The following is a 144,179-nucleotide window of genomic DNA, read 5'->3' as shown; positions in this document are numbered from 1 at the left end:
TCATCTTTTACTAAGTCAATGTTTATTTCAGTTTCCCCCCTTTCAGGGAATATCCATTTTAGTGTTCGAACTACCCGAAAAAAATGTGTATTTTAAAAAATCTATTGAAAAGCTTCAGCAGACTCAATTGCTTGCATGTGGTTTGATTATTCGCAATCTATCAAATAGAGGGACTGTAGGGCTTTTTATAGAGGTCCAGCACATATGTCCTGCCAAGGACTTTCACCTAGAGATATGCAGTTCCTTTAATATAGTGCCAATGAGACCATGGTCTTAGAGAGGGAGGGGGAGGAAGGGAATCCTTCCTGTCAGAACTAGGGTCCTCACACACCCAGCCAGCTAGATGTCATGCTTCATCATATGGACCTGCTCCTCGTCGGGTCGGCGCTGCAATACCCGATGGGCACCCATAAGGGCACTTTAACGGACATCTTTTGTTCCTTGCCGTATGGTGCAGTGGGTGTGAGTGCTCTAGAGTATAGGATGTGTAGATGTACTGAAAAAGTGACTAAAAAAGGTAGGATAGTCCAAATAAGACTTTTATTTAGGCTGGCTATCCACCTCATTAAAAAGAAAAAGAGTGGCAGCTTCCTGACGTGATGGTTCAGTTAAGCTATGCCTGACTCTAACCGGTGAACATGTTTCATGCCTGCTGGTCAGTATGATCCGTGGCAATTCTTCAGGACCTAGTACGTGAATCTATCTACCCACAAGTGGTGGGTGTGGGTACTCCCTACCACGTGTTCGCACTCCGAGTATTTTTCCGCAGTGTCAAGAAGTGACCTAAGGAAAGGGGATACAGAATGGGATTTACACCTGTATCAATAGTATCACGGTGACAGTACATTCATAACTCCCTCTCCTTATCCTACCTTGCTTGTACGCATATATCAGTGGCACGTAAATTTACAGTGACTGCTAATTTTCTCACCCACCAAAGAACTAAATAGGCAAATCAGTAAAAACAGTTAGACAACAGTTTTGTGATGAACGGGTTTCATGCCAGGTATCGATGTATCACTCCCTAATGATCGTCCTAAACAGGATCATGCAAATGTATCAAGAGATCACTCATTAAAACCACCCCTCTACTGTAGGTGGAAACGACAGTCAAACCACTCACCTATCCTTGGTGAGAGTATCACTTCATTGGTGTCCGGTAGAGTATCGGGACACATTAGTCATGGTGTCCTCAAGGCGTGGAAGGCAAAACAGTGAGAAAAACAAGAGAGCAAGGGCAATGTAGTCATTGTTACCCCCACTCACATCGACTGGTTCAGTGTCGGCTGACGGTGAGCAAGCTCGTTAGTCAGAAGCCCCCATTTTCATCTCACAGTTGCACTTGGTAGGTGAAGCTCAGTGGATAATGGTACCAAAAAGAAGCAACCGAACCACGGAGGGCCTCCACTCTCAGGTGGTCCGCCTCCCCGCTGTTAACGTGTGCCTAATCAACAAAGACCTCCAAGTTCGCCTGTGCGCTCGATGTTAGGTGGAAGGGTATGGTGATTTGACATATGGTGAGTTAAACATGCCTCCACCCCACTTAGCATGGATGTGCTGTCGCAGGATTCAGACTTAGCCCACCATCTGTTTATACTCACCCATCCACTTAAGGAAGTCAGCTGGGTCACCTACCCCTCTGCCGCCAGCACTGAAAGTGTAGAAAGCTGAGTAGTACTGGCGCTAAAGTACTCTCCGGCTTCCGGTGTGGAAAAGGGGCATGTCCCAGGTCTTGTTGGGACCACGTAAATTGATCGGGGTATCATTGTTCAATAATTAGTGTTGAACACAGCGGCCATCTTATAGTGAAGTACGGGGTGTACACTAGTACCAAAAAGTTCATTCACTTCAGTTGTTCAAGTTCAAGTTCAGTTGCTTCAGGAGTACCTGATCAGGGTAGCATTTATCTGTTTGCTAGGGATGCCCAGGGTATGTCATCGTTGAAACAATGCTGAGCAGTGGACAGATGGTGCACCCAGCATTGTTCTAATCTGAATAGTGCCTGGTGTGTGATTTTAGGATGCGCTTCAAGAACCAGCCATTGCAAGGATTCTGGATTGTGCTTTAGTTCTTTATAGTAGGTGTTCATCTTTGTGGTTATTCTCTGGCATCCTATGTTATACTTATTTTCAGTAATGCGTGTTTTTACTGCTCTCATGGTCATCCCTACATATTTTTTTTTTGCTGGAGCACACCACCATTTATATGCAATGGGATGTATTGCAGTTAGTATGTCGTTTCAAAATCCTTGTGAATGTATCTGAGAGCCTGATCTCTCTTGTCACTCTTGTCTGTTTACAAACCACACAGGTTCCACATGGATAGTGCCCAGTGACTGGAGGGAGTCCCCAGAGAGTTCTCTGGACCCTGTTGTTCTCAGTCGTGGGTCTTGTGTGTATTAGGATGTCTTTCAAGTTTCTAGTTGGTGTGAAGGCGTCATTGCTGTGGGTACGTCAGGTCTCCAGTATTCAAGATACCCCGTGCTTCTTGATAATACCTTTAATACGTGTGAAGTCTGGTGTGAATGATGTGACGCATGTCAAGGTGTCAGTATGTTCTTTAGGTGTTATCTGTAATAGTGACTCCCGGGGATTATTCATTGCCCTTTTGGAGGAGTTCCTGACATGACGTTCAGGGTACCCCCTATGTCTCAGATTATGTTCCAATCCTTTGGCCTCAGTTTTGTAATCTGTGAGGTTCTGCAGTTTCTCCTAATCAGGAGGAACTGCCCAAAGGGTACGTTATCTTTGAGAGCCCTGGGGTGGTGACTACTATACAGTAGCAGACAGTTCCTGTCTGTTGGTATCTTGTATAAGGTTGTAGTAAGACCTGTGTTCTCAAGTCTCACCATTAGGTCCTTGAAGGGTATGTTGGTATCTGAGATGGTATGTGTGAACTGCAGAAATTCATTTTGTGTGTTCACCCACCAGCAGAATTCCTCACAAGTGGCAGATCCTCTTTACAGAAGATTAAAATGTCATCAATAAACCTTTTCCACAAGGTTAGGTCATTGATGTAGGGGTTGCTTGGGTGCAGGATAACTTCTTCTTCTAAAGTAGCCATGTAGAGGCAGGTCACACTTGGGGCGAAGGTACTCCCCACGGAAGTATCTTGGAATTGATGGAACAGTTGTTTCGGGTATTCAATTAGGTTTTCAGTTATACCCAGTGTGACACATCCCATGATGAAAGAAACTGGATTTGTTGAGATCTAGTTTTCTTTCATGAGTGATTGCAGTTAGGGTTGCCTGTTGAGGAATGTTCGTGTATAACGCTTCTACGTCAAGCATGACCAGAAGGTTGATCTCGTCAGGGCCCTGTATTTCATCAATGATCCGTAGTATGTCGGTTGTGTCATGTACATATGATGGGATTTTTTTCACTAAAGTTTGTAAGAAGTGATCACAAAATCTAGACAGGGGTTCGAGGAGTGAGCCTATTCTCAATACAATAGGCCTCCCTGGGACAGGTGTTGTGCCCATAAGAATCTTTGGGAGTGTGTAAAAGTACAGCAGTCTTTGATCCTTCATTGTAAGGAAATCAGCCTCTTTTTTGGAAATCCAACCATTAGTTTCAGCCTCAAACACCATACAAGCAATCTCTGATGTGAGTCTGGCAGTGGGATCTTCAGAAATGGGAGTATAATATCTAGTGTTATCCAGCTGACGTTTGCACTCAAGGTCATAGTCAATGGTTGACTGAATCACTGTGGCACCTCCCTTGTCGCTTGCTTTATAGTGATGCTAGTGTCTTCGGCAAAGGTTTGTGCTGCTGTTTATTCAGTATTGGAAAGGTTATGGAAAGGGTTGCCTCTCGTGATCATAGCCAATTCCTTCAGTATTGCCTTTTCAAAAGTTAGTATCTCAGGGGGGACCATGCTGTTGTTTGGGGTGAAAGTGGAAGGGTTTCGTAGACCAAAGTCTCTTGTGTCGGTCTGGGATATATCTTGGAAGTATGCTTTCAGACGACCCTAGTACCGACAGGAAGGATTCCCTTCCTCCCCCTCCCTCTCTAAGACCTTGGTCTCATTGGCACTATAATAGAGGAACTGCATATCTCCACGAGATAGTTTGATTATTCACACCATGTTTTGTCAGAGTTCCGAATTTCACACCTTCATTATGAGTTTTGCCATTTCCCAGTTCCTTAACTTTTAAGCATGGCCCATTTTAAGTCCTTGGCTCATGCCTTGTACATTAGAGGCCAAATGTAAGAGCCGCCAATTAGCGAGTCACAAATTGCATCGCATTTGCGAATCGCAATTTGCGACTTGCTATTTGGGATGCACAGCAGTGTCTGCGACACTGTTTGCGATTCCCAATGGGTTCACAAATTGCATGCCTCATGCATATTAATGAGGCTGTCCCAATTTGCGATCCTATTGGGAATGGCTGGCACTCCCAGGGATGGTGACCTGCTGCGGTCAGCAGACCTCCATGTCTGGGACTGCTTTTCAATAAAGCAGTTTTTAGGTCGAGGACTCCGTCGCACTGCGTGAGCAGTTGGCGGAGCTTCGAGATTTTATGTTTCTTAGTGTAGGGGGCTTGAACCCGCCCCTCTTCTCCATTGGCTGGCCTCATAAATGCTGTCCAGCCATTGGAGGAGAGGGGCGTCACTCCCTTTAATCCCCGTCTTTTCCGGATTTGGGGGCGTGTTTTTGTGTTCTTTCTATCTGTGACGTCATCCGTCACTCAACAAAAAACACGCCCCCCAGTCTGAAAAGGACGGGGCTTAAATGCAAATGGAGGACGCTAGAAAGGGGCTGCGTGCATATCTGGCGTGCGGTGAGGAGCCACAACATTTCCGCCGTCTCGCCGTCATATCCCCCCCCCCCCCTCCGAGGGAAGCTGCTAAAGTGGGGCTGGTTAATTGAGTCCTCTCGGCGGCAGGGCGCTAATTATCTGCTCCTCTCACCGCCTCCTCTCCCCCCCCTCTCCTCTCCCCCTCCCAATTCGTTTGGGACGAATTTTTGCATGTAAAGTCCCATCTCGGGATCAGCTGCCAAACTTCAAATATTGAATTAAATATACCTGCCTCCGTTTCCTGTAGTCGCCTCTGCCGTGCGAAAAAAAATGCAGAGATTTATCTTCCAGCCGAGGGCCGCACTAGACCCAGTTGCCATGTGTGTGTAAACGCCGTCTCAAAACCCCCTCTGAAGAGCGCACCCCTATGTTGACTGAGTAGAGGGTGCGCCAACCATAAAGAACTGAGTGAAGGGTGTGGAGGAGATCCAGTGGCCTTCTTTGGTGATGCAGAGCTTAGATACGCTGAGAGGGGCTGGGGAGGCACTCACCATGTAAGAGCCACAGTCGCAGAGCGGGGCCACCGTCAAGGCTCAGTCGCCCGATGCTCAGCTAGCCCACAAGACACCTGCTATTATCAACCACAGTGGACCTGCAATGCATGTGGTAGCACAGCCCAGTGTAGTGCAGCTAAGAATCTCTGGGAGTGTCAATGTCCCAGCGCCAGCGCAATTAACGGGCCGCCCAGAGGGCCCAACCGCAGAACAGGAAGCGCCGCGCCGGGGGAGCTGGCTATGGCCCATGCAGCATCACTCACAATCATCGGGCTGTCTAAGGACACGCTATCCTAGGCCCAGGTGAGTCCCCTAGTCCTACCGACAGAGATGGCCCGCGCTTGCTGCTCTCAGATGCAGGCTGGCCTCAGCACACGCAGTTTCGGTCCCCTACCGCCAATCCGGTAATGGTGAAAAATGCCTATGGGCCTCCTCCCACCTCAGGCTTGCGGCCCTGCAAGCAAGCACTGGGTCATTCTTAAAAGAACCCTCACTCACCCTAGTGGTGACATGCTTCATTTTCAATTAAAAGATCACAGCTGCGCCCAAAAACCCTTTATTAGTGGGTCAGCTGTTCACATTAAAAACAAGTGAGGACCACGTAATGGTTTTTATTAAAACCACTGTGTCCTAAAAAGCAATGGTCAACATGTTTCTGCTGTTGTTATGCACTATTAGGCTCAGCTTTCATCAGGACCGTTTAAGTGAACTCCCCCGGGGGGTCCACGCTCGCTAAGGCGCGTCCACCCCGTGAGGATATGTATGTGAAAAAGATACAATTTGTTTTCCAAAAAACTCACGGTTATACCCGTTTTGAAACACTCCCAGAAGTCACCTGAGCCAACTAACACACAATATTCAGGCGTGCCACATGGGCTAACAGCGGGGCACTCTCTTCACGCTGAGTTCCGTTTCAAGCGCAACGACTCGCCGCATTAGACCTAGTCGGTTATTCACTGTCATCCGGGCGACAGTGAAGAACCGACTAGGTCTAATGCGGCGAGTTTTTTGGAAAACGAATTGTATCTTTTTCACATACATATCCTCACTGGGTGGACACGCCTTAGCGATCGTGGACCCCCCGGGGGAGTTCACTTAAACGGTCCTGATGAAAGCTGAGCCTAATAGCTCATAACAACAGCAGAAACATGTCGACCATTGCTTTTTAGGACACAGTGGTTTTAATAAAAACCATTACGTGGTCCTCACTTGTTTTTAATGTGAACAGCTGACCGACTAATAAAGGGTTTTTGGGCGCAGCTGTGATCTTTTAATTTTGCACTCACAGCCCTAGAGCGCATACACTAAGAAAAACTTTCAATAAAACCAGCTCCGCTGCAATTGCAGGCGTCGTAGCACACAGGGGGGACACTCGGTCTCCCCTGTGGGAACCCCATGATGAAGCATGTCACCACTAGGGTGAGTGAGGGTTCTTTTAAGAAATAGAGTGTTTTCTTTTTGCTTTTTCATCTCCTTGTGCCTTTGTTTTTCTCACCTTGAACACTGTGTAGCTTACTAAAAAGAGATTTTTCTTAATATTCACAGTTACAGTCACTCTTTAGTTGTTGTAGTATAATTGATAGGGGTGGAAGAGTGACTTCATAACCCTGACTCTCTTGTTGGTTAGATATATTTATTGTTTATTACATATTATTTGGGCATTTTTCACAATTTGACTTTCATGGCAGTGTTTAGATGTTTTTCCACACGGATTTGTTTTCCCTCGCTGTGCTTGCTTCCCTGCCCCCTAGCTGTGCATGCTTCCCTGCCCCCTGGCTGTGCTTGCTTCCCTGCCCCCTGGCTGTGCTTGCTTCCCTGCCCCCTTGCTGTGCTTGCTTCCCTGCCCCCTGGCTGTGCTTGCTTCCCTGCCCCCTTGCTGTGCTTGCTTCCCTGCCCCCTTGCTGTGCTTGCTTCCCTGCCCCCTCACTGTGCTTGCTTCCCTGCCCCCTCACTGTGCTTGCTCCCCTACCCCCTCGCTGTGATTGCTCCCCTGCCCCCTGGCTGTGCTTGCTCCCCTGCCCCCTGGCTGTGCTTTCTCCACTGCCCCCTGGTTCCCCTGCCCCTGGCTGTGCTTGCTTCCCTGCCCCCTGGCTGTGCTTACTTCCCTGCCCCCTGGCTGTGCTTGCTCCCCTGGCTGTGCTTGTTCCCCTGCCCCCTCGCTGTGCTTGCTTTCCTGCCCCCTGGCGGTGCTTGCTCCCCTGCCACCTGGCTGTCCTTGCTCCCCTGCCTCCTGGCTGTGCTTGCTTCCCTGCCCCCTGGTTCCCCTGCCCCCTCCCTGTGTTTGCTTCCCTTCCCCCTAGCTGTGCTTGCTTCCCTGCCCCCGGCTGTGCTTGCTTCCCTGCCCCCTGGCTGTGCTTGCTTCCCTGCCCCCTAGCTGTGCTTGCTTTTCTGCCCCCTGGCTGTGCTTGCTCCCCTGGATGTGCTTGCTCCCCTGCCCCCTTGCTGTGCTTGCTCCCCTGCCCCCTAGCTGTGCTTGCTTCCCTGCCCCCTGGCTGTGCTTGCTTCCCTGCCCCCTGGCTGTGCTTGCCCCCCTGCCCCCTGGCTGTATTTGCTTCCCTGCACCCTTGCTGTGCTTGCTTCCCTGCCCCCTCGCTGTGCTTGCTTCCCTGCCCCCTCGCTGTGCTTGCTTCACTGCCCCCTCGCTGTGCTTGCTCTCCTGTGTGTATATGTGGCTCTGGGTGTGTATGTGGCTCTGGGTGTGTATGTGGCTCTGGGTGTGTGTGTGGCTCTGGGTGTGTGTGTGGCTCTGGGTGTGTGTGTGGCTCTGGGTGTGTGTGTGGCTCTGGGTGTGTGTGTGTGGCTCTGTGTGTGTGTGGCTCTGTGTGTGTGGGGGGCTCTGTGTGTGTGTGTGGTTGTGTGTGTGTGGGGGGGTTCTGTGTGTGGGGGGGGCTCTGTGTGTGTGGGGCTCTGTGTGTGTGGCTCTGTGTGTGTGTGTGGGGCTGTGTGTGTGGGGGGGCCTCTGTGTGTTTGTGGGGGGGCTGTGTGTATTTGGGGGGGCTCTCTGTGTGGGGGGCTCTGTGTGTTTGTGTGGGGCTCTGTGTGTGTGGGGGGGCTCTGTGTGTGTGTGGGGGGGGCTGTGTGTGTGTGTGTGGGGGGGCTCTGTGTGTGTGTGTGTGGGGCTCTGTATGTGTGTTTGGGAGGCTTTGTGTGTGTGGCTCTGTGTGGGTGTAAATGCAATAGGTCATGCATTCATTTGCAAGCGATTAAGATATTGGCATTGTAAATGACAATGCCATTTATTTAACGATTAAGCTATTGGCAATGTAAATGACAATGCCATTTATTTATGATTTACAAAAAAAAAAAAAGTCATGAGCAATGCCAATAGCTCTACCTTTAATATTGCCGAGACCATTGCATTGTAAATGCTTGTTTTTAAAATATGCAGCCCGTTTTCCTTTTAGGAAAACAGGATGCATTTAAAAAATCAAAATTAAACTTTTCATTTTCACTTTTTAAGGGCAGGCCGTGGTCCCTGGGTCTAATGCCTGCCCTTAAAAATATATTTGGGCATGCATTCACAACCCCTTCCCGTATGCAAGTGTTTTACCACCCTCTCGAGAAGGGTGGTAAATTGCAAGTGTTTTGTGACTGCAATTGCCGTCGCAAAATATTCTTACATAGCTTAAGGAGTCGCTATTAGGAAGGGACGTGCTTGGAACACCCCTTCCTAATAGCGAGTCGCTAATCCTATTTTGCGAGTCGCAAATTGATTTGCGACTCGCAAAATAGGATTAGTACATGGGCCATAGGTTTTTTGCTGGCGCAAACGGGTCTAAAACCGATTGGCGCACGCAAAAAAACTTTGTACATCTGGCCCTAGATTCTTTACTTTGAGTTCTTGTTTTATTCCTTTTAACTACTTTCTCCTTTCTTCCTTGCCTACTGTCATTTGATTTGTGTGACCCCCAGCTGTATCAACAAGTCACCAACACTCATCCAGGGTCATTTAAACGCTGTTGTCTGGCAACCAGCCCGCAGTGGTAGAAAAGACCGTCACCTTCGCTTCCCTGGCTGACAAACATATGCAATATTTAGAGATCCAATTTTGGCAATCGAGGTCGATTTGAGGAAAGTGCTTCACGCTCACAGCAGAAGCACACATCAGTATTTACTGAAGGCCAGCAGCCTTGTCATTACAAGCAGTTGGTATTTTTTTTCCCAGAAACAATCATTGTGATTTTCTACAAAACAAAATGTCAGTGGGCTTTGCGTGCAGGAAGTTATCACCCTCTGTGTGGGCCATGGATTTCTTCTCAGAAATGCCCTGCGAATAAAAAAGTGCATTGAAAGGCCTGACTTAAATCGGATGGCTCGAGCCATCAGTCCTGTGGTGAATGTGCTCAAGGGTCTAACATTTCTGACTTCTGAGTCAGCTAAGGCTGCACTGTCAGAAACTTAGGGTCCAATTTAGAACCTGGCAGATGGCCTGTTTCTCCACTAGGGCGAAGGAGTAAATTACCCAGTCGCCCTGACGGAGGTACTATCCGCCAAAGTTAGAAATAGCAGCCAAGCAGGCAGCCGGACTGGCCGTAGCGGGCACCGGGCATTTCCCCGGTGGGGCAGAGGTTTGGGGGCCGGTTTTGTGACCGTGGGGCCGCTTTTCTTAATAGGGTCCGTTTTGCAGCAATGCTTCAATATCGGCCTCCTGTAAGAAAAGTGGGAGCGGGGCTTTTTGCAAGCCCCCCCCTCCCGGCTCCCAGGACTGGTTGAGCAGCAACCGGCCAAGGCTGGTTGCTGTTCCCAGTCCGGCCCTGTTAAGCATTGCTAAGAATCACCATCAATGCTTTTTACAGTTTGGTGCAGGGCTCCGTCACTATTTATTTATTTATTTTGCATTTATTTATTTATTTGCTTATATAGCGCAGGAATTCGACCCCCCGGAGGACTATCTCTGCGCTTGTGTTCTTACCAGAGAGACAGACAGAGTAATGAGAGAGATGCAAGATTTAGGCTGTCAGAAACAGGTAGGTCTTTAAGGACTTCCGAAAGGCTAAGAGATTAGTATTTTGCCTCAGAGTAGGGGTCAATGCGTTCCACATGGTAGGACCCCTGTAGGACAGTGCTCGGCCACCCTGCCTTGCCCTCTTAACACGTGGGACATGGAGCAGCAGTTGGTTACTAGAGCGCAGGGAGCGGCCTGGTGTATACATATTACATTTTTTCAGTCAAATATTTGGGACCTGAGCCAAACAGGCATTTATGGATTACACAGCATACATTAAACTTGACCCGCTGGCGAATGGGCAGCTAGTGTAGTTTATCCAGGAGAGGGCGTGAGGGGGACCTGACTGGAGCGTTAAGAACCAATCTGGCCGCCGTATTCTGGGCCACCTGTAGTCTGTTGTGTTGTGCTTCATTGGCAGGTATAAGAAGGCCATTGCAGTAATCTAGCCTTCTGACCACAAGCGTCTGGACCAGCGTTTTCCCATAGTTGTCAGCCAGGAATGGGAACACACGCCTCAGGAGTCCGATGACCCTTTAACAGGATCCAGTTACCTGATTTGTGTGTTCTTTTAGTAACAGCGACTGGTCAAGCCGTACCCCTAAATTTTTCACTACCTGCTTGGGGCATGGGGCTGGTCCAAAATCCGACGGCCACCATTCAGGAGACCACAGGAGAGGGGCATCCCCAAAAAGCATGACCTCCGTTTTGCCCACATTGCATTGTAGGCAATTGGAGGCCATCCAATCGGACACTGCTCTCATACCAGTGGCGAATGCATGTTTGATTGCCGGTGTTAAAGTCTGGAATGGAAACAGCAGCTGGGTGTCGTCAGCGTACAATATTGGAGTGAACCCATGTTCTCTCACAATGTCAGCCAAGGGGGCCACATACACATTGAAGAGTGTAGGGCTTGGGCATGAGCCTTGGGGAACCCCCTTGGTGAACTCCCTAGAGATGGAATAGTGGGAGCCCAATCGGACACTTTGTGAGCGGCCCGTGAGAAAACTCTCAAGCCAGGACAGAACAGAACCGCCAATCCCCACCCTCTGAAGATGACCGAGAAGAATATCATGTGACACTGTGTCAAAGGCAGCGGACAGATCCAACAGCACCAAATTCATAGAGCCCCCTCTATCCTGTACCATCCTGATGGTATCAGTTACGGAGAGGAGGGCTGATTCATTGCTGTGATTGGGTCGGAACCCTGATTGCGAGTGGTCCAGACCACCCGCTGCCTCGATATAGTTAGACAAATGGGTGTTCACATGCTTCTCGGTCAACTCACTTAGGTAAGGCAGAAGGGAGATAGGGCGGAGGTTGGAAAGATCTGACCATGGCAGGGCTGCGTTTTTCCGAATAGGGTTCACTATCGCTTTCTTCCATTCTTGAGGCACTTGCCCTTCCTTGAGAGAAAGGTTAATCACGGATTGAATGCCGGGTGAAAGCAAAGTACCTAAAGAGGCAACCATTTTTGCAGGCAAAGAATCCATAGGGGATCCTGTTTTAACTTGACTAAGCAGAGAGGTGACAATCAGTAGGCTGACTTCTGGGAACTTAGTGAAACAGGGAGATGTCATCACACAAAACTTGAGAGAAATCGTCAGCGCTCTCACAGGCCACAGGTTTTACAAAGGACTGTAGGATTTTATAAAGTTCTCTGGACGAATTACCACCTTCAGCCAATTGTGAGGTAAGACAGTTTCTCCTGGCCAGTTTTAGGTTTTGATGATCGGTGGACAGAGCTTCAGAGTACACTTTCTTACTATCTGCTGTGTAAGATTTCCTCCAGGTTTTTTCAAGCTTTCTGCACCTCTGCTTCTCCACTCTGAGCTCTTCAGTGTACCACATCTCTTGTTTAGAGGTGGGATACTGCTTGTGTAACTTCATGGGGGCCAGTAGATCAATCGCCTCTAAGAGGGCTTTATTAAACTTGGTAAGACCAGACTCAGCATTGTCGATTTCGAAAATGGTGGGTTCTTTCCATACCTTCTGTAGCCCATCTGGTGTCACTTTGTGCCACTGACGTCGCCAGACTGCAGGGAGAGATTTTTGAAGTGGTATATCAAGACCTAGAAATACAAATTCAACCATAAAGTGGTCCGACCAGTTTAATTTTAGAGCAGTTGGAGAAAATGAAAATGAGATCCAGGGTGTGGCCACCTATATGTGTGTATGAAAACAACAGGAGAAAACCCATAAACCACGTTGGGATGGGTGTAGTATGTGGATAAGAACAGTTCCCAACAGGTATTATGCAGAGACAGTTTTAAAGACGTATGCAATAAGCATTACAAAGAAAGGAAAAGCCAAGGAGTCAAAAAGTTTTTCCATAGAAAGTGGTATTATTTTCATAGGTAGTTGAGGGTCAATACAGTTAAAGCAGCACTGTACAGAGTGGATCGTGTGACAACCCGGTGACACTTGGTGCAGGTGCTATATACAATCAGTGACAAGTGAGTGTGCAAGTGTTTAAAAACAACAGCAGTGGCGACGCATTGAGCAGAATTCACAACATCAAATAATGGCCCCGGTAGAAACAAGTAATCATTACTCGAAACAAAATTATTATGATGGGAGCACAAGACGTGAAATGCGTCGTGAAATTCCAGCTGTCTAGTCGACGGCGTTTCGATCCCGGTTGTTTGGGATCCTCATCAGGACGGGGTTGTCGATGAGAACAGTGCTGTGGGTATAAAGGGGAGTTTGAGCGCGTGGTCAGGGGAGGGAGAACGCGCAGGGGAAGGAGTGCACAAGTGTAAAGTTCGGTCTAATTTGCGAACTAAGACGTGTTTTGAGGTGGGGGGTGAGGGGCCGGATCGGGACAGGGGTTTAGTGACTTGGGGGGTGTCTAGGGAGTGGTAAAAACGGGGTAAACTATCCGTTTAACACTGGTTAAGCCAAGGTCGCTGCAGGCGGATGGCTGAAAAACTTACATTCTAGCTTTCCTAGGATGGCATGGTCCAAATCCTGGTTAAAAACTCGATCGTTCAAGGTTACTAAGAGTTAAAATAATTAGGCAGAGTTTTAGAAAAAAGACTACCTACAATAGTAACGACCAGTGGCCCTGGTGGAAGTAATTACCTGGATGATTCTTCCGTCTGGGCAGCGAGCGGTGTTGGCGAGTACTGTATGGGCCAAGGGTGGAAAGGGAGGGAAATTAATTTAGCGTATTGCTCAAAGTGGCAACAATTTAGTCAGTTAGACTTCTGGGTTTACGAGCGTGCTCAAGGCATGCTCCAGATTGTCCATTACCTGACTGAATCCGGGAGGTTGGCCGTAACCGGGGTCTGCTGTCACAGCGGGTTGTAGGCAGTGAATGCACTAGCTATCCGCGGTTGTAATCCTGCTGAAGAAGTCAGGAAGTGAGCGGCCAATGGGGTAGAGTCACATGACTCCCAGGGGCGGGGCAGGGGAGTGTCCCGGCAGGACATTGGCTGTACCGAGGCCGGGTTCCTGGCAGGAGTGAGGGAAGACTCTGGGTAGTTTACTCGGTTACCTAGGTGATGCTCGAGCGGAATGAGTAAGCAGATTCTAGGAGCGAGCGTGCATGATGCGGTGGGCGGGCTGGAAGGGTCTAATTACGTTCAGGTATTTGACGTAGTTGGGACTGGTTCTAGCTGTGATCAATAAGGATGGTGCTTTGTGATACATTTGTGACAACATACAGTATATATATGTTTGTATTGAGCATCTAAGGATAAAGGTATCTCATCAAAACATTACAACAAGTCATTTCAGCAGCACATATGTTGACATCGTTACGGAAGTACTTCAGAAGAGAGGAACGGACATACAGTTAGAGACAGAGGTAAGAGGGATTAGATGGAGATGGTATTTGTCCATTCATCAAGGGTATTTAGCCCTCGGTTTACTGAGTCCACTTTAGCTATCCATTTGCATTCCGCTCTGTTAAGAAGGATAGCCATGTTACCGCCCCTGATAGGCAAAGTAGGTTTTTCAATGACTAACCATTTTAGGTCGGTATCTGTATGTGACTTCTCCAGGAAGTGCTGGACCAAAATAGCTGTAAGAACTTTACAGTTGATTCTACTTTTGTGTTGAATTATCCTTTGCTTGACCATTTGTGTGGTCTGGCCGATATAGATTAGTTCACATGGGCAACGGATGGCATATATGACGTTTTGAGTCTTACAGTTCGAGTGGTGAGTGAGTTGGTGGGTCTGTCCATTATATACAAATTCCTTAGTGTTATAGGTGAGTTCACAGACGCTGCATGATTGGCATTTGAAGTGTCCGATCACTGGTGGCATTCCCCAGGCTGCAGTGATGCTGTGTTTGTCCGCGGAGGTAGTGGGCCATGTAATGGCACGGACAAGGTGGTTCGCGATGTTATTCCCTCTCTGGTATGAGAATAAGGGTGGTTCATGGAATTGTTCATCAAACCTCAGTATTGTCCAATTTTTCTTGATTATCTTTGCAACTCTGTTGCTGTCCGGGCTGAAGACAGATACAAACGGGATTCTGTTCATGGGTTTGCGGTTTTGGTTTGGGACCAGTAAATTCTCGCGATGGTTGTACCATGCACGTTTTTTGGCTTGGTTAATTAGGCGACGTGGATACCCCCTGTTGATGAGTTTAGTGGCCAAGATGTCTGCTTCTCTGAAGTAATCTTTGCGCCATTTACAATTGCGCCGGATTCGGAGGAATTGGCCAAATGGGAGACCATCTCTTAGGCCTCTTGGGTGGTTGCTCGAGTAATGTAGCAGGGTATTGCGTTCTGTAGGTTTTCGGAAGAGTGAGGTTCCCAGTTTTCCTTCTTCCGCGTGTATGATCACATCAAGAAATGGAAGGTCATTTGTTTTGGTCTCACTGGTGAATTTGAGGTGTTCTTGTGATGAATTCAGCCAGGTCATGAAGGGTTGCAAAGAGTCAGCAGTTCCATTCCAAATCAATAGAATGTCGTCAATGTAATGACGCCACAAATGGATTTGAGGTTGATATGGGTTAATGGGGTTCAGAATCAATGTTTTCTCTAGGTTGTGGACATACAGAATGGCAAAGTTCAGGGCAAAGCATGCGCCCATAGATACTCCCTTGATTTGGAGGTAGTATGTGTTCTTGTATAAGAAATAGTTATTTTGTAGTGCCACTCTCAACAGGTTCATGATGAATTCCGTAGGAATTTTAGCTGGTTGGGGTCTAGAGTTTAATAGATTCTTGATTACCTCTAGACCATCCTCATGAGGAATATTCGTATAAAGGGACTCGATGTCCAGACTCGCCATGGTTTGGGCATCTAGTTCAAAGGGATTGTCCTCTATGGTATTGATGAGGTCCATTGTGTCTCGTATGTAAGTGTCCGTAATCGGTACAAATTCCTTGATCACAGCATCCAGATACTTGCCAAGGGGTTCCAAGATAGAACCACAGCCTGATACGATGGGGCGTCCAGGTGGGTTGTTGGCGTCCTTGTGGATCTTAGGGAGGACGTAAAGGACCGGTGTTCGAGGGTGGGGGTTGTTCAGGAATTCGAATTCCTTTTTGGTGATAATGTTCATATCTTTGGCTGAAGTGGTGATGTCAAGGATCTTTTGTCTGATATCTGCCAAAGGGTCTTTGGAGAGAGCCCGATAATGTTCACGGTTGGTAAGCTGTCGCTCCACTTCTTTGTCATATTGTGTGTTATTTAAGATCACGATTCCTCCGCCCTTGTCTGCAGGCTTAATGACAATTTGTGAATTGTTTTGTAAGGTCATTAGGGCTTCTTTCTCTGCCAGGGGTAGGTTGTACGGGATGAATCGTGGAGAGGTTTTTAGATCCATTACTTCTTTCAGAACGAGGCGTTCGAAAGTAAGGATTTCGGGTGTCATCTGATTGGATGGTGGGTTGAAAGTAGATGGAAGTCTGAATGGGGAGATTTGGTTCTGTTCGGTGTTAGGTTTATCAGAAAAGAAATATTTCAGTCGTATTCTTCTGAAGAATTTGAGTAGATTAGATTGCAGTTCCAGGAAATTGGTTCTGACAGTTGGCACAAATGAAAGACCACGTGAAAGGACTTCAATTTCTTTCGGGGTCAAAATGTGGTCCGATAGGTTAAAAATCGGAATGGACCTGGCAGTAGCAGTTGCTTCCTGATTGTTGATTATTGCGGTTGTCCCCATTGGTAATATCGATTGCGGGTTTGCCGAAATCCTGGAGTTGGGGGTTGGTATGGTTTGTTTTTGGTTTGACGGTTCTGTGGTGGTTGTCGGTATTGTCCGCGTCCGTGGCCTCGTCCTAAAAAACCAGGGGGTAGTAGTGGTTGTGGTCCCGAAGTGGTTGGCCCTGCTTCCTCTGCAGAGCTATTTGAGGAGACAGAAAAAGTGACTCGTTGGTTGTTCCTGTATCTTCCCCAGTTCTGTGTTCTAGGAGGGTTTTGTTGGGTGTTGTAAAACTCCTCGTTCAAATAGGGGTATGTATTTTCAACCTTGTAGTTTTTTATGTCTTTCTCCACTTTATTGGCCTTTTTGTTGATTTCGAATGTGTTGAAGGTGGCGATGGTGTTGTTGATCTTATCTAACAAGCTTTTTGCATCCGCGAGGGTTGTGTCTTCTTGAATGAGTTTTTCAAGCTCTTCGATTTCTTTGAGTTCCAGGCGACTGTGTTCAATGGCTGTGTCTATCGGACAGCAACAGAGTTGCAAAGATAATCAAGAAAAATTGGACAATACTGAGGTTTGATGAACAATTCCATGAACCACCCCTATTCTCATACCAGAGAGGGAATAACATCGCGAACCACCTTGTCCGTGCCATTACATGGCCCACTACCTCCGCGGACAAACACAGCATCACTGCAGCCTGGGGAATGTCACCAGTGATCGGACACTTCAAATGCCAATCATGCAGCGTCTGTGAACTCACCTATAACACTAAGGAATTTGTATATAATGGACAGACCCACCAACTCACTCACCACTCGAACTGTAAGACTCAAAACGTCATGTATGCCATCCGTTGCCCATGTGAACTAATCTATATCGGCCAGACCACACAAATGGTCAAGCAAAGGATAATTCAACACAAAAGTAGAATCAACTGTAAAGTTCTTACAGCTATTTTGGTCCAGCACTTCCTGGAGAAGTCACATACAGATACCGACCTAAAATGGTTAGTCATTGAAAAACCTACTTTGCCTATCAGGGGCGGTAACATGGCTATCCTTCTTAACAGAGCGGAATGCAAATGGATAGCTAAAGTGGACTCAGTAAACCGAGGGCTAAATACCCTTGATGAATGGACAAATACCATCTCCATCTAATCCCTCTTACCTCTGTCTCTAACTGTATGTCCGTTCCTCTCTTCTGAAGTACTTCCGTAACGATGTCAACATATGTGCTGCTGAAATGACTTGTTGTAATGTTTTGATGAGATACCTTTATCCTTAGATGCTCAATACAAACATATATATACTGTATGTTGTCACAAATGTATCACAAAGCACCATCCTTATTGATCACAGCTAGAACCAGTCCCAACTACGTCAAATACCTGAACGTAATTAGACCCTTCCAGCCCGCCCACCGCATCATGCACGCTCGCTCCTAGAATCTGCTTACTCATTCCGCTCGAGCATCACCTAGGTAACCGAGTAAACTACCCAGAGTCTTCCCTCACTCCTGCCAGGAACCCGGCCTCGGTACAGCCAATGTCCTGCCGGGACACTCCCCTGCCCCGCCCCTGGGAGTCATGTGACTCTACCCCATTGGCCGCTCACTTCCTGACTTCTTCAGCAGGATTACAACCGCGGATAGCTAGTGCATTCACTGCCTACAACCCGCTGTGACAGCAGACCCCGGTTACGGCCAACCTCCCGGATTCAGTCAGGTAATGGACAATCTGGAGCATGCCTTGAGCACGCTCGTAAACCCAGAAGTCTAACTGACTAAATTGTTGCCACTTTGAGCAATACGCTAAATTAATTTCCCTCCCTTTCCACCCTTGGCCCATACAGTACTCGCCAACACCGCTCGCTGCCCAGACGGAAGAATCATCCAGGTAATTACTTCCACCAGGGCCACTGGTCGTTACTATTGTAGGTAGTCTTTTTTCTAAAACTCTGCCTAATTATTTTAACTCTTAGTAACCTTGAACGATCGAGTTTTTAACCAGGATTTGGACCATGCCATCCTAGGAAAGCTAGAATGTAAGTTTTTCAGCCATCCGCCTGCAGCGACCTTGGCTTAACCAGTGTTAAACGGATAGTTTACCCCGTTTTTACCACTCCCTAGACACCCCCCAAGTCACTAAACCCCTGTCCCGATCCGGCCCCTCACCCCCCACCTCAAAACACGTCTTAGTTCGCAAATTAGACCGAACTTTACACTTGTGCACTCCTTCCCCTGCGCGTTCTCCCTCCCCTGACCACGCGCTCAAACTCCCCTTTATACCCACAGCACTGTTCTCATCGACAACCCCGTCCTGATGAGGATCCCAAACAACCGGGATCGAAACGCCGTCGACTAGACAGCTGGAATTTCACGACGCATTTCACGTCTTGTGCTCCCATCATAATAATTTTGTTTCGAGTAATGATTACTTGTTTCTACCGGGGCCATTATTTGATGTTGTGAATTCTGCTCAATGCGTCGCCACTGCTGTTGTTTTTAAACACTTGCACACTCACTTGTCACTGATTGTATATAGCACCTGCACCAAGTGTCACCGGGTTGTCACACGATCCACTCTGTACAGTGCTGCTTTAACTGTATTGACCCTCAACTACCTATGAAAATAATACCACTTTCTATGGAAAAACTTTTTGACTCCTTGGCTTTTCCTTTCTTTGTAATGCTTATTGCATACGTCTTTAAAACTGTCTCTGCATAATACCTGTTGGGAACTGTTCTTATCCACACCTATATGTGTGGGCCCGCTGTTCTGAAGTCCTAGACCTAGCGTGGATAAATCTGAAAGTAAAGATACTGTGTCTGGATGACTTGGGAGATCTACATGGATATTAAGGTCTCCAAGTAGAATAAAATCTTCCTTTGCTTTAAAATGTGGAGCTAAAATTTCCATTAAGGAGAGCGAAAAGCCCGCACTTGGCCCTGGGGGGCGGTATACAAGTGCTCCCTTCCAGTGAATTTTAGAGGTGGAGCTGATTTTAAAGATCATAGTCTCCATCAAAGAGCAACTTCTCTGGTCAAGTAAGGAGACCTTCAATCCCTCTTTATAGACCACAGCAATACCACCACCAGTTTTAACCGGGTGGTCTAATTTGAGAGCCTTATATCCCATAGGGACCCCTAACATAATGACAGGGACAGTATGGGGCTTCAGCCATGTTTCCCTGAGGAAACAAATATCTGGTTTTACTGTATTTACCAAGTCCCAGAATTCAAGTTGGTGTTTAGGTAAAGAGTGAATATTTAAGAGAAAACTTTTTAACTTGGTTGATAGTGGGGCTTCTTCACTGGAACTGCCGATAGAGGAGTTGGTAGTGAATATCTGAGAAGAAGACCCTCTGGGTGCTACGGTTTTACTACCATCGGGGGAGAAAGTAAGAGATACTTGATAGCGACAATGAATACAAGAGAAGGGGCCTTCGGGACATGGCCAAAAATCTTGGGCGCAATCTACCAGAGGAGCTGGTTGTAGGTATTTCAGTGCCTGGGCAGAGTAACAAATAACGTGCTTCCCAGTGTGGTCCAGGTTCCCAGGAGTAGAGCCCATAGCCCCTAGTCCCGTCTTGTCGCGGACGGGCGCAGATGGGCTTCTCTTGGGCTTGTCTTAGGCGCGTCCTTAGGCGCACCCCAGCGCGCGACCGCTTTGCGCTCACAACAAGGGCAGGTCTAAATAGCCCTTTCTGAGGGAAGACTAGAGCGCTAACCGCTAATGCAAGCGGAAGTGTCCTTTGGAAGTGTCTGGCTCTTACCTGTCCGCCCTCCGCTCAACGGCTCTAATTGCCGAGTTGGACCGGGGCGGGCAGGCTGTAGTATCAAGCATAGACTTCACTGTACCTAGATGGGCCCCTGTGATCCCTTATAGCACCAGAAGTGCAACGTGACAGGCAGAAGAGTTGGGAAAACTGTGAGTGACTAATGGAATTAAAAAATTTATATTGCGGCGATATTTTTAAAATATACGTTTTCCTGTCTTCAGGCAACCAAAACGCATCAGTGCAGAATATCTGGCACTCAGGAATAGCTTTCTGGCTTCAAGCGGGTCGGGGAGACTCTGCCACCGTATTCCCTACGGTGGCCAGCCGGCAGCTCCTTGCTGTCTAAATAGCCCTTTCTGAGGGAAGACTAGAGCGCTAACCGTTAATGCAAGCTGAAGTGTCTTTGGAAGTGTCTGGCTCTTACCTGTCCGCCCTCCGCTCAACGGCTCTAATTGCCGAGTCAGACCGGGGCGGGCAGGCTGTAGTATCAAGCACAGACTTCCCTGTACCTAGATGGGCCCCTGTGATCCCTTATAGCACCAGAAGTGCAACATGAAAGGCAGAAGAGTTGGCAAAACTGTGAGTGACAAATGAAATTTAAAAATTGCTATTGCGGCAATATTTTTAAAATATACGTTTTCCTGACTTCAGGCAACCAAATCGTATCAGTGCAGAATATCTGGCACTCGGGAACAGCTTGCTGGCCTCAAGCGGGTCGGGGAGACTCTGCCACCGTCCTCCCTACCACGGTCAGCCGGCAGCTCCTTGCTGTCTAAATAGCCCTTCCTGAGGGAAGACTAGAGCGCTAACCGCTAATGCAAGCGGAAGTGTCCTTTGGAAGTGTCTGGCTCTTACCTGTCCGCCCTCCGCTCAACGGCTCTAATTGCCGAGTCGGACCGAGGCGGGCAGGCTGCAATATCAAGCACAGGCTTCCCTGTACCTAGATGGGCCCCTGTGATCCCTTATATTACCAGAAGTGCAACGTGAAAGGCAGAAGAGTTGGGAAAACTGTGTGTGACTAATGGAATTTAAAAATTGCTATTGCGGCGATATTTTTAAAATATACGTTTTCCTGACTTCAGGCAACCAATACGCATCAGTGCAGAATATCTGGCACTCGGGAACAGCTTTCTGGCTTCAAGCGGGTCGGGGAGACTCTGCCACCGTCCTCCCTACCGCGGCCAGCTGGCAGCTCCTTGCTGTCTAAATAGCCCTTTCTGAGGGAAGACTAGAGCGCTAACCGCTAATGCCAGCGGAAGTGTCTTTGGAAGTGTCTGGCTCTTACCTGTCCGCCCTCCGCTCAACGGCTCTAATTGCCAAGTCGGACCGGGGCGGGCAGGCTGCAGTATCAAGCACAGACTTCCCTGTACCTAGATGGGCCCCTGTGATCCCTTATAGCACCAGAAGTGCAACGTGAAAGGCGGAAGAGTTGGGAAAACTGTGAGTGACAAATGGAATTTAAAAATTGCTATTGCAGCGATATTTTTAAAATATACATTTTCCTGACTTCAGGCAACCAAAACGCATCAGTGCAGAATATCTGGCACTCGGGAATAGCTTGCTGGCATCAAGCGGGTCGGGGAGACTCTGCCACCGTCCTCCCTACCGCGGTCAGCCGGCAGCTCCTTGCTGTCTAAATAGCCCTTTCTGAGGGAAGACTAGAGCGCTAACCGCTAATGCAAGCGGAAGTGTCCTTTGGAAGTGTCTGGCTCTTACCTGTCCGCCCTCCGCTCAACGGCTCTAATTGCCGAGTCGGACCGGGGCGGGCAGGCTGTAGTATCAAGCACAGACTTCCCTGTTCCTAGATGGGCCCCTGTGATCCCTTATGGCACCAGAAGTGCAACGTGAAATGCGGAAGAGTTGGCAAAACTGTGAGTGACAAATGGAATTTAAAAATTGATATTGCGGCGATATTTTTAAAATATACGTTTTCCTGACTTTAGGCAACCAAAACGCATCAGTGCAGAATATCTGGCACTCTGGAACAGCTTGCTGGCTTCAACCGGGTCGGGGAGACTCTGCCACTGTCCTCCCTACCGCCTCCCTTCTATGATGCAGCTTTGCACCAAACTTGTTTTCTTTTTTTCTAAAGAAGAAAATCCCGAACCAGGATATTTATTTTGAAAACAAAAAAGATAATTCTCCCTCGCCCTGAGAGTCATCTCCCATAGCAAGGGGTGCATTTTGTGTTCTTTACTGTCCCTTAGCGCAAGGGTTTGCCTGGTGGCAGCGAAAGTAACAAAAATGGCTATATGTCTGCCTGAGTAGTCACCTTCATGGCCAAACTATGGTTTGCCTGTATTGGAATCGGGTGGGCAGACCACTATGTTGGCGGGGAGGCAACACCATCACAATTGAAACAGAGTTCCCTCTCTGCCAACAATTAAATCACCCTTTAGTGTTTTCCACACATCTAAATAAGGTGGCGGAGCCAAGGGTTTATGCAGGCTGTGAACCTTGCTAATTTACAGTGAAGCGCCCAATCCACCAAAAAAATAACAAATCTCCTTAGTCTTCAGAACTTCCTAGTGTCCTTGAGTGATTTAAAAAAAAAAAAAATCTCCTAATTTTTCAATATTTTGGGCCAGCAAGAAAAGCAATGTCAATTGTTACAATATTGCTGAAAAGATAAAACGTCACCTTCTCTTTATTTTCTGCCTTTCCACAGTGTTTAATTTGAGTCTGTGGTTTCCGGTGCTGGGCACCTGCACTTAATTGTCTACACCTGCGCTTGTGAATGTCTGCCACATGGTGACACTGTTTGTCTAATTTAGACATGAGCACAACAGCTGTTGTTTATGAATTCTATTTATATTTAAAATGACTTACCTGACACCCACATCATTCTTATAGCTTTGGGGGTCTGAAATAGTTTGGAATAGTCTGAATCGTCATACCAATTGGAGGGCGATGGTTAGTAGGTGTGCTGGTCGTATCATTGGTAGTGCTGGCAGGGGCAATGTTTTGTGCAAGCATCATTGGCCTCCTGATGTGGCCCCTGGCACTTATTTGTTTACAAATTAAGCAGGGGTGGGGGGTCATAAATATCCTTTTTTTAATAGATGGTATGTTTGCTCTGGGTACCATGCCACAGCTCATTTTCCTGAATAATTGTGTGTGAATTTTTCAATGTGTTCTCACTTAAATTTTTTGATAAAGCAGAAAGGAACTCCTCCTTTACTACTGATATAGATTGGAAGTTACATTTTTAAAGTGCACATTCGAAACACATATCTCGCTAAAAAATAGTGCAAAAAACGAATGCTCCATAACAGAAGCTCAAGTTCTGGTAGTCCTTGTTCCTCTTCTCCAGTGCTAAAATTGCGCTGTGAAAGTTTAATGGAATAATTTTGGGAATTTCATGTAGCAAGTGTAACATAAAATTTTCAAAAGGTCACGAGATTTCACCGGCATTACAGAAATTTCACCTGGACTTAGTACCGAGATGCATCAACGGCTGTGTGCACCAGTTTTTCACCATGCCACTGAAAGAAAGGCAAAGAGTGTCAAAGAAGTCTACGCTTTTGCTATCTTTCCTTGCGTATTAGGTTATATAGATTGCAGCCACATTCACCTGAGCCAACTCACCACAGGGAACACCTTTTACACAACCACTACATCAATGTGCAAACTGTGATGCCAGGGGCTGATTCACTAATGCGAACGTTGCCTTTCCTGGAGGGCCACAAAACAGCTATAATGTCCATCAATCAGCTCTGCCTTGTCGGTTGTCTGGGTGGGATTTGGTAACATGTAGCTCACAGATACGTTATGACATCTCACACTGGGGTTACCTGTGCTTATAGGGGAGTGCATCTCAAACGTAATGATTACTCATTACAACACAATATACACACATTACTGTAGTAGTCACTGCATGCCTCATTTACCAAAACATTATGCAGCGCAGCGCTGAAAGCCATTTTTGTGGACCATTTTAAAACGACAGGGATGCGCAGTATTCAATACAATACAATGCATCTGTGTGCTTTCCCCTGTGCTGGTGCACAATTGGCTGTCATGCGCCAGTGGCGGCACCCTTGCGTCATGCTGCAAGGGTGCTTGTGTTGCGGGATGATTGTTTTTGTGCAGGAAGGGACACCTTCTGAGGAACCAGAATCTTATTTAGGCCCATTAGAACATAAAGCCCCTATTAATAATTAGCGTGATGCACCTATTAGACACATGTAGGTACTCGAACGTTACTCAGCTCACACGTGTAAAAGTTCAGGGATTAATATATGCCTTATTTTTCGTTTTCCTCTTTTGTTAGGCAATATAGCTTGACTCGACCAGCGCCATTTTGTGGCCTATTCAGCTTGCAGCATTAGTGGAAAACTACCGTTACACTTAGCCAGAGCCGTTCTCCTGAGAAAAAGTCAGACAAATGTAAAAAGCTGCTGCTTCTGCACGTTGGGCCTGTCAAGGTTACAGGTGGGGGTAGGCTGGATAAGCACATTCCAGGAGGCGCTGTGCGGACTCTCCTAGAGCTAGCAGAAGGGAGTCACCCTCCTGACCTTGCTATAACGAGCTGGGCTAAACTGAGGAAGCTTTGTGTCCCAGATATGGTCTTTCCTTTGCACAAACCTGTACCAACTTGAATTTTTCCGTCTTAGGTATCGGTTTCGAAATGTAACAGTATATATGTGATCTGTTGATAATGTGCCAGCAGTCTTCTCGGCGGACTTCGATCGTTGAGTCGCAAGAAGCTCCTCTGGCAGAGATTGTTTGTTATAATAAACGATTGGATCTTCTACACTGCCAACTGACTGATTATTGGTAATTGGTATCAGGGCTATTTGTAAGTATAGCTCTATTGGGTTGTAATTTATTTTTCGGTACTTCAGTTGGCGTCTCCGCCGGGACTCCGCGTTGGGGTCGTCCCTCTGTAATCAGAAAAAAACGGGACATTGGGAGGGGTGATCTTGATCGGGCGGAAGGATCGACCGAAGAGTTTGGGGGTTGCTCCACTCTCCCGATCGAGAGAGCCCCAGCTGCTAGTGACCCCACGCCAGAGTGTGACCCGAGAACGGACCACGTTGGTCTACAGGAGTTGGCAGTGGAGAAACTCGCAATCGAACCTGAGTGCACCAGGTGAGTGATTTGTCTTGTTTTGTGTTGGATATCCTTTGGATTTGAATTTGGAATTTGGTGGCTTCAGGCCACGGAGAACTCGAAAGGGGGTCTGATGGGGCAGTATTGTGACTGCATGGGCAGACGCTCCTGTCTTGGACATATTTTGGTGAATAATAGAGATTAAGACCAGACGCCTTGGTGTAACTTGTGGAAAAAGTTCACACCCCGCCGGACTGTTCTCGGAAACGCCGGCAGCTGGGTAGCACTCGGACAGATCTGGGACGGCGCTTGAAAAAGCGGGCTCAGCCACAATAGTCCGGGAGGTGAACCATGAAGGTTGCTGGATGGTCCGTAGGTCCGTCTGTGGTTTGAAGACACCTGTGTGGCTATCTCTAGGCAGTCTAAGGACAAGACTGTTTGATTTTGTTTTTGTGTCCTTCTATTTTGGAGGTTTGGAAAAGAGTTCTCCATAGGTGGGAGTCGACGGGCTCCACCTTTTGCTTGAAATAAGTTTGTTTGTCTTTTTATGTCAATGTTAAACTGTAGTCAATTTATTTGTGTGAAATTGGTTCTGAGTGTAAACATGGCTATGTGTATGAAAGTGTTGTAAATAACCCTTTTCCTTTTCAGCTAGAAGTAGTTAAATTCTAGAGAAGGGGCAATGCCGTGTCTTAGTAAGTTATGCCTCGGCTGTATTGGCCAGGGAGGTACAAGACTGGACGAAAGTCAGCCAGCCCCTCCGGAGGGAACCGCCATGCCATGATATTTATTGTAAAAATGGTATTGGCCCACTCCTATGTAATACCTTATGGAAGATGTACACCAAAGATAATGTAGAACTACAGTGGCCGACGACAGGATCTTTTGATTTGAAAAAGATCCAGTATCTGCAAGATCGTCTGTTCTCTAAATGCAGCAGACAAGCTATGTTTGATTCTCTTAATGAGTGGCAGAAAGAAGCAAAGCAGAGATGTATACGGGCCGAGAAATTAATAAAGATACAGCAGGGACAGACCGTAATTCAGAAAGCCATGGCTCATGATAAAAATCAGACCGAGCAAAACATCGAGTGTTTAGATAGGCAGTTTAGGTTACAGGTAGACAAAAGTTATGTGACTCGAAATGAAGCGGAAGATGAGATAGAGGATTTATTGAATGTGCGACCTCCCCCACCGTATGCACCTCAACGCATATACCCTGCTGTGCCTCTTCAGCCGGACACTGCCCCTTTATCCTCCGCCCCGGAGTCAGACGTGTCTCTCATCCCCCTAGGTACTACTCGTGCCACCCCAACCTCATTGAGAGACATGGCTACTCATTAATTTCATGACATGGCTACTCTTATTCTCGACACACGGCAACCCCCAGGAACTTCCCGTATAGTTTTGGCAGCCCCGAGTCCCATATGGACCTCTCAATCAGCTAGTATGACCCCCGAAGATAGGGAGCGTACCCCATTGGGGGACCCCGGTGGTATGAATGCTAGACGATTATTTACGAGATCCTCTTTGGGCTATAGTGAGAGAGAGGCTATAACAGAACAGGCAGTTAAACGGATGCGGAAGGATGTATATACAGTAGCTGACTTGTGGAGTACCATAAAGGATCTCGAACCGGTTATGCAGCAACATGCTTTGCATCAAATGTCCCGCTATCTTATTGATGCCTGGGAACAATTCTTCGAGGACGGATCAGCACCTCAAATATTGTATGACATCTTGGACCGAGCTCATAAGTTCGATCTAAGTCTGGTGGAAGTGTACAAAAACGTAGAAACTTTGGTGAAATACCGAGGCAGAATGTTTGTAAAATGTCCCAACTGGGATTTTCAGCATCTCATGAGGGAAGTACATCCTTTTTTTCATCCTGAAGTGCCTGAAGCACGCGATGCTGCTAATCAAGTTATGAGGGCCTGAGTGGATGCCCTGTTTCAGGAACAATGGGTATATACACCACGGAAACGAAGCAAAGTCCTGGCTTTGAAATCGCAGCTGCCGACCCTCGTAAAAACCCAACCGCTTACTATAAATAACTAACTGAAGCCGCAGCATCGGCGGTAATGACTTTAGCGGATGTCGAACTGTTCTTCGGGTTATTGGTCCCAGTAGATATATGGAGACAGGTTCATGACACTGATCACGCAGTGGAACTGGGGGGAACGTGGAACCAGTTGAAAGACTGGGACCGCGATCGGAAACCCGGGGACAAGCCCAGAAATGAAATCACTACTCTCCCAGCGAAGATAATTGCATACATGCACACACTGATTCCCCCCGTAAAGTCGACTGGGATAAATTGACAGCTTGTAAACAAAAGAAAGACGAAAGTATTTCTGATTTTTTCACTCGGTTTGAAGAAACCTTCATTGACTTCAGCGGGCAGGACCTAGCAACGGAAGGCAGGGTCCAGTTGTTTGTAAATCGGTTTGTGACCAACTTGATATCCGAAATTTCTGTTCGGTTGCAAGCCGCTGAGAGTACCTGGACTACCTCTAACCCCTCCGTGATATTAAGCATGGCCCAATATTATGAGCACAGGGAAAATGAGAGCAAGGATAAAGTGGAGAAAAAAGCCAAGGATCTTAAGACCCGATTATTGCTACAGCAAGTCGTTCGAGGACTAGGAGGAGGGAGAGGAGTCCGAGGGCCAGTATCTAGAGGGGTGGGAACAGGCAGAGGTGCAGGTGCGGCCCCGCCGTTAGGGATAAATCAGTGTGCTTATTGTAAACAGGAAGGACATTGGAAAGCTCAGTGTCCATTACTGCTTGCCCAGAGTGGAGCGGTTCGTGGACGTGGGCGAGGTGGCCCAGACCGGAGTGATATGCACAGGGAAGAAGCGGCTCAAGGCAAGTCTGAACTGAACCATTTTGATAACCCTCAAGGTAGACAATACTATAATGAGGATTACGCATTTGGAGATCAGGATGGATATGTTCATCCATAGGACAGCCAGGGACAGAGTAGGGGCCAAGTGTCGATCCTAGTCAAACAACAAGAACCCTATGTGAGAGGGGAATTGATGGGGACTTCTGAGAATTTTCTAATTGACACAGGAGCAATAAATAGTTCTGTTGCTCGATCATTGGTTCCAGGGGCGGCTCTGTCCGGGCAAAATAATGTATCTGTGGGATTTTCAGGAGTTCCGGTGGTAAGCCCCATCTCTAAACCCCTCCCCATCACTATTTGTCCTGCTACTATTGATTCGCCTTTTTTGTTGACTTCATATTGTGGTGAGAATTTATTGGGTTTGGATATGTTGAAAAAGTTGAACGCGAAAATATATTGTTCCCCAGACGGTGTTTATTTAACGATACAACCCCACCCCGACAATAGGAAACAATGTTTTGCTAACAATGAACCCATTCCACCTGAGTTTGATACCATCCCTACTGCGCTATGGGCAACAGGGGATGCGGATGTTGGTAAATTAGACATCCCGCCCGTCCATATCACGCTGAAACCTGCTGGGAAATTACCACGTATACCTCAGTACAAAATTTCGCCGGCTGGCGAGCGAGCCTTGCTCTCAATTATTCAGGACTTAATAGACAAAGGGGTGGTTGAGGAAACAGTTGCCAATATTTGTAACAGTCCTATTCTCCCGATTTTAAAGAAATCCCCTGATTCTGGATCCCCGGGGAATATTGATGCATATCGTTTTGTGATAGACCTGCGGGAGGTTAATAAGATTGTAGTACCACAGTACCCTGTAGTGACTGATATCACCACTATACTTACGATGATCCCACCAAATGCCCAATATTTTTCGGTCATTGATCTGAAGAATGCCTTCTTCAGCATCCCGATTCATCCACATAGACGGCAGATCTTCGGCTTCTCGTTATCTGGGCAGAGCTTTAGATTCTGTTGTGCACCTCAAGGCTATACTGAAAGTCCGAGCATCTATGGTCAGGCCCTTAAGGCCCTGTTGGACGATTTAGTTTTGCCCACAGGCAGCGTGCTCTTGCAATATGTGGACGACTTGTTGATAGCGTCCGACACTGAGGAGGGTTGTAAGGATGCCACTGTTAAATTACTGCACCGCCTGGCGGCGAAGGGTAATAAGGTGTCCCTGTCCAAGTTTCAATATTGTCGACAGGAGGTGACCTACCTCGGTCATCTACTGTCGAAGGAGGGTAGGCGTTTGACTCCTGAACGTATTACTACTATCTCTAGCATGTCTGTTCCTTGCACCCAACGTGAAGTTCGTGCTTTTCTTGGCATCACTTCTCACTGTCGCCAATGGATACTTAATTTTTCTCTTCTTGCTAAACCTTTGTTGTATTTAACCACTGAAGATGTGCATGAACCCCTCCCTTGGACGGACGAATGTCAGCATTCTTTTGACTCTTTGAAATCTGCTCTTTGTTCTGCACCCGTCTTGGGTACTCCTGATTACCGTAAACCCTTTGTACTATACGTGCATGAGGTCGACGGTTGCTCGCTCTCAGTGTTACCGCAAGGATTTGGTGGTAAGCAAAGACCTTGCGCTTATTTTTTGGCCACATTGGATAATGTTGCCAGAGCACTTCCTAGCTGTCTGAGGGCCACTGCAGCTGTTGCGGTGGCCATCCGGCAGTCGGAGGGGCTCGTTCTAAATTCCAGCCTAACAGTCATGGTGCCACATGCTGTGGATGCATTGTTAAATAAAACTAAGACACAGCATCTTACGAGTGCACGCCTCACCGGTTATGAATTGACACTATTTGCTCCACATATTACGATTATGTGATGTGCCACGTTAAACCCTGCCACATTGCTGCCACTCCCTTCGAGTGAAACTGCAAATGATGTACATGATTGCATATTCCGAACAGAAGAAGAAACGAAGGGTAGGATCAACCTCACTGACATTCCTCTATCTGACCCTCAAGGGGAATTATATGTGGATGGGTCTTGTTTCAAGTTAGCAGATGGTACAACAACAGCTGCATATGCAATCACCACGCTAAAAACGTTAGTCGAAACATCTGGAGTTCCCCATCGATCAGCCCAGCCTGCTGAATTGGTGGCATTATTACGAGCCTGTGAACTAAGTGAAGGACTCGAGGTTAACATCTATACAGACAGCCAATACGCCTTCGGTGTAGCCCATATCTTTGGGTGGCTGTGGAGGGAGCGGGGTTTCCTCACCTCTCATGGTCAGAAAATACAGAATGGTCCTTTGGTGTTATGATTACTTGCTGCCCTAACCTTGCCCATGAAGCTAGCCATAATAAAATGCAGTGCCCATAAGGCAGTAGTGGACGAAGTGGGCGAGGGGAATGCTTTTGCTGATCAGGTTGCTAAGCAGACGGCCCAATCCACACTATCGACTACTCCAGTTGAATTGGTGAAATGGGAACAGGAAGAGGGAAGATTGAATGAAAATAACTGTTGGGTTGATTTGACGGAAAAGCAAAGATGGCTGTTACCCAATGCTTTAGTATAAGCCGTCGTAACTATGGCCCACCGTCCAACCCATATTGGAGCTAAAGGAATTTGTGCTTTGCTAGACCCCGTATGGAATAACCCCAACATTTAAAGGATGGCTGTCCACTTGGTCCAATATTGTATGGTCTGTTTGCAACACAATCCGGGAAAGGGAGAGAGTGTTTTGAGTCGAAATTTTGCACCCCCAACGTTACCGTTTGAAGTACTCCAGATGGATTATATCCACATGGAGCGCGTATACAACTTAAAATATGTTTTGGTAGTGGTTTGTGCCTTTAGTAAATGGGTTGAGGCTTACCCAACTAAGGAGAACACTGCCTTGGCTACAGCAAAGGCTCTTATCAAGGAGTTTATCCCTAGAAATGGATTTCCCCGTTTGATTTGGTCGGACAATGGGGGACATTTTCATGGGGCCCTTGTTAGACACATCTGTGATGGGCTCCAAATACAACAGAAATTCCATGCAGCTCGGCACCCCCAGTCAGCAGGATTAGTGGAAAAGTATAACGGTATATTAAAGCTTAAAATGGCAAAAATTCAAGAGAGTACTGGCTTAAAGTGGCCTGACACACTACCCTTGGCCCTCATGTCAGTACGAGTTACCCCTCATTCACGTTCTGGTCTCTCCCCCTATGATGTCATCTTTGGGCGGCCAGCTAATATATGGGGGTACCCAGACCACGGTCATTTACCGGTGTTGAAAATCCTATGTTGATTGATTACTTGTATACCCTGACTAAAGACCTCCGTTCTATTCATCAGCAGGTAGCATCTGTACTGCAGCCCATGCCAGAGGGCCCCGGACATCGATTGGAGCCTGGCCAGTGGGTACTGGTCAAGAAGTACGAACGAGACACCAGCCTGGCCCGAGGTGGTCCAAGCCCCACCAAATCCTCCTTGCCACGCGGACGGCTGTAAAAGTGGATGGGAAGAAACACTGGATCCATGTTTCCCACCTGAAACGGTTACCACTCCCGCTTCCTCATGATCAGCAGCACTCTGGTGGAATTTTGACCCAGGAAAGTGAGAGAGCCACTGCATTTGTTCCTTTTTCCGACGCTTGTGAAATAGAGCAAAGGCAAGAAGAAGGAGTGACGGGATCGGGCGAAATGGCCCCAGTTGAATCCGTAATTGTCCTTAATCCTGTCACCAATATCCCAGTAAGCAGAGACTCCGATGAAGGAAAAGAACCTTCTTTGCTATTTTCTGATCAGGAAGTTACGGGTCATGTACGATACAACCTACGGCCAAGAAAACATCATGGTGCCTCAGACACCAGGGCTAGGAGATAAGGAAAGACTTGCATAGAAAGGGTTTGCTAGATTTTGGGTCTGAGGTACAGAGCGAGACACTGGACTGAACTCGTTGAGAGCTGGAACTTTGTTGTTGTGCTCTGTTCAGAAAGAAAGACTGACACATGTAAACGGCCAGGTTGTACATTGGATTTCTTTGATGACGACTTTTTGTTTTCTTGAGATGAATTATAGGAGTCTGCCTGTGAACTCTAGACGGACACAGGGAGAAGAATCCTCTGGCAGGACGGACTGCTGTGCCCGAGTTTAGTTTTGGACTTTTAGTTAGGAATGTACCCTTTTGGTTGTATTGCACCTAAAGAAGAACGTCCTTTTACACCACGATATTTGCCATTTTATGAGCCAATGTTTTCTGCTTGGACCATGCGTGTGAAATTAGCCTTTGTATTAATAATAGCAGTTATATTAGCCATTTTGATGAGTATATTCATATATTTAGAGTATAAGTATCCCATGCAAGCAATGATGCCCTCTACCATTGCCCCGCCTGAGCACTTGATGTTCAACTTAGCACCACAGAAGGAAAGACACCGACAGACCTATGCTAAGAATGTATTTGTGGAAATGCTCCACCAAACCCATAGTACCATTAACATGACCGATTGTTGGGTTTGTGGACTCTTGCCATCAGTTATGCATAAACACGACTTATTTCTCTCTCTGCCCTTATCATATTTAGGTAGCTGTGAAGCGTGGTTTCAAATGTTCTCTGCTAAGTACAACCATTATGTGGAAAACCCCAAACAGTATTCAGAAAAAGATTATAATATGATTCTAGCATACATTGAAACACACCAGTGATTCGATCCAGCAGGAAATGACGGGGAGGGATCATTGGATCCAGATGCTTGTATGAATTTGTATACTACTAATGAAAACAGTACTTGGTTGAAGGACGAACTTTATGATTTCGCTAATTTTAATCATTCCCAGTATTTTCAGCAGTTTGTCACCAGGAATGTCACTAGTGAGCGTATTCTGCCTATCCCTATCTTGAATACCTCCTCTGCCTTCTGTGTACAGGGAATTGGAAAAGTGCAAGTTGGAAATAGCATTTGTAATTATACATATAGAACTGCATTTTTAGCAGTCCCTCCACTGTTGACACCACCGAATGTGTATTTTGTTTGCGGGGAAAATGCTTACACCTGGTTGCCACGGGGATGGGCAGGGCAGTGTTACCTATCTTTCCGCTTGTATACATAGCACCCTCGGATTATCATAAAACTCATCAACTTCATAACACAAAAATGGTTAACCAACAGACAGCGAAGGCAGCTTGGTATGACTGAGGTTGACCAAACCGATACTTCCTTGCAACAATTTACATATTTCACTAAAGGATTGTTAAAATCTAGTTTGCAGCGTAAACATTATCGGCGCCATCTTGTCCCTTTCCCAGGCCCATACGTGTACGTAAGCAGCAGCCATTTTGAATACCCTGGCCTCTCTGCCGATTGCCAGCGCATTTCTCTGACCTCGCAAGCATCCCCCGCGCACTGACAGCCCCCGCACTCACATGCTCGGGCCATAAACCACCCCTTCAGCGCGGCCCTGCCTGGTGACCACATCTTGTACCAGGCCAACACCTCCCTCCATCCCTTTCATGACCACGGATTCTTTGATAACCCCCCTCCTCCGTGCCCGATTGTCCGAACTGATCCCAGGCCATCACCTAGCCCTGCGGATGTAGTTTATTGCTCCTACTGTAAAACTCACCCCTCTTCAAAGGAGCTAAGATTAATCAATGCTTCCACCCCATGAGATCCAATCAATAGCACACATTCCGGGAACCGGCGGAATGTCCAGCTGCGCGATAGTCATCACCTACTGAGATTGGGGTGGGGACTTCTACTGTAGATATGTGTGGGAGCGGGCCTGAAGCGGGGATTCCGAGGATGTCTTTCCTTACATCAAAGCATTTGCAAGAATGTGCCATATGTAATAAACTGCAATAAAAGCCATAAACCTGTGTATAGGACTGTGTATAAGAGGCCAGGCCTCGGAGATGCAGTTAGAGCACCTCGAGACGATACCCTGTTTGTCTGATCTGACGTGTTCTGTTCCGACGGAATTAAACTTTGTTTCCCGCTTCTCCAGTTTCCAGCGCCTGCCTCTTTATTTGTTAAATCATCGAATTGTATGAGAGGCGACTAATGCCAAGCAGCGTCTAAAGGTTATCTATTGAAACTGCTTTTTCAACAATTGGCGTCCCAAGCGTGGGGTCCATCAGCGACACGTGGATCCAGTGGGAGAGGTCCTGACGACAGAGTGAACGACTGCAACGATCGGGAAGAGCTGCTGCCCGATAGACCCTCGTCTGGCAGCCGATCATCCGAACTTCACCGGTTCCGAGCAGACCTCTCTCTCGAGTGATCTACGGTCCTGACTGGGAACCCTCAGGAGTGCCGCAGCAACAACGGAGAATAGAGGATGATCGGGCGCTGGAAGTGGAAGACGGGAAACTGTCCATACGGTCCGGGTAAGGTCGTGTAACACGACGAATTGAGAAATAATTGTTTGAAAATACTAGTATTACTCATTGATTGCATCGCTTAAACTCGGTTAACAATATTGATTGTTTTTTGAGACATTCTCTGCCTGCAAACGGTGAAGAATAGAAATATTCTCTCTCCCTTTGAAGGTAGTGAAGGATAGGTAGCGCGGACTTTTTGTCCATATCGGCGAGGGCTGATAATACGCCGCGCCTATCTTCTCCCCACTGATTGATTGTTTGGATTTTGGTTCTCTTGCGATATTCCATATTTGCAAATAACGTAGAATAGAAATATTCTATCTAGTCTTTGCAAGTAGCGAAGGATAGGTAGTGCGGAACTTTGTCCACTATTGTTTGAAATCTTTTTGACCGCTATACGTCATGCCTATCTTCTCCCCACTGATTGGTAGTTGGTTTAGCTCAGACCGGTTATTAGAGGTGGATCATCCAGCTCCACTGAAAGGCACCCCTAATAAGGACATGTTCACAAAATATGGACTAGTCGCCATAGCCTATAGTAAACTATGCCATAAAAATACCAAGAAAGATCGAGAAAGTCAGTGGCCACTGATAGGATCTATTGATATAAATAAAATAGAAGCTCTAGAAATAGCCCTTCCTAAACATAAAACCACGCCAACCATGCTTGATAGTCTCGGCATGTGGCGCAAAGAAGCAACGCAACGTAAAAAGAGAGACAAAGCGAAAACAGACAAAGAGCTACGGAAGGCAGCTCACCTAGCTGGTAGAAAACTAGAAGAAGAGATCAAAGAAAGAGAGAGAGTCAAGAAAGAACGAGAGTCCGAAACATCGGGCCAATGCCCTGTTAGAACACCCTCCAAGCTCTACCCCGAGCTACCCTCAAAGCAAAAAGCAAACAATGGTTTATTATTAGGTCCCCCAATCATCTATATGCCCCCTCCATATGCTCCCTCACATCCTTTAGTACTGCATCAACAACCCCCAAACCCAAATGAAGGTAGTGCCAGGGCCTCGGTCTCTGCGGCCTCCGCGCCGGCCGAGCTTCTCGTACTAAGCATAGCATCAGCAGAAACGCTAGACGAATCCGAAGCTAAAAGAAAAGATTCCACGAGAATGAGCTGTTTAAGCAAAAGTGAACGAGCGGGGATCGATAAAGTAGTGAAAACACTGGTTGAACGGAAAGAAAGCGAAGAGTATATATCGGATATGTATAATTCATATGCCGATAGCCATAGACGACACTTTGTCGTGCGATTTTGCTATCACACCCTCACTGATTATGAGGAGAGATACCAGAATAAAAGCCCTGAACGCCTCGCGGCCTTGTATAGGAAAGTTGATATTGGAGATGAAAGTGAGTGTGATGTGACGGACCTCTTCTCACATACGCTTGAAGTTTTCCGCCACCTCACCGAACAAAGGCACTGCACTCCAAGTGGAAGGGAAACGAAATTGGCTACATGCACATCACTGCAAGAAGATATCATCGACCCTGACAACAAAAGAAGATGTGGACACCCAAGAAGAGCTCCTGAACAAAGACAGACCAGCCCTGAGTTTCTACCCTGACACAGAGACACTTGAGTTGACAGAATTTCCAGATCCCACTATGCCATCCAGAGAAGGGTACAACTTACATCGAAAGGAGAGCGCTTCGGACAAGCAGACCACTGACTAAGTCAGAAATCTCAGAGCGGTAGCCTAACACTACTAAGGTTATCAGGAGAGAAGCTAGACGAAGTTTGTGGTCCTGCCCGTCACCGAGCCTCTTGAAGATGATGGAAGCTCCCAACAAGAAGATGATGGAAGCGCCCGACATGAAGGTGATGGAAGCAACCGGATGTCCAAAGACCCATTACAAAGACCCAAAGACTGACAAACTGCATAGCTCAAAGACAATTGCCCTTTTCATCGCTCTTCGCTTTTGCCTCCTCCTCATGGCCACCTTCTGGATCGTAGAAGAAAGCGCACCCGCCCATGAGACTTTGATACCCACTGTGCAACCCACCACCAAGAGAGAATACTATCTCATTTCATTTTTACCCCAGCTCCGAGAAAGACGCAAGGAATTCTGGAACAATTCATTTGTGCAGTTGCTGCACCAACATAACCTTGCTACCAATGCCACGAACTGCTGGTTCTGTGGGCTGCTACCACATGCCACTGAACATTCTATCCCTTTCATTCCCTCGCCTTTTTCCGTTCATGGGTCCTGCTTGCCTGGCTGATACTCTTGCAAGAGAGTTACAAGGACAATGCAACGTCTGGCGAAACCATTTTGCACTTCTACAATCAGTTCTGGCTGAACAAGACTGGAAAAACATCTGCTCCCTTTTGCCCTTTGACATCCAACACCACCTTTCAAATGAACATCCCTGCAAAGGAACGAATTGAAATGCAGGTGTTCAACAATCCAGCCAGACCCACCTTCTCTTATCTTCGGAAGCGAACTGCCGCCACATTGACTGTGGCCCTATCCGTGGTGAACATTTCAGGCCTTGTCTGCATTGAAGGTCATGGAACAAAATCAGTGGGGCACAGCTCCAGCCACATCACAAAGATCTTGCACACGACTGATCCACCCTCTTTTGTTGCCTCCCGAATATGTACTTCGTCTGTGGAACCAAAGCTTACACCTGGCTCCAAAAAGGGCTGGGAAGGCACCTGCTACATCGCTTTTGTCCTTCCTCTGACATATGTGGCACCAGCAAATCATCACCGACAAAAGCGAGCAAAGGACATTGAACAAGCAGACTCCACTGGAGCGCAGTTCCTAGACGCAGTAAAGGGACTCGTTCCATTTTGGGGCCCGATGGCAAACAGCCGTGCCATCCGACATTTGACCCAGGCAGTTGAAACGACTATGAACATCACAGCTGGCATCCTCACAAACAACACAGCCGAGCTTCAGGCGGTCCGCCTGGTGGCTCTTCAGAACCGCCTTGTCCTAGATGTGGTTCTAGCCGATCGTGGAGGAGCATGCCGCATCATCAGATCTAGCTGCTGCACCTACGTGCCGGACAATTCGCCCCCAGTCTACAAGGCCATTGAACATCTCCACAGACTCTCCTCAGAGGTTCACCAAGAACAAGAAGGATGATAGTTTGGGAGCTGGTTTTGGAGTACTGTAAAAGACTGGGGGTGGAGGTTGTTTATGATCATATTGATACCAATTGTAATAATATGTGGATTCTGCCTGGGTGTTCAATGCTTGCCGCCTCTGTGCTCACTTTTTGCGAATTGTATCTGCCCTAAGACTCTGGACTTTGACGCTGAACGAATGAAAGCTTTATACGAAGTGGAAATCTGTAACATAATGGGGATACATGCAGACTGACAAGCTGGCTAGATATGTTGAAAAGGGAGGACTGTTAAAATCTAGTTTGCAGCGTAAACATTATCGCCGCCATCTTGTCCCTTTCCCAGGCCCATACGTGTACGTAAGCAGCATCCATTTTGAATACCATGGCCTCTCTGTCCATTGCCAATTGGCAGCCCGTCTCTCTGACCTCGCAAGCATCCCCCGCGCACTGACAGCCCCCGCACTCACATGCTTGGGCCATAAACCACCCCTTCAGCGCGGCCCTGCCTCGGAACCACATCCCGTACCAGGCCAACACCTCCCTCCATCCCTTTCATGACCACGGATCCTATGATAACCCCCTTCCTCCGTGCCCGATTGTCCGAACTGATCCCAGGCCATCACCTAGCCCTGTTGATGTAGTTTATTGCTCCTACTGTAAAACTCACCCCTCTTCAAAGGAGCTAAGATTAATCAATGCTTTCACCCCATGAGATCCGATCAATCGCACACATTCCGGGAACCGGCGGAATGTCTAGCTGCGCGATAGTCATCCCCTATTGAGATTGGGGTGGGGACTTCTACTGTAGATATGTGTGGGAGCGGGCCTGAAGCGGGGATTCCAAGGATGTCTTTCCTTACATCAAAGCATTTGCAAGAATGTGCCATATGTAATAAACTGCAATAAAAGCCATAAACCTGTGTATAAGAGGCCGGGCCTCGGAGATGCAGTTAGAGCACCTCGAGACGATACCCTGTTTGTCTGATCTGACGTGTTCTGTTCCGACGGAATTAAACTTTGTTTCCCGCTTCTCCAGTTTCCAGCGCCTGCCTCTTTATTTGTTAAATCATCGAATGGTATGAGAGACGACTTAACGCCAAGCAGCGTCTAAAGGTTATCTATTGAAACTGCTTTTTCAACAGGATTGGTCCCTTTCTGGGGGCCAATATTCAATAGTAGAGAAATAAAATGATTGTCCAGAATAGTAGAGAATGTCATTAATATAACTACTGAGATTATGACAAATATTACTGTAGAGCTTCAGGCTACGAGGCTCGTTTCGCTCTAGAACCGGATGGTTATTGACGTTATCTTGGCTGATCGGGGAGGAGCATGCCGGGTGATCGGCAGCTCTTGCTGTGTGTACATTCCAGACTCCGCCCCCACGGCCCATTTAGTTATTCAGAAATTGCATCGCATTGCGGCAGAAATGCACACTGTTATGGTATGTTATGTTAAGTGTTGCTTATAAAGCGCACTGACACCGAAGCTTCCTGGCGCTGGTAGACAAAACAGAGTGAGGGGTAGGCATAGGTAACAGAGTCTACGTGGGGGTGGGGAAGAGATAGGTTTTTAGCATTTTTCTAAAGTTGAGAAAGGAGGAGCAGGATTTGATCGGGGAAGGGAGGAGGTTCCAGAGCCCAGGGGCTAGATGAGAGAACCGGCGTCCGCCGAATCTCTTAGTTTTGCTCCTGGGAGTGATCAGCAAGTCGCGGTGGGCGGATCGAAGATTACGTGTAGGACAGTAAGGGCGGATGGTAGATTTTAGGAAAGCGGGGGAAGGGCAATGAAATGCCTTAAAGGTGAGGCAAGCTACCTTAAAGGCCGCCCTTCGATCAACCGGGAGCCAGTGCAGGTTTGTGAGCAGAGGTTTAGCTGATTGCCATCTAGGTGTTCCATGGATCAGGCGGGCAGCCTGGTTCTGGACAATTTGAAGGCGTTGAATCAGGTATTGTGGCAGGCCGTGGTAAATGGCGTTGGAGAAATCCAGACGGGAATGTACCAGCAAAATGACAGTTTGGGTGAGTGCCGCCGGGGGAAGAAAGTGGCAGATTTTGCAGATCCTTCGAAGTTGGTACATATAGGAGGAAACCACTGCTCCAACCTGAGCCCTGAGAGAAAGCTCGGTGTCAATAATGACACCCAGACTTTTTACTGTTTTTGCTGGGACGGGGGGGGAGCCAAACTCTGGAGGCCAGAACTGTGGACCCCAGTAGGTAGAACTGAGTCCAGGAAGTAGGAGCTCGGTTTTACCGGGGTTCAACTTCAATTGGTTCTGGTTCATCCAGAGTTGGATATGAGTCATGGCTCCATGAAAGGTTTTGATGGCAAGTGGTGAGTTGAGGGGAAAGATGATTTGGAGATCGTCAGCATAGTTGTAAGTGACGATGTCCCAATTCAGAAGCGATTGAATGAGTGGCCGGAGGTAAAGATTGAAGAGGAGCGGGGAGAGGGAAGAGCCTTGAGGGACACCACAGGATGTGAGAGTTTTTTTGGCAGTGTAGGGACCAAGGCGGACCTCCTGTGTTCTCCCCGTGAGGAAGGACCTGACCCACTCAAGAGCAACGCCCTGGATGCCCGCCTGCCCGACACGGTGGGGAAGGATGTTATGATCCACTGTGTCGAACGCGGCCGACAGATCCAGTAAGACGAGGGCTTGGGGGTTTCCCGCGTCCGCGTTGCCTCTGAGTGTGTCAAGGACCGCCAGGATAACGGCTTCTGTGGAATGGGCGGGTCTGAAGCCGGCCTGGGTTGGTACGAGATAGCCGGAAGATTCTATAAACCTGGACAAGCATCGAGTGACGTGAGCCTCCATAAGTTTAGAAAAATAAGGGAGGAGGGAGATGGGGCGGTAGTTTGATGGCTCCGTCATGTCGGCGCCAGTTTTTTTTAGTAGGGGTACCAGGATGGCTTCCTTAAAGGAAGTGGGGCAGATGCCGCTGCTGAGGGAGCTATTAAGTAGATGTAAGATACTGTCAGGTAAATTGAGACATATGCTCCGCAAAGCGGACGGTGGACAGCAGTCATTCGGGGAGCCAGATTTCACACGAGTGGCTAGTTCCGCCAGAGAAGAGGAGTCTAGAATCGGAAAAGAAGTGAAAGACAGAGGGTTGTTGAGGGATTTATCCGGTAGTGACAGTTGGGGGAGTGGAGGAATGGATTTTTTGATAATGGAAATTTTTTCTAGAAGAACGAGTTCAAGGTGTCGCAGGCCTCCTGAGTAGGGGTCTGGGCTAGAAGGGTCCTGTCATCTGTGGTTAACTCGTTCAGGACTCTGAACACCTCCTTAGATTTGTTAGCTGCCAGAGAGATCCTACTGGCAGGTGTTCGATTTTAGCTGAACGGATAGCTGTTTTAAATTCTTTGCGAGCGATCAGATAAGATTGTTTGGCTAGGTCAGAGTAATCGTGTCTCCAGATGCGTTCCAACTGGCGTGTTTTCAGTTTCCGGGCTTTGAGGTCGTCGGAAAACCACCTGTGAGAGTTCCTGTGTCTGGTACAGGGGAATTTGACCAAGGGGGCAAACAGATCACTGGCCGACTCAAGCCAGGAGGCCACATTTTGTTCTAGCCCGTCCATGTCGATGGGGTCAGAGATCACTGGGCAGGAGTCAGCCAGGGCGGTAAGAAATCCCTGGGAGTCATATGAGCTCCATTTGCGGGCGAGGCCGCCAGCCATCAAGGGAACAGGGGTTTGGGCTGCAACCGTGACGGTGGTGTCCACCAAATGGTGGTCAGACCAGGCACACGGACGTATGTCTGGTGGGGACAGTTCCAGGTTGCAGGTCCAGATCTGATCCAAAAACATGTCCCTTGATGTGAGTGGGTTGGGAGACATGTTGGACAAGGTTCAGACTTTTAAGCGTCTCAAAGAGCTCAATAGCATGGGGGCCGGGGTGGCTGTCGCCAAACCAGTAATTTAGGTCGCCAAAAATGGCAAGGTGGGAATGCGATGTGAGAAGGGAGGACAATTGTTCACTCAGAATGGTGGAAAAGGATGGCATGGAATGTGGGGGCCGATATAGTAGAAGGAGAGTGAGGGGGCCAGTGACAGTGTCCGTTTGCACATTAATGAGTAGGTTCTCCACCTCAGGTAAAGAGAGGGAGTAAGAAGATAAGGATTTCAGGCGTTTGGAAATGATGGCCGCTACACCACCCCCAGGCCGGTCGCCGGGGCGGTCGGCACGAAGGATGTAATAATCGGGGGGGAGGGCTGCCAGGATATCCGGCATGGACTCTGAAGTGAGCCATGTTTCTGTAAGTAGAAGCATGTCGGGGTTCGAACTAGTTAGCAGGATAAAGATATCCTCAGAATGCTTCACCAGTGAACGGGTGTTAAGATAAGATACCTTAAGGGACGTGGTGTTCACTGGTGGCAAAGCTAGGGGTATGCGACCTCTGAAGAGGGGTTGATTGGGGCGCATGAGGCCCGCCGACGTACTACGATGCAGAGCCGTAGGAGATGGTAAAATGGCAGTATACTGGAAGTCCCTGAGTGCTTGGGAAGAATATCTAATAGGATGAGCGGTGTGGCATGCCCTCAGGCCCGTCCTGGCGCGGACGGGCGCAGACGGGCTTGCCTTTGGCACGCGGCCGTGGGAGGTACATGATTTATGTAGGTGAAAAACAGAAAGGGGCGTGGCCCGTGGTGAAGGGGGCGTGGCCTGACCAGGCTTCCCCGGAATGAGGTGGCAAGGTATGGCGGCCCGCGACAGCGTTCAGATCGGCTGTGCGGGGGGGGTTGTAGCGAGAGTATTGCCAGAAGGTAGGTTTTAAAATACACAAGAAATACACAAGAGAATGGGTCCTGGTCACTTTCTGACTGGTTTTGGGGGCTTCTATCCACTTGGGGTTGGAAATTTTTGATGATAGTAGCTGGAGCTGCTGGTATCCTCTTTACTTGCTGCCTTTGTATGCAATGTGGTCCAGCTTGTTGCTCCTATTGTGCTACCAAATTGACTGCCATGATCGTCCCTTCTCCGAGCCCTTCTAAGTCTCAGATGCTCCAACAGGTGATTTGTGAGCTAATGGCCATTGACGAGGAAGTCTTCCAGGATTAGTACTTCCTTTAGTTAGCTACATCGCGCTAAAAGGAGGGTTTGAGGAACCAGAATCTGATTTAGGCCCAGTAGAACATATAGCCACTATTAATAATTAGCGTGATGCACCTATTAGACACATGTAGGTACTCAAACGTTACTCAGCTCACACGTGTAAAAGTTCAGGGATTAATTTATTCCTTATTTTTCGTTTTCATCTTTTGTTAGACAATATAGCTTGACTCGACCAGTGCCATTTTGTGGACTATTCAGCTTGCAGCATTAGTGGAAAACTACCATTACACTTAGCCAGAGCCGTTCTCCTGAGAAATAGTCTGACAAATGTAAAAAGCTGCTGCTTCTGCACGTTGGGCCTGTCAAGGTTACAGGTGGGGGTAGGCTGGATAAGCACATTCCAGGAGGCGCTGTGCGGACTCTCCTAGGGCTAGCAGAAGGGAGTCACCCTCTCGACCTTGCTATAACGAGCTGGGCTAAACTGAGGAAGCTTTGTGTCCCATATATGGTCTTTCCTTTGCACCAACCTGTACCAACTTGTATTTTTCCTTCTTAGGTAACGGTTTCGAAATGTAACAGTATATATGTGATCTGTTGATAATGTGCCAGCAGTCTTCTCAGCGGACCTCGAGGGGTGAGGTCGCGAGAAGCTCCTCTGGCAGAGTTTGTTTGCTATAATTATTATTATATTATTATTATAATTACATTTATTAAGCGCGCAGCTACCCGGAGGTTTCCCGGCGCTAAGGCAAACAGAGCGAAATACAGGAAGAGAGGAGCGTCAGGCCAGCAGTTTAGGTATTAAAGAGCCAGGTCTTGATTCCTTTACGGAAAGTCAAGAAGCACATTTCAGAACGCAGAGGTGGGGGTAAGGAGTTCCAAAGAGAAGGTGCCAATAGGGAGAACGAACGGCCTCCCAATTTGGCTTTCTTGACACGAGGTATCCTAAACTTATTCTGGGTGGATGACCTAAGTGTGCGGGGGGGAATATACTGCTGCACTAGAACCGATAGGTAGTGTGGAGATCTTCCAGTCATGATCTTGTGCATGAGACATAGTGCCTTGAATTTGACTCTATTCTCAATTCGCAGCCAATGCAGTTTCCGCAAATGAGACGTGACTGGGGTTCTGGCGGGTAGGTTGCAAATAAGGCGAACAGCCATATTCTGTACCACCTGGTACTTCCTAGTAACCTCCTTGCAGGCACCCAGGAGTAAGATATTCCCATAGTCCAGGCGTGAGGTGACAAGAGCCTGGACTACAGTCCTCAGGGTGTCAACAGGCAGCATCCACGTGATTTTCCTCAGCCACCTGATGATGGTGGTACAGGTGGCGGAGACTTTCACGACGTGTTGCCTGAAGGACAATTGGTTATCAAGATGGACCCCAAGATTGCGAGCAGTCGTAGTTGGGGTAGGTAGAGGACCCATCTCCGGTGGCCAATGTTGTGGGCCCCAGAGCGAGGTGTCAGAACCAAACAGAATCAGTTCTGTTTTGTCCCCATTCAGTTTTAATTTGTGCTCAAGCATCCATGCAGATATTTGTTGTAGTCCAACTTGAAGGGAGGAAGAGGGGAGATTTTTATTAGTGGAGAGTGAGTAGATGACTTGAGTGTCATCGGCATAGGAATAAATTGTAAGACCTGCCTGTTCCGCCAAAAAAGCAAGAGGTCTCACATACAAATTAAAAAAAAGAGGGCTGAGGATAGACCCTTGTGGAACACCGTGATTAGAGGGGAATATTGATGACACAGATGTAGAAGAAAAAACTTGAAACGTGCGGTCAGAAAGAAAATTAGCAATCCAGGCCAGGGCGGAACCATCGACACCCACAGATTTCAAGGTGGACAACAAGATGGAGTGGGAGACGGTGTCAAATGCGGCACTCAAATCAAGCAATATGAGTGCCACTGTCTCCCCATTGTCCACCTTTTGTCTGATGGATTCCGACACACCAAGGAGAGTGGTTTCAGTAGAGAAACCAGCCCTGAACCCGGATTGAGAGCCATGAAGAAAATTAAAGGTTTCAACGTGGGAATTGAGCAAAGAATTGACGTGTTTCTATAGAATTTTAGAGAAACATGAAAGCAAAGAAATGGGGCGGAAGTTAGATGGGTTGTTGGGGTCTGCGTTGGCCTTTTTTAATAATGGGACCACCATAGCATGCTTCCATTCATTAGGAACGATAGCTTCAGTTAGTGATGATAAACGATTGGATCTTCTACACTGCCAACTAACTGATTATTGGTAATTGGTATCAGGGCTATTTGTAAGTATAGCTCTATTGGGTTGTAATTTATTTTTCGGTACTTCATTTCCTGCACAAAAATAATCATTGATGGCACTTTCCTCTTTCGATGCTTGTTGCAGAATGCAGCACATATAGAAAGAGGAAAAAACAAGGAGAAATAAAAGTATTTCTCGTTGCACCATTCCTACGATCCTTCTTGGGAGGTGTAGGATTCTGACGCATTCCCAGCTTTGCAAAATTTTGTAAATGTGGGAATGTGTCAGGTTCTATGGATGTTGCATGGGAACACCCACAGCAACACCCATGGTTCGAACCTTTTATGTGCAGTAATGCATGAAAGGGGCCCATATTTACAAGGCCATGAAAAGTCTTGCAGGGTGACTTTACGTGGCCTTGTAAAAATGGGCAGTCACACTGTACCTCTGGTGCGGCAAAAAATGGGATGCAACGTAGTGGCCTCACAAATGGTGCCCTGCTTGTATTTATACACTCTAATTATACATTTAGACTAGAATCACTTCTTAAGCAATAGCACATGTATTTGTTGCAGGTGATGCAGGGTATGCTTTCTCTCCCCATCTCCTCTCATCCTTCCAGCGTTCAACCACATAGTCTCCACAGAGGAGCAACAGGCACCACAAACGTACATGAGCCATCATTGAAGACACTTCGGGTATCCCTAAGTAGCTCCTCGGATGTCTTGACCATATGGGTGGGTGGTGCAGGTGCTGCTGTACTCCCCAGTAATTGAGTGAAAGAAAGAAGTATCCTGTTGAGAGTTGCACAACATCACCTTGTGTCAAGTCTTACAAATAGATATAACCCCTGATCAACAGCCACTTCCGGGTTCCCGGTGTGATGCACTTTACAGAGGTCAGGGTATGCAGGTGCATAATTGACTAGTTGCCTCATTTTTAACTTGAGCTGCTCATTTGGTTGCTGAATTATTGTAGTTTGACGGGGTCTTGTCAATGATGAATGAGGACAAATACATCCTCCGCATATACTGCCCTGAGACAGTACTGTTGTACGACCATAATGTCACAATCAGCCTTGCTAGGCTCTATTTAATAATACACTTACGCTTCAATTTTACATTCATTCTATCATGTTTACACCTTTATGCTGAAATGAAATCATTCACATAGTTTACACAAAATGTATACACACTTGTTTAAACCTCAAAATGTGGTTTCTCAATTTATAAATCAACTCCCTTTGACATTTATCGTCCTCCCCAGTGCATTGACAGAGTATGACACTTCCTGCCACAGGACAGCCTTCTGTGCTCCACTGAGGCTGTAGGGATGCAGGCCATATAGTTGTTTGCAGTGTTTGATTGTGTGGAGTGGTCTGCATCCTAGAGACTAGATGGAGTCCTTGCTGGCTGCATGTTCACTTAGGGCCATATGTATCATAGTTCCGTTTTGCGATTCCTAGATAGCGATTTTTAAGGAATCGCTATTTAGGAATTGCAAAATGGTATGTATGAAGAAAATAGCTTTTTATTAGCGATTCCCTAAGCTTCCTTCATTTTGCGAATTCGCAATTAAGGAATAATTTCCAATGCATTCCTATGGGCCAGGAGGCCCATAGGAATGATTTCCAAATAATTCTCAAATTGCGAATTCGCAATTTGCTAATCGCTATTTGAGACTTATTGCAAGGGTGCAGGGGTGTCTCAAGGACACCCTGCTGCACCCCTGTAAATTACATGTGTGTGCATATGGCGCACATGCATGCCCAATGGGCATGTATGTGCGTCATATGCCACCCTCACAAATGCACAATTGTGCATATTTACAAGAAATCGCAAATTACCACCAACTACAAGTTGGTGGTAATTTGCGATTTCTTAACCAAAATTCGCTAGCCAAAAATGCTACATACATAGCATTTAAGGAATCGCAAAATAGTGATTCCCTAAATGCTATGGCAAAATAAGGACTCGCACAAGTTTGCAATTCCTTATTTTGGGAATGTTTCTTACATCCCAAAACATGCAAAAAGGCCGTTTGCGATTCGCAACGGCCGAAATTCTGCGAATTTCGGCCTTTGCGAATCACAAAAGGCTTGATACATATGGCCCTTAGTCCAAGGGAAAGCGGACAAAGCACCATGTGAGGGCTTTACTTACGCCCTTTTAAGCGAGTGGGTGTTAGTTATGTGTGATTTGACTCATGGGGATCATTTTCGCCTATTCTCTTTCATTCAGAGGCTTCATGTTCATAGAGAGCCATCTCCGCCAACCCGGCATAATGTAAAATATGTTAATAAAGTTATTAGTCATAATTTTGTAGTTGTAAATTCAGTCAGAGGAGGTTTCTCCACTCGTTGTAGCTGTGGAGACATATAAGTCTACACTTGGGTGTAAATCTTGGAAATCGTGGATAGCAAAAAAGTGGCGCGTCACAGCTAAGTGTAGAGTTCATCTGCATGTGAATTGATCTACACATGTTTTTTTTCTTTGAGAATCCAACCCACTGTCTCCTAGGTCACTTGGACTTGGCTTTTCAGACTTTAAGGCTTTTTCTGCAGTCAGGCCTTTCTTTCAATCAGAATCTTCTGACTTTTTAGACTTTGTGGCAGTCAGGCCTTTGGTACTTTCTGGAAGGAGGATAAATACTAAGCTGAACTGGGGCCTGTCTGATTTTCATGCAGGAGAATTATCAGTTATGTCAGATATGGAGGGGATGGGATATCGAATTCGAAGCCTCATATACTAACAATGACACATAATAAAAAATAGAGACTTCCTCCCAAAGAATGCAACGTAGCACTGTTCTTGATATTCTTGATAAATGCCTTTAAAACTTGAAAATGCTTTTAGGGTTGGGAATAGTTTCTAAGACAGTCATTGATCATTGCATTAGAGCTCAATTATGTGCTCTCCTACCGAAGACTTGAATGTTAGGCTCCAAAGATTCGTGCTGTGCACAGTTTTCTTCTTTGTATATGTTAAAACAAACATCTGGGCCGCATTACCGATGGTGTTGCAGGGCACAAATGGACAGTGCACCCGTTATCTGTGCCCCAAGGGCACTGTAGTGTTACAGAAGTAGGTGCTTTTGTGACCCCTTTTTGATTACTGATAGCGTTGGTGCACTTGTAGTACCAATGTGTCCTAAGATGGAGTCCCTTCATTTGCATATCCCCCTGGACACAGGTGCAATCACTGACTTTACCCATCTGCAGGGGTAATCTATTTGCCCTTTTCAATCAATCCATCAAACAGGGTTTATATAGTGCTGTTATTCACCCGGTAGGGTATCCAGGCGCTGGGAGCCAAGCTGCTAGGGTGGATCAGCTGAATAGCCAGGTCTTGAGTTTTCCGCTGAATTCTTGAAGAGAAGGTGAGGTGTGGAGGTGGAGGCCGTTCCAGGCCTTCACATTGAGGTAGGAGAAGCATCCTCTACTGTTGCTTTGGCGGATATGGGGGAGTGAGTGAGGGTTGATTTGCAGGTGGGTGCCATCTGCACAGTGAACGACAGAGCACTTGCTCCAGGCAGCCACTCCATACTTCACTAATTGCTCTAAGCACAATGCGTGTATGTGAATGCCTAGGAGGCAGCGCATTGACTATAATAGAGCACACTGTTCATGGTTATGCCCTGGGCACCTGTTTAAATGCTCGCTGTGGCTCAAACACGGACAATGACCTGTTACATGATGATAAATGAATGACATCTAATGTGGTCACTTTGTCATGGGCCATAAGTTTGACCACTTCTCCCTTTCATGCTTTCTGTGAGGCAACAGGGTGTTGTTTGTCTCACCTGTACCTAATGCATTTGTAAAATCACACGAGAAGGGACGTTTTTCTATATATCCCGCTTGAAATTATCCCATGTAGTTTTTTACACATTTTCAAACTTCTCCTCGCCACCCTTCAGAGTTGATATCTTCCTTGAGATAATCTTCCATTTTGCTTCCTTAGCATCTTTTGGCGATTTCCAGGCACCTCTCATGGTCATGGGTTGCTTTTCTCACTGCCTTTAAATTCTTCTGCGTAGCAAAATATGTCTCCTTTCCTGTCCTGCCTATTTTGTGCTTTTACTCTGTTCCCTTGCTCAGTGTCATCCTAGGGATTTTGAGTGTCCCGGGCAAGAAACATTTTTGGGACCTGTGTTTGGAATGAAATTTGAATTTTATTATCCATTTTTTGCTAATTCAAGCCCAATGTTGGCTAACGAGATTGAATTATACTTTAAAGGTTAAGGGGCAGATTTATGTTAACTGGCGCATCCCCAGGGATGCGCCAGTTAACATGCGCCACAGTGCGCCACAGCTCCGCCTGCCATGGTGCGCCGCATTTATAATGCGGCGCACCATGGTGCATAAACGGCACAGATGCGTGACGCATCTGTGCCGGAAATGTGTCGCATTGCTGGAGTTGCGTCACAAGCGCGACGCAGCTCCAGCAAGGCTCGGGGATGCCCCATTTGAACAATGCTGCGTCAAGACCTACGCCTGCTTCAAGCAGGCGCAGGCTTTTGCTGCAGCATTGGCTTAAAAGTGACTGAGTGAAATCTCATAGATTTCACTCAGCCACTTTTGCGAGGCGCACCTGCCCCGGAACGCCCACCCTGCGCCGGAACGCCCACAAGCGGCGCAGGGCTTTACAACGTGACGCATCTGCCTAGATGCGTCACGTTGTAAATCGTTCGTAGGGATGCGCCACGTTTACGCCGCCTTGCGTGACGCAACAGCGGCGTAAACGTGGCGCAAGGGCCTCATAAATCTGCCCCTAAGACACTAAAATACACCTAAGTGAGCTAGAGAGAAACTTCACTTTCCGTGGGAGGCTCTTGAACGGTGGAGGAACAGGGCAATTGTCCACCTTGTTTGTGGCTTAAAATGTCTCTGCCCTGGCTACAAGCTGCCACAGCTGTAAGGACACCCTTTAGTGCTTCATGCCTATCTGTGACCCTTTGCACACGCTTTAAGGCAGTTTTACTCATGCAAACACTTGCATATGGTCCATTGCTGAGGAGAGAGTAATCAATTTGTTTCAAATGCGGAGATGTGCAAATTGATTTTTAGATCACTGTGTATTTGAAGAATTATCTGTTTTGTTAGTAATTTGGCTCCAATAATTATTAAGAAACCTTTTCAATTGTAAAAATAGAGATAAAGGGCCTGATTAAGATACCGGTCGGACGAGCCTCCGAGGTCCTGTTGGAGGCAGTCGGACCGTCGAAGGTCTCTTCAGAAGTGATCGGTCCGACCGCCGGATTACGATGCATGCATTGTGTACTCTGACCGACCTCTTAAAGACTGCTGACTCTGACAGCTTTTCTGCAACCACAAATATGGTGGTCGGAGACAAACTTCATCCATAGAGCTCTCCAAGGATCTCCCGACTGCTGTCCGGATTCAATGTGGATTTCCGATGACCCGACCATGACGTTCCGACCGGCTCATCTAGTCATTGGAAAGAAAGGATTTGGGGTGCATACTCACCCCAACCCGCTTCTCTCAAGCACTCTCTGCCGTGGATCCTTTCCTCCGGGTCCCCCCTACACCTAGGAAGTTGAACCTCAATGACAACGATCCTGTGGGTGCCGGAATCCAGGTAAGTCCTTCTGCAGTATGTATCCCCATTGACTGAACTGTGCACATTCTGCCACACTCCAGCAATATGTTACGGGGTGCACAAGGCACATCCCCAAATATGTTATGCATGTGTGTACATATCACATGCTTTCTGTGAGTTTTGTACACATTTGCAGCAACATATTCAGAGATATGTGCTCTGCCGTAGCTGCGACCGCCGCAGTAGAAGTGGTTCCATTGTAATACAGTGGGGAAAGCTTCCAGGCCTCGCCAATCAGAAAGGGTTTGCGAAGATGGCAGCCAGATGATCTGACTCGCATCGTAATCAGGCCCAAAGGATACAAGCAACTCAGACAAAAGCACTCATGCACAAAGCCTAGAATTGTTTGTTCATAGCGCAGTTAGCTTCAGAGCAGAACATAGCAAAGCTTGGCGTAGCATAACTTAATACAGCATAGATCTCATCACCGTGACGTGCCCTAACCAAACATAAAGTATTGAAAGGAGTCATAACTTAAGTTCTCAACAAAAAAATTGTGTTCAATTTTTAAAGCATTATTCACACAACTAATTGTTTTAATTTTTTATTCAAGTTTCGTCCATCCATAAAAGAGGACACATATTTTTCATGCATTCATGGCAGGCTGAGTTAACTCTTAAGGAAAAAAGAGGAATTATTATATTTAAGAATGGTGTCTGAAGAAGCCACCCTCCATGGCGAGTCTGTACCTGCATCACCTTAAGCCAAGTAACAATCCGATCATAAACTCAGAACTCCACTGACCGTCACCTGCTCCACCTGGTATGATAAACTGTATGTATTCCACATCCAGGAGCCTCTTGAAAACCGCAGCACCATTTAAATTATTTGGGCACCAAAGGTCATTATTTTTCTGAATCAGTCTTCATTATCTGCTATGGATATGGATAGAATAACTTCATAAACAAATAAAAATACTTAAGCAAGCAACCACCATCCTGCAGTCAAGCCTTGGTGGCTGTACACTTTTAGAAATGCAGCCAGTATTACAAAGGGTCCTATCTACAAAGGTAAATTCAGTTGTGCACCTTTGTTTATGATCAAATTGTCTTTCTTATGCCTTGCAGGAATTCACAAAGCGATACCTAACAGACATAAACCCACTTACATGTTCGGAAATGTTTGCCATGAGTGTGGAGTCCCTGTACCACAAATTCCTACTTAAATGCTGACAAATTGGGTGTGCCAGGTGTGATTAACATTGGATGTTTGTGAACACCAACAAACATGGATGCTTGTCGGCATTCACAACCCCCCACCCCACACTTTCCGCCCTGAAAAGAGTCAAATGTCTGTACTATAGATAAATGATGGTCTAACTCCCCTTCTAGGGTGGTAAAAAGAATAGATCAACCCAGATTAGGGGTTTTACAGGGGAAGGGTTTTCTCCACATAGAAAATGAACTTTCATATGCTTAAAAAAAATCTGTGTTTGCACAGGGGAGCCTTTTCCCCCAGAAGCTATGAAGAACCCCGCACAGGGAAGATATGATCACACTGGGAATGCCATATGGTCTTCCCGGAAATACTTCTGGATACCCATTCGAAGTGCTGTTTTCTAGGCAAAGCCATGGGAACATTAGTGAATTCCAGAAAGGGACGTGCAGGTGGAGGTGGAGTTCTATGCCTGTACTTTTCCTTCTTTGTTTTTGAATCAGGCCCATGGTGAATTGTCCTCGTGGCACATCTCACTTGGTCAAACAAAACTTAGCCTAAAAGATTCTCGGCCCAGGGTTTATACCACATCTAGTGTATCCCCAACATTTTAGACCAGCACTAAATCTCAGCAAAGTCCTCTCTGCCCCTCCATGTGTGAGGAGTTTTGCAGGTTGTCTGTAGTTGTAATTGCTTGGAATCGACTCAAAGAACTATCTTAGCTCAAGGTACCCTCAATTGACTGAGAAAAAGAAACTGTTGCTTATTTGTGACCAAGTAGAAAGAAATTGCGCTGGAGTCATTCGTCAAAAGTCCTCTGGAACAATAGAGTAATGCAGCAATTATTGAACACTCCTGCAAAAAATGGTGAAAGATCCCTAAAACGTCACTGTGGCTGGACGTCTCACAGGTACACAAAGGTCCTGTGCTGAGCAGCGGACTTGAGATGGCATTTTGTATAGTAAAAATGAAACAGCAACGCTCTGAACTGGGCAATTTGTTACACCACTACAGCAGACCATTGGAAACGATGCCATATATACACCAACAGGAACATTGACATAGTTTGTTCGTACACACGCAATGTGTTTTTGTTGTCCACGGCATGCAATGGAGGCATCATCACTGTTGAACATTGATCAGAATCTTTGAATTAGCCTACATATCACTTACAAAGCAATATCATCATAAATCACCACACTCCAGTCAAACTATTAGGTATTGTGTCATGCAGTTTGTAGATGTTTTCGATCAATGATCCGACCAATGTTGGCGTAATGAGCTTCTTCAGGATCTATAACAATGAAACTTGTAAATTAGTGTTTAGGAAAAGCTCCCATTTCCAGGGTAAATGATTGTGTGAGGTTTTAGCTAAAGTATTCAAATGATGGATTCTATGTTGTAGCTGCTGCTACCAAACTGAAGAAGCTTGGGCTGGCTTGCAAGGTGCACACAGTCAATTAAAGTGAACATTAGCTGTTTAGTGCTTCATCTTCCCCTGATCTCACATCTCACTTTGGTTTCACAGACTTGTTTCATCCTACCGCCTTCTTCAAAGTCTTCTTTATTCCCTGTTTACACTTGTGTACACTGAAACCGATAGTGCCAGCCTCTAATCTTCAAACCGATTAACACCATAGTGCCAAAAGAAGACACAGAAGAGTAGTCTTTACTTAGTTAGTAGCCTCTACATTCCTTTTTAATTCTCCTTCCTGGCACGGAGAACCTGCCCTCTTGTTAACTTGTGAATATCAACCCATATTCTAACCACCAATGTAGTTTGTGAGATTTATATATTCTTACCTATGCCTGAAAGAAAATGATCTGTCACAAGGTATATCGCAAACCTGGTTTCCAAGAGACCCTCAGGAATTGGAAATAAGGAAGAATTTCTGAAAGTGGTGTAACTTATTAACTGATTCCAATCTTCCTTTTTTACCTGGCTCTTTAGACCACAACCTCATCATCTTCCTTCAAACTTGCTTCACTTTCTCCCCACCTCTTCCAATGTCTGTAACTCTCTTGTGTGAATCCCAGTGCTGTCCACACTTTAAGACTGAACACCAAGCCCGTGCTACCATCCCCTGTGCCTTACACTCCAAGATTGAGAGCCCAGGTTCTGTCCTGCAATAAAGAGACTGCAGACAACCGAAGAGGTGTCTGGCGCTTTTTGAGGAAGACAGAAAGGAGAGTAGTGACAGCGTGGGGCCCTCCTGCAGACCCCGGTAGCTCGTTATGCAGTAGTTTACTTCCAACAAGCCTCAAAGACACACCTGAGTGTGCCTTGCGCTTGTTTCGGGGCTTACAGTTAATGTTTGTAGATAGGGTATGCTATTTGGGGCTTCCTTAAGTTGTGGTACAGTCTTGAGCACTTCACTTATTCAATCTCATAGCGTTACACTCCTGCCTCATCCCTCTCCTGACAAATGCACTTTTTTTACGTGTCCGTTCTCATTATGCCTATTTATTCTATAGACTGATGACATTTAGCAGCTCGGGGAGTGGATTCTGAGGCGGTGTGGAAATGTAATATCTTGCTCCCCAACTGTGATAACACGCCCAGCTAAACAGGAGCTTGCTTGCTCACAGCATGGTTTCTCAGGGGAGTGCTGTCTGTGTGCACAGGATGCAACACGCCGTCCACTCTTTGCACCCTGAGGTCTGCTTTCACTGGTGTGGAGTAAGTCGGGCTCCTGGCCTCCATGAGAGTGATGTGCCTCATCGACAGGAGTTGGGGGTCGCTGGCCCGAGCCTGCCCTATAGAATCCCTTTGTTCCCCTTCGTTGGAATTTAAGGTCCACGTTGAACGATTGCTCGGCGCCGACACCAGGGACGAGCCCCCGGACCTGCCACAGGAAACCTGGAAATTGTTTCGAGCTCCTTTGAGAGACTTGTTCATCCAGGGGAGCAGCGGGGTCAAGCTTTCCCAGCATGCACTTCTGAAAGAAGTAGAAGAGATGCAGAAGAGGATTGGGTCCAGGGCACTGTTGAGGTACCAGAGGGGCAAGGACAGGTACGTCTTCAGCCAGGTGTACACCTTGTAGACGTAGGCGTTCCAGTTGTCGATATAAATTTGCATGAGGGATGAGGCTGTGTCAGGAAAATTGCAAAGAAAGAAGGCAACCACAACAGCACCTGCAGGAAAAAAAAAAGAATGTTAGTCATGCAAATGATGAAAAATAATCTGAAGGGAGAATTACATCCTGAGCTTTTAGATGTTACTTCAATCAACTTGTAAGCGTTAGTGCCACTTCAATAAACTAATTAAATACAAACATACATATTTACAGCTGTGAGCATTGTCTACTTTTGTACTCTTCACGGCGCTGTAGACACCGCAATTCACTCGACACAGATATGCCAAACACTCGTTTATCTTGATTCCATTTATTTCATGAATGTACTGCAAATTAAAACAAAATGTGCTTTTTATAGAACAGAATTTAAGCAGTAGTTGTCAGAAATAAATGGCACTTTAGAGAATATGATTAAATATAATCTGATCTGGAAGCTGATTTTTTTTGCTATTGTTAAGCGTGCAGTGGGGCAGCTGAGCATCAGAGGCCTATTATTTACTGCGTCTTCTGTACCTACTCATGTCTCACACAAGTCGTAACGTTATTAATCAAGCCGAATCTTCGATCACAAACACAGGCTATTGAGATTTTTGAAGAATTCAAGGCTGTAGGGGGCTACTGAATTAATAAAAAAAGACAGAAATGTTGGTCTGTGGGGGTGCAGACCCTGTTCTCCATCCGGATTTGTATGGTTGCATCAACTCAAAACCTAAAAGATATTTGGGAATTTTTTTTCCCCTACAATCCAGGTTTTATATATACTCAATTTTGTCCCGTTGATTCAAAAGGTTCGCCTAATGTTTGCACGGTGGGATCCATTACTGTTATCTCTTCTTGGTAGAATAACATTGATTAAAATGTCAATACTTCCCCTTTTTAATGTTTTATTTTCCACTACTCCAATTTTTCTGCCTGGTTCTTTTTTCTCTAGAGTCGAATCTATGTTTTCTTCATTTGTTTTGAAAAAAAAAACCCTTGTATCAATATACGCACTCTATATGAAAGAACTGAATATGGCTGCCTCTCGCTACCCAATGTAAGAGAATACTACCATGCATATTTTGTATATTATTTAGACAGATTCAAGAATTTATCTTCAGGAATGAATGCCTTTGAAAAATTTTTTCCGGGTTAATATGTTCTGAAATTCAGATCCCATCTCCCCTTCTCGTACCTAAATCACCAAAATGTGTTCGATATAAGACCCTGAACTGGTTTTTTAAACGTCGCAATGCCATGCTTAAAAGATATTCCCTCCCTTTTGTTAATTATCAACTCCCTTATTTGGCGGTTTTTCTTTTCTAAAAATCAAAATCGAACCTACTATCATCGTGAACTGAGAGCGTGCCGGGTTTCGAACGTTAGCTGATTTTGTGGACAATGGGTTCTGTTTAACTGTCGACGCCATGCAACGTTTGATTCCCAGTAACTTTTTGCTAATTAGGTCCTGTATGGAGATCTTCAAAACTCTGACTTTATTAGACCTAAGTCATATTAGTATTTCGTCACCATTGTTTGAAGACCTTTTTATAAACGTTTTAACAAAAAAGCCAGGGGAATGGAAAGATTACTTGGCACAGAGTTGGGAGAAGGAGTACTGCTCCAAAGCAATACGCAAATGGCATATTCAGGAAAACTTAGTGCTTTCTATCGATACAAGAAAAACTATTAATAAGTTTAATTTTGGTTCATTACGCGGCGCCAACTGGTCGTAGAATGTTATTTTTTAGCAAATGGCTTTTGTATCGTACTCCTGCTATTATTGCCAAAATGTATGATAATACGTCTGCAAATTGTTTTAGATGTTTTCAATGTGATCCAGCTAACTGGTCTCATATTATGGCATACTGTCATAAAATTAAACCTTTCTGGGATGTAATTGTTGATTTTCTTCAAATGTATTACGCAATTCTAATTGCTTGTAACGTTAAATTATTATTGTTTGGTTTTGATTCTGATTGCCAACTCTCAGAATATTTGGCAAAATTTGTTTATATTGCAATGGCCGTTGCTAGATCACTTTTATTGCAGAACTGGCGGTCATCACAAGTTCCGGCGGTGCAGGAATGGTTTGATAAAATAAAAAGGGTCAGGAAATGCGAACAATTGTATGCAAAACGAGTTGGGGGGGATAAAAAAGTTTGAAAAGATTTGGGGACAGTTTTTTGAGTAATTCTATACATATTTATGTTACCCTATTAAGAATGCGAATGTATAGTTGTGACAAATTATATCTTTCTTTTTGTATTTGATTTCAAAGACTGCAAATAACTTTAATAAAAATCTTTAAAAAAAAAAAGTAGTAACACAGAGAAGAGCGTGCACTGTTGTGCCGAAAATACAAAATCATTTACCATCAGTAAGTCGCATCCGAAATGGGTTCTAAAGACAGAATTGGGAATAAGTAAGTTTGATATATGCGCATTCAAAATTACCAGTGGGGCTCTGAGGACGTGTCTGTAAAGAGAGTATGTAAGTACATACCACAGTTCGACTTGCAGCTTTTTAATAAGCAAACACAAATAAGGTCTGTGTAACACAGTCAGAGATCCGGTTGACACCACTTTCACTCCATTAGACTGAGAAATGGTACCATGTTTTGCTGCCTGTATCTGAAAATATTCATTAGATGGAAAGCGTCTGCATTGATTAAAATGTACCCTCAGCCTAATTCCCTGAACTGTATCGAACTCAGTAGCCAGGTAACAGATATTACAATGTAATATTCTCAGAATAAATGCTAAACGCCTGCGGAGGTGCTGACAGAGCAAAAGCAAGCCAATGAATGCTCACTAAAGTGCTACATTTTAGTCAGTGATTGCAGGTGGAAGGTGGGTGGGGTTGGGGGGGGGGTGCGGGCGATGGACATCGGCCACTTATTTTTGGAGAACAGCAATTTACTATGTGCAAGAGAGGGGAAAACACACAATCCAGAAAATCGAAGGAAGAGAAAGACGGCACAACTGTTACAAAGAGAGAAAGCAAGAACCAGCAGGAGTGAGAACAAGGGACAGAGAGTGTCTGTTTGTGGATTAACGACTACCAGACTTGTTGTGTGACTCATCGACGTGTAATTGCACTGACCACCAGGTTCTGAACATTGCTTCGGCACCGGCACTCTTTCTTCCACAAACTAAACACTACTGAAATGTACCATATGGCCACACATTACAATACTCAGCATCTATTTTTTCAATTTTAAAAAGCTGCCCTTCCTGGTGGCAGCTCTAAATGTGATTTTTCTTTTTTTTAACTGATGTCCCCGAACAGGAAGACAAGGAGACATTTTGGGTAAGGTGGTCAATAATAAATACACGTTTAACCACTTAACTGCTATGCCTCTCACACCCCTTCCCCCTGTGCTGAGCATTTTTTTGCTGTTTGGTGCACTTCGTGCTTAAACCATCATAAAAAATATTCCCACTTAAGGTATCTAGTCCTGTTTTAATTACATGGTTGAAGTTCTAAAGGCACCCAGGATTTGGCATTTACCTGAGAGAGAGCAGAGGAATTAACCAAAATGGCAATATTTTGGGGTTTTATTGGAAACATGTGTAAAAGTGCTGTGCAAGAAAATGTATTTGTTTTCCAAAAATGGCAACAATAAAAAAAAGCGTTTGCTGTGCTCAAGGCACACTCTTCAGAGTTATCAGGGATAAAGTTTTGAAGAGATAGTATCTTTTTCCTATTTCATTGAGGTGTTTACCTGCTTGCTTTTTGTGGTAGACACAGGTGTGAAACCCAGCAGTGTACCTAGAACACTATATATTTCTGAAAAGTAGACAACATTCAGAATTCAGCAATGGGCCATTTGTGCAGCGCGCTCATGGTTTTCTCAAATAACTTTATCTTTGAAATAAAAAAAACAATGAAAATAAGTAGGAAAAAATAGAAATAGGTGACAAAACGTTCCTATTCATTTTTTGCCCCAATCACCAATTTGCAAAAGTAATATACCATTACGTCCCACAGACCTTTCTAATCGCAGGGATATATAGTGCTTGTTGGGTGTCCAAAAACATACAATACCATGAGCCAACAATTAGGCTGCAGATTTAAATAATTTTCTATTGTGTAATACCCATGCATCAATTTATGTGGTAAAATATAATGAATTAAAAATGGATATGGAGGAAACTAATGCATTTTTAAAATGTACACAATATACTGAGCTTAGGAATAGTGGTTATTTATACAACTTTGAATCTAGGGTAACCCACGTGGTCATGAGATTCAGAGATCACTTCTTTCTTGCTGACTTCACTACATTTAGAAGCCACAAATTGAGATAAATTCAATTAATAATAACAAATGTTCTAATCTTTTGGGTTTACACATTTTTGCTGATAAAAATAGTATCCCACTTTCGTGGCTTGACTTATAGTATGTGACAGGAAATGTCCAAAAATGTAATCTGGAGCACCAACATTTCACCTTCAAAACCGACATATTTAGGTGAAGTGAGTTGGTGGGGTATGCTGAAGACATTTCTAACAAGCAATTGCAATGCAATAGGGCTAGCATTTGCACGAGTTAAAGCTATTAGCATTGTAAATGACAATGCCTTTTATTTATCTGTTTTGCTAATTACCCATTAAATAAAAGGCATTGTCATTTACAATGCCAATACCTCAAAGTCTTGTAAACCAGAGGCCTATTCAAAGAAGCAGCCTCCATTGTCCCGGCTGCTCAGAAAGTGAAAGCGAGCATTGCATGCTAAATGTTGCAGGAAAGCCTGTAGTGCCTCCAGTAGGAGAAACTCATTAACGAACTAAGTGGTTAAAGACTAAATAAGACATACTGTGTAACAACAGAAGTAAAAGGGCCAGTCCTCATGGGTCACAATGCTGAAAACAAGCATTGGCGAAGCAAGGCATTCGGGGATTACCATCCCAAATAAACAAGACCAGAGTGTACTTTTGGTTTGCATATTTTTAAGAATGCTGACCACTGCTGTGTGACAACAAGTGGGCCACCATCACTGGGCCCAAACCTTGGTAAGACCCCTGAAATGCTCCAGTTATGCAATGCCTTACATGACTTCGGAAGTGTGTGTTGGACGGTGTCTGCCTCTTCGATGTCACATTTAAGAAAACTCGTCGCTAGTGTGCAAACAGTACGACAGGCACAATGTAATTTATAGTTTAAAACAAAAGACTTAAGGACCTGGGCTCCAGAGCGGGGACTTTCGGCAAGGCTTAAGGGGGAAACACATTGTAAATATAAAATCACTTGGAATAAATAAATTAATAAATTATACTGTGAAAAAACTGTGTTTTCTATTCAAGAGCAGGGTCGTGTTAGCAACACAGTAAAAAATGATGCATGCTCGAGTTCTCAGCAGTCCTGATTCGAGTCCTCAGACTTTTTCGACTGTGGACTCAATTCTCTAAACCATTCGAGTTAAAGGACTCAGTCCACCACCCAGCGAGCACCCTCGCCCTGTCCCACTGACACTTACTGCGATATTTGGGTGCAAGGAGGATGAGAGTCAAAAACACCCAGAGGCAATTTTCCAATTGTGGGTTATGCCATGCAGCTAAAACTGATGCTGTGCGGTCTTTATTAAAATGCAATGTATTACAGGTTATATAGTGCTTTCTGCCCCCTGACGAGACATTGAACCACTTGTTCTAAAAAGTGCATCTTCTACCAGTTTTTTTTGTGTTGCTTAAGTCATGTTGGCACAAATAAATTGTCTACCCGACTCCCCTATCCCTCAGAAGCGACTGCAAATGTCCTGCCAGACTAGTGCAACCTCCTGGCCTGGCAGAGGTGACATCCCGCCCTAAGTTGACCCACGCTGGCGTAAACTCTGGTAAACATGAATGGATACCTACTCCTACCCGATCCAAGGATCAGTACCTTCCCTGGACTCCTCCCTCGGCTCTCAGGCGGTTCAGCTCCAAGCTGTCCTCCTGCAGAGGGGCCTGGCACAGCGGGCTCTGTGCGGGGCTGCCTCCCACACTCTCCCCTCTTCTGCACTCCCCAGGTGCCCTCTCCCTGCAGCAGAACATGGCCTTCGGCCTTCTTGCCCTCTCAGCAGTAATATCTTCTGGCACCACCCCACTACTTCATTCAGAACAGATGTCCTGGCCCGCTCTCCCCTCCTCCATCCCACTGCGTCCAGACGGGTGCACTACCCAGGCACACAAACCTGTGGCTGTAGGATGCTGGGTGCCAGGCTGGCAGTGAGAGAGTTGAGGTAGACTTCTGCTTGTGAGGCATGTCCCATTAAAATAGAAGCACATGCTCACACTTGTGAGCCCGCCGCCGGCGCCCTGGGGTTTTTTCACACGAGTAATGGCCACAGACTGCAGAGTGGTATCCCGCTCTACAGGGGTCTCCAGCCACCTTTCGAGCCACCCTATGGCATCGGTGAAGCGGACACATATTGGCACTGTGCTTGACGACCAAGACCAGCCAGATGCTGCTGCCCCTGCTCCTTTCACGTGTGAACACGAAACCTGTGCCCCCCACCGTGCAGCTTCGGCTTAAGCCCTGCACATCCTCCAGTCATCAGCAGAACAGACCTTACCTGCTACCAACCCCCAGAGACTGGGCACAGGCCCAGGGATGGAAGTCCATGCCTGTGAGGCCAACCCAGCCTTCCAATCTACCGAGTTCTGCAAATTCCACCAAGTACAGCAATGACAGTGCCTGGAGTTAAAGCACTGTAAAACTGCAGAAGTGCAGCAGGAAGCGATGTTTCAGACTGCTTCTTCTACCCCAGGGGGCACCTGCTGCCCTCCACTTCACCTCACCTCACCTCACCTCATGCAAGCCCGTGACATCCCTGTAGAGTCCCCACAGTGCTGTCAGTCGAACACCGTCTGCTATCATGCACCGCATAGAGAGTGTGGTCCAGCGCCCCGGACTGGGCTGCAAATAAAATAAAAATGTATGCTTACCAATTTCTGAAGGAGACCATGTAACGCCACAAGTAAAAGATTGAGTCCTCTGGGAGGTAACAAATGGCGACAGGGCGGTAACAAGGAAGGACTATCAAGCCTCATTATCAATGGGAAGTCAGCATTTACCAAGGACAATGACACCAGCCAATGAAAAGTATGGGCAGGGCTTTCACTCCACTTCTAAAACATAACCTACTACAGCATGTCTCGCAGAGCGAGCAGCGCATGCGCTGCAACGCTAGGCTTGGCCTAAAAACTAGACACACAGGAGTGTCCATGGTGGTGTTACTTGTGTGCATCCCATTACCGTTTCTTACTCAGAATGTCCTGCAAACTTCAGACTTTGGCTAAAATAACAAATTTTCAACTTTGATTTCTGTGAAGGAATGTTCCAGAATCTGCCAAGAACAACATATTTCCTACAGCCCAGCATTTGCACACTTCTCCAAATAAAAATGGTAGCCATGCAAGCCACACCACCGTGGATTCACCTGTATCTCTAGGCTTTAAAAATGCCAAGGGTTAATATGGTTCCCTGGTTTCCGACTGACTGGAGCCCAAATAGTCCAACCATTCACAATGGGAAGAGAGAGAAAATTGGGATTTCTTTGGTGCGGTTTAGATATACGGGCTGACAGAGAGTGGGTAAACCTGCATTCTGCATCCCCCTGGAGGCAAAATGCTGTCTGCTGCTGGTGGGTGGAGACCAAAGCCAAAATAATTCTGCACCCCACCCTACCCCAACTTCTTTTCTCAGTTTTTTCTGTAGTATTCTAGAGGCTTTTATCCCACCTGAGTGGGTAGCTTGAGATGTGAACCATTTACCTGCAAGTCCAAGGAGGATCAGAAATTCAACCAAACCAACAGGGAAAAAACTGAGAACCAGAAGAGGGTGTGCTTTTGCACATCCTGGCACTGCAATTCATCTCCCACGCACCCAAACCCAATCCCTCGTGTCGAGTGGACTTTCAGCCTTGGGAAAGGTAGACTAGAACAAAACCCATGCTGTGCTCCACAGGGAACAAAACGACTGTTGGGGAAGTTATGGGGTGCAGAAAGCCTGCTGTTAGGGCAGGTCTCTTCCGCTATATTCTGTTTTAATTCAACCTCATCCCGGATGTCTAGTGTGCTTTCTGTTCCAAGGGAAGGGCAGATTGGGGTAAACCCCCTAATCTGCCCCTTAAGTAAACAGAAAGAGTATTGTAGCAGTTAGGGAGTGGGTGTATGACCCGATGCCAAGGCAGGCTGCCCCCACCCCATTCCTTTTTGCTCTAATCCCTGGTGTCAAGTGGGCTTACTGCCCCAAGGGAGCAGACATACTGTTAGAGCAGTAAGGGAGTTCGGCGACATCCTGATGCCAGAGCATGCAACCCACACAATTATTGTTTTACCCTACTTAATACCTGGTGTTTAGAGGGCCCTTTGTCCACCAGGTGGGCCAGAACTGGAGTAACCCCCAATCTCTCCCGGGGAGGAGGGGGGGGGGCAGAAAGACTTATGGGCCAATTAAGGGGTGGGGACACAGCCCAATGCAAGGATGGACCATGCTACCACATTCTTCTTTTTTAAATACTATGCCTGCTTCTAGAAGGTTTTCTGCCCCCTGAGGAGGAAGATTGAAGGCAAGCCCTCAATAGCGTTCCCATGGAGGTGGGGTGGCAGTAAGGGCCTGGTGGTCTTTGGTGGGCAGAGGAAGCAATTGCTGGTGCCTGAGAGCCTCTTCCCCGCCTTCTACTGTCCCTCGTATCTAGAGACTGAATCACTGCTCGGGTATTGACATCATGCGGAAATCTCAGAACTGGGATCCATTTGGAGGAATGTAAGTAGAAACGTCAGAAACTAAATTTTCCAATTATATCTTTACTGTAGTCCTCAGTGGGGTGGGGGGTAGATATGCCTCTTGATCACTGAATACAGTGAAAGTGAAAGGAGGCAGTCAAAGGTCTTTTTTATTTTAACCTTGGGAGTGATGACATGAGCTCGCCATGTGTGCTGATCATCACTTAGGACAAAATAAATTGGGCTTGGGCTACTGCATAACGAACTGAAATAGTAGAAAGGGAATTCCTCTGGTGCAAACTATAGAATTATTTCTTCCCTGCAGAGGGAGGATGAGACATTCATGCACTCGCACTGCATGGGTAGAATGGAGGATGTGAAAATCTCATCCTCTGCACAGTAGGGTTTAAACTCCTTAACAAATCTTCATCAAACATTGTGAGTGTTTCCTACCAGAGTTGGACTAGATTGAATGTTTTTTGTCAAAAATATCAATACCATGACCAAACATCAGAAACTACACAGATTTAAATATTTTAGGCTCTCACTGTGAGTCAGCCAGAGTGGCACCACAAGGGGAGATAGGACTGTGGCCGATTGTGAATAGGCTGGTGTTCCGGCACCTGAAATTACAAGTGTGGGCATATTTGCCACATTTTACTGGGTACATTTCCCCACTTGGTACAACCCACCACAGGCCTGCTGACATCTGCAGTAAAGTTTATGGAATTGGGAAATGTGTAGGAAAGGACCCAGTAATTCTAAGTCCTGCCAATGATTCCAGTTTCCAAGCACTGTATCTCTTAATGGCCCCATTCAGAGCTGGAGATAATGATGGAAATGATTGAGATTGATTCTGACCCTGACATCTTCACCTCTGAATTTGGTCCACTTCATAAGGAGGGCTAGAAATGATATGAATTTCCTAACTGATCAAAATGTGTCTAATCTAGTTGTGCAAAGTTCATAATGTGCCTGTGATCCCTGTCATATAGTTTGACTAGTTCGAACATTGAAACAGCATTGCTTATTGAAACATAAAGGCTACAGTGACTAGTTCCCACTTTAAACTTTACTATTCAATCAGTGATGGCTTTAGGAAAGGGGTGACACTGCTGATAGCAGGGATGCCCATAAAGAGCAGACATAGGTACAAAGGGCCTGATTGCGAGTTCGGTGATCCTGTGGTGGAGGTGTGGTGGTGATTGGGGAGGTCCACTCCAGTGGTGCGACCACTGTATTATGAGTATGGTGGTCAGACCGTTTAGGAAGTGCCGCAACTGCCAGGGATCTGCAATCCCTGGCCAGGCAGTGTGAGGCCGCAATATGCTCGGTAGGGCCGCTGCAGCCCTGCCAAGCATATTACTAGTTTCCTCACTGCCAGCCGTCTCATGGCAGTGTTCACGAAATGAAACTGCTGATGATGCCTCAGGCTATGGATATGCATACAGGTGGGTACATGATGTGCACCCCTGTCTGCCTGGAAAAACAGTTCCTGCATGCATGGACTCAACAGTCCATGTTGTGCAGGAACTTGCTTTGGCATTGCCATTGCAGTGCCTTTTTTAAGGGCACCACTGTGGGAACGCCAAAGGACTGCCCTTCAGATAATGAGAAAACTCATAATCTGGTGGGTGGCCGGTGGTCAAGTGGACCACCGCTGGTGAAGGGGAGGGGCGGTAGCGTGACCCGCTCCTGCACCTCCAAACTCATAATCAGGCCCAAAGTTATTAGAGAGACTACAGAACTATAGAAATGTACTAGTTCAAACCAGTACTCAAGCAAATAAAAATCAAACATGAAGAGCATGAGCTTTCTTTGATTATCATCTTCAACCATAACTACGTAGTCATTAGCAACTCACTACTTAATGTATACCATATTTGTGGAATTGTAATTTATCATTAGATAATGAATTGATATATGGCCCATAAAGTAATTGAAGATGCTTCATTACATCAAATATTTGGCAGGGTTTCATTTAGACCAGTCAAAAAATCTTTAATAAGCAAAGTTGCCGTAAAAGATACACAAAAATAAGTGACAAACCATTCATTAAAATAATTGTATCTCTATGAGCAACCCAATCGAAAAACCAGTGCATTAAAACAAGGCATGCAAAGGCCATTCATCAGGACAGGCAACCTTAAAGCTTTTAAAATGAATAATCGTACATGCATAACAATGTGTTTCTTATTGCAATTGAGTGTTCAATAAATCTGGCCACAGAAATGCATATACATTTTATAGAATGGGCTATTGAACTTCAATCACATACATACTTTCAACCAGCCAAAGGTCCACTGAGGATAAAACAGAAAAAAAGGGAGTTACCTTTAAGCGTTTATTACCTATTCCAAGATCCCCTTCAAGTAAAATCAAAGTGCTCCCTTCAAGAGGGGGGTGGAGCCCTCCCACACCTATTTGCCACTTTGTTGAAGATGGTGGAAAATGGGCATGGCACCTATTTACAGGGCTGTAGAGTGGGTGGTCAGAGTGGGTGAGGAGAGTGCCAAAGGAGTGTTTGCTGCTCCTCCATTGTGCAGCAGTAAATTAGGCAGCAGCCGATGATGCAGCTGCCCACAGAACCTGTACCACCACACAATGGTTTGGGTGCAATATCTCAGGTCCCGGATTGCCAGCTCAGAAATATTCAGACCAATTAATTCCAGTTCCACAAACACCAGGCTTCGCCAATCATAATGAAGACCTAAGTGCATTTGTGCTGAGGTATGTGGGTTAGAAAGCCATGTTTTCAATTTAGTGTTGCAGAGTACATTTAAAGAGTAAGTAAGGCATACAGCTGAGTTGGGGACTGCTCTAAAGAAGTAATGAATCGATTTTATTTGTGGTTAAGTGTTAACAGATTGAAAAAAGCCTGCACAGATATGGCCTGTGATGCTGAAACAGGGTGAGGATTCTTGTAGAGCAAGTGTACTCAAAGTGTGTCCCGCCTGGGTTTGGACAACATTTTGAGTTGTAAATATCAGGAGACACAAATATCAGGAAAAAAATATTGTGATACAAAAATATTGTGGTGCAGAAATATTGTTGTCAAGAACATCATTTTTCTCGGGTAGGTAATATAATTGTAAAGAATATCATTGTTGTTAATATTGTTTTACATAATATAGTTGTAAAAATAACATGTTTTAAAATTATTTTAATGTGTTTTAGTTCATATATTAATTCCATTTGTTATTTATGAATGTATAATTGTAAATAATATATTTAAATATAGTTTTTAACTTTAAGTGATGTATAATTTGTAAATTATCTGCAAGGAACAGTTCATAGTATTGCTAGGTTTGTTGGGGTGTTGGATGGGAAGTTAATTAAGTATTAATTAACTATTATCTAAAAATTTAGTATTACGAATTTAAATGATTTTTAATTATGTAATTGTGTAATAATTATATTTTTGTTATATTTGAGGTGTGAACTGTTGGGTTTGTAAGAGTATAGGGTGAGAAGCTAATTCAAGTAATATTTAATAAACAATTAATTATTAATGCATTATGAATTATGTAATTGATTATTCATTATTTAAGTTGTGTTCTAATTATATTTTCTGTTATAATTGCTGATGTGTTTGTTGTAATATAGGGTGGGAAGTTGATAAAGTAATAATTAATGAACAATTATTTATTAATTTATGAATAGTTATTTACTTGATTATGAATTATGTAAATTGTGTATGAGCTTTATATTCTAGTTATATTTTCGATATGGGTTGTTGGGTTTGTAGTGATATAGTGTGGAAAGTAAATCAAGTAATAAGTGACAATGAATTATTAATTTATTAATAATTATGTAATTGACAATAATGTACATTACATGATACTGATTTAGTTACTTACATTTTAGTTAAGGGTTGCTGGAGACGTTAACTAATAATTAACAAATAATTATTTATTGTTAGTAAAATTGTTATTTGATTATCAATTATGTAAACTGTGTAATTGTAATTTATTTTAGTAATATTTTATGTCTGGCCTACTACGTTTGTAGGGGTATAGTGTGGAAAGTTAATTGCGTAATAAATAAATAACATTTTCTTTATTTATTATTGATTATGTAAATTGTTTATTGTTTTTTATTTTTATATGTCTAAAATTACATTGGTTAATTAATAATGTTCATATTAAGAGTTTTATATTTGTTGAAAATCAATACTGTTATTCAAATATGTAATGTTTTTGAATTGAACTACTATGTCAAATGTTTCCCTACTGTTGCACAGACTGGAGTGGGAATAGTGTATCTTACCCCTCCGAAGTCCCGCAATTTCACTACTGTTGCACAGACTGGAGAATGAATAGTAAATCTTACCCCTCTGAAATCCAACACTTTCCCTACTGTTGCACTGACTGGAGTGGGAACAGTAAATTTAACCCCTTCAAAGTCCAACAATTTTACTAGGGTTCCCCAGACCTGAGAGGGAACAGTAAATTTAACCCCTTCAAAGTCCAACAATTTTACTAGGGTTGCCCAGACCTGAGAGGGAACAGTAAATTTAACTCCTCAAAAAATCAATGTTTTCCCTACTATTGCACAGCCTGGAACAGTAATAGTAAATCTTAGCCCTCCGAAGTCCACCTCTTTACCTACTGTTGCAGAGACTGCCGTGGGCTTGTTAAAGCTTACCCCTCCGATGTCCAGTGCTTTCACTACTGTTTAACAGACTGGGGTGGGAGTAGTAAATCGAATCCCTCCAAAGTCTAACACTTTCTCTACTGTTGCACAGACTGGAGTGGGAACAGTAAATCTTACTCATCTGAAGTTCAATACTTTTCCTACTGTTGCACAGACTGGAGTGGGAATAGTACATTTATCCTCTCCAAAGTCCAATGCTTTCAGTACTGTTGCACAGACTGGAGTGGGGATAGTATATTTAACCTTTCTGAAGTCCAACGCTTTCAGTACTCTTGCACAGATTAGAGTGGGAAAAGTGAATTTAGTCCCTCAGAAGTCTAATGCTTTTCTACTGTTGCATAGATTGGAGTGAGAACATTAAATCTTACCCATCCGAAGTTCAGCTCTTTCCCTACTGTTGCATAGACTAGAGTGGGAATAGTAAATCTTACCACTCCGAAGTCCAAAACTTTCTCTACTATTACATAGATTGGAGTGGGAATAGTAAATCTTACCACTCAAAATTCCAACTCTTTACCTACTGTTGCAAATACTGGAGTGAGAATAGTAAATGTAGCCCCTCCAATGTCCAATACTTTCCCTGCTGTTGCACAGACTGGGGTGGGAATAGTAAATGTTATCCCTCCAAGTCCAACACTTTCCTTACTGTTGCAAAGAGTGGAGTGGCGTGGGAATAGTAAATCTTACCTTTCTAAACTCCATATTTACCCCTACTGTTGCACAGACTGGACTGGGAATACTAAATCCTACCCCTCCAAAGTTCAACACTTTCCCTACCGTGACGCAGACTTGAGTGGAAATAGTAACATTTAACTCCTCTGATGTCAAATTCTTTCACTACTGTTGCACAGACTGGAGTGAGAATAGTAAATTGAAACCCTCCAAAGTCCAACGCTTTTCCTACTGTCGCACATACTGGAGTGGGAAAAGTAAATCTTATACCTCTGAAGGTCAACATTTTTCCTACTGCTGCACAGAGTGTGGGAAGAGTAAATGTATTCTCTCCGTAGTCCAAATTTTTCCCTACTGTTACATAGACTGGAGTGGGTATAGTAAATGTAACTCCTCCGATGTCCAACGCTATCACTAATGTTGCACAAGCTGGAGTGGAAAAAGTAAATTTAATCCCACCAAATGTCAGACTTGACATTGGTTCTCTTCGGGGCTGTGCTGAATATCCTATAACCACCCCCACATGACTCTCCTAGAGTCTGAAGTATGTAACACAGACTACCAAGATAGTCCCGTGAGCGCGGGAAAGGAAGGGGACAGCAGGGAGGGAGATCTGAAACAACAATAACAATGATTTAGAAAACACCCCTCCAAAACCCCACAAAGGAATAATACAACAATCCTTTCTACTATGCACAACACTGTTCTATGCCCCTACCTGAAAAGGAAAATATAATAGTCTTTGTATTTAGGGAGGAATGATGAGGGCCGAGATCTGGGATGGAAGCCAACTGCAACAACAAGCATATAAGAACACAATAAGCGTATTATTCCATGTGAGACTATGTTAATCCCTCATATTAAACTACCTACCACTCGAATATAGTGTTCTTCTTTAGGCTAGAACAATCCCCTTGATCACGTACCCACGTTTCGTCTCCCCTGTGTATTCAAATACAAAGTATAGTATAATGTTGTAACGAAAAGGAATCACAAAGGAAAATACGGCAGGCAAGATTGAATCACCCTTTTATCACAGTTTCCTGCCAGAGGATTTAGTTCATCCAATTAGGGAAGGCATCGGATTCCTGACACCCACGTATTATGAAAACACAATATCTCTCTCCACAAACAAAGGACAGGTTACACTGTTCCGAATTCCGTAATTAGATCAATATCGTATTTTATGTCTGTGGAAATGAAAGGACTGTTCCGATCTGATTTGACCGTAAACAAACCTCTCCCCGCAATGAGAACGCAAACCGGCGTCTCGTCCAACAGGGAGAGAGGTAAAAACCCTTGTTAAATCACAGAGTCGTACCAAAGTTCTTTGTTTATGCACACAGCCGCATGCATTAAACACACAAATCCACCTTCTTTCACCTGACCCAGCACGGGGTGAAATGGAACAAAGCCTGTTAACGTTTCTCCAGCCAGGAGCTTACCGCTACCTCTTCTTACCATCCAGTCCGACGTCTTGGCAAGAATTATCGGCACCGCAATTGAGTAAAGGCTGTGTCTTATTTCCGGGATTGTGCGTGACTGACGTTTGGAACGTGACGTCGTCTCCCGGCCTTCTGGGATCTGTAGTTTGTTCCATGCAGTCACCCATTTGTCCCGCAAAAGGCGGACAGCGACCATACACGGCGGAAACCTGACACCAAAGTCCAATAATTTCCTTACTGTCAGACTGGAATGGAAATAGTAAACCGTAAGTTTCCGAGCTCCAATATTTTCCGTTCTGTTGCACAAGCTGGAGTGGGAATACTAAATCCTACTCCTCCTAAGTCCAACACCTTCCCTATTTTTGCACAGACTGGAGTCTTATCCCTCCTCAGTCCAATACTTTCCGTACTGGTGACCTGTTGAGTCTCCTTAAGAAGATCCCAATCAGGAGGAAGAAAAGCACAAAGGGTAGAAAATGCCTCCTTGGCAATATGGATAGTTATTGCTTGAAGATGTAGTTACTAGTGGTGGAAGCAAGACATCAAGTCTATTATGACAGTGAAGGAGTCTAGACTGAAGATTTCAAAAAGGAAAAACAGAGGCTTAAAATAGGAGCAAATAAAACCTAAGTTGGCTCATGAATGCAAACAAAAATAGAAGAATTGTAAGTGTTGCAATTCATCGTTCTCAGATCCTAGCTCCTTTATAATTATAAACGAGTAGACCAAGAAATGGTCCACTCATTCAAATGGTCTTCACAGTGAAATGGTCAAAAGCCATCTTGGACAGGGCCGCTTTAGTAGCTGAAACAGCGAAGATAACCACCTTGGCTAGGAATGAATAGAAACCTCTATATAACCAATGAGATTCTACCTATTTTTTCAGGATTTTTTTATAATATATAGTGATATACAATTACGGTGAGTGTTGCTGATCCTGGAATTGACATGGAAAAGCAAAAAGTGTTTTTAAAATACCCCACACACACTAAGATTCCCATAGTATCATGCTTCATCATGGGGGTTCCCGTCCCTCTATGGGGCGAGGCGGGCTTTGACCTACGAAATAAGTGGGAGCAATTGTTTTTGTGAACATAGGCTATGTGTGGTGTAAGAGATGTGAGTGGTAGGGAGTGTGAAGATATGTGAAAGTTAAGGTACTTAAAAATTCCCTGGCTAGTAGAAAAATCAACTTATTCACTTCTCTAACTGAGAATAATAAAATGGGGGTTCATGTAGGGGTATATACTATGCCCTACTTGGTCAACATGTTTCGTAAGCAGTCCCCACTGCTTGACTCATCAGGACCTATTCTGATCCCTCCTACACTCGAAAAATGCATACATTTATATATCATATGCCTATTTTCCTAAAACAAACTGCAAAAATAGGCTAGGTTATTAGGGGCTAAATTGGGTCCCCCCAAAAATAACCAAATTGGTCTCTGAGAAAAAGAGAGAGAAATGAAAAAGACAAAGAGTAAACAACCATTGTAGTTTACTTTGCAACACATCACCATCACGTGGAATCACGTTAAGCTTTAAAAATGTGATATATTTTTATTTTTCTTGACGGCAAACGCTACATTGCCTTGTGTTAACTTGCGAATTTCCTCTTAATTTGAGGTCAATTTGACGTTATCCCTTGGAATGTCACACATCACTCATAGACACAACATTCATACAACATACCTTTGAGGGTTATGTATACATACACATGAATTACCACACTGAGTTGTATAGTAGGGTGACTTTTTACACAACCACAAGTGCAGGTTTTTTTGGCACAATGTGGTCAAGTGGTATAGTGGATTATAAGAATAAACCTGCTTAAAATATATAGGCGATTGAAAGTGCGATTGAAAGTGAGGTTGTTGGAGTGTTTTTTGTGTCTCTTAGTATATCAAAACATACCTTAACAGAATGAGTCTGTACACACTGGAATTGTCGCAATTTGTGTGGTGTCAAATCGCACATTCCCAAACGTTAATTGTAGCGCAAAACGGTGTAGTAGTATTGTAAATAACTCGCGCATCCTAATACAAAAACGGGGCGTAGGAAGTGCTATTTTTAGAACACATTGTTATTTGACTGTGAAAACGGTTGCCGTATAAATAATCATGATCACATAAATGAATACGTACATATTTTCATGCGTAATGCAGCCCCATGAGCTTGCATCAGAGGGAAGGTTTTCCTTATTGATGGTCACTTTGGGAAGTAAGGGGTAAGGTGGATAATCTTATCGGTCTCGCATGGTGCTTGTGAGCGAGAGTTTTGCTGTGGAGAGAAAGTCAGGATTTAAAGACTTGTGGCGAAGTCTTACTTACATGACCAAGGATACGACCTCGCCCATAATATACCTCAGTGCAGCTCCGTCGGGTTGCCGTGGTACAATGAGCCTGAGGTATTTAACCTGTGCTTAGTTGGTCAAAAAGCCGCAAAAAGCTTCTTTCGAAAGCAGTAGAGTGTTGCTTTCGCTTCCGTTATACAGAATGCAGAAGTGGTAAGCTTCTTCATCGTGGTAGTTGGGTGGAAAAAAGAGGAACTACAGAGATTGATAGTTCGGAATGAACCATATATCTTCCAACACGACAAGAGTTTAAAAAAAGATTGGTCACAGATATCATGGCACTGCACGAGAGACTGGATTGCGCTATAAAAACAGCAAGTAGATTAGCCGAGGAATTGAAAATTTAAATCCAGGCAATTGAGGTACGACTTCGAAGCTACGAATCACCCAGCAACATGAAAAAGCATCTAGAAGAATTGAATAAGACATTGAATGACTTTGAGTCGACTCTAAAACAAAGTAAATATAACAATTTAAAAAAAGACACCAGCCGCTTCAGTCATGAGAAAGTATACCCATACATCAAAGAGGACTGCAGACCAAACTGGAAAGAAATAACTGATGATGACTCCTCGGATACAGGATCTAACAGTTCGAGCTCTAGCAGTGGCAGAAGCCCAAGATATCAAGAAACACGTAACAACTACAGACGTCCATACCAACAAGGACCCAGAGGATGGAGCAACTTCCAAGGACCATCAATGTATCCACCACAATCCCTGCCTTAATCCACCCCTGGCCGTGGCTCCGTCGACATCCGGTCCTGGAGGCTCATGGTGCTAACAATTTGTTCTACAGCTAATGTTCATTGCTGATGTCTACGAAATATAAATAAAATTAGGTATACATTAGTTTAAACCAATTGATGTCTATTACAACTTATTTTTGATGTGAGTAAGGTGGGGATTGTGCAACCCCGTCCTGAAGAAGATGCTCTGCATCGAAACATGTTGACGCACTCATGAGGTGTTGTAAATTATCATACATATACACCTCGACACACCCCTTTTAATAGAGTCAGCACGGAGGCCAATTAAAATTTACTAGACTTCACGTGCCAGGCCCCTTTTTAATTTTCCTTCACCATTTATCACTTTAAACCCACCACTCATTTAACTAACATACCATACCTCTCCACACACCACACATAGTCATCAACTTAAGTGCTCCCACGTAGTCCATTGGTTAGTAGCACGCCGCATCCCGTAGAGGGGTGGGAAGACCCCAATGATGAAGAATGACACCAAGGGTCCTTTTGGTGTGTGAGGGGTATTAAAAGAACACTGAGTGCTCCCCACCACTGGGGTGACTACTCTAGTAAAAACATTCTCTTAGTAGATTCTTTCTCTTTATGTAAATTGTATTTGGGGAGACCGAATCCACTCTGTTTTCTCTCCTCTCCCTTTTTGTTGTAATTAATGTAGCATTTACCGTCAAGAAAAAAATATCACATTTTTAAAGCTTAACATGATTCCCCGTGATGGTGATGTGTTGCAAAGTAAACTACAATGGTTGTTTACTCTTTGTCTTTTTCATTTCTCTCTCTTTTTTTCAGAGACCAATTTGGTTATTTTTTTGGAGGTGCCCAATTTATCCCCTAATAAACAGATGAGCCTATTTTTGCAGTTTGTTTTAGGAAAATAGGCATATGACATATACATTTATGCATTTTTCGAGTGTAGTAGGATCAGAATAGGTCCTGATGAGAAAAGCAGTGTAGACTGCTTACGAAGCATGTTGACCAAGTAGGGCATAGTATATTCCCCTACATGAACCCCCATTTTAATATTCTCAGCTAGAGAAGTGAATACATTGATTTTTTCTACTAGCCAGTGAATTTTTAAGTACCTTAACTTTCACATATCTTCACACTCCCTAACACTCACATCTCTTACACCACACATAGCCTATGTTAACAAAAACAAGTGCTCCCATGTATTTCGTAGGTCAAAGCACGCCTCGCCCCGTAGAGGGACGGGAAGACCCCCACGATGAAGCATGACACTATGGGATTCTTAGTGTGTGTGGGGTATTTTAAAAACATTTAGCGCTTTTCCTTGTCAATTCCAGGATCAGCAACACTCACCATAATTGTATATCACTATATATTATTAAAAAAACTGGAAAAAAAGGTAGAATCTCATTGGTTATAAAGACTTGTACTGGAGGTAGATTCTATCTGATAACCTCTAAACTCCCTCCTTTTGTTATTTTTTTATATGAATAGAAATCTCACCACAGCTACAGGTGTAAGAAGCGAGGTCAAATATCTGACATCGTGCTCTTGATCCAGCAGGCGTCTCTGATCCTCCATATCATCAAACTCCTTCCTTCAAACTCTCAGCCTAAAATCCTTGATTGCAGCAAAGCAGTCAACCAACAGCTGAAAACATTCAAGTCTACAGCAGCTGTAAGCACACCCACAGTTCTGGACAAAGCTTAAGGGAGATTATTTTTTAACGCCAAGCATGCCGACTTCACGTCTGCTGAAGGCCTTTAGGTAGCGATACCATGCACTTTACAAAAGTCTCAGTATAGAATAGAATAGAGTGAAAAAGGAACGTAATAAGGAACAAAGGCTTACATGTTCAAAAATTAAGAACATCCTTAAATTAAATTCTTTTGTACCATGAGGTCTGAATAAAGATGAAGAGTTGTATGTTTTCCTGGGACTACAGAACCCAAGATAGGACATAGTAACATTTTTCTTCTACCTTTTATGATGCCACCAAAAGATATGAGGAATGATGTCTGTTTTTTTAAAACGAATACATTGTTTTTCTTTGTTCTTCTTTCCTTAAGTCATATCTCATACACACATTGACAACATATCGTCTGTTCTCTTACGGGGTTTAGTTGCTTTGAAAATAGAAGAACAAATCAGATGATGTTATTTTATTGCAGGACTTTAGAATAGAGAGCAGTCTTTAAATTGATACGTTCATTATATGAATTGATCATTGCTTATTATATTTCACTGTATGGTCAATATTGCAATGCCCATTGGGCCTTTATTATATTGAAAATAAAATGAAATATTTTTTACTATAATATGGATAATTGGTTGGGAGAGCTTTGCATCTTGCGTATGATATGGATTTGTGCATCTAATTTTTAGCAGCGTGATTATGAGGATTAGGAGACTTGATTTCTATGTGATTCACAAATGTTGTACAAATATATTGATAGGAGAGGGTGTGGCGTAATGGCCAGAGCTGCTGACTTTGGAGCTGGGGATCCAGTTTCAAGTCCGGAAATCAACTTATCTCCCGTGCCTATGAACAGAGTCTACAGACCGTCACGGTTGATTGGCTGCGCTCTACAAATCTGAGTTTTATTAGTATTATAACATATATTACTGTACTTTGTTAGACAATTTGGAATTAATTTGACCAATGGATACTTTTTACTCACTACCTTGTAGTTTTATAAGGAAATGAATTCATTGACGACTTCTGGAAAATATTAATACTGGTAAGTATTGAGCTCAATTAATTGAGTATGTAGATATGTCTGATATATATCTGTGAGTTCTAAATCACCAGTTTGAGATGGCCATGAAATTATCCATAAATGTGCAATGATTTGTAGATAGGTAGAATTTTGCCCTGTTTGACATCAAGGAAAGATGTTCTGGTAAATAGAGTTCAGAGAAATATGTCGACTATCACAACAAAGGCTCAAATTTCAGCCAAAACGCTTTGTCTTCCAGGGCCATATGTGATTTATATTAACTAAAATTGCGTTGCATCAACTCCTGTTGTGCCAGTTTTCTTGCTGAGGATTAGGTGGGATCAGCTTTTGTGTACATGAGCATGGGCGAGGCAGGCCCGAAATTCGGAGCAATCACAGTGTTTTGGTTGCCCAACTTATTTGGAATCTCTTTCTCATTAAATATAAATATATATATTCACTGAAAAAACACAGGTTTCAGGGACGTTATAGTTAGGAATTTGCATGACATAACACATCACTCATGACCATGTCATGAGTGATGAAATATGTGACGTCATCAGTAGTGCATTTCTCTGGTTTTGTACAAATGAAATGTCAGCCTAACTATAACGTCCCTGAAACCTGTGATTTTTCAATGAATATCTAGGGTTTTTTAAATGCTAATTCCTTACTATAGCATCCCTGAAACCTGTGTTTTTTCAGTGAATTTCTAAGGTTTTTAAAAAGCTAATACTAACTATACTGTCCCTGAAACTTTGTTTTTTTCAGTAAATTTCTAAGGTTTTTTTAAATGCTAATTTCTAATTATGCCTACATAGGCAGGGCATGCACAGAAAGAGGAAGAAAAGTGCTGAAAGAGGCAAGAGAAGTGCGGAAAGAGGCAAGAGCAGCGGAGAAAGATGCAAAAGGGGTGCAGACGAAGTAAGAGAGGTGCATAAAGAAGCAAGGGAAGTGCAGACAGAAGCAAGCAAGGTACAGTAATAGGCAAGAGAAGTTCAAAAAGAGACCAGAGAGGTGCAGGAAGAGGCAAGAGAGGTGCAGAAAGAGGGGAGAGGGTACAGAAAGAGGCAAGAGAAGAGAAGTACAGAAAAAAGCAACAGAGGTACAGGAAGAGGCAAGAAAGGAGCAGAAGAAAGAAGCAAGAGAGGTGTAGAAAGAAGTAAGAGAGGTGCAGAAAGAAGGGAGGTACAGAAAGCAGAAGAAATGTGCAGAAAGAGGCAAGAGAAGTGCAGAAAAAGTAAGAAAGGTGCAGAAGGAAGCAAGAGAAATGCAGAAAGAGGAGGCAAGAAAGGCGCAGAAAGAAGCAAGAGAGGTTTGCGCACCATGAGTACCAATTTAACACCCACATTTAGCAATAAGTAACAGGCAGTGCTTAATTTGTGCCGGTGCTTTCAGGTGCTTAGCACCGGCACTTATTTCTTAGGGCCGGGTCTATTAAGTTTTCTCAAGGACACTGGTTGGGCTTGCCAATGCTTGATGGCAGCTAGTTACACAGTTTTTATTGTGGTCTGTTTTCTATTTCTAACATCCCACTTAATTATCTCTGCCTCGGAGGGAAAGCGGAAGTTGATTTAACTTCCAGTCGAACCGAGGGGTGCAGAGGAGTTCTGCTGCTCAGTGACAGGGTACGCTTACTAGAAAGGGAGAGAAAAAACTATTGTACAGTTTTATTGGTATGTTTTGGAAGGTAGGAGAGGGGGTCGGAAGAGGCACACCGTGATTGAGGTGGGTGTGATTTTCTATGCCTCCTTGCGCTGTAAATTCTTTTTTCAAAAGTGACCGCCACTTTTATTATGTGACGCAGTGCAATATACTACAGATCTTGTGTACACAATAGTACAGAGTGTATCGCACATTATTCCACTTGTGTATTGAATATTGCAGAGCAGTTTGCTTGCAGAGGCTAAAGATCACGGGAAATCAGTTCGCTTCATTTTTCGGCTTTCCTAATCAAGATCCAGTAATTGTACCAGGACAACTATGGCCACGTGTTTATTTGCTATGCTTGCGTCGTTTTTTTAAACTTTTAAATGTGAACGATTGACTGTGTTCGAAGGAAACTCGGGTTGATTTTGTTAATTACAAAAGTAGAAAATACACTGCAATATCACTTTAATCCTGGTTTTAGGAAAGGGTTCTTCATTGGCTTTGGTTATCTTGATAAAATCTTTCCAACCTGGAATACATGTAAAGCAGATTAATTTTTGCATTGCCGCCAGAAAATGTCTTTGATGTAGACAGGAGCAAATTTTTTCACAATTCCTTATGAAGCAGTACCATTATTTGCACTGACATTTTCACAGGAGTACTGTTTATCCAATATGACCCAATGTGCAAAATGTTTGAGTTTTAATTTGGTTTGTCATATTTGTAAAAAAAAGGAAACTAGTATTTAGATGTGGAAATGAATGGCATTCTTAAATGCGCGGGTAGTACTGTGGTTCGAACCCCATCGGCCTGCAGGAAAAACTCGTATCATCCGGATAGGCCTCTTGCAGAGAACATAGAAAAGGGACTTTCTTCGTCACACGAACCCAGGTGACTGCTGAAGAATGCGATGGGATGGGCTATGGCAGCGGCAGGGCTCCCAAGCTACTGAGGTCCATCATGCAGGGCCGGCCTTTAGCATGGGAAACCGAGCCCAGGCCCAGGGCGCCGACATGTAGAGGGATACATGGAGCGACCTGTGTACAGGTCATTCAACAGCCTTTCTTTAAACAGTTTAGCTGCAGCCTGCCAGTGCTTGTTTATCCTGCAGCTCTGCACTAAAGTCTCTATAAGTGAGGGAGTTTATGACAGTTTCACATGCAAAAGAAGTAGAGGGTACGAGCAAAATTTTCAGCAAAAGTTGTGTGGGGGCATCTAAGTGGGTTGTGTTCGGGGTGCTAGTGGAGCAAAGGCCTGCCCTGGGCCCATGTGTGAATAGCTCAGTAAGTCCAGGTATTTTTTGGTTTGCATTGTGGCACTGGAGGTCCTGATTTTTCAAAGGGAAAAAAGTGACTACAAATTTCACAATGGAAGGAAAAAACTTGCTCTGTACACCCATGGACTCACTGAGGAGGTATGCAGTTTTATTTTTCATTAGGGCCCACGGCAACCTTACTATGTCTTTTCCAGGCTTTTCTATTTCCATCTGTGATGCTAACTACGCACTTTTCAAAATCCCCATTTTCCTTGTTTTCCTGGACTTGGCTGAAAGATAAGGCTGCATTGTCCGAATGCTTACCACGCACCTATACATCTGTAACCACCGAGACCAGCTCCTACCTTGTTGAGATCCCAAGAACTGAAGCCTTGTTTGCATATACCGACCAAGGTGGACAATGAGGCCTTGTTTCTTATACAAAGCTGTTCTGCACATGCCGAGTTCTCCATATGCCATAAACTGAAGTGAGACTGAATAAGATAGCTCAGGAGGTAAATGCTCCCTCTGCAGAAATCAGTGTGCAAATTATAGGTAAACAAAGTTGAATGCCAGAAAGGGCCGCTTAACTTTCCATCCATTCGAGGCCGATATATTAAGTATGATAATACTTGTTTTTACAGTGCTACAACGCAAAATCTGTGATGTTTAGAGCTATATTAGAAAGCAAGTTCTAATTCAAGCAGTTAGCTCCTTCAGCAGAAATGCCTTGCTGTAACGGGTAAATTGGTCTAAGCGGCTGATACGGTTTCAAAAGTTCAATTAACATAATCACAGTGCAGCATGTTTTTTGTTATGCGCCTGTTACTGACACATGTAGTGTGACTTCAAGAGTCTTTTACATTAAAGGCACATACTTCACAAAGGAGAAATTCACCTTCAGCTCAGACTCTTTTTTAGCCAACGAGTTGAAAGAGAGTTTTTAGGATTAGGCAGAGCCAATGGCTCAAGAATATAAACTGCTGAGAGTTAGACATTGTTACAAGACAGATAGGATTGATGTGAATTTTGCGAAGGCAAAATGATATTTTTCTGTTTGGAGTGCTCCCTCTCCCATAACCACAAATCTGTTTTTGTGACCGTTTATTGTAATCTGGCACCCTCTTGCAGCCATTTCTGTTGGCACTGTAATGCAGTTGCCAATAGTGGCCTTATTGCAAAACCAGCTTTGATGGCAGAGGTTCCTGGCACATTTTCAGGAGTCCTGGGTGCATGACAAATTATTAGGATAACCACTATGTAAATGACTTCCAGGTAGATGCATATGATATATATTTATACTATGTCAATATCTTCAGTATCTGCCCTTCCTTGACACCCTATTGTAAGGCTCCTTAGCTCAAGGACAGTGCTTAATTTGAGCCAGTGCTTTCCGGTGCTTAGCACCGGCCCTCAATTGTCAACACCAGGGCATGGTACAGTCTGCCACAAGCTGGCGCTGCCTGGTTAATTTAGAGATGGCCACAACAACAGTTAATTCTATATACATAAAAAATGGCTATTACCGGCCGCCCAAGCCATTCTAATAGCTTTGGTGGCTTTAAATAGTACTAAGTGTCACACTTGTAGAAGTGTGATGGTTAGTAGTTGTGTTGGTACGATCATTGGCAGCATGACAGGGGCAATGTGTGGTGGAAGCTGTAGTGGCCTCCTGACGAGAGCCCCAGCACTTATTTTTTTTTTACAAATTAAACACTGCTTATATTGGTAGTTTTCCCACAGTATATGGCTTTTGTGTTTTTGTCATATTTTCAGCACTGACTCGCTTATTTATGCGACTCTTTTGTAAACAACTGCCTTCTGGCATTTTTAGGCAGTTATTAGTAATTAATAGGTTCCCTCTGTACAATTGTAGGAATGTGGGTGGCAGACGTTTTCTCCATGCCTCTGTCACATTCGCTCTCTTTGTCAACATGGTAATTCTTAATCCATTATTATGTAAACCTGCTATCTGCCCAAAATCTGGTGTTCTTTTTAAAGTAACTGGACCTATTTTGGGTGAACGCTTTTTTGTCAGACCTGATTCCCACCCTCAACCACCCTCCGATTTACCAACAGCCTTTCCTTACCGTCACCGCCCTCACCCGCACTCCCTTTCCCTACCCTCCAGTTCACAACCCCCGCCTGCCATCCCGTTCACCACCTCTTTGTCAATGCTTGTCATCTTTATTTGTTTAAACTATGGTGCCAGCCAGACAAGCTTGCAAAGATGCTGAAAAAGTTCAGAAAGTAGACCGGTCACAGCCAGGGAGTAGTGGGGGTTAAAAACAACAGATCAGTTTGGTATGAGACAAACACACAGAACATCTTGGGTAGCTTAGGAAAATGTCAGAATGCATGCAAGATCTGTGAGGTGCAGGATGGTTGGTAACTCTTGGGTGATACTTATTGAAGTGCAGAGCATGTCTGGTTACCTATTTGAATTTTCCTCTCTGTCCCCTCACCACCCTACAAGGCTGCTTGCGTATATGTTTTATTTACTTTATTGTTTAGCACAGTTTCAAAATTGGACATTAACAGGTAATGGAGCCTGAGTTCCACTGCCGCCCTTTGACACTGCTAGCTGACATTAAAACAGGTATTCTTAAAATATTGCGTGTGCTGAAAGCACTTAAACTTTTCAGACAAAGTCAGGCGGTACAGAATCTTTCTGGAGATTAATCATGTCAGCAAAAATGTTTAAAAGCTTAACATCTGCAGAAGCTCCTGCAGCAAAAATATCTTTTATTGACCATTAAAAGTTGGCTCTGCTTTACGCATCAATTGGCCTTAGGATTGCAATGCGTGACTGTCCTAAAATTTGCACTCGAAAACAGCAATTAATGTTATGATGGGCAACACACACAAAATTACAAAATGAAACTAGGCAAGCTGTAAGGAACGTTTTGTTTGTGACATGGTATTTGCACAAGTGCATCTCTAATTACTGGATACTAGAAAGGGCCATTGTCTCGTCTATGTTTATTAGTGGCCGATAGGTATTTTTCATCCGCTTCTGATTTTGTTGTGCAGTTCTGATACATTGTATGGTATTTGTGGATTCGGGTGTGCCATTGTTATGGCCTAACAACACTGTCTGGTGTGGTAATTGCAGAATAGGCCGGACCAGGGATTTCAGTAGCTTCTTACATGATGTAGAGACACGAGTGCACCTGAGAAGGGCTCATGGACGTTCACTCCAGTCATAAACTGGGTAGAGCTTCAGACCAAAACGGAGAATGCGTTGTAATGTACACTGTGGTAGTGCTGGGAACAGAAAGGAGCATTTCTGATTCCATATCAAGGGTGGAGGATGTGGCATAATGGTCACAGCTGCCCACTTTGGAATTAGGGTACCAGGTTCAGGTTTGAGTCTCGGGTACGGCTCAACAGCCCGTGATTCTGGGCCCCTGCCTATCAAGCAAATGAATGTCTCCTAGTGTAATGTAACTGGTGCTCATGTAAATCACTAAAATAATCTGCAACAAAAAAAAAGGGTGAAGAGGTGATGGAGAGTAAAGGTGCAGTGAGTAGCCTCGGCCTCCCAAGCCATAATCCAGAGAAGAAAATTACCTCCCAAGTAGTCAGCAGTGCCAATTCAGGATGTGGTTGGAGCAACTAAAGTAGGTGGGTGGAGCCACTGGTGGAAGTGGGTGGAGCAGAGGGAAGTGGGTGTGGCCTCCCCAAAAAAGTTGAGCACCTGCACTTCATATTCTACAAATTAAGCACTGGTAACAGGTGACCATTCCAGGTATGCAAAGGGTGTTACACCATGCTGTAACACTTGTTGCTGCAATTTTGGTAACGTTTGAGCTGTTTGAGCTAGAAACAATGTTTTTTTTGTTCAAATCTGTAGATTATGCAGTACTCTTCAGTACTATTCATCACGGAGACATGGGGGGATGAATCCTCCAGTCAAGACTTCAGAGCTGCCACTCCAACCAACTACAGTGTCTGCAGACTGGACAGACCTAAAAAAAAGGGTGGAGGAATAGCAATCATCTATAAGGACCAGTTCAAACTTACAATGGTACAATCAAATTGCCCTGAGTATGAGGCTTTTCTCTTCACCATTGACCTCTCGGCCAAAACATCATTCAAGGGTATGTTAATTTATCGCCCTCCTGGGTCAAGATCTAAGTTTTTAGCCAACATAGGCAATATGATTGAAGCAGCCGCAGGCTCCCCACACTTCACCGTACTAGGAGATTTTAATTTTCACCTTGAATCCCTCAACGACACTGATACAACACAGCTAACGACTAACTTAGCCGCCGCCGGCCTGCTGCAAATGATAAAAGCACCCACGCACCAAGCAGGCCACACTTTAGATGGTCTATTTACCAACAACCCGCATATAGCCATTACCCATGTAATCCCCCTGATCTGGACAGACCAGGCAGCAATCTGCTTCTCCATCGAAATAAACTCCGTCAAACCCCCTTCCACATCCTCCTCTCAAGTCTCCTTCAGAGACTGGAAACATATTAACCTTGTTCATTTAACGGAGATGATGCAAGAGAGCCATATCCCCAATGAACAGGATCCCACTCTAGCGTCCTCTAATTATCTGACTAACCTAAATATAGCTTGTAACAAACTAGCCCCGATTAAAACCTCCCACCGCAGTAGGAAACTTCCTTCGGCACAGTGGTTTACGGAGCCCCTACGAACTCAGAGACAGTATTGCAGGAACCTGGAAAGGCAGTGGCGCCGCCATTACAGCCCTGCTGACAAAATGACCTACAAAAATGCTCTCTCCAATTACAAAAGACTCATAATCTCAGAAAAAAGTCGCTATTATACTTCACAAATCAACCAGGCGAAAAACTCGGTAGGAGAATTATTTCAGGTGGTCACCCATCTGTCCAATCCCCCCGCCCCGCGCCTAGAAGGCTCACAGTCTCTATCGGACGCTCTGGCCAGCTTCTTTGAGGACAAGGTTAGTTCCATCTTTCTGACCTTCTCTCACTCCTCCTCTACCCCCACCCCCATAGCACACTCCATCAGCAATCCACCGATCTTTTCATCTTTCAAAGCGACCAACCAGGAACACATTCAACATCTGGTAGCCAGCACCAAATCTGGATCCCCCCTCGACCCATGCCCCCCCGCCATCTTGAATCTCATCCCGGAAGCTATCTCTCCTGCATTGTCCACAATCTGCAACGCTATGTTCCTAACAGGCACCTATCCATCGGTTTGGAAGAAGGCTATCATTAAGCCACTTCTCAAAAAAGCCAACTCTGGACCCTCTTCTCCCTGCCAGCTATAGACCTATCGCCTGTCTCCCCTTCCCAGCCAAGATCTTCGAAAAAATAATGAACACCCAACTCTCGAAATTCATTAACGACAACGACCTACTCGATGACACCCAGTTTGGTTTCAGACAGGGTCACGGAACGGAGACAGCACTACTCAAAGCAGCAGATGAAATTAGAGCCACGATGGACAAGGGAGGAGCGGCGGTTCTAATACTTCTGGATCTCTCCGCTGCCTTTGACACGGTCGATCATGTCACTTTGATCGACCGTGTCTCGGCTTTAGGAATAAGAGGCAAGGCCAAAGATCTTATTGCCTCTTTCTTGGCCAATCGCGCCCAGACAGTTAAGATGGGTAACTACACCCCAGAGACCTTTTCTCTCCCTTGTGGAGTACCACAGGGCTCCTCGCTAAGTCCGACGCTTTTTAACATCTATGTATCGGACTTAGCGAGGGTGATAAAATCTTACGGAATTGCCCTAACAACGTACGCAGATGACACCCAACTAGTGTTATCGGTACACAACGATGGTACTTTAGTCGCAGCCAACTTCCAAGAGGGAATGAAGGCAATAAGTTCCTGGATGTCATCAAACTGTCTCAAACTAAACTCCGATAAGACGGAGGTGATGACATTCGGGAACTTGCAGCCTGCCTGGTTCCCTCAGTGGTGGCCATCTCATTTAGGTGCCCCCACCCAACCGGTAGTCAAGGTGCGTAATCTGGGAGTCACATTTGACAACAAGATGACTTTCCTCCAACACGCCAACGCGGTAGTATCTTCCTCCTCCTATATCCTAAAAAGGATAAAAAAACTACTCCCCTACGTACCGCCGTCCGCGGGCAAAACCCTGATCAGCACCTTAGTGTTCTCGTGAACTGACTACTGCAACTCCCTCCTGCTGAATGCTCAGGAAAAGGTACTCAATAAACTACAGACGGTGCAAAACGCCGCGGCCAGAATTCTATTATCCATCCCTAAATTTACTTCGACTTCTCCCTACATCAGAGAGCTGCATTGGCTCCCAATTAGGAGTCGAATCAAATTCAAGGCTCTATGTATAGCCTATAAAGCTATCAACAATCCTGGCCCACAGATCCTAAAAAAAGCCCTCTGTCCGTTGGAACATTCTAGGACCTTACGATCATCCTCAGCCCATCTGCTGAAAGTTCCACGGACAAGAAAGACCAACTGGGGAGACAGATGCTTTACCATAGCAACTGCCAAGTTGTGGAACACATTACCATTCCACATCAAAACCGCCCCTACGCTATTAAATTTCAGAAAGAGCCTCAAAACATGGTTGTTTTCATCCTAATTCCCCTACATCGCAAGAAGTGAGTTCTGTAACGATAGCGCCGAGACACCCGTATGGGTATTTGCGCGCTCTAAAAATCGCATAAAATAAAATAAAATAAAAAATAAATGATGGATAATGTGGCAAATGCAGAAAATGGATAATTGGGCAAAAGTCAGCCGAACAGTCGCATAATTCCAGTGTCCCTCCTAATACCTCTGACTAGGTTCAGAAGTGCTCCTCAGTGGTTCCTTCTATTTTTGTCTCATTAAGTTTATAGTTTAGCTTCTATGGAAATGAGGAAGACTAAACCTGAGGTTACCACTCTACAACACAGACTACCATACCACATAATTACTCACTTTAACACATAATCCCACTCTACATAATTCCTATACACTAAATACCACATACTTTCTATCCACATAATTTTACTGCACAACATACCCCATAATTCCACTACACACAACGTACATTCACGCCACTCCAAAAAACATTAGTCAAAATCTTTCACATTTACAACGTCAATAGCTCTAACTCTCGCAAATGGGAAACTTATTACATTACAAATTCTTTGTTAACTACTAGTCGCGGTTGCAGAATAGTGCAGAAAGAGGGCTGGGCCTCTGACCAGTGCTCAGGAATTCAGCTGTGAAGGACTTACAGGAGGTACCAGGAGGGCTTCTTGGCCCCTAAAGTCCCTCAGGAGTAAAGTGGGCTTCATAACCCAACCCATAGTGTGCCAGGAGGTGCATTTGCAGAGTGCTGGGGAAAGGGGGCGTGGCTGTGTGGGACTTACTGGAGGTAATAGAGGGGTAGTTGGCCCCCAAGGACAACCTTAGGGGCCAATTACCCCTCCTATTACCTTCAGTAAGTCCCATACAGCAGCAACGATAAGTTCTCAAAGCATGCCATGCCCCCTTTGCCCACCAGTTTAAAAACGTGCTCCCTGGCGTGCTCTCAGATGGAGATTGAAGTCCCCTTCGCTGCTGGGGTTCGTAAGGGGCTGACTAACCTACCTGACACCTCCAGTAAGCCCCAGATAGGGGGATTGCTGAGAGTGGACACAGACACGACCCCTTTCTCCACCACTCAGCAAACGCACCTCCTGGTGCAATCTTGGTTGGGGGATGAAGTCCATTTGCCTCCTGAGGGCCCCTGGGGGCCAATTAGTCCAACAGGTACCTCCAAAAGGCATTACACAGCTGGATTGCAGAGGTGGTCCGAGGCCACGCCCCCTTTTCACACCACTCTGCAATCGTGACTCCTGGAGCAATGCTGCTTGGGGGATGAAGTCCACTTGTGTCCTGAGGACCTCAGGATACAGGAGGACCTCATCGCCCCACCAGGAGTGCACCAAGAGGTTTGCTTGCAGAGGGGTGTTAAAAAGGGGCATGGCCTCCGGCCTCCTCTCTGCAATCCAGCTGTGTGGTGCTTATTGGAGGTACCTGGTAGGCTAGTTGGCCCCCAGCGACCCTCAGTATTCAAGGGGACTTCATCTTTTTGGGGCCCTGGGGACACGATCCTCCAGGGCCTGACCCCTCTAAAAAAACAAAATGAAATAAAAAACAGGATGGGGCCTTTCCCTTGGCCACTATTGCCCCTGGGGACCCCATCCCCCAGGCATGGCCTCTTATTTTTTTACATTTTTACTGGGAAGGGGACAGCATGGCCCCCCTTCCCTGGGCCAATATTGGTCCTATGGACCCCATTTCCCTGGGCTTGGCTATTTTAAAAATTATACCTTTTTGAGGAGAGGGCCGCGCGTCTCCCCTCCCCAGCCCGGCCATTCATTTTTTTAACTAAAGGGAGGGGGCCAGGTGGCCCCCCTCCCCGGCCTTTCCTGGCCTCGGGGACCCCATTTCCGGGGCTGGCCCTTTGCATTGGGAACCCTATGCCCCCACGGTCTCTGCCGGCTCCCCGCCTCCTGCGGGAGCTTGCATTGTTTTTGAGCAAGAAGAGCTGCTGGCATGCAGCTTCCCTTGCTCAAAAGCAATCCTGCTTTGTTTCATTGAAGCAAGAGCAGGTTTCCTGCTCTTGCTTCAACGAAGCAAAGCAGGGTTTGCTATGGTAGGGTGGAGGTGTGCTCCCTCCGTGCCATAGCAAACAGCAATGTCCCGGGGTGGGCACCCCGGGATGATGCAGGAGCCAGTCCGGAGGGGTGGCTGTCCCCAGGGCCATTGAGGGCTCCAGGAGGGGGCAGTGCGGCCCCCTTGCCTACATTTTCAAAGCCCTGGGGAAGTGGTGGTACCCAGGTTAGTGTGGGGGGGACAGGAGCCCTCCCACAAATTTATAAAACAAAGCTTCGGGGAGGTGGTGGGTCCCGGGGCAGCGGGGGGCGTGTGCCACCGCATACAACTAAAAAAAGTCCCAGAGAGGTAGCAGTCCTCGGGGCTGCAGGGGCCCCCTTGACCCCCACTAATTTACTATGCATAGCCCCCCGGAACCTGGCCCACCCAGGGGCTTGCAGATAGCGCTTTGTATTTTTTAATTTTCCTGGCAGGATTCGCGCACCCAGCGTGAATTATGCTGATTAAAAAACAAGTGCTTTTTTTGGGTCTGGGGGTCCCCTAGGGGGTCAGGGTGATTTTACCCTTCCCCCTTTTCTTATTTTTGATCTTTTTTCCATTATTTCATTGTGACTCGGTTACTGAGTCAAAAGATGGCTGCCAACACTTCCTGGTTTGGGGTGCTGCCAGCCAATCAGATCTCACGATGAGATGTGTGGTTAGGCTCCCCTCAGATATCCATACTTTTGTGTTTTTGAATTTCTTAGAAATTATTGAGCTGATTTACACAATTTTTAAAAAAGCACGCTTTCTAGACCAAACCTACCTTTTTTGCCAAATTTGGTGTAATTCAGTTCAGTAGTTTGGGCTCTTTTCTTTTTCTGTACTTCCCTTTCCTCTTTCTGTACCTCATTTGACTCTTTCTGTACTTCTTTTGCCTCCTTCTGTACTTCTCTTGGTTCGTTCTGCACCTCTCATGGCTCTTTCTGCACTTCTATTTCCTCTTTATGCTCTTCTCTTACTTCTTTCTGCAACTCTCTTGCCTCTTTTTGCACCTCACTTACCCCTCTCTGCACTTCTTTTGCCTCTTTCTGCACTTCTCTTGCCTCTTTCTGCACTTCCCTTCCTTCTTTCTGCACATCTTTTGCCACTTTCTGTACTTCTATTTCCTCTTTCTGCACTTCTCTTTCTTTTTTCTGTACTTCTCTTGCCTCTTTCTGCACTTCTCCTCCCTCTTTTTGCACTTCTCTTCTGTCTTTCTGCAATTCTCTTTCCTCTTCCCTCTTTCTGTACCTCACTTGCCTTTCTGCACTTCTTTTGCTTCTTTCTGCACTTCTCTTGCTTCTTTCTGCACTTCTCTTGGCTCTTTATGCACTTCTATTTCCTCTTTTTTCACTTCTCTTGCTTCTTTCTGCACCTAACTTGCCTCTTTCTGCACCTAACTTGCCTCTTTCTGCACTTATCTTGCCTCTATCTGCATCTCACTTGCTTCTTTCTGTACTTCACTTGCTTCTTTCTGCACTTCACTTCCCTCTGTGCACTTCTCTTCCCTCTTTCTGCACTTCTATTGCCTCTTTCTGCACTTCTCTTCCTTCTTTCTGCACTTCTCGTGCCTCTTTCTGTACTACAGTTGACACTTTCTGCACCTCACTTGCCTCTTTCTGCACTTCTCTTGCCTCTTTCTGCACTTCTCTTGTCTCTTTCTGCAGTTCTTTTGTCTCTTTCTGTACCTCTCCTGCCTATTTCTGTACCTCACTTGCCTCTTTTTGCACTTCTCTTTTTTCTTCTGCACCTCTCTTGTCTATTTCTGCACCTTACTTGCCTCTTTCTGTACCACTTGTGCCTCTTTCTGCACCTCACTTAACTCTTTCTGCACTTCTCTTGCCCCTTTCTTCATTTCCCGTGCCTCTTTCTGCACTTCTCTTGCCTCTTTCTGCACAAGTCATGTCTCTTTCTGCACAAGTCTTTCTTTTTTTCTGCCCATCTCCTGCCTTTTTGTGCATATCTCTTGCCTGTTTCTGCATTTCTTTTGCCACTTTCTGCACATTTATTACTTTCTGCACCTCTGTTGCTTCTTTCTGCACTTCATCTTGCCTCTTCCTGCGCCCTTCCCTCCTCTTTCAGCACCTCTTTTGCTTCTTTCTGCACTTCTCTTCCTTCTTTCTGGACCCCTCCTGCCTCTTTCTGTACCCCTCTTGCCTCTTTCTGCACCTCTCCTACCTGTTTCTGCACCCCTCGTGCCTCTTTTTGCACCTCTGTTGGTTCTTTCTACACTTCTCTTGCTTCTTTCTGCACTCCATTTGCAAATTTCTGCATCCTCATGCCTCTTTCTGCATCCATCTTCCCCATTTCTCCAACTCTTTTCCTTCTTTCTGCACTGCTCTTGCTTCTTTCTGCACCACTCTTCCTTCTTTCTGCACCTCTCTTGCCTCTTTCTGTACCTCTGTTGCTTCTTTCTGCACTTCTGTTGACTCTTTCTGCACCCTTCGCTCCTCTTTCAGCACCTCTTTTGCTTGTTTCTGTACTTCTCTTCCTTCTTTCTGCATCCCTCCTGCCTCATTTTGCACCTCTGTTCGTTCTTTCTGCACTTCTCTTGCTTCTTTCTGCACCTCTTTTGCAGATTTCTGCATCCCTCACCCCATTTCTCCAACTCTCTTCCTTCTTTCTGCACTTTTCTAGCTTCTTTCTGCACTGCTATTGCTTCTTTCTGTACCTCCCATACAAATTTCTATATCCCTCTTACCTCTTTCTGCACCCCTGTTCCCTCTTTCTATACCTTTCTTGCCTGTTTGTGTACCTTCCTTGCCTCTTTAAGCACCTCTGTTGCTTCTTTCTGAACTTCTCTTGCTTCTTTCAATACACCTTTTGCCTCTTTATGTACCCCTTTTACCTCTTTGTGCACCTCTCTTGACTCTTTCTGCACCTCTCTTGCCTTTTTATGTAGTTCTCTTGCTTCTTTTTACACTTCTGTTGATTCTTTCTGCACTGCTCTTGCTTCTTTTTGTACCTCTGTTGCAAATTTCTGCATCCCTCTTGTCTCTTCATGTGCCCCTCTTCCTTCTTTCTGCACCTCTCTTGACTCTGTCATTACACCTGTTCCCTTTTTTCTGCACCCCTTTTACCTGTTTCTGCAATTCTCTGCACCCCTGTTTCCTCTTTCTCCACTCGTCTTCCCTCTTTCTGCACCTCTCTTGCATCTTTCTGTACTTCTCTTGCCTGTTTCTGCACCTCTCTTGCTTCTTTCTGTACCCTTCTTCCTTTTTCTGCACATTTCTTGTCTCTTACTGCACATCTATTGACTCATTCTGCACATCTCTTGTTCTTTTTGCACTGCTCATGCCTCATTCTGTACCCCTCTTGCCACTTTGTGCACCTCTTTTGCTTCTTTCTGCACTTCTCTCTCCTCTTTCTGTACCACCCTTGCCTCTTTTTGCACCCCTGTTGGCTCTTTCTGCACTTCACTTGCTTCTTTCTACCTCTCTGCACTTCTTTTGCTTCTTTCTGTACCTCTCTTGCATCTTTCTGTACCTCTGTTGCCTCTTTCTTCACTTCACTTGCTTTTTTCTGTACCTCTCTTGCCTGTTTTGGCACCTCTGTTGCTTTTTTCTGTACTTCTCTTGCCTCTTTCTGCACCCTTCGCGCCTCTTTCAGCACCTATGTTACTTCTCTGTGCATTTCTTTTCCTATTTATGCCCTCCTCCTGCCTCTTTTTGTACTTATTTTGTCTCTTTGTGCAACCCTCCTACCTTTTTCTGCAACCCTCTTGCCTCTCTTTGCGCCTCTGTTGGTTCATTTTGCACCGCTATTGCTTTTTTCTGTACCTCTCTTGCCTTTTTCGGCATCTCTGACTTAGAGGTAGTTTTAATCCCCCTGCCCTGTTATGTACTAGGGACTTAAATCGGAGTTCATGCCAATCACAGGGGTACCCCAACTGACAGTGGACCCTAGTGTATGTAGGTGTTTTCACTGCATTCTAAGTGTCTTTCAGCCTAGCACTGTTTCCGGGCCTGGTTAGTCAGAGTCAGATACCATGAGTACCAGTCAGCAAAATGTTGGGGGCACAGGATGATTTTTTAACAAGGCTTCTTTCTGCACCTCTGTTGGTTCTTTCTGCATATCTCTTGCTTCTTTTTGCAACTTTCTTCAACTTTATGGACTTCTGTTGACTCTTTCTGCATTTCTCTTGCTTCTTTCTGTGCTTTTCTTACGCTTTCTGCACATGTCTTACCTCTGTAGGAATAGTAAGAAATTAGCATTTAAAAAACCTTTGAAATTCACTGAATAAACCATAGGTTTCATGGACGTCATAGTTAGAAATTGTCATTTAAAAAACCTTTGAAATTTACTGAAAAAAACATATTTTTAAGGGACGTTATAGTTAGAAATTAGCATTTAAAAAACCTTAGAAATTCACTGAAAAAAACACAGGTTTCAGGGACGTTATAGATAGTTAGACATTTTACTCGTACAAAACCAGAGAAATTCAGCCGTTATAGTACATCATTCATGGCATGGTCAGTGACATCACTGATGATATCTCATATGACTTCACTGATGACATCATCCACATGATAATCTGATGCACCTCCTCAGACCCTAATTTAACTTTTGATACACCCACTCTAAATTACAGACTACCATTTTCGAAACCATAGACACACCAAAACCAGGTACTACATACCCACTCAGTGATTCCTACGTCTACACACACATCCACTCATTCACCCATACAGTAACTCATACATGCAGGCACTCATCAATACGGCACTATCATATGCACTCATAGACATATACAGACACTCACACACTGCCACACATCCATAGATTTACTCACACTACTAGTAAGTCATGCAAAGGATCAATCACACTCCCATTTACTCAACCATACAGTTATACATACACCACCTCACTTATTTATACATTTACTAACACATACTTATACTCTTATTTTTTTTTTAATCCTCATATTGCGAACATTTTATGTGTATGGAAAATTTGGTTTCTACCTCTGAAGCTTTTTTGTACCGTCACTGCCCAATGGTCTCTCTTGTCATGGGAGTTTTCCCTTATCTTGTTTGGTCAGAGGAGATCCTTTACCATTTACATATAAACATATCTGTAGTCGAGAGGAGGGGAGCTAGCCGCCTTGGCTACTCTATGAGTATCATACTCATATACCAGATTGTTCTTTCGCTTTAATCATAGGACAGTGTTATTATACCCTTTCCTCAGAGGTCAGATGTTTTTCCATGATTTCCCAATAATTAAACCTCTTACTAAATTTACCCCTTCTGTCTAGTTTATTTATCTTTATAGCTGAGTTCATCCACTCTCCATGCGTTGGGGGTGATGGACCAATCCACTTAATGCATATCTCCCTTCTAGCTATCACCATTAATACAAAAAGTAGCTTTGCTTCCATTACTGTTAATTTAACTTGCTCTGTTGTGTTACCAATCCCAAAAAGAATCAGAGTTGTACTTACTTTTAAGTGTTTTCGGAATATCAAACTTAGCGTCTTACCAACTTCTTCCCAAAATATTCTCAGGGATGGGCAGCTCCAGAACATATGAACATCGTCTGCCCTTTCTCCACATTTAGGGCATTTTTTGATTCCTGCGTTTTTAAATTTTGAAAGTTTTTTCGGTGTCCAATAGGCTCTATGCAAGGTGTAAAGATGATTTCCTTTCAATGCCGCGGATTTTAATGTTGACCAACATTTCTCTATTGAATCTTCCCATAGATTTACTAGGTCTTCTATAGCCAGATCTTTCCCCCAGATTTGGTCTGCTATCTGGGAGCTTTCATCTTCTTCCATTATAAGAGTCCAATACCATTTTGCTACCTCCTTGTTTATGGGTAAGATTTTTGTCTTTTCTTTTTCCAAGGTCTTACTATCTTTATCATGTGTTGGTATTGTCTTTGCCCAGCTGTTTAGTTGATAAAACTTAAATTTTGATATTTCTCCCGATGGAGATTTTATGCATTTCTTCCCATGAGATCAATGTTGACCCATTTAGGAGTTGACCCCAATAAATAATATTGTTTTGTTTTAAGGGGATAGCCATGACATCTTTCAGACAGTCCGGAGTTCAGGGAGAGTTCCATATCGGTGCCATTGCACTATAGTAAGGAATTTTTAGGATCGTTCTAATTTGTATCCAAAGTTTTACTGCCTCCTTTAGAACCTGTAGCTTGATTTTCTTAAAGTATTTTTGGTGACCAAATTTGAAGAGAAAATGGTCCTCGGATTCTGTCATCATCTGCAAGTATTCAGGGTAATATTGGTGTATTCCTAGGAGAGCCTGTATATTTTTAAATTGAAAAGCCCTGTAACACATACTTATACTCTTATACAATCACTAATACAAGCACACACTCATCCATACGGCCACTCTCACAATCACTCACTCTCACATATAGTCAGAACAATCAAATTCCCAAAGCACAGAGGAACCGGTTGGACAAAGCACTGCAGGGATGACAAAATTTAAACCCCGGTCCACCTTTACACCAGTGATGATTCATGACAATATTGACGTTTTCCATGAAATGACTGATAAGGAAATCAAGAAACTAGATACCAAAGTCTTAAAAACCACTCGCCAACAGGTTCGACGGAACAATCAATATACCAACCTGGTTAAGAGAATCCAAGGAGATTAAAATATAATTGTCCGTCAGGCGGACAAAGGTGGCAACGTCGTCTTATGGCCTCGTACGTTATATTTACACGAAGCCCTTTCACAACTAAATGATCCGCTGTGTTATCGACGTTGTGATAAAATTTCTGTCACCAAATCACAATCTGAATTTTCCTCCTTACTGTTGGGATGGCGTAGTACTGCATTATTGAGTATGGAAGAACTGAAATTTTTGAAGAATGAACATCCAATTATGCCAGTTTTTTATCTCATTTCTAAAATCCACAAGAACGCAAGCATTCCGCCCGGTAGGACGATCATTTCGGCTTGTGGAGGATTACTGGAGAATACGACCATCTACATAGATTCCCTTTTACAAGACATTGTGAGTGGCTTACCCTCTTTTATTCAAGACTCTGGTGTTTCCTTAGAAAAATCAACAACATCAATTGGGACTCTGACTGTTGGTTAATTACATTGGATGTCACATCGCTCTATACGAGTATCCACCACCAGGATGGTGTAAGAGCTATCCAATATTTCCTTGATTTTAGACCAGCAGCCATGTCACAGCATAACAAAATGTTAATTGCCATGATTAGCCATTGTTCGAACAATAACTTTTTTATGTTCAATAAGCAGTACTACCAACAGGTCAGAGGAGTCGCCATGGAGGCCTGTTTCTCTCCCAGTTATGCCTGTTTGCATATGAGCTACTGGGAGAGACAGGTACTTCATGGTGATTTTAATGACATTTGCTGCAATAACATTCTACAGTGGTTCCGATATATCGATGATATATTTTTAATCTGGCGCGGGTCATTTGAAGAGGCAGAAACATTTGTAAGAAACATCAATGTCAATGCGTTTAATCTTGAGTTTACTGCTAACATAAGCCGCACAACAGCCTATTTCCTTGATCCAGGGTCCAAATGCGGCTACGAGACTGCTGTTGCGAATTCCTTTCAAGCACTCAGTCTCTCCGCATTTAAGATCACTGCACTGGCTTCCAGTCGCCAGCAGAATCAAATTTAAGGCGCTCACGGTAGCCTTTAGATCTCTGTTTGGTTCCTGCCCTGAATACTTGAAAATCCGGCTCCCAAGATACTCCCAAGCTTGCACGCTGCGATCCAACTGCCGTGTTCAACTGGCTGTCCCACGAGTAAAAAGGGCTCGATTAGGTGGTCGAACTTTTTCGGCAAATGTTGCCACTCTTTGGAACACCCTACCACCAGCAATCCAGCAAGCTCCCTCCGAACCTTGTTTCAGGAAGCTGCTAAAAACCTGGCTCTTCACTCTACCCCGCTAACCCTATCACGCCTCACCCCCAGGTCAACCGTATTCTGATAGCGCCGGGACACCTCCACGTGAGGTAGCTGTTCGCGCTCTACAAAACGCTGTATTATTATTATTATTATAGAAATTTCAATCATTAATGACCATATTCAAACCAAACTATACAGGAAACCAACGTCCGTCAACACTCTGTTGCATGCCACCAGCCACCATCCACCCCATCTCATACGCAGCATCCCATATGGGGAGATGCTGAGAATAAGATGCATTTGTAGTACAGATCAGGAGTAGGAGGCTGCCCAGCGAGCAAGCCGTAGCAGATTTTTGGCCAGAGGCTATAAAGTGAAAGACATCAATAAGGCAAGTCACAAAGCTAATGCACTATCTAGACAGGAGGCACTAACATACAAGAAACATAAAAACAATAGTTGTGGGGAGTCTCAGCAACAGACCAGATTGATCTGGTCATTCAACAAACAACATGGTGCTTTAAGAAAAATTGTGAATAAGCATTGGAACCTCATCCGCAATGATCTATCTATCGGTGAGAGTATGCCACTAAAACCTCTAATCACCTTTAGAAAGGCTTGTTCTTTGGGTGATGAGCTGGTCAAATCTAGCCCTGAAATCATGGCCCCTGTGAATTGGCTTAGCACTAGCAGAGGATTTCGCAAATGTGCATCTTGCAAAGCCTGCAAGCATGGCATCAATAAAACTGAGGTCATCACCCCTTTTTCTGACATTCCCCTTAAAATCAATAAGCAACTCACGTGTAAAACAGAGTTTGCTATCTATGTGCTGGAGTGTCCCTGTGGCCTGCGTTATGTTGAAAGGACCAAATTGCAGGTTCACAAGTGGATACTCCAGCACATTAGGGCCATCAACACCAGTGATGCATCATACCAGCGCCGAGACGCCCACGGGCATTTGTTCGCGCTTAATCAAATGTCATAAAATAAATAAATAAATAAATACCCTGTTGCATGGCATTTTAAGCTACATCATGATAACAAGAGTGAACTGTTACAATATTATGTCGTGGATGTCATTGGCTCTTTAAGGAGAGGTGGTGATAGGGAAGCACTATTGCGAATTACTGAGACTAAGTATATTCTGAAATTGGATAGTAAAACCCCGGGTGGCCTTAACGCCACAGAGGATTTCTACACTTTCCTCTTATTCATTTATGAGGGTCTTATACACTATTCTCGATGAGATGCAAAACACACGACTCAGCCTGTTGACAGGTCGTCGAGTATGGTGGTTGGTACTCTGTTTGTCCATCAAGTTACATGTATATTCGAAGGTCATGCTGCTACAACTTTTACCTCATTGTCTGTTTTCTCATACCTAGTCATTAGCTATTTGAACTTGTTTAAAAACAATTAGTCATTACTCTGTATTTGACTATTTTATGTATCACACAAAGCACTTTTTGCACTGTTTTGCTGCACTTTAAGGGTTCTATATATAGGTCAATACAAAGAGCAAGATCCCACTCGGGCCTTATGTTGTTGTTCAAAAATTTAGTCATTTGCACATTGAAACATTGCTGCTTCTTTTCTGACTATCGTGCAACTATATTTAGTAGTCACTAATGTTATTCAAAGTCAGATATGTATTGCTGCACTTGCACTTTTATTGCTTGGCATATCTTGCACATTTATGAAGACGTTTTTATATTTAATATAATCACGAGCTTTTATATATTTTTATGTATTTTATGCCATAATTGATTTTATTTCTTTTAGCAACAAAATGATTTTATCTACATTTTAAGACATATGTCGCTATTTAGTAGTAAATTTGAGTGCATTGTTTACATGTTTTTAACATTGAATATATAGATGTTAATATGCAGCATCAAGTATGGCAGCTTGCATTCAGCCAGTTACTATGTCCTCTTTCTATGGCAATAGTAAAGCGCCATTTTTTGACCAATTGTAACCCTTCTTCTCTATGCACTAGCACTTTAAATAGTCCCCCCTCCCACATTGGCGTCATGTGACCAAGGCCTCTGTGAAGGCCGAAACGTTATGCTGGCAGGGCGAGCTTCCACGAATAAAAAGTAATTTGCTCACTGCATTCTTTGGGTCAGCTCCTCTTTCCTCGCCTTGAAGTGCTCCGGTGTATGTTGGAGTTCGAGGGTTTTTGGATTGGGTGTGCTGCATATATATATATATATATATATATATATATATATATATATATATATATATATATATATATATATATATATATATATATATATATATATATATATATTTTTTTTTTTTTTCACTGAAAAAACCATAGGTTTCACACTAGTTATAGTTAGCTGGAAATTTTACTGACATAAAACCATTGAAATTTCACGTTATAGTTAGTTGGACTCACTATAACTTGCGCGTGTAATGCACTGCTGATGACGTCACATATTACATCAGTCATGACATGGTCAGTGACATCACTCATGACATCACTGATGACACCATCCAGTGAATGTGTGCCTTTCTGAAAAATAAATATGTTTTATATATGTATATGTAAAGGTCAATGGAAGAATAAATGTTTAAATAAGTGTCTTAATGGATGTTTTTTTTAAATTGATTGGTTAACTGGCTTATTAAGTGTATTTTAGTGAATACATATATTAGCGAATATTGTTTAAATATTTAAATGTTTGCATCAGTGTTTCACTTTGTGTATAAGTGGCTGCATGGGTTGGTGAGTAGCAACATGTGTGTTTATATGGGTTATTAGATGGGTTTTTTTGTATCAGTATGAGTGTCTGTATGGTTTGGTGGGGGTATTACTTAGCACATAGATGCATCAATGACTGACTCACTGTTTGTATGTGTTTGGAAGACTTGTGAATAGGGGCCTGACACCACATTGGCTGCTAGGACTGCAGTGCGCACTACTAAGCATAAATTATACACATTCAAAAAACTTTTCTAATTAAACAGCTGTGTATTTAATACATTTTCAGATGTTGAATGAAAGAATTCAATGTTCACATCATCATTTCATATTAAAGTTGCAATATACATTTCTATTCATATTTCATGAACAACCACCCAATGCATTTCGGGACATTCTTGTCCCTTCGTCAGGGGTTCCTCTAGTAAACTGAAAAGACAAGGAAACAATATAAAGACGATGCCAAAAAAACCCATGTTAAAACATCATTACCATTCTAAAACATGAGGCAGTATGTTATAAACATTTCTTTTTAACACATACAGGATTCAAAGATATACCACAATGTAATACAGAGACATCTCAATCATATCGAACCCTAGAATCACTGTAATATCTTAATATTGAATGGATTGCGCATCAACGTGTGAGCTAAACAAAACTATGTACGAGACTGTATTGTGCCAACCTATGTCTACGAAAAGACCTGTCAGTGAAGTCAAAACAACCAAATATATGTACATTAAATGGACGCATTCTCACCTTAGCGAGGAAGAAACGAACGTCGTGATTGAAAAACCATGAAATATATGAGAGTGCCGACTCTGTTAAAAAACAGGCGTGAACTATTAGTGTTAGCCAAGTGTGTCACTGAAACATAAAATATAGCCAAAGTACCAAAAGGCTCACCTCGAGCTTGACGGAGTTGTGCTACCCGTCTATGCAACTTCTGAAAAACGCCTGTACCTACAAAAGTAAAGGTAACATCAGTACCTTTGTAATAATGCTAGACGCCAAGGTACGCAGCGGTTAACAACAAATCTTACCTCTTAGACAAACGAGAACGCTGTAAACTGACCCGCCGGGTTGAAACGACGATGCACTTCCGTGTCATCATACTCGGCTAATAAACACAACTTCCGGATGTGTACTAAAACTAAATGACAGACTACACTGACTTACTACGTGCCTGGTAGAATCGACGAATTACCTCCGTGTCATCGTACTCGGCGAATATACAATACTGCCGGATGTAAACAAAACCAGATGACATACTAGACTGCCTTACTGCGTACTCTGAACCAATGCAATGGCACCACGCGAAAAATCTAAATGTATTAGATATATAACAAAAGCATCTCACTATGTAGAAAAAATATTCCAGATGAACCCAGTGTAATAAATGAAAAAATAACAGAGCGAATATAGGCGCAATACTTCAACAATCCATATGGCTGAGATACCCGCCACCCCCTCTCAACACAATCCCCAAAGGAGGGAAACCGGAAACAGTTCTTGAAGTTTTTGGAAGTGGGAGGGAGTGACCCTCCCGGCCGTATTTATTAAAACAAAAAATTATAAACATTTAAACATTAATGTACAATTTCATTCCACATTGCGATGTTTGGCTAACCTTAACAGATTCTCTAATACAGAGGTTCTCCTAGCCGAACTGACATCCTACAAAACATTTACTTGAAATATTGAAATTGTACATCCTAACGTTTAAGGGCCAACGGCAAGGTCGTAACCGGTGTCAAGATCCCTAACCAGACATACCCCCCCCACTTGGAGGGGCGACAGCACTGAGGCGTACTCAAGTGCAACTACTACCAATTTCCCTTGACTTGACGGGGGCACTTATCAACTCGACGCCAGTTAAAGGTCGTTCGAAGACTCGTGTGAGGTATCTAGAAGGTATCGTAGACCTCCCCCCAACCCCACACAACTTACCGCATCTGCCGTCGCAGATGTCACTGGCCCCGGGAAATTCCCCAGGAGGGGGCTGTAACCCCTCCTACACAGGAAGGGGCCTTGACCGCCTTTCCTCTTCTTTCGGCGACCCATCCTTAGAAGGGACCGCCTCCCCGTTGAGGGGCCAAAGGCCACCTCCCCCGAGCGCTCCCATCCGTGTTGGGTGACGCCCACTCATAGGGATCTTCCAATTAGTGCTCACCGATCATGACCTTACCGCCCGACCAAAATAAATACGACAAATGTTAACTAAACGAAACTACATTGGCCACTATGACCGAAAAAACCTGTTTATAAATGGACCTTACATCCGAAGTTCTTTAATCGCAAACTTGTAAAATTAGACCAATCTTTATTACGCATTTCAACATCAACACAACACTACAATAACCTGTAAACGAAATAGAATAATTGATCAAATTTATTAAAACCACTGGCTGTCTTCAGGGGCTGGTGGGTGGGTCAAAATTGGCTCTTCGTTCCGTCTCGAGCTCACGTGCAGCGAGGAGGTGCAGCTTCAGAGCACAGGAACAAGAGGATGTCTTCTGGTCTTGCGTCCCTTTTTATCCATCTTCAGGGCGGGCGTAAACCCGCCCCTGCCTGCCCCGAGGGCGTGGCCAGCCGCGTCAGTGTCTAGGCCAGCCCACTCTAGGGCGGGAAAAAGCGCGCCCCGGCTACGCCGCTTCGGGCATACCAGCCGAGACGCGCCTCCCGCCCAAAATGGCTTCCCGGGGGGATCGAGGCACTCTGCCATACGTTCGGGGGGACCGAGTGGTCGCCCCTTTCCATTCCTTATGTAGCGAACCAATCTATGAAAAAATAGTGATTGCATGACCTCCAGTGGTATTATCTCCAATCCTAAATACATCGTAATGTATGTGTTCTAAACTGAAACAGAAAATGGTGCTAAACAGAACCTGCCTAATGTTACACCTCAACATTCGATTTCATGACACAACAAAGATTATGCATTACCTGCCTGCTATTTACACCTCGTACATATACCCTTTATGAGTAACAACAACATGATAGATCTTGCTATGTATATGATGGTAAACTACTAGTGTGTACTCATGTATGTTTACCTAGTGTTTTTGAAGGGGATTCCTAATGACTTAATGACACTGTCATCAAGCCGGTGTGAATTTATTATAAGAAACAGCTCATTTCAAATTTGTCATTGAGCCCCAATGGGGACAAAGTCTGTAATTCTTTGACCCAGAAAGCCTCTCTCCGGAGAAGGGTCTGTTCATTGTCTCTGCCTTCGTATCGCGATACTACTTCAATTATCTGACATTGGATTTGCGCAATCGTGTGTCTTTTCTCTATCCAATGTGCAGCCAAGGGTGATGTGCAATTTTGATTTCGTATCCGGCTCTTATGTTCAGATAATCGAATTTTGAATCTCCCTGTAGTCTTCCCTACATACAAAAGTCCACATGGACATTTAATTGAATACACAATGAACTCAGTTTTACAATCTGACGTATGAAATAATGATATTTTCTCGCCAGTTCTAGGATGCAATAATGTGTTTCCTAGTATCATGTTGTTACAGTTATTGCAATTCCAGCATTTCATAGTGCCACGAAAGAGTCCTCCTTTTGTCTTTCCCCTTACTGGCTTTATTAAAAGTTCTTTCAAATTTTGTGCTCTTGCATCCGCAAAGAGTGGTTTCTCACTGAAAAGATTCTGAAAATCCGGTTCAACTTCCAATAATTCCCATCTCCGTGAAATTATCCTTTTGATGTCTCTCGATGCTGAAGAAAATTTAGAGACAAATATCATTCTGGTAGTACTGGTTTTCTCTTGTTTAGTAAGCAGTTGACTTCTTGTCATGCTATTCACCTTGGCAATTTGTTTATCGAGGATAGGTTCAGGATATCCTCTTTGGATGTATCTGAACATTTGTTCAAGCAATGTTTCTTTGCAGTCATTTGCATTCGAAGAAATCCGTTTGATTCTCATAAATTGAGATGTAGGCAAATTGTCAATCAGATTTTTAGGATGGAAACTGCTATACAGTAGTGCATTATTTCTATCTGTGGGTTTTTTAAGTACCCTAGTTTCAATTACATGATTTTTCAATTGAACCATGACGTCCAAAAAAGAAATCTCATCGTGACTGATAGTGAATGTGAACTGTAACCTTGGATCCACTTGATTAAGGCGTATGATGTTGTTTAACAGGGAGTCTTCAGAGTGTCGCCAAATTACAAAGATGTCATCTATGTAGCGTCTAAAAAATACAAGGCCTTCTTTCCAACCAGAATCAATCAGTATATGGTCGTGTTCAAATTTCGCCATGAATGTATTGGCGTACATAGGTGCTCCAGGAAAGCCCATGGATGTACCATTCATTTGATTGTAAAACACATCCTGCCACTCAAAATAACTGTTCATTAGACAGAATTCCAACAATTGCAGAACCATACATTTTTGACTTTCCAAACCATCTTCTTGCAGTAGGGCCCATTCGACTGCTTCCAGTCCAGATTGGTGTGGAATCGACGTATATAATGCCACGACATCTATTGTACAGAGAATCCAGTCATCTGTGTTGTCTGTTGCGATGACTGACAAAAGACAAGACGTGGCAAAGGAGAAAGAAATAGAAAAAACTTAACCAAGATCCAACTATGGAAATTGCTAAAAATCTGGATAAGATTCTTGATCAAGCAGAAAAGCTTCACTGGATTGACAACAAGACAAGAAAATATTTACATCAAACCTTTCCTAGGCGACCCAGGATTTATTTCCTGCCTAAAATACATAAACATTTGAACAATCCACCGTTTTGACCGATTGTTTCCGGTTGTGGATCTATATTTGAAACTCCTGGCAGATTCATTGATCACTTTTTGAAAGCTTTTGTTTGTAAGTGGCCAACATACATTGAGGATACGTCTTGCTTTTTTAAGGAGCTTGGCAGTCATCGCAACAGACAACCAGATGACTGGATTCTCTGTACAATAGATGTCGTGGCATTATATACGTCGATTCCACACCAATCTGGACTGGAAGCAGTCCAATAGGCCCTACTGCAAGAAGATGGTTTGGAAAGTCAAAAATGTATGGTTCTGCAATTGTTGGAATTCTGTCTAATGAACAGTTATTTTGAGTGGCAGGATGTGTTTTACAATCAAATGAATGGTACATCCATGGGCTTTCCTGGAGCACCTATGTACGCCAATACATTCATGGCGAAATTTGAACACGGCCATATACTGACTGATTCTGGTTGGAAAGAAGGCCTTGTTTTTTTTAGACGCTACATAGATGACATCTTTGTAATTTGGCGACACTCTGAAGACTCCCTGTTAAACAACATCATACGCCTTAATCAAGTGGATCCAAGGTTACAGTTCACATTCACTATCAGTCACAATGAGATTTCTTTTTTGGACGTCATGGTTCATTTGAAAAATCATGTCATTGAAACTAGGGTATTTAAAAAACCCACAGATAGAAATAATGCACTACTGTATAGCAGTTTCCATCCTAAAAATCTGATTGACAATTTGCCTACATCTCAATTTATGAGAATCAAACGGATTTCTTCGAATGCAAATGACTGCAAAGAAACATTGCTTGAACAAAAGTTCAGATACATCCAAAGAGGATATCCTGAACCTATCCTCGATAAACAAATTGCCAAGGTGAATAACATGACAAGAAGTCAACTGCTTACTAAACAAGAGAAAACCAGTACTACCAGAATGATATTTGTCTCTAAATTTTCTTCAGCATCGAGAGACATCAAAAGGATAATTTCACGGAGATGGGAATTATTGGAAGTTGAACCGGATTTTCAGAATCTTTTCAGTGAGAAACCACTCCTTGCGTATGCAAGAGCACAAAATTTGAAAGAACTTTTAACAAAGCCAGTAAGGGGAAAGACAAAAGGAGGACTCTTTCGTGGCACTATGAAATGCTGGAATTGCAATAACTGTAACAACATGATACTAGGAAACACATTACTGCATCCTAGAACTGGCGAGAAAATATCATTATTTCATACTTCAGATTGTAACACTGAGTTCATTGTGTATTCAATTAAATGCCCATGTGGACTTTTGTATGTAGGGAAGACTACAAGGAGATTCAAAATTCGATTATCTGAACATAAGAGCCGGATACAAAATCAAAATTGCACATCACCCTTGGCTGCACATTGGATTGAGAAAGACACACGATTGCGCAAATCAAATGTCAGATAATTGAAGTAGTATCGCGATACGAAGGCAGAGACAATGAACAGACCCTTCTCCGGAGAGAGGCTTTCTGGATCAAAAAATTACAGACTTTGTCCCCATTGGGGCTCAATGACAAATTTGAAATGAGCTGTTTCTTATAATAAATTCACACCGGCTTGATGACAGTGTCATTAAGTCATTAGGAATCCCCTTCAAAAACACTAGGTAAACATACATGAGTACACACTAGTAGTTTACCATCATATACATAGCAAGATCTATCATGTTGTTGTTACTCATAAAGGGTATATGTACAAGGTGTAAATAGCAGGCAGGTAATGCATAATCTTTGTTTTGTCATAAAATCGAATGTTTAGGTGTAACATTAGGCAGGTTCTGTTTAGCACCATTTTCTGTTTCAGTTTAGAACACATACATTACGATGTATTTAGGATTGGAGATAATACCACTGGAGGTCATGCAATCACTATTTTTTCATAGATTGGTTCGCTACATAAGGAATGGATTGTTGAAGTATTGCGCCTATATTCGCTCTGTTATTTTTTCATTTATTACACTGGGTTCATCTGGAATATTTTTTCTACATAGTGAGATGCTTTTGTGATATATCTAATACATTTAGACTTTTCGCGTGGTGCCATTGCATTGGTTCAGAGTACGCAGTAAGGCAGTCTAATATGTCATCTGGTTTTGTTTACATCCGGCAGTATTGTATATTCGCCAAGTACGATGACACGGAGGTAATTCGTCGATTCTACCCGGCACATAGTAAGTCAGTGTAGTCTGTCATTTAGTTTTAGTACACATCTGGAAGTTGTGTTTATTAGCCGAGTACGATGACACGGAAGCGCATCGTCGTTTCAACCCGGCGGGTCAGTTTACAGCGTTCTCGTTTGTCTAAGAGGTAAGATTCGTTGTTAACCGCTGCGTACCTTGGCGTCTAGCATTATTACAAAGGTACTGATGTTACCTTTACTTTTGTAGGTACAGACGTTTTTCAGAAGTTGCATAGACGGGTAGCACAACTCCGTCAAGCTCGAGGTGAGCCTTTTGGTACTTCGGCTATATTTTATGTTTCAGTGACACACTTGGCTAACACTAATAGTTTACGCCTGTTTTTTAACAGAGTCGGCACTCTCATATATTGCATGGTTTTTCAATCACGACGTTCGCTTCTTCCTCGCTAAGGTGAGAATGCGTCCATTTAATGTACATATATTTGGTTGTTTTGACTTCACTGACAGGTCTTTTCGTAGACATAGGTTGGCACAATACAGTCTCGTACATTGTTTTGTTTAACTCACACGTTGATGCGCAATCCATTCAATATTAAGATATCACAGTGATTCTAGGGTTCGATATAATTGAGATGTCTCTGTATTACATTGTGGTATATCTTTGAATCCTGTATGTGTTAAAAAGAAATGTTTATAACATACTGCCTCATGTTTTAGAATGGTAATGATGTTTTAACATGGGTTTTTTGGCATCGTCTTTATATTGTTTCCTTGTCTTTTCAGTTTACTACAGGAACCCCTGACGAAGGGACAAGAATGTCCCGAAATGCATTGGGTGGTTGTTCATGAAATATGAATAGAAATGTATATTGCACCTTTAATATGAAATGATGATGTGAACATTGAATTCTTTCATTCAACATCTGAAAATGTATTAAATACACAGCTGTTTAATCAGAAAAGTTTTTTGAATGTGTATAATTTATGCTTAGTAGTGCGCACTGCAGTCCTAGCAGCCAATGTGGTGTTAGGCCCCTATTCACAGTTCATTAACAATGCTTAGCAGGCATTAATGCAGAGCAGCACACATACCGAATAAAATGTGAGTAACGTGTAAAAAGTGTGTGACATTCATCAACATTCATATATATTATTTCAGCTAAAAACATTGAGTGTCAGCACCAAGAAAAATGTCATTTGAAAGCATATCAACAATTACAGAAAATAGGGCACCAACGAAATCATACACCTCTGAAGAGGCAGACAAAATATATAATTTGATCAGGGAAACAAAAAAATTCGATGCTCAAAGTGGAACAGTGACACAACAATTACGCCAACTTGAATACCTCACTCGTCGTGAGTTAAACCAAAGACTTCACGCATCTACTCTCATCCAATATCATCAGGTAAAAAGGATTCCGCGTGGCTTAAGACTTGCCATCAGGCCAATGCTGTTCAGACTCCAGAGTAATGTTAATTTTATGGAAAAATGGTATAGTATCTTAAATAAGTGTTCTTTGGATCTTATTTTATTACTTATTGAAGAACTATCTATTACCATCAAAGATTTGGAGGAGGAAATTCACTATATCAAGGAAGATCTGTCAACAAGAATGGAGGTACAACCATGGGAAACATTTTTGGCAGAAATGGAAATAAGGTTGGACAAATATGGGAAAGAACTTCAGGAAACCAAACTCAGGAAGTTCAAAAGAGACACTATTGACTACAAGCTGAATGAAGCCTACACATGGGCAGAGGTTTACGCTCAAAGGAGATATACGCAGAGGAAACCAAAAACGCAAACGCAATCTTCTGAAGAAAGCGGTGTTTCAGACCAGGATACCGACACATCAAGACCATCTGCCAGCTCTTTGCTTAAACAAAAATTGAGCAGACCTAAACCAGGTGTCTCCACAAACACTGAGAATGTATCAAATGAAAGTATACCAACAGTGGCTTTTTTAGAGGAGGGCTTAGATTTGAACAAACCACCGGACCCCACCGCGTCGAAACTTTCAGACAAAAGACAAGACGTGGCAAAGGAGAAAGAAATAGAAAAAAAGACCGGATTGAGGAGCCAAGGGAAACTCTCCTAATCAACATCTCACGGAAAACGTTAACTACGTTTGAAGAGCAAGTCTTAAACAAAGGTACCTCGTTTGTGAGCACATACCATACAACTGAACTTGAGACTGAGGTCTCTTTTTTCAAATTTTGAGAACTTTGAGATTGAGGCATTTTTTCACAAATGTTTGTCAGAGTGTTTCACCAGAAGAACCCACGACACCTTTCAAACCTAAAAGTAAATTTCAAGCACCTTTGTCCCATAAGACTTTGGCCAATTTTGAGATATTGGTGAAAACAGATCTGAGCAAATTAAAATACAAAAGACAGCTCAAAAACTTGACACGAGCTGAATACAGCATTCTAAAAAAAATTTCAGAGGACAAATCTCTTACTTTCCAGAAGGCTGACAAAGGAGGGGGCCTTGTAATGATGGATGCGGATTTCTCTCTTAGAAAAGGAACAGAACATATCACGGATGTAAACACCTACTTAAAACTTAACCAAGATCCAACTATGGAAATTGCTAAAAATCTGGATAAGATTCTTGATCAAGCAGAAAAGCTTCACTGGATTGACAACAAGACAAGAAAATATTTACATCAAACCTTTCCTAGGCGACCCAGGATTTATTTCCTGCCTAAAATACATAAACATTTGAACAATCCACCGTTTCGACCGATTGTTTCCGGTTGTGGATCTATATTTGAAGCTCCTGGCAGATTCATTGATCACTTTTTGAAAGCTTTTGTTTGTAAGTGGCCAACATATATTGAGGATACGTCTGACTTTTTAAGGAGCTTGGCAGTCATCGCAACAGACAACACAGATGACTGGATTCTCTGTACAATAGATGTCGTGGCATTATATACGTCGATTCCACACCAATCTGGACTGGAAGCAGTCGAATGGGCCCTACTGCAAGAAGATGGTTTGGAAAGTAAAAAATGTATGGCTCTGCAATTGTTGGAATTCTGTCTAATGAACAGTTATTTTGAGTGGCAGGATGTGTTTTACAATCAAATGAATGGTACATCCATGGGCTTTCCTGGAGCACCTATGTACGCCAATACATTCATGGCGAAATTTGAACACGACCATATACTGACTAATTCTGGTTGGAAAGAAGGCCTTGTATTTTTTAGACGCTACATAGATGACATCTTTGTAATTTGGCGACACTCTGAAGACTCCCTGTTAAACAACATCATACGCCTTAATCAAGTGGATCCAAGGTTACAGTTCACATTCACTATCAGTCACAATGAGATTTCTTTATTGGACGTCATGGTTCAATTGAAAAATCATGTCATTGAAACTAGGGTATTTAAAAAACCCACAGATAGAAATAATGCACTACTGTATAGCAGTTTCCATCCTAAAAATCTGATTGACAATTTGCCTACATCTCAATTTATGAGAATCAAACAGATTTCTTCGAATGCAAATGACTGCAAAGAAACATTGCTTGAACAAAAGTTCAGATACATCCAAAGAGGATATCCTGAACCTATCCTCAATAAACAAATTGCCAAGGTGAATAACATGACAAGAAGTCAACTGCTTACTAAACAAGAGAAAACCAGTACTACCAGAATGATATTTGTCTCTAAATTTTCTTCAGCATCGAGAGACATCAAAAGGATAATTTCATGGAGATGGGAATTATTGGAAGTTGAACCGGATTTTCAGAATCTTTTCAGTGAGAAACCACTCCTTGCGTATGCAAGAGCACAAAATTTGAAAGAACTTTTAACAAAGCCAGTAAGGGGAAAGACAAAAGGAGGACTCTTTCGTGGCACTATGAAATGCTGGAATTGCAATAACTGTAACAACATGATACTAGGAAACACATTACTGCATCCTAGAACTGGCGGGAAAATATCATTATTTCATACGTCAGATTGTAACACTGAGTTCATTGTGTATTCAATTAAATGTCCATGTGGACTTTTGTATGTAGGGAAGACTACAAGGAGATTCAAAATTCGATTATCTGAACATAAGAGCCGGATACGAAATCAAAATTGCACATCACCCTTGGCTGCACATTGGATTGAGAAAAGACACACGATTGCGCAAATGAAATGTCAGATAATTGAAGTAGTATCGCGATACGAAGGCAGAGACAATGAACAGACCCTTCTCCGGAGAGAGGCTTTCTGGATCAAAAAATTACAGACTTTGTCCCCATTGGGGCTCAATGACAAATTTGAAATGAGCTGTTTCTTATAATAAATTCACACCGGCTTGATGACAGTGTCATTAAGTCATTAGGAATCCCCTTCAAAAACACTATGTAAACATACATGAGTACACACTAGTAGTTTACCATCATATACATAGCAAGATCTATCATGTTGTTGTTACTCATAAAGGGTATATGTACAAGGTGTAAATAGCAGGCAGGTAATGCATAATCTTTGTTGTGTCATGAAATCGAATGTTTAGGTGTAACATTAGGCAGGTTCTGTTTAGCACCATTTTCTGTTTCAGTTTAGAACACATACATTACGATGTATTTAGGATTGGAGATAATACCACTGGAGGTCATGCAATCACTATTTTTTCATAGATTGGTTCGCTACATAAGGAATGGATTGTTGAAGTATTGCGCCTATATTCGCTCTGTTATTTTTTCATTTATTACACTGGGTTCAACTGGAATATTTTTTCTACATAGTGAGATGCTTTTGTGATATATCTAATACATTTAGACTTTTCGCGTGGTGCCATTGCATTGGTTCAGAGTACGCAGTAAGGCAGTCTAGTATGTCATCTGGTTTTGTTTACATCCGGCAGTATTGTATATTCGCCGAGTACGATGACACGGAGGTAATTCGTCGATTCTACCAGGCACGTAGTAAGTCAGTGTAGTCTGTCATTTAGTTTTAGTACACATCCGGAAGTTGTGTTTATTAGCCGAGTACGATGACACGGAAGTGCATCGTCGTTTCAACCCGGCGGGTCAGTTTACAGCGTTCTCGTTTGTCTAAGAGGTAAGATTTGTTGTTAACCACTGCGTACCTTGGCGTCTAGCATTATTACATAGGTACTGATGTTACCTTTACTTTTGTAGGTACAGACGTTTTTCAGAAGTTGCATAGACGGGTAGCACAACTCCGTCAAGCTCGAGGTGAGCCTTTTGGTACTTCGGCTATATTTTATGTTTCAGTGACACACTTGGCTAACACTAATAGTTTACGCCTGTTTTTTAACAGAGTCGGCACTCTCATATATTTCATGGTTTTTCAATCACGACGTTCGTTTCTTCCTCGCTAAGGTGAGAATGTGTCCGTTTAATGTACATATATTTGGTTGTTTTGACTTCACTGACAGGTCTTTTCGTAGACATAGGTTGGCACAATACAGTCTCGTACATAGTTTTGTTTAACTCACACGTTGATGCGCAATCCATTCAATATTAAGATATCACAGTGATTCTAGGGTTCGATATGATTGAGATGTCTCTGTATTACATTGTGGTATATCTTTGAATCCTGTATGTGTTAAAAAGAAATGTTTATAACATACTGCCTCATGTTTTAGAATGGTAATGATGTTTTAACATGGGTTTTTTGGCATCGTCTTTATATTGTTTCCTTGTCTTTTCAGTTTAATACAGGAACCCCTGACGAAGGGACAAGAATGTCCCGAAATGCATTGGGTGGTTGTTCATGAAATATGAATAGAAATGTATATTGCAACTTTAATATGAAATGATGATGTGAACATTGAATTCTTTCATTCAACATCTGGAAATGTATTAAATACACAGCTGTTTAATCAGAAAAGTTTTTTGAATGTGTATAATTTATGCTTAGTAGGGCGCACTGCAGTCCTAGCAGCCAATGTGGTGTTAGGCCCCTATTCACAGTTCATTAACCCTTTCGATGCTGATGACGAGCTCAGCTCGTCATCTCCCACGGGTGTCGTGTGCTGATGACGAGCTGAGCTCGTCATAGTGCCACTAAAATGGCATTTTCCAGCACACAGCGGGAAAACGCCTAGCAGCCAAGAGGTTAACAATGCTTAGCAGGCATTAATGCAGAGCAGCACACATACCGAATAAAATTTGAGTAACGTGTAAAAAGTGTGCGACATTCATCAACATTCATATGTGTTTGGAAGACGGCATATGTGCAGGACTGTATGGATGGATGAGTGTGTATATGTGTGTGTTAGTGAGTGAATGACTGTCTCACTAGTGTCTTTATCAGTAACTACATATGTTTTAATCTAGTATATGTGAGTATTGATGTATATAAGTGAGTATATGTGAGAGTAAGAGATTGTAAGAGTTCCTGTTTAAATAAGTATGTGTTTCTATAAGTGATTGTTTAAGAGAGTAAGTATGTGTAAGTTTACTTAGAAGTAAGGTTGTAGTGTGTGTATAGCTGTATTAGCAAATAAATGGATGTTCAATAGTTTATTTGCATGTGTGAGTATGTGTGTGAGCAACTTTTGGAAGACTGTCGATGTGTTACAGGATGTATAGGTGTATCACTACATATGATGAGTGAGTATATGTATGAGTGACTATATAGAACTGTTGGTGAATTAGTGGATGTGTATATAAATGGTGGAATTACTGAATTGTTTGTTGTAACTGGTATGGGTATCTCCTTTTTTTTTAAAATGTTAGTTTCTATTTTTGAATATGTGTTTCAAGGGTTACAGTGAAAGGAGGACTGTAACTCTGTCACAAGGATGGTGTCATCAGTGATGTCATGAGTGATGTCACTGACCATGTCATGAGTGATGTAATATGTGACGTCATCAGCAGTGCATTACACGCGCAAGTTATAGTGAGTCCAACTAACTATAACGTGGAATTTCAATGGTTTTATGTCAGTAAAATTTCCAGCTAACTATAACTGGTGTGAAACCTATGGTTTTTTCAGTGAATTTCATAGGTTTTTTAAATGCTAATTCCTAACTATAACTGGTGTGAAATTTACGGTTTTTTGAGTGAATTTCATAGGTTTTTCAAATGCTAATTCCTAACTATATATAAGGCCCCAAACCTATATTTTTTTCTTTGAATTTAAAAATTTTGTTAATAGCAAATGTCTATAGCTATAAAATGTAATATTTTTGAAAATGAATGAATCCTATATTTTATTTGTATTTAAAACAATTTTTTATTGTATATATATATTTTTTTTTACCCTGGAGCGCTCCCGGGGCGCGCCCCGGTGAGCGCCCTGGAAAGCGTAGTCTTTTGAAGCGCCCCAGGGTGCGCTCCGGAGAGCGACCCGTTAGCGCTATTGCGGCGAACGAAAACATCATCGTGACGTATTGAGTAGCCGCGTCCACGTGATACGCACGGCGTAAGCGCACCCGGAAGCACTCGAGAGAATACGATCGTGCAATGTGAACATGTGACGCGCTTACGCGACGCGCCCGGCGGCGCGCCGCATAAGCGCGTCAGTCATGTGACCTGAAAATAACACTTTTTATTGGTGCAGAACAGTTTTGGTTTCATAGTGATGAAATCCCTGGTCTTGTGATCTGAAAATTACACTTCTCATTGGTTCAGGCCTTTTTTTTCCAAATGATGAAAGACCCCACCTTTTTTCCTTATTCTGACTTTGTCCTTTGACGTAGGAAGACCTGTTTTGCAATCTTTGAGGTAAATTTTGTACTTTGAAATGGCTTCAATAGCAGCAGCAGCTGGAGCATCTGCACCACCACCACAAACACCAAGAGGACCACCACAAGATTACATTGGTGGTCAACAAGAGGAGGAGGAGGAGGAGGAGGAGGAGGAGGAGGGGAGGAGAAGATGGCTGCAAGAACACAATACCCCATACCAGCCAAAACCACACATTGTATGGGAGTTTTTTTCGATCCCAGAGGGCAAGAAAAAAGTCAATGCGGCCAAGGTGACTTGCCTAATCTGTGGCATGGAACTTTCCAGGGGGAACCCTTATAAAAAATACTCTTTTGGAAACAACACCATGATTCGCCACATGCAGCGCAGGCATCCGATGAACTATTCTGCTGCAGAGATGAGGGAACTGGCCAGTAACCCTCCCCAATCTTCAAGCACCACCTCCAAAAGAAAGCAACCCACTCCATCGGGACCAGAGGCAAAAAGACGATCCCTTGCATTCAGCCACGGTTTGCGGATTTCCGTATAACATGTATCCATTGTGGTAAGACCATCTCCTATGGTGAACTGAGCATAAAGCTTATCGTCCTTGCTTGGGACAACCACAAATGCCCCAAAAAACCCTAATTTTTTTTTATTTATTTTTTTGCTCCAGTTGAGCCATTTTCAATTCCCTGTTTTTTCGTTTCTCCCCATAAAAATAACAAAAAAAATATATAAAATAGTTAATAAAAGCCAAAAAAAGTACAAAATGTTCCAAAAACACAAAAAAAATAAAACAACAAAAAGAAGAAAAAAAAGTTCTTTTTAGAACTACCTCCAATTTATGAAAAAAGGCTACATTTTTTGATAACTCTGTCATTCTTCTTTCCGCATGGGCCGCTCCCCGGTGCGCTCCCCGGTGCGCTCCCCCGCGCAAATAAAAAAAAATATATATATATTTTGCACCGTGGGCACTTTTATAGCCCCCACATCAAACCTAGGGGGTCAGGGGGGGTCTACCCTGCCCCCTTATGGTCATTTCCCCCTTTTTTTCCACCTCTTGTGTCTCTATCCTACCGAGACACAAGATGGCGGCCGGTCCGGACTGTTTTGAATGTTTACAGTCACCCGAGAGCCAATCAGCTTTCCGTGCGCACCTCGCGTGTCGCGCCCGCTGCGCTCCCCGGTGCGTGTACCGGGATGCGGCCATAGATATATATATTTTTTTTAACCTAAATTACTCAAAATTCACTGGAGCACATATCTTGAGACATAGCAAAGGCACATCGGGCTACCAGTCCCTACAATTTTGCCAAGTTTGGTGGAAATCCATTCAGCCGTTCGGGCTAAAAGTGAGTTCGACCGCCCTATGGAAATTAACATGGGGAAAACACGTTTTGGGACCCCCCTTTTATCTCGGCCCCGCTTGACGAATCCCCCCCAAACTTTCAAGGAAGGACCGGAGCTCCGCGAGGCAAATTTTAGGAAATTTTCAGGCAGATTCATCAACCGGCGCCAAAGTTATTCCAAATAGAATTTTGAGATTTTGCGTTGAAAAAAATCCTAACTATAACTACCTACTGGCGACCGCCAGTAGGTAATATATATGTGTGTGTATATATATATATATATATATATATATATATATATATATATATATATATATATATATATATATATATATAAAACATATTAAAACTTTACAGAAACACACAGTCACTGGATGATGTCATCAGTAATGTCATTAGTGATGTCATTTGAGATGTCATCAGTGATGTCACTGACCATGTCATGGATGATGTAATATGTGATGTCATCAGCAGTGCATTGAGAGGGCACGAGTTATAGTTAGCTGAACTAACTATAACGGCCGAATTACTCTGGTTTTGTACGAGTAAAATGTCAATGTCTAACTAAAACATCCCTGATACCTGTAATTTTTTCAGTGAATTTCTATGGTTATTTAAATGCTAATTTCTAACTATAACGTCCCTGAAACCTATGTTTTTTCGGTGAATATATATTTATATATATATATAATTATAATATATATATCAGCGTAATTTTCTTCAAAACCTCCACAAGGGCTAAAAGAAGAAGCGGACCCACACGACTTCAGGCAAGATGTTATTTATTCCAACCTTCTTTGATGACGCGTTTCGAGCATCAAGTGCTCTTGTTCACACAACGAGCCCCTGCGTCAGCCTTCATTTTATTGTTAATGCAAAGTGAGTAAACACCCTCTGTGAGTCACATGACCATGTCCATGGACACAGAAAGAATATTGTTTGTACAAACACCATTGTACAGGTATTATATAACGCAAATCAACTTCTGTCGCTATGCTATCAGCATGAATACTTTCTGGTGACAACTTTTTTAAATAGATGAACTAATGGATCAATCAACAGCATGAATGCTGGAATGGAAAAATGACATTCTTAAAGTGGCGTAGTGCAATAAATACATAAATATGGAATATTTACATATAGAAATAGTAGGCAATATACATACATGCACAACATTATATATAAATATACACATACCTATTAGAACAATAAATACATTAAAATAACATTCCAGCATAAATGCTATAGTTTTTGTTACTTGATCCAATTTATATCCCATATAACCACCCATGTACGTTTGGTAGCCATTCACATTATTACGTTTATACCAGATATAGTGCTAGATCACAAAAAAGATTCAATGGCCTTATTTTAGATTTTGAATGCGCTAAATATCTTTCATAGTAAACAGGTTTTATCTATATGTGCAATTTATATAGCTGCCATCTATCCATGGGTTATGTGATTTTCTCAATAATAGTGAAAAAAATGTGCAATACCAGAAACCAAATAGTTTTATCCTATATTTCATAATAAACAATCTAAAGAAACCCAAAAATTGCTTATTGAAATATTCTCTTCTAACACTAAATCTCACCAGCGGTGTATATACAATTCTATGAAATAAAGTGACTTAAAAACTAAACCTGTTCACAGGAAAATATACATCTCAGAGAATAATAGTATTATCAGGTATAATTATTCTAATGTTGATCTTTAGATATTCACAATTATTATCGAACTCATATATGCTTGATGGAGGGAAATATTGCTGTTTATGAAACAGCCTATACATGTAACACCTAGAGTAAAAATAAAAAATAAAAAATAAAATATAAAATATAAAAATAAATCTATTACAGGAAATTGTGCAAGTCCTCTGTGGTATTTAATCTATTTGAACTATATACCCCGTTTCTTTTCTCCTCAAGATTTTGTCCCTGTTGCCTCCTCTTTTAAGAGGTGCAACAGCATTGATCACAAAGTAAGACAGACATGATAGGTCATTATTATTTGTTACTCTAAAATGACCTGCAACCGGATAATTGTTGTCATTGTTTACGATTGCCCTCAGATGCTGCAAAATCCTGGCGTGCACCTGTAGTTTTGTGCTGCCCACATAACGCAGACCACAGGAGCACACCAGGACATACACCGCATACTCAGTGCGGCAGCTGTAGTTACCCTTGATCGCAGTTTTGGCTGTGGAGAATGGGGTTTCATAATTGGTTGTAGAGATGCCAAGTTTGCATGGCTTCCATGTAGAACATTTGTAAAACCCATCTTTGGGCTTTAACCAGGTACTGCCACTGCCTAGTTCTGAGCTCGCCTTTACTAATATATTTCACATGCTTTTTGCTTTCCTGTAAGTGATGTTGGAACTATCAAGGAGTCTACTGCCAAATATTCCATTGGTTTTGAGGATCGGCCAGTTTTTCTTTATGATGCCTCGGATGATACGCTGTTACTAAACGTTAGTATTAAGCGTGGAGTATCTTCAACATCTACCTTTTTGAAATTTTTAGGTATTAATAAAGAATCTCTGGACCTTTCACGTGTTTTGGCAAGGGCTTTTGACAGAGTTAGATCACTAAACCCTCTTGCCCTCAAAAGTTCCATCATTGTATTAGCCCCTTCCTCAAAGCTCTTAGTAGTGCTACAAATTCTTTTTAGGAGTAGGAGCTCGCCGTACGGAATGCTTTCAATCAAATGCCTGGGATGCCCACTGCTGGCATGTAAAATACTGTTGCAGGCAGTCACCTTGCGGAAGAGAGATGTTGCAAATGTGTGTTCTTTTATCTCAATCTGTACATCTAAAAATATGGATTTGATTTTGCTAACCTTTGGTGTAAAAAAGAGGTTATGTACATTTATATTGAGTTCCTCCACAAATCTCAAAGCACTGGACTCATCTCCTTCCCAAATACAAAAAACGTCATCTGTGAAACGCATCCAATAACGTACATTGTTAAAACCTGGGGTGACAATGATATCCCGCTCCTCCCACAGGCCAACATATAAACATGCGTAGCTGGGGAAGAAGCAGGATCCCATCGCCACACCCCTTATCTGTCACCAAATGTATTTTCCAAACATAAAATAGTTATTGTGCAAACACCAGGTCACCAGTTCAAAAAGCATTTTGTTGTGGCTATAATACTCACAGGATCTGTGTCAAATAGTGTTTTATGGCCTCCACCCCTTCTGTGTGATCGATGCTGGTGTATAATGATTCTATGTCTAATGTTAACATACACCAGTCATCTTGCCAGTTAATGAGGAGCAGTTTGTTCAGAAAGTCTCCGGTGTCCTTGATGTAACTCGGTAAACTTTTAACTAGATCCGGTAAGTAAAAATCGATACACTTCGAAATGTTCTCACTTGGGCTGTTTATGGCAGAGATTATCGGTCGGCCCGGAGTCAGTGTTTGCAGCTTGTGTATATTCGGTATTAGGTACATACTCAGGATCACAGGGTTTTCAGAATGTAAGAACTTGAATTCTGTTGGTGATATTAGACTTTCCCTCTTGAATGTAAAAAGCCATTTTTTTAAACTGTCCTTAGCTTTTTTATATTCCAATCCATTGGATCTCACATAGCAATCACCATTTTCTAATTGCCTCATGGCCTCAACGATATATATTCTTTTTTCTGCCACAGTACAATATTTCCACCCTTATCGGATTTATTGATCACAATTTCGTGGTTTTTACTGAGTTTGTTAACTAAGTTGACGTATTGTACTTCCTTGTTTGATTGGATGCGTTTTTGACTATTCACTCTGCGGTTCAAACTTTTGAGTTCTTCAATCACACACTCGTGGATTATGTCCACCGCATCTTTAGGCATTATCGGCACAAACGTACTCTTTGATTTAAAAGGGCTCTCACCCGCTACTTTTTTGTCTGATGCCAATCCCATGTAGATCAGTTTGAGTACAAGGAATTTCCGTTTGTGATGTCCTATTGGATGTTTCTTCCAAGTCACATAAAGTTAACAGCAATTTTGCATTTGCCGCTGCTGCTAACGGTGGTTTCATTTGCGACTGCGTTGTTGTTGGCGCAATTTCTTGGTCTGTACATGTGCCTGATTTTATAGTGAAAAACCTTTTAAGTTTCAACTTGCGTATGTAGCAAAAAAAATGTAGCAAAAAATGTCGGCCCTTGTATTTGTATAATTAAAAGTGCTTTCAGGGCAAAAAATCAACCCCAGAATATATATATAGTCCCAATCCTGGTTCTGCAATATTTGAAAACAGGCACCAACTCCGTGGGTTGAAGATCAGAGATAATTTATTCCCAAAACGACCAATATATATATATATTTCTGGTTCCCTTGTCACCTCATCGGTGCACTTGCGGATGGGTGCTGTTGCCACGAGGGTGCGCCCGCATGGAATAAAAAAGTTCCAAAAGCCCCAATGGGTAATCGTACCCAACTTTATTTATATAACAATTTTTGGGAAACTGCCATAATGTCCCCAGTGAAAATGCATGAAAATTGAATAAAAGGTGACAATTAAAGAGCAAAATTCATTTGTTACAAGCAAAATCCTCCATCTTTATATATATATATATATATATATATATATATGTATATCTATGTATATATATATATATATATATATATATATATATATATATATATATATATATATATATATATATATATACAAGAAAGAAACGCTTCTTCTGGACTGCTGGGACCCATGAAAGTTGGCGCAGATACCGGCGAAGCAATCCGGTTAGTTCATTACATCCAAGGAAAACAAAGTTTGTCTTGCGCTCTCAGGCAATCAAGCAAAGGAATCCAAAGTGTAATATAAGCAGTTTATTTACACAACGCATTTCAGCTCAACAGCCTTGTTCACGTGTAAACCAACACGAGTGACTCCGGTATTTAAACAAAAGTTCAGCGTTGTCAATCACAATCAACATAAACATAGGACTAGTAAGTAAAAAGAATGGCAGACATGTTGGAATGGTCAAGTAACGTCAACATCGTTTGAATTTACGATTTAGGCAGTTTTGGCATGTTGTTATTAGCCCAACAGAGAAAATCCATAGGAAAATTAATGTGTAATACATAAAGTCAACCTGTACACAAAATACAGTACAAAATAAAATAAAATACAACACTGTCTTGCGTTTGTCCTGGCTACTAATTAATCTTACTGTTGGCCTTTCGTTCGGACATCAGTAATCGTACATGAGCCTGATACGGATCTGTATCACTAGTAAGTGCCAATACAGGGTTGTTTGGCGAGGTGGATCACATATCGTTATATAGTCAATCAATGTGAAATACATGATAATAAAGATAGACAATGATCTGTAAGGCGGTCCACTTGTTGCATGTTTGTAACAAGGGTTACAGACTGCAGAGAACAAGTGTTGTGAAACATTAACCAGATAAGAGCACTTATCTGGTTAATGTTTCACAACACTTGTTCTCTGCAGTCTGTAACCCTTGTTACAAACATGCAACAAGTGGACCGGCATTTGATTGAAGCCCACTAATGGCTGTATTGAACTGTATTAAATTTGAGTTGGCAAAGTGAGCTTTATGATGAACTCTGGTGTTATAGAGACTACGGATCCCAGAATGCTAATGTGTGCTCATGTGACCCCGGAACTGTGGGTAATTAAAGGAACTGGTGATGTTATCCGAAATCTCTACCATTTATTTTTTGCCACTCAGCCTGTGAACAAGGACGAAATGAATGTCTGAAACGCGTAAGGCAAAGCAATTGATCTTGTGCAGAGGAGGGACTGTGTTGCAGCCTGATGTTACTGGAGTAAGCAGATGAAGAGTGCTTCCTAAAGCTTTGAGCACCTGTGAAACTTGATATATATATATATATATAATTTTGCAACAGCAAAAGCTCTTCACACAAGACACCACACTCCTCTTGGAATTTTAATTCAGTTTAATTACCTGTTTTCTTTTTCCACCTACGCGTTTCGAACACTATGGTTCCTGATCAGCGCTGCGAGGCCTCAGGGTAGTCTATCCGCTATATAAATGTAATTTTTATTTCATTTCATTTCATTCATCATGGTAGTAAACCATATATGGATATATATATGCTTACACACACACATATATCTTTGTTAATCCTGCCAAAAAACAAAGCATTCAGTATGTGATGCAGGAAGCAGGAACTCTTTGTTTTGTATTGTACATCCTCACTCCCCCACCCATGTTAGAAATTGTTGGATTGCTAAAAACGTCATAGGACATTAGCACGAGGCATAGCTTATTGATTGCTGCTTTAAATATTGAAACTGCTGGAGCAAAGTTCAGTTTGACATTTTATGATGTGTCTTAAAGTATGTCTACACTGCAAAACGAAGCTCGTTTTTTGCCAGTAACTACACTCCACTCTGATCCATCCCCTACCTCTACTTCGAGCTTTAAACTTTAAAACAGACTCTTCTCCATTCCCTAATAATTAGATTTGAAACAGCATACTCCTGGAAGTTTCTACACTCATTCAGACAGATTAGATATCGTTTTTCTAGAACTGCATAGGTGAAAGACTGTATAGCATACCTATATGTAGGATGTTAATCCACGAAGATGTCACTGAAAAAGTAGAAGTGTCTGGTTTCTGAAAGGGGGCATGTGCAGATGATGGGAGTAATGGAGTTCCAGATGTTTGGGGGTGCTTCCTGAAAATGTTTGAGCTATGGTTGTATATTTCTTTAACGAAGGTGGTTCTAAGAGTGTGGAAGCAGAGAGATCGCCCTCTGAGCGCGTTAGTTGCAGATTCTGCGCCAGGTATTTCTAGACATTTCAAAGTATTATACTTGACATTATGCATATACCAATATGCAGGGTGGACATAGTCTGGTTCTGATTTTATTTCTAATCTGAGCATTACTAGCCCCACACCTGAATTCATAACATGGCAATCTGATAACTACATCCACAATTTGATATGGATAGGAATTTTAGCAACCCACCCAAACAACCGACAGACTCAGAGGCTTTTCTACTGAGGAGAAACCTAAAAGCATCAATTCTACCTCCTTTAAAAATTCCTTTACGCTCAGTTCACTGAATATTTCTGGACACCATTAAATATAGGATGTCTACCATTGTTGACCATATTGCTCCACTTAAATTCAGAAAGCATAAATAGTCATATCACCATCATTTTCTTGGAACACTATTGATCCAGCTTAAATGAAATGAAAGAGCAAGCAACTGGAAATGTGTTATCTAAACTCCTAGAGAGTACCCAAGCACTCCATGTTCAGAACCAAAACGCCTACTACAATCTTGAATCTCTGAAGTTGAAAATTTATATTAGGAACTGGTCGGAGATTATCACATACAAGTAACTTCACTACAACCAGCTGCATATCCACTACCCTTGCAAAACATTTTGTTTGAACATCATCCTTTTTCATCAGTATAGTGACCACCATTTCCTCCAGTGCATCAATCACAAAACAATAACATGCAAAGAACCTAACACCTGTTTTCACCTGCCTTGCTCTGTTCAATGTCCCAACTGATCAAGAAACCAAGCAAACCAAAACTCTGGCTACCTTCAAACAAATGTTGCCACCAAAAACATGTATAATGCCAAATTAGCCAGCCTATGCCTCCCAGTCCTTTACCATCACATCATTGCGCTCACCAACAGTTCTTGAAACATACCATCATCACACCTCTTGTCAAACAACTAGAGTCAGTCCAGAGACCTTATCCAATTTTCATCTACTTTCTGGTATTGCCAGCTTGACAAATGCCCCTTTATAAGATTGTCTCAAGGCTCACTGTTCAAGCTGAGTGTCACTGTATCTTCAGTGCCTCTTCTGTCTAACTAGGACGCGGGCCGAGCCCTGATTAAAAATGATAGGAGCTCATTCCCTCCTTACATCAAGACCTAGGCTTTGCATTGATCATTTCGCATATCTCACTGCATTAGACACCGACACACATGTTGTGTTCCTAACTATCTGGCACTTCGGGCCTAGAATGTCACAATGGGCCTTGATGTTTTTTTCTTTCTGCCTGGATAACTGGATGTATCAGGTTTAGCTTTGGACTTTCCTTTGAAAAAGTGCTTCCTTAAAATACAGGATACCGCAAGGATCTGCACTGCCCCAGCTTATTTAATGCTTGCATGAGTGCACTGGCCTCGATCATCATGTAAGGACACCAACTCAAGAAAGAAATTTGAGGGAAGACCTCACCATACTCTCAGGGCTACACACTGCAATTCAGGGAATATTTCCTGCAAATCTTTTGTCCACCCACACTCTGGTGCATTTTGAATACTTTCCCCTTTCAACATGCTCTCCCCTCCTTCCCATCTTGGTGCTTTGCAACAGCTTTAAAGTAGTTCTCAGCCCATATTATGTTATGTCACATATCAAGACTGACCATCACATCCTACTTAATACTCATTAAAGGGTGAGGCAAAATTGAAATGACTCACCCATGAGCTGCCGTGCTTTTTTCTCTGAGAGAGGGCGATTCCTTGTACAGCTGGCATGAGCTGAAGAGAAATTGCATCCCCGGGTGCCAGTGAGACCAATCTGCTCTCTCTGCCTGTGGTTGAGGTTTAGATGATGGAAGATGAGAAGATGGAAGATCATGATGGTGACCAACGGCATGACGAAGCATAAAGCGCTGCGCACTTGTACAATGCTCTTGTACACAATGTATGGCTTCTGCTCGAGCATCTCACACACTGTGGAATCGAGCACAGCCTCTTCCTGGGAGGTGGCAGTATAGTCCAGGATGCAGGCAGCAGATTGGCCGTAGACCATGGCCACGGGCACAGCAGTGATGAAGGAGATCAGCCAGATAACGCCGAGGAGGTAAGCCATCCGGGACTGTCGGAGGCCTGCAATGGACCACATAGGATGGCAGATCGCGATGTACCTCTCCGCTGTAAAGGCGATGATTGTCCAGCTGGTGGTAACACAGTAGACTTGTCGGATCATGAAGTAGAGCTTGCAGACAGGGTCCGTGAGGGACCAGGGGTAGTACTGCCAGAAGTATCTATACAGGGTGACTGGAATAGTCAGCAGCAGTAGGACATCAGCCATAGCCAGGCTCAGGAGGTAAAAGCGGACTGCGCTCACCCTCATGCGCCCGTTCCTCAGCAAGGTGAGGATGGTAAGGCCATTGGCCATTATGCCAAAAATGAAGAGAAGGCTGTAAAATATGGTTGCCGGAATGGCAATATGATTTGGTTCCTGTTGCTGGGCACCAATGAAGAGATGGTCACTGCTTTCTCTAGTCAGGTTTGTGCTTGTAGTTTCGTTCCACACAGACTCATTCTCAAAGCGGATGTGTTTCAAGCACTCGTTGGGAAACGACGCGATTGATTGGTTCATGTTTACACCAGGGCAAAGTTGCCTGAGCTCTGCTAGACGTGTCCAGCGAAAGCACGAGCCCCTTCAGACGACGTCTCTCGAGAGCACAATATGTATTCCTTAAGCTGAATCTTGCACGGCGTGATAAGCACTCGGTTCAGGTCTGTGGTGCCTCTTTTGATAGCTGGACGTGACGCAGCTCCTCTGCCGTCTCTTCATCCTGAGTGGAAAAAGTACAAAAGAGTTATTCTGCGGATTTGTATGCCTACCTCTGAAGTCACAGCAGAGTCAACAATTCTCTTTGTCCACAGAAATGTCTTAAACGAACGTTTTCTCGCTGGATGGGCAGAGATGTACAATCAAACACAATTTCGATGCTTTTGATGACTGCGATGCGCGCACGTGCATACACAATCTTTCTCTCCCATTCTGCTAACATGTGACAGAAAAGCAATGCACTTCAAATAAATATTATTTGGCAATGAGAAATGAAGGCCGTGTGGGGTTGGAACCTTAATGAGACTATAAGGGCGCAATTCACGTAGGCATTTTCGGCCATAAACTTAGCTTTGGGGTGAAATTACCTTACAAACCCATGCCAGGAATTTATAAAAGTATTCCTGGCAGGCGTTACTGTATTACTACTGCAGATTTCTTCGCTATTATTGAGGAAACAAACACAATAGGAACTTCTGCACAGGGGAGGGAGGGTGCGCTTTGCAAAGCATGTTTGACATTCGCTGCACGCTTGTCAATGCCCACAGTAAATATGTATTTCCTGGCCTTCTCAAAGCTTTGAAGAGACCCCCGTCCTACCCTGGAAATGGCTGGAAAGCGAATGCAGCCAAGTCTGGAGTAATTCATTTGCCAGAATGGATCAAAGTGATTTCTTCATGGGAAATCCTATTTTTTGTGGGGAAAATGATTTCTCTGTGGATAAAAAAAATGTAAAAAATCTGCGTTTACACAGAGGAAATCTGCGTTTACACCATGAGGAAATCTAAGCAATGTACATATCCCCACAGGGGTAATGGGAACCTACTGGAGATGGGACATAGGTGTATGCCCAGATACCTGTCTGACCCAGCTTCGATAATTAAAAAAAAGCATAACGTGCCTTCAGGCGGAGATGTAAATGCTCGACATTGTCTTTAATTTTTGCTTTCATGAATCGTGGCCTAGATGCGCGCTTAACTGCAGCTTGCAATTACCGCCTGCTTCCTGTCCAATCATTCCTAAAAATATTTTTACCAAGGTAGCACAGTCCCCAACAAATGTGCTCTAGTGTGAGAGAGGGAAATGCTAGCAAGCCAGGATGCTCATAATTAAACCAAGAAAGGAAGGCATAACTGTGATCCACGGCAGAACTTCATGATTAGCATATGACTGGAAATTGTGCCCGTCTCTTTCTAAAGAGAAAATGACAAATGCTTCTTAGGTTGGCCAATGTAAGAGGTGAAAATCAGCTCGAAAGAATATGGCCACATTAAAGAGATGACAGAGTGAGAGAGAGAGAGAGAGAGAGAGAGAGAGAGAGAGAGAGAGAAAGAGACAGTCACAGGGAGAAAGACATCAAGAGGAAGAAGAGGGAGAGCACCATTAAAGAGACAGAATACCTCATTTGGGTTTGGTAGAACAAAAGGACCATCAACAATTGGGGTCTTTCCGCCACACCAAACCCGCGATTACCTTGCTCAATTTAGAGTTGGAGAATTTGTAGGTTACTGTTGATAGAGTCTCCACTACCAATGGTAATCCCTAACTCAGTGGTCCATTTGCCACATGATCGCTGGATCACAGTGACAGTTGTGTCACCATATTGAGGGTGGGATTGCCATCACACATTTTCCCTGCCCATTTCCACCAAGCCGGGCGTGTAGGAAACAGGCAGGGCAACAAGTAAATAGCCCTAGCATACAGGGGAAAAGGTTCCTGCAAGTTAAGGCCATTTTCTTTTTTTTCAGAAAAAACACATTTTGGTTTGAGAGTTTGTTTGTTTTCTCTGAACAAAATAGTTTACTGAATAGGTGATTTAAGTATGGCACATGCTCTGCAAAGTTCACCACTGTGAAGGGAGCTAGGAGATTTACTTGTTGGTGGACGGTCCTTCACCAGGGGAGCATAGGACATTACTCCACAGACCTGCAAAATTAAGGACAGGAGACAGGTGAGAGAGGGCACAGAGAGATAAGGAGATAAGTGCGCAATATGTACTATCAAAAAGGGTGAGAAAAATGATGACCAGTGGAAGGAAATAGACTGGGAAGAGTAGAGATAATAACAGGAGAGATGAAGAAAGATGAAAGATAAAATAAGAAACAGAGAAGGAAGAAAGGGCACACAAAATGTGAGGGATGTAGCAGAGGAGAGACAGGAGAGGGATTTAGAGAAATAAGGGATGCAGGAACAGGGGACAAGTAATTTGCTATTCATTCAGCGAGCAAGGGTAGCTTGCACATGAAGGCATTTAGGCACCACCTAACCTTTTATTAGGATGAGCCTAGGCAGCCCATGCACTGCTCTGTGAAGCATGCTGTATTCAGAATATGTGCTTAAAGCACCACCCATCTTTTCTATCAGCCTCTGTTGGTGTCCTTCCTAAATGTCTGCTTTTGTTTATTAAATATGCTTAATTAGTCCTGCCATTTGGTGTTTCGGACCCTCCAAGCTGACTTCCCCTGTTATGTGCGGTCTTACTCTTTTTTTATGTATGTTCCTTCCTGCGTACTTCTTTATTTTTTTGATTTCCTTCAGCTTGTCTATCATCATGGTGCCCACTTTATGGAGGCATCGCTCATGTTTGGAGGGTAACGCGATTCAGTGCTTAGCTGACGGCATTAGGTGTGCTCCTCGGCTCATGCATTAACACGGTTCCTGCTTCATGTTTTGGAATGTAACGTAAATCCGTACTTAGCTGATGGGTTTAGATTTGCTCTTCGGCTCGTTTTTGGTCCATTCAGAATGAACTCAACCGATAGCACGGATTCATCTTCCTCACCACAGTGTAGGAGCCCCCTTCTGAATATGATGAACCCCACACCCCTCCCCCTCACTACACTCATCTCACCCCGCCCACCTCCCTACAGTGTTCACTTTTCCTGCTGTGCTGATGGCAGGTGCCACCCATCTCTCTTTCTCTTACTCTTATTCCCTCTCTCTCTCTCTGTCTTGCTCCTCCTCACTTGCTGAAAACTATGACTTGAACAAACGTCTCTTACCCTCTCTATTTCCTATCCTTTTATTTATTTGTTCCCCTTGAAATGAATCCAAGAAAGAAAGAGACATTTTGGCTGTAAATGTCATCGTTTTCTTAATTTTTTTTATTCCAAAGTGCAGCCTTGGGACAGAGAGAAAAAAAGGTTCAAAATACAGAGAAAACAAACCAACTAAACAAAGCAAGACAGACTGGTGGATAATTGGCTTTATTCACAACCACACACATTAGCGCAACTTTACAGAGTTTGCCAGTGAAGTGCTACTTTTGTTTTCTCATCTTTTTTTTCACTGGTTAGAGGAGGCAGACCTGGAAGCAGAGGTCAGCCCGGGACCAGGGTTCAATTCCCCGCCTCAAGGGTCTTGGGCTCAAAATTTCCACGGACTGGATAATTCTCGCTCCGGTGCCTACTCGATTCACGGGTTCACACTCTGCGACTCTGGGCAATAGCTTGCTTAATCTCCACAACGGCCCCTCGCGGTGGGATGCCTGGATTTCACCTTGTGGATACCCTGCCGGGTTTATCTCACAGGGGAATACCAGGACGGGTTCCCTAAGCAAGCGCTTAGATACCGGGTCGGTGATTTGCGCTATATAAATACATGTACATTTACATTTACATTTACATTTAAATTTACATTTTGAACAACGTTTTATTTCCTGAGAAACATTGGCAAATCCAATAGATCTCATATGGGCGAGATCTATTGGCTTTGCCATTGCTGGTCTTTACTTTTAACCGTGCCGCTTTGCAACCTGTCTAACAAAACGTTGACAAAGCCATTTTATCTAGCATAGCCGAGACCGATTGGCTTTGCCAATGCTTGTCCTCCTATAGTTTTGAGGATCTGAACTTGTAGGTCCATCCTGCAGCACAATTCCATACTCCCAAATGACAGGAGAAATAAAGATTAAACTATATGTCTATAGAGGGGAATGGCTAAGCTGCGCTAGATGGTGGGCTATTCCTGTTGAGTCGCCACTCAGCTCCAACTGCATCTGATATATTGCAGCCATAGGGGTTGCATATGACCCCTGGTTAGACCCATAGCACATGGGGGCACATGTACAGAGCCCCCCCCCCCCAAGCCAATTGAAAGAAAATACTGTTGCCCAGCGGAGGACAGGCAAAAGGTCGGAGGGTGAGGAATGAAGGAGCGGCACAGGACAGTGTGTCTGCTGCCAGAGGGGGCCTGGGTGCAAGTGTGCAGGGATGAGGCATGTCTCCTGCGTACACATCCACAGCACTGTGGAACACATGGAGCAGTGTCAGGCTGGAGTGGCTGGATAGGAGGCTTGCAGGATCCCCCAGCGTGGGCCGGCAGCGGCACCCAGGACACGGAGTACATGGGAGACCTAGAGGTGAACCCTTGCACATGATCTGCTGGCTGCCACGATAAGATGGCAGATCCATGGGAGGGAGAACAAATAGGCTGACTGGCCCGGAACAGAGCAGCAGTCTAGATCAGCCCAGCAGACTGGGTGTTATAGCCAGCCCTCAGACAGTCCTCCGGTGTCAGCGTTGGCTCGGAGCAGTACCAAAACAGATACATGTGGGGATGCTGGTTGCCTCAGAGGGGGTAAGACTATGTGGCCCTAGGCCACAGATCACTGGGGACCAGGCAAGGGTACACACACAAGGACACTGTGCATAAATACCCCCCGTTTGTGGAGTGTGTGCTACGTGGGGCGTCGGCAGGCAAGGTCTGCCCAGCAAGAAGGAGAATACAGAGATCTGGTTGTCCTGGAGGAGGGGACAGCGGGTCAAGGTATCAGCCCAGAACATAAGACTGTGGCCTGAGTCATCCTGGTGGGATGGCATCCGTGCAGCTCATCAATGTCTATGCGGGCTATGAACGGAGCCCAAATGGACACTTTATGAGACCCGGGGCAGCAATTGCGAGACCCCCTAGCTATAGAATATACATCCCCCTCCCCCGGAGTGCACTGACAGCTGCATGGGCAATCCCTCCCCCCAACACCTCCCTGGGAAGAGACCAGGCTCAAGAGGCCGAAGACCACGAATGCCAGAGGATTTTATGGAGAAAGAAATATGGGTAGGAACAAGCCAACCTCGTGGTACACACAGGGCTACATAAAAAAAGTCACGCTGCCCACTTCAAGCCAAGCGGGGAACAATGTGGGGAGGCACCAACACCTGCTGCTCACATGGAGTCACCTGTCTCCATTCGGGAGGGGAAGACTGGGGAGTCTGGACATTACGCTCCTTAGAGAAGATCTGCAAAATACAATGGCTAAGGCATGGAAGCGAAAGGTTGGAACTCAGGCGTTGAGGACACGATCTGTGGGTTGCAGACTGAAGTGACAGAAAGTGGTGCAGCAACTAGAGGCATGGGCTGAGGATGAGGAAGGGAGATCCCTACATAACAACATTAAGATTGTTAGGATTTCAGAGGGGGGCAGCCCCCACAATGTTCATCATGAACTGGCTAAGTTCCATCCAACAATGTTCCCTTGCTTCCTAGTGGAGCACAGGCACAGATGCTTGGTCGCCCACCAACTTCCGGGAGCACCGCCTATCAATCAATCACTCAGCATTTGTACAGTGCAACACTGTCACCCCTAGGGTATCTGGGTGCTGAGGGTGCTGTGTCTCTGTCGAAGAGCCAGGTCTTCAGTTTCTTTCTGAAGCCTACCAGCATGGGTGCTGTACGTAGGTGGAGAGGCAGAGTGTTCAAGGTCTTGACAGCAATGTAAGAGAAGGAGCAACATCTGCTGTACCTGCAAAGGATGCAGGGGGTATGTGCGAGAGCAAGAGAGGCAGAGCGGGGGTGTCTTTTGGGCAGTTGGAAGTTTAGTCAAGGATTGATTTAAGATGGTCCTTGGTTGCTTAGGGCCTTGAATGCATGCACGAGGATCATGCATTGACATCTCTTCTGGATAGGAAGCCAGTGGAGGTTTCTGAGGTGGGGGTGATCTGGGTCTGTTTGCAGAGGTCAAGGATGAGTCTGGCTGCAGTGTTCTGTATGGGCTTGAGTCTTTTTAGAAGCTGGGTCGAGATTCCTGCTTAGAGAGCATTGCCATAGCCGAGGCAGCTGGTGACAAGGGCCTGCATGACTGTTTTTCTGGTGTAGATTGGGATCCATCTGAAGATTCTGCAGAGCATGCGAAGGATGTAGAAGCAAGACCAGGCAACTGCATTGACTTGTCTTTTCATAGTCAGTTGTCTATAGAGGATGATACCAAGGTTGCAAGCTGCCGTTTCTCTGTGGTCGAGGAGGTTTCTGTTGTCGTCAGTGGCAGCCAACAGTGTGGCCTCGGTGATGTGGTTGGCCCGGCATCCTGACTGAGAGGTGTTGAGTAGGTTGTTGACTTCCAGGTATTCAGTAAGCTGTTGGTTGATGGCCTTCTTGAGTACCTTGGCTGGGTAGGGGAGCAGAGAGATCAGCTGCTAGTTTTTAAGGTCCCAGGGGTCGGCGGAGAGTTTCTCCGGGAGTGTTCTGACCTTTCTATCCATCTGGGAAGGTAGCTATAGAGATGGAGGTGTTGAGGATACTGGTGAGTTCCATGCTGACTGGTTTGGCTCTGAAGTTGAAGAGATGATGGGGGCAGGGGTCATTGTGGGCCCTGGAGTGGGTGAATTACATGAATGATGAGTGGTGAGAGGAGACCAAGTGGTTATCGTTTGGCTGATGTTCATTGGTTGAATGCAGTTGTAGAGGTCTAAGATGTAGATAGTGGCAATCTTGTTGTAGAAGTAATCGGAGAGGGTATCACAGAGTTCTTGGGAGGGATTAATGGTGCTCTCTGTGGCTGTCTGGTTTGAGAATTTCTTGACAAATTTGAAGAGTTCCTTTGTGTGGCTAACCTCGGTTTCAATGTGGTCAGTGATTGATGCTGTCTTGGCGTTTCTGATTTGTTGGTGGTATTTGCTGAGGCCTGCTTTGCGGGGGCCCCATCAGAGGGGTTCTTGGTAGCGTGCCATCTCTTCTCCAGTTGGTAGAAGTTGTGCTTGGTGATTCTGTTCTCTGGGGTGTACCATCCAATGAGTTTTGTGGTTTTGTTGGTTTTTACTGGTTTCAGCAGGGCGATCTTGTCTGCGCATCTGTTGATCCAGGTGGAGAGGTTCTGGACAGCCTGGTTGAGATTTGCTGACGTTTCAGGTGATGTGGTGCTGAGGGCTTGAGTCCATTGTGTCAGGGTGGAGCTGTGGTGCTTGGCAGGGGTGTGTTGGCCTAGGCCCTTCACTGTCCGAGTTTTCAACTATGCAAACAGAGATATTATTTCAGGCCTCGCGGCAGCTGGGGCATTGACCTATGCATTGGCTAAGGTTATGGTGTTCCCTGATTACACAGTGAATTGCAACAACAAAGGAGCTAATTTACAGAGGTGAAACAGTAGTTTCGCGCCATGCGACTCAAATATATGGTATTGTATCCAGCCCGTCTCAAAAGCCCTCTTCAAGGAGAAAGCTTTTTTCCTTCACACCCCAGAGGCCGCATGGAACTCGTTAGAGGAGGGGATGCAGATGCGGCCACAGCAGTCTTGATCTGGGGAACTAACAGCTGGCTCCAATGGTTCCAACACGTGGAGGTAGGTGTTGAAGGGGAGCAGACAAAGTAGGTGCCAACATCGTTCAGAGGAGGGATCCTCCTGAAGACCCAAGCAGCATTGTCACACCTCTGTGGAGCCCTCCCTGAGGCCCATTGACCCTCATGTCACATAAGAACTCAACTGGACCTAACATCCTGCTTCCCAGGAGCACAGAGCTCCTATTGAGCTGTGGTCTTGTTTTGGGAGGGGTTATCAGCTGTAGAGCCCACCCATAAGGATTAACTGTAAGGGATTATATGGAGATGGTTGGCAGATAGGGAAGGCGGCAGACTTCCTGTGAATTGATGGAGCAGGAATTATTAAGTCTGCCGCACAGGGTGATGGGGAAGAGGGTAGTTAGCGGGGTTTTAGTAGGTGTTTGAAGTTTGGCATATGACCACACTGAAAATCCGAATTTATAGATGAGATGCAACTTGAGGACTACTGATGCTGCACTTCATAGAGGCACATGTAGGAATCACATAGCCTCAAGCTTGCGCATCAGATACTAGACATTCGCTCAGGGAACATCAACAGGCTGGGGAACAAGATTAAGGGAGGAGTGGTACTAGGACACTTAAAATGGCATGGGGCAGACCACCCAAGGTTCCTGCATGCAGGCGCTCCAGCTCGCAGTGGTCTGAAATCACTTGCAGGGTGTCCATCTCGAGGCCAAGACGGAGTTCCACAGTATCTCACTTCAGCTAATGGGGTTGACTTTATCCTAGAGGGATGCTTGGCTCTACGCCCACATACATGCTAGGTACACTTAGGGACATCTATTTAGGGTAGCATTGTGGGAGTACACATTTTTACTCTCCTGTATTTTAATACCTGCCTGTACTCATAGTTTTAGCACTCTGGTAGAAATCTACCAACCATTTACTCTGTTGGTGCTTATAATCATTTATATATTTTTCTGTCTTTTGGTTGTTTCAGCACACTTATTTTACACTAGAATGACGCTGGTTCAATAAATACCGTTTATTCTGTGTATCTCTCTGAGACAAAGTGAGCACGAATGACTGAGTAAAAAGTACTGTACTGTTTCCACAATCGCTGATGTGACAGAGTTGGTACAAAAAGGGGTGGTGATGGACGGAGCATCTGAATCAATCAAACACTCACACCCAGTCAAAAGATCTGGGTTTAATCCATCACCATTCTTTAGCCCACTCTGCCACCCCAGTTCAGACATGGCTATATGCAAATCAGTCTGACCCTGTGCCTCATGGGAACAGTCCAGCCCGAACTGCCAAGCCATGTCTTCCCTGGACTGGAAACAAGCTTCCGAGGACCGGTTTCTGGCATTCCAGCCGTCTTCAGCCCGACTTGCTTGAATCCAGTGGCAAAGTGAGCAAGGGACTCACATCTGAACATACCCTGCCACACTTATGGCGGCCAAAAGCGGTACAAAAGGGGGTGGTGATGGACGGAGCATCTGAATCAATCAAACACTCACACCCAGTCAAAAGATCTGGGTTTAATCCATCACCGTTCTTTAGCCCACTCTGCCACCCCAGCTCAGACATGGCTATATGCAAATCAGTCTGACCCTGTGCCTCATGGGAACAGTCCAGCCCGAACTGCCAAGCCATGTCTTCCTGGACCGGAAACAAGCTTCCGAGGACCGGTTTCTGGCATTCCAGCCGTCTTCAGCCCGGCTTGCTCGAATCCAGTGGCAAAGTGAGCGAGGGACTCACGTCTGAGCATACCCTGCCAGACTTATGGCGGCCAAAAGCGGTACAAAAGGGGGTGGTGATGGACGGAGCATCTGAATCAATCAAACACTCACACCCAGTCAAAAGATCTGGGTTCAATCCATCACTGTTCTTTAGCCCACTCTGCCACCCCAGTTCAGACATGGCTATATGCAAATCAGTCTGACCCTGTGCCTCATGGGAACAGTCCAGCCCGAACTGCCAAGCCATGTCTTCCCTGGACCGGAAACAAGCTTCCGAGGACCGGTTTCTGGCATTCCAGCCGTCTTCAGCCCGGCTTGCTTGAATCCAGTGGCAAAGTGAGCAAGGGACTCACGTCTGAGCATACCCTGCCACACTTATGGTGGCAAAAAGCGGTACAAAAGGGGGTGGAGATGGACGGAGCATCTGAATCAATCAAACACTCATACCCAGTCAAAAGATCTGTGTTTAATCCATCATCGTTCTTTAGCCCACTCTGCCACCCCAGTTCAGACATGGCTATATGCAAATCAGTCTGACCCTGTGCCTCATGGGAACAGTCCAGCCCGAACTGCCAAGCCATGTCTTCCCTGGACCGGAAACAAGCTTCCGAGGACCGGTTTCTGGCATTCCAGCCGTCTTCAGCCCGACTTGCTTGAATCCAGTGGCAAAGTGAGCAAGGGACTCACATCTGAATATACCCTGCCACACTTATGGCGGCCAAAAGCGGTACAAAAGGGGGTGGTGATGGACGGAGCATCTGAATCAATCAAACACTCACACCCAGTCAAAAGATCTGGGTTTAATCCATCACCGTTCTTTAGCCCACTCTGCCACCCCAGCTCAGACATGGCTATATGCAAATCAGTCTGACCCTGTGCCTCATGGGAACAGTCCAGCCCGAACTGCCAAGCCATGTCTTCCTGGACCGGAAACAAGCTTCCGAGGACCGGTTTCTGGCATTCCAGCCGTCTTCAGCCCGGCTTCCTCGAATCCAGTGGCAAAGTGAGCGAGGGACTCACGTCTGAGCATACCCTGCCAGACTTATGGCGGCCAAAAGCGGTACAAAAGGGGGTGGTGATGGACAGAGCAACTGAATCAATCAAACACTCACACCCAGTCAAAAGATCTGGGTTTAATCCATCACCGTTCTTTAGCCCACTCTGCCACCCCAGTTCAGACATGGCTATATGCAAATCAGTCTGACCCTGTGCCTCATGGGAACCGTCCAGCCCGAACTGCCCAGATCTTTTGACTGGGTATGAGTGTTTGATTGATTCAGATGCTCCGTCCATCACCACCTCCTTTTGTACCGAGTTGTCATGTTCGATAATTGCCAAGAACTATTCTCTCCTTGGTTCGAGGGTTTTTTAGTGGCACTGTGAGCTAGCTGATATACAGGCAAAGATAACCGGTGGGGGTGTCCAGAATCAGCCTGGAGACAAATCCCACAGTCTAAGTTGTCTAAATGCTCATATCCTAAATAGGTTTATAGGAACAACAGGACATTGCACCACCAACGTTAGTTTGGTACTTATTTAACAGTTAAATCTGAGTTGCTCAGTTGTGCCATTTTCAGAGACCCTTACTCACATTTCCCCAGAGATGTGTGGAGTGGGAAGGGAACAATCATCACAGCTGAGTAGGCAAATCCTGTATATTAGCTGCATGTTTATCAAGCTTGAAGGACAAATAGTTCCTATTGGCATAAAACCTTATCTCAGTTTCCTTGAAACGTCTTCTTTTTCATAATAATGGCTGACGAAGACACCGGTGCGCCAGCACAACGCGCTGCAGCTGGGTAGAAAGAGCAGGAAGGGGAAATCAACATTTCGCAAAATGTTAGAACTGCCCTTACTCTAAAACTAGCAGACTATGGAGTCACAGGTAGGGGTGGGACAGTAACATTTGTGATTGAGGCACACAAATCATCTTGAACCGAGGTATTCTATTCATGGGTTAAATTCCCACAAGCAGATGCACAATCAAATACATTTCATTCTTACTCTGAAGATGAAACACCAGAAGAATATTGTCCATATGAGGACATTGAAGTTCCGCTCACTTCCCAGGAGCATATAAACTGGTGTAAAGGTGCCCTCCCACACACAAAAGGAAATGTGAGACTCTGTCTGCTTGGAAGAGATGGAGTGACTTGGCCAGTCCTAGCGGCCTACACACCACATTCAGACATTGACACAATGTCAGTAGCAGACTTACCTCCACTTCATAAAGAAATAATAAAACTTTACCGAAACCTGACACAGTTCGTGATGAGAACAATCATACTTCAGCCACCAAGGGCCACACAAGAAGGAAAAATTCAGGGATCTACAACTAAAATCACACCACAAATGCTACACGCAGTTATGTGTAAAATGACCACTAAACGTGAGCAAATGACGTTCTGGATAGCTGAAAATATAACATAGCTAGAGGCAGTTTTTCCACACACTAGCCCTCAAGAAAAACACAGAATACTAACAATCTGCTTGTAAATGGGGATAGCTCCCCAGATAGAGGATTGTATCTTTTGGTGTACAGTTTTCGATGCCATATATACTAGAACACATGGTATCCCTTCATTATCAGTAATACCAGATGTATTAAGACAAAGACAGAATGAGTATGGAGCAGAACCTGCTCTAAACTTAGGGATGACTTTATTAGGTAATTTTGCCCAGGTATCGGCTTTCGGCGTGGCACTCATACTACAGCCGTAATGTACCCATAACCCCCCAGAGAGAGAGAGACAGTGGAGAGACAGAGAGAGAGTGTGGAGAGAGAGCGAGAGAGAGAGAGTGGAGACAGAGAGAGAGTGGAGAGAGAGAGAGAGAGAGTGGAGAGAGAGAGAGAGAGGGGGGGGAAGAAAGAGAGAGTGGAGAGAGCGAAAGTGGAGAGAAAGAGAAAGTGGAGAGAGAGAGTGGAGAAAGTGAGAGACAGTGGGGAGAGAGTGGAAAGAGAGAGTGGAAAAAGAGAGTGGAAAGAGAGTAGAGAGCGATAGTCTGACTGAGAGACTGACTGGCTGAGGGAGAGACTGACAGAGAGAGACTGACTGACCATGAGAGAGAGAGACTGACCATGAGAGAGAGAGGGACTGACTGACAGAGAGAGAGAGAGACTGACTGACAGAGAGAGAGAGACTGACTGATGGAGAGAGAGAGAGAGAGAGAGAGACTGACTGACTGATTGAGAGAGACTGACTGACAGAGAGAGAGAGAGAGAGAGAGAGAGAGAGAGAGAGAGAGAGAGAGAGAGAGAGAGAGAGAGAGAGAGAGAGAGACTGGCTGACTGAGAGAGAATGAAAGACTAAGAGAGAGAGACTGACTGACTCAGAGAGAGACTGACAGAGCGAGAGAGACTGAATGACTGAGAGAGACAGAGAGAGAGATCCTGACTGACAGAGAGAGACTGACAGAGAGACTAACTGACTGAGAGAGAGACTGACTGAGAGAGACTGACTGACATAGAGAAAGAGACTGACTGACAGAGAGAAAGAGACTGACTGACAGAGAGAGACTGACTGACAGAGAGAGACTGAAAATCAGAGAGACTGACTGAGAGAAAGACTGACTGACTGACAGAGAGACAGAGAGAGTGACTGAAAGAGACACTGACTGACTGAGAGAGAGAGAGAGACTGACTGACTGGGAGAGACTGACTAACAGAGAGAGAGACTGACAGACAGAGAGAGAGACTGACAGAGAGAGAGAAAGAGAATGACTGACAGATAGAGAGACTGAGAGAGACTGACAGAGAGAGATACTGACCCACTGATGGAGAGACTGACTGACTGATAGAGAGACTGACACAGAGACTGATAGAGAGAGAGACTGACTGACAGAGAGAGAGATTGGCTGGCACAGAGAGAGATACTGACTGACTGACTGACTGAGAGAGACTGACAGAGTGAGAGAGATAGAGACTGACTGAGAGAAAGAAACTGACTGACAGAGAGACTGGCTGACTGAGAGAGACGGACTGATAGAGACTGACTGACAGAGAGAGACACTGACTGACAGGGAGAAAGAGACTGACTGACTGACAGAGAGATTGACTGACAGAGAGAGAGAGACTGACTGACAAAGAGAGAGAGACTGACAGAGAGACTGACTGTCTGAGAGAGAGACTGACTGACAGAGCGAGAGACTGACTGACAGAGAGAGAGAATGACAGAGAGACTGACTGACTGAGAGTGAGACTGACTGAGAGAGAGAGACTGACTGATTGACAGAGAGAGACTGACTGATTGACAGAGAGAGACTGACTGACTGACTGAGACTGACTGAGAGAGACACTGACTGACTGAGAGAGATACTGACTGACAGAGAGACTGACTGACAGAGAGAGAGAGACTGACTGATAGAGAGAGAGACTAACTGACTGAGAGAGACTGACTGACAGAGAGAGAGGGCCTGACTGACTGAAAGAGAGAGACTGACTGACATAGAGAGAGAGAGAGAGAGAGAGACTGTGATGGAATTGGGGTCGAAGTGTGTATGAAGCTATGCAATGCCTCTTAAGATTGCTATTGTCTGCCAATAAAAATGCATTATCAAAATGTGCTCTTTGTAGTTACATCTGCTTTTGAAATAAAGCATTGTCACATTGTCTAATGTTTTGAAACAGGTTTGATTTCTTTTACTGTAGCCCCACCCCCACTGACCCCACCCCTCACTGTCACCACCCCTCCCGGTGAGGCCCTCGGCCACAAACCACACTGTAATTTTGGCCCTGACAGAAAGTTTGTGAGTACCCATGAGCTATCGTATTAGCAAATGGAAAAGAGGATGCAGCAGCAATGGCAATACACCAACGCCTGAGGGATTTCACTCCTTTACAACAGGAAAATGAAGTACCTAAAATTATAGAAGGGACCTATGCTGAAATAGGTAGAGACAATTTGGGAGCTAGAGCAGTAAAACCTCAACTCTTGGGTGGTCCTGAAAAGGATAACACCAAGCAAGCACCTGATTCTTCCAAAGAAGAAATGGGATAATAATTAAAAAAAAGAAGAGATCACAATCTAGGGGTGGGTCTCCTCAACATGAGCCCTCTAAAAGGAGGTACAACAATAGGAATCGTGATAACATTAAAAAACCTGACCGGTACCAGGATACTGATACACGTTCCTCTTGTTCCTTTCAGGATTCATCAAAAAGCTCAGAGAGGGAAAGACGGTCAGAACACAGACAGGAAGAGCGGACGAAGTCCAGAGACAGGCAATGCGCTTCAGACTATACTTCCAAAAAAGAAGATAAACAAAAATCAAAACCTCAATTTAAAAAGAAGAAATGTAGCAAGTCTTAAAGTTAGACATGCCCAGAATTCTGAGGGCTCAACTTCTGAACAGGGAATGGGCTGGGACGATGCTAGACAGCACAGTAGACGTAACACTAGCTCGCCAGAACCTGATTGAATTTCTGGTGACTGCGGAATTGAATGAACATATGAGGGTGGAGACACCTGATATGAGGGTTACATGTAATGGAGGGGGACACACCCAGAAAAATTAAAGGTCTCTTTTGGGAGAACCTGACTTATGGATATGACATCCTTTTAGCTGAAATAGATTGGCCACCAGCAATTGGTATGAATTGCCCAAAGGGAGAAACAGTAATATTACCGTCTTTCTCTGACCTCGTTCCCATATACTTAAAACATACCTACTCGCAGGAGTGGGTGACAGCACTTGCTCCAGCATTATATCCCAACCATGTTGGGTGGGATACTGAGTCACCTCACCATGTAATCACAGTAACAACTACTCCAACTCCACAGAGACAGTACCCAATAAAACAAGAAGCAAAAAAAACAGGTCAGGAAGATCTAGATCAACTTGAATACCAAGGTGTAATTGAAACTTGCACCTCTTCAATGAATAATCCTTTGTTTCCTATAATGAACACCGATAATTCATACTGTCTATTTTTAGACTACAAGCATCCGAACACATGCACTAAAACATTTGCAGTACAGAATGCACACAGTGCAGCATCAATGAATACAGTTGTGCTGAAAAAATTCAAAACAACACTAGATATATCAAATGGATTTTTCTGTCAAAATATAGCACATGAAAGCAGGCAGGTGGGCAACTAGAGGCAAATTTCGGGGGGGCTGAAAAATATTTCGGGGGGGGGCTAATTCTTCCAACCACAGACAGAGTGGCTGTAAAAATGGGTGAACACAACAAAAGCCTAATTTACTATTAATGGTCTTTTAAAGACCTGTTAAGTACTCGGGTGCGGCTGCAATTAGATGCACGCCAGCCCGCGAAGACGTGTCAGCCCAGGCTGACACACACGACGGGGGGGGCTGAAGCCCCGGATGATGATTTAAAGCAACACTTGACCAGGGTGAGCAACATTATTTTGGGGTTTGCCGCTGTGGGCTACAAATTCAACTTTAAATATTCAAAAATAGCCCACCTCAATGTCCTATTTTAGTACATGAGTTTTCAAGTGAAAGGAAAAGCCTGGCAGCTACTTTATTAGAAAAGTGTGCGCAACTCCAACCTCCTAAATTGTTGAAAAACGTACAATCCATATTAGGATTCTTACATTTTGGCAGAATTTACATTTTAGATTACGCAGAATAAGTAAAACCTATCTACGACCTAATAAGAACTAAAATCTCAGTTAGGCATTGGACACAGAAACACACATACAATCTTCATTCTCCATAAGCTGACATGATAGCATCAACACACATGCACACAAGCGTGAATGTACGCAACCTGGTCATACGGGTCATGCCCTGGTTATCGATATACTTACCTAACCTTCAATGAAGGCGAAACAGTACCCATAGCATACAAATCACAATTGTACACAAACGCTGAAATGCATTTTGTTCTACAGAAAAAAATCCGACAGCTGTACAGACCGCTTTAGTGAGAGAAAGAGCACTGGCTCAGGGGAAACTAATAATTGTCGTAAATCCAGTGCCAGCCTTAGAGGCTGTTACAAAGGCAAGCATTCCAAATGTTAAAGCCTTACATCCAAGATTGATACAATGGGCTAACTCTCTCACTGTAACAGATGTAGATTACAAATTTGACTCTACTCTAAAAACACAAGCATTTCTGCAATATGAACAAGAATATCCTCTCCCGAATTAAATAATGGCTCTAGATCAGTATGAATATATTATTTACACTGACGGTTCTGCTAAGCCAACCATAGGTAGTATACAACAATACAGCGCAGCATGTGCGATTGTGACAGGTCGTTTGCAGGAAGGCAAGTTCCATCCTAACAGTACAAAGACACAATCTCTAGGAGACCGCACAGCACAGCTGGCAGAACTAAAAGCCCTCTTACTGGCACTTATAAATACAGATCGAGAATTCCCCATACTGATAGTTTGCAATTCTTTTTACTGTGTCCAGTCATACAATGAATATCTTCACTACTGTGGTCAGAATGTGTGTAAAGACTCAAAAGGTTTCACAACTAAGCATAAATTGCTATGGAACAGGTAGCTGAGTTGATAAACAAACTAACAAGAGCTCATGTGATACACACGCTGAGTCATCAACGTGATGGCGTTCACGTTAAAGGGAATTAATTGGCGGATGAAGCCGCAAAAGGGGCAGTACGTACTGCTTCCGTAGCTGCAATCACTCATTCTAAAACGAGAATAGACAAACAGATAATGGTAGCTGTCATTGCTTCTTGCAAAAACAGCATAGCCTTACTGAAAGGTTTTCCACTCGAGTACTCCTACAAGTTAGATGCAAATAACATTCTGTATGCTCAAATTCCAGGAGTGGGGGATAGGGTAATGCCAAACATAGATCGCAGATTAGGGTTAATACTAGCTGCACACGAGGGTCTATGTTCTGCACACACAAGGATAACTATGACGGTTTCATTACTGAAGCAACGCTATTGGTGACTAGGGTTAACTAAACAGACAAAGAATTTTGTGTCAAAGTGCAACATCTATCAGCAGATGAAGGGTTCCCCTGTAGCACGTCCAGCACAGAAACCATTACTAATATCAGACAGACAACTTGCTTGTGTCTATTTGGACCACTGCAGCCCCCTACAATCGGATGGGGCTTACAAGTATATCTTGGTGGCAGTGGATTCATGCTCCAGATTCCTGTGGGTTTGGCCTCGGAGCTCAGCTGACGCTCGAACTGTTATGAAAGATTTGCGAGTCTTTATAGGGACATATGCAGTTGGCACATTACATTCTGACTGTTGTGCCGCGTTTAGCTCTAGGGCTTACAAGGAAGCCATGGGAAGTTTGGGTGTGCATTGCGGAACTCGTCTCTGTACCGTCCTGAAGGAAATTTGGTTGTGGAGGGGAAAAAACGATACTTAAAGCAATGTTTAACAGCAAGAGTATTATGTTCCGGTGGTAGTTGGGTCAATCACTTATAAGAGGTCCAAAGACCCCTTAAGAATATGCCAAGAAGTTCCCTAGGAGGTGTCCCACCCTACAAAGTCCTATTCGGGACAAGAATGTGGGAACCTGATGTCGATTGTGAAAGCACAGTGGCGGATGACAAACCATTTGACATCAATAAACGTCTGGCTATTTTAAAGGATCTCAATGAATTCTAGGCACTACAAAGCAACGTGCAAGTAAAACGCACCACCACTGGGGAAGTCAAATCACGACCTGCCTGGATCCCAAAAGTTGGGGATCTGGACAGAGAAAAGATTGTGGACAAGAAAGAATTTGGGCCATCATAGAGAAAGCCTTTACCTGTCCTGGCTGTCAAAGGAACAAAAACTGAACTTTTTCCGCCTCTTGCTGGCAAAAATGAAAAGAGATTCATCTCCATCGAGCTGATCAAACCACACCATGTGGCCGATACTGAATAGTAGGCCCCGTGGGCTCCTGGGTAGCCGAGCTCTCCTCTTGCTACCATACAGGAAGTTCAGACAGAAAGACTCATACATTTTGAAAAGTCACCTATATTAAATAATGGAATTTCCAACAATGAAATGGAACTCATTCCTCTGGAAACAGAACTTCAAAAGCAAAATGAATACAAATATCAATTCGGCCTAACACCGATATCTACATAAATATGCCTCTACAAGAGACATCTGCCAGTTTAACAAAACCTGCTGAGCTACCAAAAATAGATCAAACTGCATCTGGCTCCTTCAATGATTTTGATACCTTCTCTCTGGATCCCAGTGAACCTGAAACAATGCCAGCTCCAGTTTCCTGTAAGCAACGCATTTGTGACTTCTACATTTTTCTGAAAATACTTACCTAGTATCATCTTGGCTCCAGCTCTGGATAATAACTAGAATACTGTTATTTATGTTTTGGATTGGCCTAGTCACTGTCTTTTGCTAACTCATGACTGGAAACTATCTCTCGGAGCGTTCTGCTGTATCAAATGTGAACTTGGTCCTGAAACTTCACACATCTTCTCATCGTGAACAAAGAGACCTGTCTTCCGTGAACATAACAGCTGTTGCAATTCCTGATAGTATAGTTTGGGACAAGGTTGATTATGATGTAATTGGGCCACAGAACTTTTAAAAATACCTCATGTATTTAAAATGTATCTAAATTATATCATTACCTCGATACATTTTCTAACGATTGGGATTTTGAAACTCTAAATAATACGTTGTGTGATTTAGAACAGTCTGCCGCATTTTCAAGCACTGAAATGTTAGAAGACATAACAGACTATAACACAAAATTTTCTTATTTTTCAGGGTTGAACACTTCTGATTCGACCTCATATTACTATAAGGTTGCACCTACAACTGCACAGACAAATATGCTGACTAACACCAAACAGATGTATTCTGCATCCTTTATTTCCCAACTTTCTGAACAGGGTTTTGACTTATGGAAAGACACTATAGACATAAAATCAATCTGGGTTCAAAGCGAAGGCAAGTTCAGGGAATCGGAGCACTATTCAGAGTGTGCCTCATTCCACAACAGATAATATTTCTGAATGAAACTGTGCAACAGACTTCCTATCTTTGAATAGCCAAGAAGAAGGATTTGAACACACCTCGGATTCCAACACCATCATACTTTGAGGAGTTGCAAAACCTTACATCACGTGGAGGAGACACAATAGATGACATCATACAGTACAATTCATCAGACCTCAATTGGGAGGGATGGTTAGTTTGGCCCACAGACACAAACAAATGTCAAACAAGATTCAGGGGTAACACTGAAGGGTTTTAGTATCCATAGGCCAGACCAGCTCTATGTACAAAGAGAAACATCCGGGGGTAGTGACATCATACAGTGTTGGGAAGTTTTGCCTCGATTGGCTAAAAACATCAACACTGTCCCAGGTGAAACAGCACTTATCATTACTCTCAGATGAGGTGGATCCAAGGTCAACGACAGCCACGTCAGAAATATTTCTTATACGCTGTTGATGATGAAATCTGGACAATATATCAACAAGAACCTACGGGGAAACTTTGTGAAATAGATAGAATTAACCTAGAAAAGGTGTTAGCTGTAGTTGACAATGGTATGACTATATTATCATCCAGGATCTATTTACTGGGCAACATTGTATCTTCTGCTATTGATATATTAGAACAGGATCTCTTCATATTACAGCACAGACAATCCCAGTTATGTTCTATTACGTTGTTGAGCTGGATGCTGCAATCATTGCACGCTGGTTATGTGCCCTGGCGATTTATCGACAGAACTTCCTTGTTCTCTGCATACGATCTAACTGAAAAACAGATAACAATGGCACAAAGGGGAGCAAAATATACAATGCTGCGTATTGAAAAACTAGACAAGTTACCTTTCACTATGGCAGAGTCACCATCCACAGAATGGTTAATCTTTGGCCATATAACATTACCAGTCACAACTTTCCAGTTTCAGTATTGCCTAGAACAACAACAGGCAGGCAGATATGAAGCGATGGGTAGGGAATTCCTCAAGGAATCTTGGGAATTGCCATATAGATTTTGACGCAGGAGTGGGGACATTACAGTGTTTCTAAGCAGTACAAACTGCGAGAACACTTTGAGAGGATCTCTCATATGCCAGGATATCATGCTTCGCAGGGCCTGTACTGGTTCAGTTGCAAACTTATCCTGTCACTTGAAAGGGTCCCCGGCTGCCATGATTAATCTGGTATTCAAGTTGCTCTCGAATGGGAGTTACTTGATGCTGAACGATTAAGGTTTTTGTGGGATGCTTCCTGATATTGCATATCTTGTCACTGTAAACTCCAGGGCTACTTGCTGTATGAAAGTATTGTTTCGACTGACCCATACAGTCAGGGAGGTGCCAATATGGCCTTTGTTGAATGTTTCCTTTATACGGTTTGATACTCTGAGCTGAATGTAATCCATGCTTTTACAGAACACCGTGCCCTTAACCTCTGTCAGAGAAACTTATGATCTTGAGGTTGCAAGGTCCTCAGCTAAAATACAGGCACTAGTACGAACAAACT

At 44.0% G+C, this 144,179-nt stretch overlaps 1 protein-coding gene across 1 annotated transcript; it reads right to left on the bottom strand.

Annotated features, from left to right (window-relative positions):
• Positions 1–51,881: 51,881 nt before the first annotated feature.
• LOC147711914 (neurotensin receptor type 1-like) lies at positions 51,882–123,498 on the bottom strand. Its single transcript, XM_086920257.1, has 2 exons — positions 122,407–123,498; positions 51,882–54,696 (listed from the first exon to the last, which is right to left on the bottom strand). The coding sequence occupies exons 1-2, from the start codon at positions 123,311–123,313 to the stop codon at positions 54,125–54,127; spliced, it is 1,479 nt and encodes a 492-aa protein (XP_086776383.1). The 5' UTR covers positions 123,314–123,498; the 3' UTR covers positions 51,882–54,124.
• Positions 123,499–144,179: the final 20,681 nt, after the last annotated feature.

The sequence above is a fragment of the Lissotriton vulgaris genome, chromosome 5 (genome assembly GCF_964263255.1).
Source record: "Lissotriton vulgaris chromosome 5, aLisVul1.2, whole genome shotgun sequence".
In the NCBI taxonomy this organism is placed as follows: Eukaryota; Metazoa; Chordata; class Amphibia; order Caudata; family Salamandridae; genus Lissotriton; species Lissotriton vulgaris.
The sequence above is the reverse complement of the archived record's forward strand: the minus strand, read 5'-3'. Positions and strand labels throughout refer to the sequence as shown.

Bases quoted from the DNA above. Each gene is read 5' to 3' on its own strand.
- LOC147711914 (XM_086920257.1), bottom strand. From the start codon at position 123,313: ATGAACCAATCAATCGCGTCGTTTCCCAACGAGTGCTTGAAACACATC. The intron at 54,697-122,406 runs GTGAGTCATTTC...TTTTTCCTGCAG, and splicing joins AAAAGCACGGCAGCTCATGG to GTGCTGTTGTGGTTGCCTTC.